We start from the raw sequence: 143,672 nt of genomic DNA, 5'->3' as shown, positions 1-143,672 counted from the left end.
ACTGACATCTTTGCATTCTAATTAAGACTAAAATTAGAGTCTCCCTTTCTATCTAAACACTTTCTGTCTGGTGCACATCTTGGGATCCCAGGAGATGCCTCTGTGTTTTACCATAAAAAGCTTTCCTATGGCTAATTTAGGAACAATCTGAAGAAGGGGAAAGTGTGGGTTTAACCACAAAGACTTTTTTTTTTGAATTTTAAATAAGAAAAGGTAGAATACAAAGGTTGACTTTGCTCTGGTTTTTCATTTGAAGATTTACACAGACCTTAAATGTGGTTATTAGTTGTGCTCACATGTTTTCTGTGTGGCATTGGCATGTTGTACCTTTGTGTCGTCCCACAAACAGCACAGTCTAATGGCTGCCAGCAACTTATACTTTTTAAAATCCAGAAACAGGCCCTGGGCAACATATATTATTGCACTACTTTGGACACTTACTATAAAGGGGGTGGATGCCAACAGTATTTTTTGACTCGATTAGGCCAGATTGAAATTGTTATTTTATTTTATTTTATGGTAAGGGCATGAGTGTCTTTTCTTTTTCTTTAAGATGTTTTTAAAATTAATTTTTAGAGAGGAAAGGAGAGAGAGAGAAACATTGATCAGCTGCCTCCTGCATGCCCCCTACTGGGTATTGAGCCCACAACCCAGGTATGTGCCCTGACAGGGAATCGAACCAGGAACCTTTCGGTGCACAGGACAAGGTCCAACCAACTGATCCATACAGGTCAGGGCAAGGCATGAGTGTTTTCAAAAAATATTTAAAAACTTTTTCATTTAAAAATGTTTCTATTAAGAATTTAAACAATTAAAAGATATACTGTATAATGAAAAAAATTGTCTTTTTCTTTAAACCCAATCAACTAATTTTAACAGTATAGTATATATTTATATTTCCTCCCTATGCTTATACAACACAGTATCAGATAATCAAAACTTTTTTTTAAACTATAAAAGTAGTGCTAAAACAAAATTATCAGGTTTGGGAAAAGAATCATTTGCAATTTTTGTCACCTAACATATTACTAGCTGTTTTTTTAATATTTCCACCCATTCTTCTCAGATGTGTTACAAGTAACTTAAATGTAGTTTTAATATGGATCATTTTTAAATAGCTGCATAACAATCCGTTGAATGGATGATTGTAATTATGTAATCAGTCCACTATTTAATTGCTTTACTTAGAACTGATGACCTTTCAGTGCATGGGACTGGTGCTCAACTAACTGAGCCACACCGGCCAGGGCATATTTTATATCTTACTGAAGAACTTATTTAGACTTTGCTAGACATAGATTTTTATCACTTTAGTATATAGAAAAGAGTAGTCAAATGCTTGTCTGGTATAATACCTAAAACTTCAGATCTGACTTTTCTGAGCCACTTTTTCACTCAGTTGTTATCTTTTTCTTCCACCTAGTGTTACTCTCTCAATTATTGTGTTGGGGATAGAGTGTTCCTTCTTTTTTTTTAAATATATCTTTATTGATTTCAGAGAGAGGAAGGGAGAGGGGGAGAGAGAGAGAGAAACAGTGATGAGAGTCACTGATCGGCTGCCTCTTGTGCGCCCCTCACTGGGGTTCGAGCCTGCAACCCGGGCATGTGCCCCGATCAGGAATCGAACCGTGATCCCCTGGATCCTAGGTTGATGCTCAACTGCTGAGCCTCGCTGGCCAGGCAGTGTGTTTCTTAAAAGAATTCATAAAGACTAAAAATCATTGGTGCTATAAACCAGCTTTACAATGGACCAAGTTCATCTCCTTCTGACACCTGCCTCAGGAACGTGGCTAAATATATCAGATTCGCCCCAAACCTACAACTCTGGTTTCTAGAGAATAAAAAGCTGACCCCCACCCTGCAGGTTTCGGTGCTGTGCTTTGGATGGTGCCTGTGTAGGTGATGCCAACATTATAACGATCGCTACCTGGTCAACAGCGATTATAAGATGCAGCCTGGTTTCAAAGATGTTAAAGGGTGGGGGATGTGTGGTCTTCGCCCAGGAAGCTACGAATGGTTGCGTTCGTACCCACTGGAGCCCAAGGGCAGCCCCTGCCCTGCTCAGGCTGCCATTTGGAGGCTGAAGAGATGAAGGGGTTAGCTCTGCAATAGTTGGCCACCGTTGGCCTCACTACCTGCCTTTTTCATGGCTGGATGGGCTAACAGATAAGGCGGGCACCAGAGAAGTTGCTAAGGATGGCAGCGAAATGTCAGGATGTGTAAACCTACGGGGGAGGAGAGAAGATCAGGTCTGAGCTGCCAAGAGCGCGCTTTGGTGAAAGAACAGGTTGTCCAATGTGGGGCAGGGAGGGTTAAGTCGCATTAGGGTCAGGGTCCCTAATATGAGTCATCCCCTTCATTCCATAAAATTTTAAGCAAAATTTTAATTTCCCATTAATGAAGTTGCAATATTTGGAGTGGAGGGGCTCCCACAGAGGGCTGGGAATGGCTCTAAGGACGTGGGTAGAATGGGAGGTGGCCAGTGGGAGGCTTCAAGCCCTGTGTCTTGATTATACCAGCACCTTCCGAATTAGGAAAGTAAGAGGCTGGAATAAGGAGAGAAAGAGCTTTCATTATTTCTGGAATAATTTGCTCACAATACAATTGTCACCTACCAATACTTTAATATATATCCGAGATTATGTATCAACATAAAACCAGAAATTTTCAAAAAAGAAAAACATGTACTGCTTAGTTTTTTTAATATTAGTTGGCACCCATAGAAGTTGAGGTTCCATTTTAGGCATCTATCTACCTACTTTTTCTTTTAGTTTTTAATTAATTAAAATCTTCAGATGTTAACTAGACTTATTATGACAATCACTTAGCAATATACAAATATTGAATCATTACGCTGTACACCCGAAACTAATATAATGAACGCTGTATGTCAATTATACCTCAATTTAAAAAATTTACACTCGTGGTAAAATTCAAGCAACATGAATGGGTGAGTACAGGGCAAGGTATGTCTCTCGGTTGCCATCTTTAGAGGCAATGATGACTGGGTGCGTATTTTGCATATTGTGTGCGGGTGTACAGTGCCTTTTCATTTAGCAACCTAGGAGACTTCTCAGGATGAGTTAATTTGGATCTACCTCATTTATTTTAAAAGTTGCATCACTTTTCATTGTATGGATGTACACAAATATATTTAACTGATTTCCTAATGATGGACATTTAGATTCTTCCCAGTCTTTCACTGTTACAAATAATGCTGCAACGAACAGCACTGCAAATGTGGTAAACTTTTATTGGCTGAAAGAACCAAAGTCACTTTCTGGGATTTTTGAAGGACAGAGTTTTTATATACAAATAATTGTAAGTTCTTAAAGGGGCCAATATTCCTTTTTTCTACCATAATAAAAACTTAGCAAATGGATATAAAGAGCTCACTTAAAACAGTGCTGTTATATTTACCCACATTTTTTTTGAAAAGAGATACATAGAATAAGATCTATGTACATGCACATCAGAGCATATTTCCTCCCTTCCCTGGTGAGACATTAGGGTTCCAATGGGAGATAAGTCAGTATTTTCATTCCTTCTTTTTTTTTTCTTTTTAAAATATATCCTTATTGATTTCAGAGAGGAAGAGAGGGAGAGAGAGAGAGAGAAACATCAATGATGAGAGAGTCATTGATCGAGCCCACAACCCGGGCATGTGCCCTGACCGGGAACCGAACCCTGATCGCCTGGATCCCAGGTCAACGCTCAACCGCTGAGCCACGCCCGGCTGGGCTCCTTCCTTTCTTTTAAATAAACTAGTGTTTAATACCTTCATTTGAAAAATACTTTCCATAAAGGTATTCAGCACATTCGTATTAAAGCAAAATTGTCTTGCTGAGGAATATATAATAGCTGAATGTTGGATTTCTATTCAGTGAAATAAGTAGAACGTATTATATTGCAACAGTTTGAAAATTCCTAGTTTTCTCCTCAAGACATAAAGTTGTTTGGGGGGAAAGTTGCCATATGCTTTGAAACTAATTTTGCAATGTTTACTACATTCTGGAAATGAACTGCTGTGTTGACATATTTATTCAGTCTTGAAACAGATGGGATCCTGTTTGAAGGGGAGAAATGAACAACTTCTAAGAATCTTTCTGTTTTAATAAAAGATTCACAATCTGTCTCTGTTAATATTGAATTTTGATTGTGTGGTACTTCATATAATTGTACGGAAACTGTTTTCAATGTAATTGTCACTAAAGACAATTTTAAAATAACTCTATCAGGTGCCAGTAGGATATAATATCTGCATATTTGTTTTCCTCTATCCTACTAACACAGTACTATTAAAGACTTTTTTTTTGCCAATCTACTGTGTGAAATACTTTGTTTTATATGCATTTATTAATGAGATTGGGTGCTTTCTCATCTATCTAGGAACTGTGTTTCTTCTCTGAGTTGTTACTCATGGCAGTTGCCAATTTTGCTATTCACGTCCTTCATTTTAATTTATAAGAGCTCAATGTATATTGGGATATTAGCTCTTTGTCCTGTACTGAAAATGTTTCCTCTGGTTGTCCATTAACTTTATTTATTTTTTAAAAATATTTTTATTGATTTTAGAGAGAGAGGAAGAGGAGAGTGAGAACATCAATGTGAACTCAGCTCCTAGTTTCATCTTCCTCTTATAAATGCGTTGTCCTGATAAACATACTAAGTCTGTGCCACACCCCTGATCAGAATTCTTCAGTTAACTTCTCGTTGCCTGCAGCATAAAATCTAATATCATTTGCTTATGAGACCCTCCATGTTTCAGCTCCTGTCTACTATCCAGCCTCATTGCTTCCCAGTCTCTCCCTTGCACTCAGCTTGAGTAATGTTGACCAATTTGTGGTTCCCAAACATTTCCTGTTTTTTTTCCCCTCAGAATCTTTATATTGACTTTTTTTCCCCCTTGAAGCATCTTTTCCTGCATTGCCATTCCTACTTCGTCCATGAGTTTCAGCTTAGTCTTCTAGGTCAATGCTTCATTGATTTTTCAAGAAATTAATGAATTTATTTATTAACTAATTTATTCATGACTGGAGGTACAAGCAGTTCATTACCGCCTTGAATCATTCCAACCTGCTTCTCTGGCTTCCACTATATCATGCTCAGGACCATGATGCCAATATGGGATTATCAAGTTCTTTATCAAACACTCAGGTAGATCACAGAATGGTAGAACAGTGTATTTGCAACCCTATCTATCTTAACTGTTCCCTTGGCAAAGGCCTCTGTTGGGTGCTGGGGATCCTATACTAAATAAGAAATAGTCCCTCTTCTAAGTGGCTAAGAGCCTAGTAGGGAGAAGTAGAAAAATGTAACAAGGCAAATGCAATACACTAATAGATGCTAAATTTTAAAAAGTTAGCATATGATTTGTGGGGAGGAGCTCATAGTCTTGTGAGGTGGTGTGTGTGTGGGGGGGGTGTTTTGGTCAGGAGTATTTCCCTAAGGAGGTGAAACCTAAGCACTTACCTCTGTTCTCCAGATTTTGTATATCCACCTGAATTTTTAACATCTCCAGTTGGACATACAGATGGCATCTCATACTTGACTTGTCCACAACAGATCTCTTGTTACTTAGAGGAAAATTTGTGAAAGAATTTGAAATGGACAAAAGATTATTAGCACACTCTTCTGGGTTATCTGTGCCTTTATTATTGAGTTATTTCACAATTCTGTAAGTTAACCAAAAGTAATGCAAATAATTCTTGTCCATAGAAATGCAAATGTATTTTATTTGGTGGAGGTACAATTGATCCCTTTTCAAGAAGCAAGTTTTACATCTATAAACTTATTTTGGCATTCTTCAAAGAGAGAGAGACAGAGAGAGAGAGATGTGCTTTGAATTCTTTGAGTCAACTGTAAAATCTCACTTATTCCCTCACTCATTAATGAGTTAAACACAACCTTTGTTTATTTTATATTTGTATAGAGTCATGATTTAACCTATTTCAAAGAAAATCTTTTAAGTGTTGGAGGGCATCCTCTGAGAAGGCCAGTGGGCCCATGTGACAGAACAAGGGAAACTGTGTTGCCAGGGAAGGGCGCTTTTCTTCTGACATAAGCCCAGATGCATCTCTTCTAAATTTCCAGAAGAAATCCAAGCAGCAATAAAACTTTAACTTTACTGAATTTCTGTTTCTCTAGTTTTGTTTTCCTCTCTCTAATGATTGTGTGTGGTGTTTTTGTGTGTGTGTTTTAATTAAATTTTTTTTTCATTGACCCTAGAGAGGGAGGAAGTGGGAGAAAGAGAGAGTGAGAGAGAGACGAACATCAAAGTGAGAGAGACACACCAAACAGTTGCCTCCCACAGGTGCCCCGACCAAGGATTGAACCCAAAACCTAGATATGTGCCCTGACTGGGAATCGAACCCGTGACCTTCCTGTGCAAGGGACGAAGCTCCAAACAACTGAGCCACACCAGCCAGGGCTCTGTGTTTTGTTTTATTTCTGGTTCCCACAGGGCAATTTCCCCAGGGTAGCAGCAATGAGGGACTTTGGTGTTATGGGTTGTTTAAATCTAGTCTCTGTTGAGGAAAAGACAACAGAGCATCTGGCTTGTTTATCTTTTTTGTTTTTCCATTTGTGTCTTTTTAGCTCAAATCCCATAAGAATTCTGTGACCACCGGAAAAAACAGCTCTTTAATATCCTGTATAAGGTTAACTCTTGACTCTTGTGTTTCTGCAATTTGTTCTGTGCCTATAGATGAAATTGTGAAAACAAAAACTGTAAACTCTCTCTGTGTCTGTTGCTGCATGAGTGTGAAATATTTGTCTATCTCTAGAGGGTATTAACACATTAGATTATAATGCTCCTTAACTTAATGGAGCTCTCTTCTCATTGGCTTTAGAGATAAATAAGTGCTTATATAAATTGAACATTCCTACCATCCCAGAAAATAAGGAAATTTAATATTTAATAGCAATTCAGAAGCATTTTACAATCTAAGTTTGAATAAATAAAATTAATCTTAGGCAAATGAGACTAGTTTAACCATTTCGACTTTAATAAACATCACTTCCCTTATTTATTGGTGTATAACATAAGCATACATTTTATTTTACTTACTTTATCTTTCCCAAAGGTAGACAGGTTTAGTAATCAAATTAGTTAACACTTAATGTTACATAACATTTAGTATTATTAAATACCTAAATTTGTGTTCAGTCATTATTTTGATGAACTTTTTCTTTCAATGGTAGTTATGTTTTTGCAGCTGGAAGATAGGTTTCAAGATTTTAAGGTAATCTAAGCCTGGGACTGATATTGCTGTGTTAGTAGATAATCCTTGGATACCTGGATGATGTCTAAACACTGTAAAATACCAAAACATTGATTATTAATATAATTTTAGGTTTATACACTATTGCTTCTTATTCGTATGCTACAGAGAGGCAATATCTTGGGGTCATATTAATGACTGCCTTCATTTTTGCCACTTTAAGGTGGAAAAGGAGGCTGTGGTTGCAGAATGCTGTGTTATGCATGGTTGCGAGTTTTGCTCTTCTGCTGTAGTGCCTGGGTAAAACAGACCACTCTCCCTTACCCACTACCCCAGTTTTCTCTGTGAAACAGAGAGAAACACTTGGGTTAAAGTCATAAAATAAATATTATGCTTGGAGCTATACAAGGAGAACAGATTACAGAGAAATACAACCATGCTTGGGCTTTTGTTTTTTCAAGGAAAAACCATTTTTCCCCTACAGCAGTGATTCTCAGGCTTTTGGGGAGCTCTGCAGGCCACAAAGCAGGAACCCCCATTTCCCCACAGGCATTTCCCCAGGTACTTATCTAATCCCCTCTTGGCACTGAATGGGCCAGACCCCCACGGGCCCTTCTTCCTAAGGACGGTTACTGTCCTGACACCCACCTCATCGCTGGACCAGGAGCTCTCTGTTGGCTGAGCGTGCTCAGTCCATCCCAGACACAGGCATGCACTACTGAACTAAGTGCCAGAAAAACAAGTGTGTAAATGAAAATTGAGTGGGATGGTATTTGTTCGAGAATTTCTGCAAGAAAGAAATGAAATAGTGTTATGAAAAAGCCCAGTGCCCAGAGCAGAACAGAGGCACGTGTTTATTGTTTTGAAGTCTGGATGCTCACCAGCCTCCCAGGATCCAAAAGTGGCATTTCACTTTTGTCTCTCAAGGAACCTGACATGGCCAGGATGAAAAGAACAAACTCAGAGCCCAGGGGGCCAGTGGCAGCAGAGACTGGAGGCATTTGTTTCTGCCTGACCTCTGTGACAGGTTGCCTCTGCTGGGCTCTTATCTGTGCAGCTCCCTGGAAACAAGTCGATCCAGTTACCAGTTCACAGAGAGCTTTTGTCCTTGGCCCTGAGCTGACACTCTATCTGCCTGCACTGCTTGCGAACAGCTGACTTGCACTTAATGCTGAAGGAGTCAAGATACCAGGATCCCTTAAGAGAAGTGGAGGAGCCCTCTCCCCACTCCCATAGCATCTAGCATGGCACACAGCCTGGGCTGCATGAGGTTGTGGCCCACAGCTTTCTGCAGCCAGAAGACTGGGTTGCAGCCTCAGCCCTGTTACTTGTGACCTACATAACCAACCAAGTCACGTAAGCAACCTGAGCTGCTTTTCATCATCATTACCACAGTTGCCACCTAATGAATGGTAGTTGAATGTAAGAGTAGAAATGTATCATGAGAATTATACAAATGTTAGCATTATGAAACTACTAATAAGACTTGCATCAAAAGTAAGGGGAAACCTGCAAAATCAGAGAAAGATTTGGTAATCAGAAATCAGTTGACACAAATAATCCAAAATCATGTAACAGCTCTCCAAATGAGTAGTTACTAGGCATGAACAACTCAGACATCACTGAAGTACCTGGACAGGTTTTGCCAGGCTGGCTTCTGCAACCATCAGCAATAACTGCAAGTCTCATGTCTCTACATTGGGTTCTTTTGAGGATGAAGCAAAGCTGAGTCCTCTGAAATCTAGATGGTGGCTCACAGAAACTGTTCCCAGGCATAAGGTTTACATAGAGAAAGAAGTCACAGGATAAAAGGAATTCCTCTTCCAGCATAATGTCCAGGACTTTATAAATGCCCAACTCAGAGGAAACACAATGGAGACACAATGGAGAGAGCATTTATCCATGTCTTGGTTTCTCTACTTTTGTTGACCAATATGAACACCCTTAACTATATGGCAATACAGGTACTTGCTTTAGCTACTTTCTTGGTCCATGGCTATATTAGTTATCTACTAATGTATAACAAACTTAGCTACTTAAAACAATGCACATTAATTGTCTCATAGTTTCTGTGGATCAGGAATCTAGATAGAGGTCCTAAGAGATTCTAAGCAGTCCTCTGCTTAGGGTCTCACAGACAGCAATCAAGGTGTCATCAGGGCTGGGGTCTCATCTGGAAGCTTGACTGGGGAACAATCTGCTTCTAAGCTCTGTCTCAGGTTGTTCGCAGAATTCATATCACCAAGGGCCCTAGCTTTCTGTGGGCTGTTGGCTGGCATTTGCCCTCAGCTCCTAGAAGCTACTCCCAGCTCCTTGAGGCTTCTAGAAGTTTCTTGCCACATAGGTTTTCCTAACATGGTCACTTATTCCATCCAGCCAGTGAGTCTCATGGCAAGACAGAGTCTTACACAACGTCACCTAATCAAGAAAGTGACATTCCATCACCTTTGCCATATTCTATTGGTTTGAAGTAAGGTCTTGCTTACACTCAAGGGGAGGGTGTTCCCCAGAGAAATTAAGATCAGGAGGCAGGGATAGTGGGACCACACTAGAGTCTGTCTGTCACAATGTCCAAGTCTGACAATTGTCCAGCACTCTAAAGACCTTGCACAGAACTCATCATGATGTGTTAAAATCATTTACTAAGACCCCAACAGAAAAGGGGGCACTTTCCGTGTTACTCCCAAAGCCTTTCACGAATTACATTCTGAATCCCCAGCTGGATTCTTCCTTAGCCAGCTGATCAGGTCAGGGATACCTGGAAATGCTCCACTACCACCTGACTCCACCATTCTGGAGTCTGGCATTCTACCTTTATTTCATCAGCCATCTCTGAGAGAGAGAGAGAGTGTTTCCCATCTTCCTTTTCATCTCAGGGTGTAACATTACTTAACACTTCTCCCTGTCCCATTTCCCTTCTTCTAGGGTCCCAGAAGATTTTTGGCCAGCTTCTCATTCAATCCTCCAAGTAGCTTTTCTATCCTCTGATCCTGTCTCTGCATCAAACAGGTCTGAGATGGATATAAAACCAAAGCCTAAGCTGTACACTAGATGCTACATTTTTTAGGGCAGAAGGTTCTGACTTTTATCAGATTCTCAAAGGGTCCCCCTCTACCCCAAAAAACAAACCATGGTGTTAGGAGACCCTCACCAAACATTTGGAGGAAAATGCAGACAGCTCATGTTTGGGGGCATGGGCTGGCTTCTTCACCCTCTGCCCAGGATACTAGGCCTGAGCAGGGCAGTACTCCACAGCCCCAGCCCGATCAGCCAGGAAAACAGGCAGGTGGTGTGCTGCGCCTGGAGCAGTTCCCAGGCTCCACTTAGCTTATCAGCTGCTCTGTCCTTGCCTTGAAGCTCAGACCTTGTGAGCTGATAGAATCCTCCCCTCTTGCCAGAGTCAACACCGCCAGGGGCTGTGAAGTTGGCGGCAGCTCCTAGAGAGAGGGTTGAGTGCCACAGGCGCTCAGCAGGTGTTTGGGGCCTTCATCTCCATAGGCCCCTTGACTCTTCTCCTCGCCATCCTCCTCCAAGGCCTTACAGTGGTAATTTGGGACAGTAGATCCAAGGGCAGCATCTCTTCCCTGTCTAGGGTTCTCTGGGATCTGTTGTCAAGTAAGATCCATCATTTTTCAAATCTTGTCCCCGCAGACATTTGGTCTTGTGGTAGGCAGTTAGACAGACATGAGCAGAGCAAGGACGATGGGCTAAGTACAGAAAAGGTCACAAGGGTGGAAAGCCCTGGGTGCCTAGCAAAGGACAATTGCCGGGTGGGACCTTGTCCCCAGGGTGACCTTTCCTCCCCTAGGGTATCCCTGGTCATGTGGTTTGGACCCCCTTACTTTTCCTCCCTAGAGATAATATCTAGGCCTCAGTTGTATTTCAGTTCCAGGCCCAGAAAAACAGCAAATCCAGTCAAGCGACCCCACAGCTGACCTCAGGACCAGCTGCATTGAATAATGACCCCCTGCCCAGATGCCAACCAATCAATCAGTGGAGACCCCTAACCTGAAAGGACACACCTGGAAGGCTGCTGAATATTATAATGAGATCTTCCCATGAGACCTCCCCTAAAATCTCCACCCTTAAAACCCTTAGGATAGAGGACCCAGTGCACTCTTCCTCTGGGAGCACGCCAGCTCCTTTCTCTTTTCTTCACCCTCCTCCTCCCTGCAGGCTTGGTAGCATTAGCTTCCTCACTCTCAAGCTCCAAGGCCCTTCCTTTACCTCTATAACTTGTTTCCTGAGCCCATTTTTTTCTACAAATTACTTCTCCCACCTCTGTAACTTACCAAATAAATATTCTCTTATAGTTGGAGTCTTGGCTCTGAATTCTTTCCTAGCCAGAACCCAAGTACCAAGGTTGCTGAACCCAGGTCCAGTGTGACCCCACCAGTCTCACACCTGGTGCTGTTCCCACCACCCACAACAGCCTCACCAGCAGGAACTCTTGCAGGGCCTTGTTTCCAGAAACCAGAGCCATGTGCAGGAGTGCAGCATCAGCAGCACCCTGGGGCGAGAAGCTAGGAACACTTGGTTGGCAAAGGTCCCCAGATTGTCACAGGGGCAAGCTGCAGGGGTGGGGACAAGATGGCAATCAGATGAGCTTCAACGGACTCAGGAATTATGTGTGATGTCAGAGCCACAGAGGCCTCTCGCGCTGGGCAAGCTCCACGTCACACTGTGGAGAGTTGTAAAGATTCCATGCCAGGATTCCATGCCAGGTTTCCTACCACGCATGGCTGGAGGAAAGAGGTAAGTCCTGCATATGGTTAAGGCTAGAAAGGCATCTGACCAAAGTGTAGACTACGCATTCTGGGAAGCCCATCAGGTGGATGGGCAAATTATCACAGGAGTGATTTATGGCAAAATCAAACCAAGGATCTTAGAGACCTGAAAGGCCCTGACTTCTCATTGTCTGTGAAGCTAATTTCATTAGAGGAGGAAGGGAGGCCACGCTAATTGTTCTTGGCTAATGAGACCAAATCATCAGGTTGAAATGATTGGCACCAGTTTGCACTGGATGGGGGCAGGTGCAATGATGTGATTCAATTCCCAGGGGTCAGATGGAACAGGCAGAGTCCCAGGGAGTGGAGATCAGTGGGTTCCCACCTCTGAACCTGAGCCAGTCTTCTGCTTTTGTTGACAACTCTGCCTGCAAATGTGCTTGTGAGCGGAGCAGGTGAGCAGGGACTCACCCTGGCACTCTCAGGCCCTGGCCCACGTGGGGCAGATTGAGAAGCACTGCTGGACCAGATGCTGTTAGTGATGTCTGGAAAAGTGTGGTCTCGGGAAGGAAACCATGGCCAAGGGGGTCACACAATCATAGTTTCAAATCCTGACTCCATTACTTCCCCCTATATGACCCACCTTCTCAATTTCCTCACCTGCAAAACAAGGACAATCACAGCACCAACTTCATAAGACTAGGGAAGGATTAAATAGGGTGATGTATGAGAGTGCCTGGTGCACAGCACGTGCTTGGTGGGTGAGAATTCTCTTTCTGGAGCTTTCTTTCTGGAAGATTCATCAGGGTGGGGCTGAGGGATGGGTCTTTTAAAGGCTCCCAGGTAATTCTAGGGCAAGGGCAGGTGACACAGCTTTGTGATTTACAGAACTAACACCTGGAATTGTGCCTGGAGAGTACCCTTGTGCCCTGGATGAGGTTGACACGTGTTGGAAGGTGAAACTCCCTGCAGTGGGAAAAAGGGGCGCCCTCCCATTGGCCATGGCAGTGAGCAATGGGCCAGCCCCACCGAAGCAAGGTGGGAGATCAGACTTTTGAAGGCACAGTCGGACACCCGTGACAGCTCATTGAAAAGACAGGGGAGAGAGAAGTGGAGGCGGCAGGTTTAGCATAGACATTTCAGGTGCTTGGCTGGGAAAGGGAAGCCAAGATTTGTGATAGCAGAGAATCGAAGGGACTTTTAGAAAGGAGAGACCTGAGACCGTCTTGGGGAGGGTAACTAAATTAGCATTTATTCAACACCTACATTTTCTTCTGTAGGTTTGCTTTTTTAAAAAACTTCTTTTGGAAACTGTATAATACAGCATACATACAGAAAAATGCACAGAAAAAAATGTACAGTTGAACAACTAATTATAACTCCAAGTCGTGTGTAGCCACCGAGTAGCTGAAGAAGTAGAACCATGCCAGCACAGCACAGCAGAGGTGTGCAGAGTGGACCCCCTGCAGGAGGTGGCACACACACACGCTGCTTTATTTGTGACCTTATTTTACCTATGAGGAAGCAGAGACTCAGGGAGCTTAACCACCTTCCCCCAAGTCCCCACAGCTTGTAAACTGCAGAGCCAGAATTCAAACCCACTTATGTCTGATTGCAGGATGGTGTAGGGCTGAGCTCCTTCAAGGGAGTGGGTAGGGCAGGACTGGAAGGCCAGGCGCTGGAGGAGGCAGGCAGGAAGGGAGTGGACTGGGCACCTGGGGTTAACTCTCCTGAGCTGGGGAGGGTGAGAGGAGAGGTAAAGAGCAGTTACTTTGAGCACACATCCAGAAGGTGTTCATCCTCACCATGGCTCTCACCTCTCCCAGGCAGTGCCAGGGTGGTCAGCCTTCAGAGAGGCCTGTGAGAGGCAGCCCCTGAATCTCACTATTAGACAAAGAGCTTGGCAAGCAGGTCTGGGATCTGGGCAGTGCAGGGTCACCAAATGAAAGACCCTCCATGGAGACATTAGAAAGCCAAGTGTAAAGATGGAACTGCCCCTCTCAGTGCCCCTGGCCCTGCTGCTCCCAGGGGGTAGGACTGTCTCCAAAGGAAAATACTTTGCTGGGTTGGCCTGAGGGCTCATGCTAGGTTTCAAGTGAGATAAGACCCAAAAAAAGTCACTGGTCAATGGCAGGCCAAGGTGAACCCCACCAGAAAGAGCTATTATCCTGAGGAGGTCACATGGCCATTAGGTAACCTTTGAATAGGGACATTTCTGCTTTTCCATCAGCAGCTGGGAGTTTCCAAGACCTGTTGATATAGAATTAGAACTTCTTATAAAGGGTACGTGACAGTTGTCACATCTGCCCTTGCCCTCCATCTGCTCAGTTCCCACACCTTCCTAAGTAAACTTGACTCTTAGTTTCTTATGCTTCTTTCCAGCGCTTTAAAAATACACATCCAAGCAAATCACTATTACTCATACTGGTTTGCACCTTGCTTTCCCTCCCATTAAAAAATTTGGTAAAATACACATAAAACTCACCATCCTAACCATTTAAAGCGTACTATTTAGGAGTGTTAGGTACATTTATTTTGTTGAGCAGCCGTCACCACCATCCATTTCCTAGTCTTTTTATCTTACAAGACTGAAACCTCAGCCATTAAATACTAACTCCCCATTTCTCCCTCCTCCCAGCCCCTGGCAACCACCATTCCGCTTTCTGTCTCTATGAATTTGACTGCTCCAGGTGCCTCAAATAAGGTTCCATTACGATGGCTTATTTCACTTGGCATAATGTCCTCAAGGCTCATGCATGTTATAGTGTGTGACAAGACTTCCTTCATTTTTCGGGCTGAATAATATTCTGCTGTGTGTATAGACCACCTTTTGTGTATCCACCCGCCCCCTCAGTGGACAGCTGGTGGCTTCCACATCATAGTGGCACATAATGCCGCCGTGCATGTGGTGCACAACCACCTGTCTGAGTCCCTGTGTTCAATTCCTTTGGTATATATGCACCTCACATTTTTACTTAACAGTGTCTTAGAGATATTTCTGGGCCAGTAGAAGACTCATTTTATATATGAAAAGCTGGGTCCCAGAGAGGAAAACTTTGTTGAAACTAGAACTGGGCCTCCAGACAGGCCTCCTATTCCCACGTCAGTATTTTTCTCTAGCATGCTACCTTTTCCCAGTATTTGCTTATTTGTATTAAAATTAATACTAGTTCAGGGCCTAAAAATATCATTCTGTAAGTAGAAGATGAGGAAATTGAAAATGCAGTTTCCACCTCCAAGCTGCACTCACCCCCCCCTTCACCCCCCGACAATGACCCTGGATGGATGTGGCTATACATTGGTTCTTATTATCACAACATTCCTTCTGGGGTGGGGGGGGGAGGAAGGCCCTCCCGTTTCAAGGAGGGAGCATCCTCACAGTACCTCACCCCAACACAGGGACACCATGTGACCAAACACAACTGTCCACTCTCCTTGGCAACACTGGTGTCCAGTAAGGTCTGTTATGGGTTGAATGTGTGTCCCCCTCAATTGCTCAGATGTTACAGCCCTAATCCCCATAACCTCAGAGTGTGCCCATGACCTCAGCGTTCCAACTTGGTAGCCAGCTATCCGCTGCCTCCACACCCTCACCCAAGCCAGGTCCTCACCTCCCGGCCACCTGACCCAGGAGAGGAAGGTCACCAACAGCCACTGGCCATGCTCAGATAGGGGAGAAGTGTCATTCTACCAATAAGGAAATCAGAACATTTGTTTCCATTTGCCTGAGGGACACTCCAGGCCTGGGACAAGGGTGAGGCAAATGAGACCATATCTTCTTAGGCACAGAATATAAAGAGGTACCAGGAAAAACTCAGCCATCAAGATACACAGTATTTTAATGCAGAATTTAAAAAAATTGTGGTAGAATATACGTAACATAAAATTTACCATCTTAACCAGCTGAGTGGCATTAAATAAATTTCACACTGCTGTGCAACCGTCACCACCATCCACCTGCAGACCCTTTTCATTTCCCCAAAAGAAAACTATGCCTTAAACAACTCCCCGCTTCCTCCTCCCCTGCACCCCAGGCAACCACCATTCTAATTCATGTCTTTATGAATTTGACCACTCTAGGAACCTCATAAGTGGAATCATACACTATTTGTCTTTTTGTGTCTGGCTTATTTCACTTAGTATAATGTCCTCAAGTTTCATCATTTTTAAGGCTGAATAATGCTCCTTTCTATGGATGGACCACATTTGGTTTATCCTGTATCTTTCAAGGGCCACTTGGGGTGCTTCTACCTTTTGGCTATTGGAAAAAGCACTCCAGTGAACACAGGCCTACAAATATCTGAGTCCCTGCTTTCAGTTCTCTTGGCTGAATACCCAAAAGTGGAATTGCTGGATCATATGGTAGTTCTGTTTTTAATTTTTTGAGGAACCACCACACTGTTTTCCACAGAAGGGGTATCATTTTCCCATCCTACCAGCAATGCATGAATTTCAGTTTCCCTACATCCTTTCCAAGGCTTGTTATTTTCTGTTCATCTGTGATAGACATCCTAATGGTGTGAGGTGGTGTCTCACTGTGGTCTGATTTGCATTTCCCTAATAATTAGTGCTGTGGAGCATGTTTTCATGGGCTTCTTGGCCACTTGTATGTCTCTCTGGGAAAAAAGCCTATTCAAATTCTTTGTTCATCTTTTAATTGAATTGTTTGTTTGGTTTTTTTGTTGTCGAGTTTTTTGTTGTTGAGGAGCTCTGGATATATTCTGGATATTAATTTCTTACATAGATTTAATTTGCAAACATTTTAACCCATTCTTCTTGTCTTTTTACTCTGTTGATAATGTCCATTGATGCACCTGTCTGTACTTAAGATTTTGATATTTTGTTCATCATAGGGCTTGGGAGGCATTCATTTTGATCTTTTAAAATATTGCATTAAAATATGAGTCATCACCCTGGCCAGGTGACTCTGTTGGAGCATTGTCTCATACACCAAAGGGTCTCGGGTTTGATTTCCAGTCAGGGCACATACCTAGGTTGCGGGTTTGATCCCGACCTAGGTGCGTATGAGAGACAACTGGTCAATGTTTCTCTCACACACTGATGTTTCTCTCTCTCTTTCTCTGTCACTCCCTTTCTTTCTTTCTTTCTTTCTTTCTTTCTTTCTTTCTTTCTTTCTTTCTTTCTTTCTTCCTTCCTTCCTTCCTTCCTTCCTTCCTTCCTTCCTTCCTTCCTTCCTTCCTTCCTTTCTTCCTTTCTTCCTCTCTCTCTAAAATCAATAAACATATCCCCGGGTGGGGATAAATAAAAAGAGTCATCTTGATTACTGAGTTTTCAGATGCCCCCTAAAATTTTACATCTAAAGGGAGTTCCTCTCTCACCTCCCCATGCCAACCCTGCTCCAGAGAGACAGCAGTTAGCCAAGGTGTTCTAGAGCTGCAAAATTGGGCCTGTTCTTTACACTAGGCCAGTTCCCCTTTAAGACTTGGTGGAGCAAGCTGGAAACCCACCTCTGCAGAGAAGCCCAAACTCAATTGTTGATGCTGAGAGAAATGTACTTGTTAAGACAAAAGGTCACCTACGAAATATCAATATAATAAAGAAGTTGTTGAAAGAGTTGGTGTGATTCCCTAAGTCAAATTATGGCTCAGGCAAGGGTATCATCTAGCAGATGATAGCCAGCCAAACAAACAAAAAAACCCAAACCAAACCAAAACAAAATCAATACATGATTTGGAAACTACTAGAATGATTTGGTGATTTATTTTCACAATAATTTGTATCACTTGACAGGCCATTGTAGTATCCATATAATTCAGTTTCATTAGATACAAAGCAGAGTATCTAATGAAACTGAATTATATGGATACTACAATATTTTTGCTGATTTGATTTGTATATGATTTACAGCTACACACTGCACATGAACATGAGCAAAGACATGTGAAAGAGCCTCATTCAACAGGCTCATTAGATGCCAGGTGTGGGCAGGGGGAGCTTACTCCTTGTTTTAGTCACTCAACAAATATTTATAGGATACCTACTGTGTGCTGTTTTAACTGCTAGGGATACTGCAGAGAGCTAAAAGGATAAAGATCCTGTCCTTTATGGACCTTACATCATGGGGGAAGATACAATCAGACACAGAGTAATTTTTTAAAAATTGAACGATTTTGGTGTTTAGAAGTTATACAAATCTCTGCCACCAGGGCTGGTAGTGGAGAAAGCATTTTGCGGGTTGGTGTTTGCTGCACTTGACTGTGAGACGGCAGGCAAAGGTTACTCTGCGTGCAAGGGTGCACCCTGGGGAGCCACATGTGTCTGAGGACGTGAAGAATCAGGTTTGTGTCACCCTTTTTGCTCGGTATGTGTTGCACATAAACAAGGTACAATGAAAGTATTAATTTTACATGTTATGACATAAAAAAAGTTTAGGTATAGTTCACTTTAATTTTTCAAATGAATGTGTGGAAAAATGGCACCTGAGTATGTCAACACTTGAGAAAGGATTGAGACACACAAACCTAAGAGGTGTCCATTCTGTCCTTCATGTTCCTTCCTCATGGTATCTGAGTCTCTGGTCTTGGAAAACAGGAATAACAGCCTCTGCTTTCCTTCCCCTGCCCTCCAAAGGCTGGGAACAAAGGAAGGGAATGGAGCTTATCACAAAAGTGCCCTTCCCTGCACCACCCCCTCTCCCAGAGAACTGTTTGTGATTTGAGGTACATGCGATAATATGTGAAAGAGGTCTGTTAAAATTTGTAAGGAAAGACAGGAGACCTTGGACTGTGCTTGCTTGACTTATCAGATTCAGGAGTTATGTTGACACAACTCCAAACTCAAAAATAACATTACCAGGTCTCAAGTAGCTTGGGGATGTCAAGGTCAAGACTTACGGCCCCGTACAGAGCAGCACTAAGTTCTGGACTCTGAAAGCCGGGTCTGATTTAAATTACCGTTTCCTATTGTGACCACCAGTGCCTTTGTACTTGTCAGAGCTGCCTCTGTTTGACTTTGGAAAACACCATGTGCTTCTTAGAAAACAGAAAATCCAGAGGAGTGAGTCACCAGGTGTGATCTGATGGGACTTCAGTAGGAAGTCACAGTGATAGGACCACACACAGGAGCTGAACAGGGTTTAATACTGGTTTTTGAGTTCCTGGAAGATAAGGACTGCACCTTATTCATTTCTGAAGGCCCAGCTCCTAACAGTGCCTCACCTGAAAAATATTTGTTGAGCTGAAATACTAATAAGTAAACATAGTTAACCACAGCAAGCAGAGTTACAGCCACTCCATCCTCTGAGAAACACATGTGGAGTGGCTATAGCAAGAAAATGACTGTTACGTTAACATTCTGCTTCTTAGATCTGTTATTTTTCTGTTAGTGATAGTTGCTGCTCACGGCAATTCTAATTCGTTCCATAATAACCGAGCTGCATCTCCTGGGGACAGGAAGATAGGGGAGGTGAAAGAATTTGGAAAACAGAGTTCCTTGGCACTTGGACTTGAATCCCAGGCCTGTCATTTGCTGTGTGATCTTGGAAACATCACTAATTTCTCCGAGCCCCATCTCCTTTTCCACAGTGATGGTGATAACAAAAAAATCTAAGTCAAGAGCGGATGTGAGGGTGAAACAAGAAACGCAAGTGAAGGGTCTGGTCACAGATCATACAATGCAACGTGGGCACAAAAGCCTCGTTGGTGGTGCTCGTAACTGTGTGTAGGCACAGCCGGCCATTGGTACAGACAAAAAGCCCACCGAACTTACAGGTGACAATAGACCAGGTACTAAGTTCTTAAGGCAGAAGATTAGAAAAAATCATTTTAGACTTTTATCTCTTTCTAATATAAATATTTAAAGCAAAATTTTCTCTGAGCATTGCATTAACTGGAATTTAAATTTTGGTATATCATGTATCTGTTTTAATTGGCTTAAAATATTTTCTGATTTCCTTTTTGATCTTTGATTCATGAGCTCTTTAGTAGTACTTAGTGGTATTCAGTAGTTATTTAGCAAACTGGTTAATTTCCACATATTTGGGGATTTTTCAAATAGAGAAGTCCAGAGAAGGGAGAGATTTGCATAGGCTCACGGGGTTCACCCCTCACACCTCTGGTTCCTCTCTAGGATTTGGTCTGTTCAGGACTTTTTTTCATCTGCTATCTCTAATGTTTTCTTTTCTATGCCTGATTTTATTTTATTTTTCTGAGACCCAGGTGTGACGCCTTCATGCCAAGGACACTTTGAGGTTGGCCATGCCAACCTGGGCCAAGTTTTGATTTGCAGCTGACTTCCCTTATTCATTGACAACTGGAAGGACCAGCAGCAGAGGAGGCCACCAGCAGGCTCAGGCTGTGGAAGTGACCGTCCAGCTCCTGAATGCCCAGTTCTGGCCCAGCTCCCTCATAGCTTTGGAAATGTGCCATCTTCCCCAAGGCTCCAGGGAGCCACTTTCTGTAGACGCCTGAGGTGGATAATACTCTTAGAATAGTTCTGAGGCTACTCATTCTCCCCACATTTATGGGGGGCCCCAACTGCTCTGGGTACTGACTTAGGTCCTAGGAGTTTAAGGAGGAAACTTACACTCCAATTGTGGAGTCATAATAAACACAAGAAAAGAGGACCGGAGGAAAGACAGAAACAGAGATGGACAGCGGGGAGCTTGAAGAGGCAAATTGAATTATGTGGGTCACTGTCTTAGAGAGTTGTCCTTCTTGAAGAGAAAGCAGATTTTAGCTACAAGCTGAGGAAGACTGTGAGAGCTTTGAAACTGAGCGAAGCCAAGGAGGAGAATTCCGGAGTCCCGGCACTTTCATATGAAAGAACAGAAGATAGAAAGATGTGTTCTTGCTTTTCAGTTGCAATGGGGGGAAATGGCCATGCTAATTAGGAACTGTAGCTTTTGAAAATGAGGAGGAAAGCACCAAAATTTAACAAGAGATTTAAAAGCTCATCCCACTATCTTCAGGTTAATGGCTATTTTATTTTCTTTATAAAGAATTGTATTCCAGAACTGAGATAAAGTATGATTTCAGTTTAGATAACACGAATAAAACTAAGGCATTGTACATATCCTCAGTTTCTAGCCGTCCTGCTTTCCTAGAGTGCGCACAGTGCTTGGCACACACTAAATAGTAAAAAGTATTTGCAGAATTAAAATATGACAGAGTGGTCTAACTTGAGATTTTGGTGTTCGAGTGGTTAAAATAGCACCAGAGTTTTGAATTTTCCAACAAATATGGAAAATAACAACAATTGGGAACACCAAAAAAATGCAAATATCAAGCCTATCAAGGTGTAAATTATTGGTGTTGCTAAACTATTTGACATAAATCTACATGGGAAGAGACTTCTCTGTTCCTCCAGCAGGGGGCACTTTAGGATTTCCTAAACACAGTGGGTTCTAACCAGTCTGATAACCATTTGTTTACAAGGGGAAGAACTTCACAGATTTGTTTTCTCAGGCCTCCTTCTCTGCGTGGTTCGTTCCAGAGAGGAGACCGTGGAGGTCGAAGGGCTGCAGGAAGAGAGGGTTGGGAAGAGCTGAGATGAGCAGTAAGGAGGCCATGGACTTTCCCAGCTCTGCACCAACCGGACAGTGACCTTGGCGGGCCACTTTAGCTCTTAGACCTGCTTCTTTGAAATAGGAAAAAATTCTATTCTGATTGCTAAAGCCCTCTGACTCTGACAGCATATGACATGCCCCACCTCAGCAGCTTGGGGTCAGTATAAGGCCACGGCTCCTTTAATATTTTATCTGCTGTAATCCTGAGCCCCATTTTATCTTGGCAAGCCTGTCTCTCTCTTCTTTTTCCCTGAGACTCATCACTCCCCCTGGCTGCACTTTGCACTGTGCTTTGCCCCTTGAAGTGGACACTGTCACCTCCTCTCAGCTGGGCCCCCAGTGTCACAGTCCTGCAGGTCTGGGATTGCATCCCCAGGAAGGAGTCAGGCGGTCTGGCATTAGAGGCGCTTCTGAGGTGCTTTGATCACTTTGACTCTGTAAAGGAGTTGAGATCTCTTTCTTCTTGAAGGCTTCTTGGCTGGGCCCCAATTTGTCCACCCTGCCTGGCAGTCGGGAGGGCAGTCCTTGTCAATGCCGGGAGTCCTGGCCTGTCTTCCTCCAGAGGGACAGTTGCTGACTTGCATTCTATCTACTTCCCTGAAAAAGATCACTCGCAGTTTTTCCCAGGGAGACTCACTGTCTCCTCTGCTAGAAATAGACGTGGCTGGAAACTTTTAACAACTTGCTCTTAGAAAATCCAGTTCTACCTCCCGGGGTGCCCTGCACCATTTTTATGATGGTTCATTCAGTCTTTTGCAGATGAGAGAGAGAGAGACAGAGACAGAGACAGAGAGACAGAGAGACAGAGAGAGAGTGGGGAGACAGAGAGTGGGGAGAGAGAGAGGAGAGGGAGAGAAGAGGCAACTTTAAGCTGGGTGGGGACACAGGAGATGACATTTTGCATCCCTAGAACGTCTCCCACAAGAAGCAAGCCAATAGGGACCTCCTCTCTCCCTGCATGCAGCCCCCAGATTCTCCAGGGGTTTCCATGTGCCCCTTCCTCTGTGGGCTGAGCTCTGGCCACAGAGGGAGGGCTCCCTGTGCAGGAGGCGGCCTGCCAAGGGGGCAGAAGGAATGAGCGGGCACTGAGGCCCATGGGCTCTGGTCCAGCTGGGGGTGGGCTCACAGGGCCTGTGGGGTGACTGGCAGTCCTGTGGCTGCTTCGCCTTGGATCCTCTCCTGCCCCCTGAGTCTCAAACTCAGAAACTGTAACTTCTGGGTCTTGTTCTAAGAAGCAACCAGAACATTATTAAAAAGGCGGGGGATACAGTGCAGGAAGGGAAAGCTATTTTACGTTCTCCGATTCGGCGCCAACTGGCACTTAAAAAAAACTCCTCCCTTTTTTGCTCTTTCTTGCACCTTCTTTCTTTCTTGGCTTTCTCCCTCTTCCCTCTTCCCCTTCCTCCCTCCTCTTCCTCTCCCATCTTCTGTCTTCTGCTCCGTGGCCGGGGAAGCAGAGCCAGGGCAGCTGGCAGGAATGCTGCGCCTTTTATCAAAAGACTAAAGTGCGGCAATGGGCCTCTGGTGGCCACAGAGGGGCAGCGGGACGTCTGGCTTAGGAAGCGCCTTATCTCAGAAGCAGCAGCCGTCTCCCGGTGGCCCGGCTTTGGGGCTAGCAGCAGGGCCAAATCCAGTCAGTGGCGCTGCAGGCAAAGGCCGGGTCTCCCACGTGTTTCCTGGTGCTCTTTGCCAGTAGAGAGGTTTGCGTGTGCCCCCCCAAATCTGCACGTAACGTATTACTGTACCAGTACATTATGCACATTTAAAGCATATTAAAAGTAGAAAGGAAAAAATTAAAATGATTAATAGAAGTTCTCTTTTCTTCTCATGTGCCACTGCATCATCTTGGACACTCCCAGGTGCCTATCAGAAGCTGCTGGCCAAGATGTCCCTAGGGTTACAGGCCGATGGGGTTTCCAGGCCGCTCTGGGTGAGGTCATTAGTACCTTGTTTATGAACATTCCGGTTGACTCTGCTCCAGGCCACATACTCAGCTTGTACTTCCTCACCCTTGGAGGTTCTGTTTGGCCATGAGACTTGTTTTGGCCAAAGCAGAAGTGACATGAGTCACATCCAGGTGGATGCTTTCAGAGCCAGGGGTGGAGGAAGAGGGGGATTAGTCTGCTTGGGCTGCCACACGGAGTCCCACACACTAGTGGCTTCAATACCAGACATATTTTCTCACAGCTCTGGAGGCTGGAAGTCCAAGATCACGGTGTCAGCAGGGTTGGCTTCTCCTGAGGCCTCCCTTCTTGGCTTGCAAATGGCTGTATTTTCCCTGTGTCTCCACTTGGCCTTCCCTCCGTGTGTGTCTATGTCCTAATCTCCTCTTCTCAGAAGGAGGTAGATCATATTGGATTAGCACCCACCCACATGACTTCACTTTACCGTAATTACCTCTTTAAAGGACCATTCGCTAAAGTCACATTCTGAAGTACAGGGGGTTAGGACTTCAAAATATAAATTTTGAGGGGACACAATTCAGTCCATGACAGTGTGTGAAGCAGCTATTTCCCAGTGGTGGTGGCAGGCAGAGGGGCAGGCAGAGGGCATCTAGAGAATCACGCACCAGCAGGTGCTGCAGGAAGCTCCAAAAGGCGCTTGCTGAGTTTGCTGAAATTCAAGTGGTTTCAGATGAGTTCTGTGAGTCATCTCTTCTAGCAGCCACTTCCCTGACTCTTCAATCGTTCTGTAAACCCCAAATTCCCTGTATCAGGTCCTTCCCCTCTTGGAATGCAAAGCCACTTCCACTTTCTGGACCAAACCCTGACTGATGCAGGTGGGGCAGAGTTGAGAGCTGGGAGCGTTTGTCCTGCACTGCCCCAAGCCTGGCACCCCTTCCAGGTGAGGCTCCCAGTGTAGCGGGTGGGGCCCTCCCTTTGATGCCTGCCCACCCAACCTGGGGAGGGGAGTCCCCTGGCTCATCCTTTCTAGCACACATTTAACCTTGGGACTCTGGATGCTCTTTGGAAAGCTATCCTTTCTTAGAGCTTCAGTTGGCCCTGCATGGAGAAGGGGGTAGGACGGAATACTCTCGAGGGGCTCTCTGTTTGACGAGATGGTGTAGTAAATCCACTACAGTCCTGCAAAGTGGAACTTCGCCTTGTGGGATTAGGCCCCAGGGAATGTCCACACCCTCCCTACTGGCCCGGAAAGTGTCCGCAGAGAACTTATCTCTTCGCAGTGAGCAGGGTATGACTGCTTTCCAGAGCCCTCAAGCATTTGAGGTTTCTCTTCCTGAATCAATTTCCTTTGGAGACCGCCTAGCTGTCTCCATTGCTGTTTGCTTTGAGACTGTGCACAGGGTATTTAAAAATAGCCAAGTCTGAAAGCTTCCGTGTGCAGAGTGCTTCCCATCAGATAGGGTCGGCGGTCGCGCCAGGCCTGTTAGTGCTGGCAGGGCCCCTTTGGCTACAGTGTGGTCGTTCTCCAGCCCACCCGCCACAGCTTCCTCCCCCAGACCACAGTCTGGGGGCGCTGACCCAGAGAATCAGGAAGGAGCCCATGCTTCTGGCCCTGCTGAGAAGCCCAAGGGAATGATGTCAACAGAGTTCAAAACCCTCTCATTAAATAAGATAGATAAGATCTACGGGAGGCTCTGGAAGCCACCGTTTGACGTCACCAGGCCATGAGGCACCCACTTAGCTGGGGCCACAGGCAGCTAATGTAGCATCAGGCTGTGTCTCTCAAATCAGGAGCCGCACCCTCCCGGATACTTCACCTCCATTCCCCACACACTCCCATCATCACCTTCATTCAGTGTCTTTTTTTCCACCAGTACCCTCACTCCAGCAATTCCCAGATGGCTCTGTGACTTCCCGCCAGGGATCCCACCACTCCAGCCCTCCTGTTACCCCCTAACCCCATGTACCCTCTTCCCTTCTAACTCCGTTTGGATTCCTTGGCCCAACGCTGTGATTGCTCCTTTGCAAAACACGTCAACTTTTGCCTCCCCCCGTCCTTCAGCATCCCTGCCTGGCACATCCCTCTCTGCTGTCGGCCTGGTCTGTGTCTGGGACAGCTGACCATGGCTGGAGAGAAAAAACACTCAGCCACACTCCTGGGATTGGCTTCACACAGATGACCACGAGCCTCAAATGGGCAGCCAACACTGGAGGAGGGGGTTCAATTACTTTTCCCTAAGAAATGAACATATTCATTTCCTGAGAGAATTATCTTAAACTTCTTTCTCCTCAAACCTCTGACATTCCACTTGCTCCCAGTCCCTCTCCTATTTCACAGAGAAAATAAGAAGAATCCAACGGGACTCTCCTCCTCTTCCCACCAGAGATTCCCCTAATCCAGGCGTCTTCACCCACCCCTGCCTTCCCCTGCGCTGCTCCTCTCCCAGCTCAACCTCCCGCTCATACTCCATCTCCCCTGCCTTCTCTCCTCCCCAAGAACATCACTGCTGGTTGCCAGAGGGGAGGGGGCTTGGGGGATTGAGAAGTACAAGTTGGGAGTTACAAAATAGTCACATCCCCGGGGATGTGACTATAGGGAATATAGTCAATACTATCTTAATAACTATGGATATGGTGCCAGATGGGTGTTGGTACTATCAAGGGGACCGCTTTGTAAAATATGTCACTGTCAAACCACTGTGCTATACACCTAAAATCAATACAAAATAATATTAAATGTAAACTGTAACTGAAAAATAAAATTAAAGAAAAAAGAACTTCATTGCTATAATTACCGTCTCTCTCAAGCACCTTCCATTTCTCCCTCTCCAATGGCTTATTCCCACGGACAGATCTCAGATGCCAACAATTTTATCATACATTTTTATTGTTATACATAGTAAACAAGGTCACTGTTTTAGACATTTATTTTATTATAGATTGTCGCAAGAGAACCAAAACTGGTTTCCTTGGCTTCATGTCTTTGTCCAGCTCCTAGTCTCTGCTCCTTTGAGCAAACTGCCTTGAAGGACTGCTCTCTCTTTGTGGCCCCCATTTCTTCCCCTCCCATGTTCTCACCCCACACAACTCACTTCATTGCTTACCCCTAAACTGGAATGCCTATTACCACCGTAATGAGTGACTAAAGAGCTCCATCTTGCTGGAAACACTGTTTATGTCTGTCCGCTCCTTCCTCAATTTCTCAGCAGCATTTCATATCGACGATTCTCTCCTTCCTGAGGCATCGTCTCCTTTACTGCTCACCCGGGTCTGCTCCGACATGGCTAGCTGTTCTTGCTCAGTCTCCTGACCGCTCCTCCTCTATCAGGCCTCTGGAAAGGCCCGAGGATGCTGTTCTTAGCCCCCTTTACTTATGTCTACATTCTCTTTTTAGAGTTTATCCTGGTCTGGTGCTTTTAATAGTATCCAAACACCCAAATCCAGATCCTCAAATTTATATCTCCAACATTGGCCTTTCCCTGAAGTCCAGGTCCTTGTATCCAGCCACCTACCCCCTTCCCACTTGGATGTCTAACAACATTTCAATATGATGTGGCTGAAACAGAACTATGGATGCCACCCATCTGCCCCTAGTTGTGGTCCCCTCACTTTCTTCATCTCAGTAAATGGTAGCCCCCTCTCATCCAGCTGCTGGCTAGAAGGCTATCCTTAATTCCTCTGTTTCCTTCACATTCCGCATCAAGCTATTTATCAGTGTGACCTGGTGGCTTCTCCTCCAAAGCATGTCCCAGAGAAAATCCCAAATGAGATCATTTGTCACCGGTCCACAGCTGCTGAGTCCCGGTCATTGTCATGTCCACTGTGACTGCCTCCTAGTTCTCCTTCTGGACTCTACTTCTGCCCCACTCCCCTTATTTTCCATGAAGATCTTGCTAACATTTAAATCAGACCATATAGCACATCCCCACTCAAAAACCTCAAAACACTTCTCGCACAACCCAAATAAAAACCAGGACTCCTCACTCAGAATATGAGGCTGACGGGATGGGCCTGACAGTCTCGACAGCTCACCGCCCAGCACAGCCTGCACTCCAGCCACACAGCAGACCGTGCCCTTCCTGCCTCAGCATCTCCTCCCTGTTTTCTACCCAGAACCCTCTCTCTCCTCATCTTTGCATGGCGGCCTTTGCAGCTGAAATAGCACCTTCTCAGAGAAGCCTTCCCTGACCATCTGGTAAAAGCAGCCACTCCCACACAATGACACCATCATCACATTTTATCTTCTCTGTGGCACTTAAAAATTACTTAATTTGGAGGCCAAATTAGAGGAATTTCCCTGTGGGGTGAAAAAGGTGTATGTGTGGTCCCATCTGGAAAGGCCCAATGGCGTCTTGGGTGCCCTTTGAACCACACGGCCAATGACGACGGTGGGTTTCCAAGTGCCCACCCTGCCCCTCACCTCATAACACATACTGTGCACTCTACTCTTTGTGGAAAACAGATCTAGTCACCCATGATCCTGTTGTAGGCAGGTGATACAATCTCAAGGGACTGCAGAGAGCTTCTTTTCGGCTGTTCTTTCCACAAAATGGGATTACTAACACCTGTTTGGACCCTCCAATGTAGTCTTCCCCTGAGACTACTGAGAGAGCAGTGATTCAAACAATGCCTTCCCTTGCCCACTCTGTCCTTTGGAAGGTTTCTCGAAGGTCTGTGGACCACCTGTGTCAGTCTCTTGGGATATTTGTTACAAACAGGTTCCTAGGCCCCATGCGAGAGCTGTACAGCTGCATCCCTGAGGTGAAGCCCAGGAACTTCCCTGGGAATATGCATGTGCAACAGGCGCTCCAGGTGATCCTCATGCACACTTAATTTTGAGGACTGCTGCTTTAAGAGGTTGAAAAAGTTTAAGGCACAAGTTCTCAGAGCAAGGTAATGCTAAGCACCACATTTCAATGATGGAACTGTGATTTGAAATGTGTGTCCTGTGGTTCCACTGCTAGGCATTGCTATGAGTCTGACCCAAATACTTTGAATTCAATCAGAGTCGCCTCCGGAAGGGACCACTGTAGGAGAGAATGGCGCCAGCCTTGGTGAAGTTCAGGCTCATGACTGCATCTCGTAATTCTACACTGAGGGCTCACTAAGCCCACACTGGGAAGCTCCTGACCCCAGCCACCACTAAGCAGCCCCTTGGGGAAGGCACCATGGAGGAAAAAGAGGGATTAGGGTGCACCTTTTTCTCCATTCAATGGTTGATTGTTCAAATCTTTCTTTCCTTTCTTTCTCTTACTCACCTCCCCCCCCCCACACACACCCGTCCTTCTTTCTTTCAATTAAGTGCTTGGCCCTGTGCTGTAACAAGAACAGTATAAAAGGAAGTAAATTTCTCCTCTTTATATAGATACCTTCTTTTGAAATATTTTTATTTCACTTTTTCTAACAGCAATATAGAAACAAATAATCATAAAAAATAAAATTATAAATTGTCCATCGATTATGTAATAGCACTTGGTATTGCTACAAGGAGGCAGCCTGGGGCTGGGTCAGGCCATCTGAAACCTGCCCAGGCTCTCCAGGTCTCTGTGATCGCTGCTGAGCCCATGAAGGCATCAGACATTACCACACACAAAGTGTCAATGGAAACTTTGGGGGGTGACAGGGAGGTGGGCAGATGAGTAAAACTGCAAACAGTACTGTATACATGTGGTAAGCCAGAGGGTGATCTGGGGGGCTGGCATCTCCTGCCCCACACGAGGCAGGGGATTCACAAAGCTGAACTGACTTGGTTAGTTATCTGTGTTCACTGTGGAAATAAGGAAAGTCACAGATACTGGACAATAGGTAAGAAAACACACCTGTCTTCTCCCTTCCACCTCTCTTCTCTGACCCCCTCCTCCTTCCTTATCCCAAAATAAAGTTCTCTGGGGGTGAACTAAGCAAAATAGCTGAGATATCTAACCTATCCAAAAAAGTGTGCCTTGAGCTCAGTTTACACACACACACACACACACACACACACACACACGAAGGAAGCATGAGGCTAACTGAGCAACTAAATCGCCCAGTTGACTCCAATTCAATTGGGTAAATGAAATTCACTAACTTTAGTTGCTTTTAACTTTTTCAGTTACTGTGAATGACTGATTTCTAGAAAGGAAAAAAATCAATTTGGCTTTTTTTTTTCTTTCCGGAATATGGAATGAGCTTTCCTGTGTGAGTATGTGTATGTGTGTGTCTCTATAGCCTGCGTGGTGAGTGTGCAGTGCATAGGCCCTCCTGACACCCCACAACCTCAGGACTCGAAGAAGCCTGGCAGGAAGGCCTCTGTAGAACTTGGCAGTGCTTGTACCTATTCCTGAGGAGAGATACCACTGAGTAGAGAAAATCTCCCTCTTTTCCTGCCAGGGGGGCTGACCTTCCTCCGAGGTCGCCATAAATGAGTCCTTTGGGCCTCGGACTTTTGTCACTGCTCAGAGTTGGGCCAAAACAAATCTGACCACGTGGTTAAAAGTTCTTTGAAGGAAGCATAAACCCTCCAGCTCTCTGAAATCACAAGGAAGAGGATAACTTCTTTTCTGCCTAACTAGGAACCATTCATTTGCATCTTCCCAACCCACAAAAGAAAAGCAACTGCCCTGGACAGTGTGGCTCAGCTGGTTGAGCATCGTCAGTGTACGGAAAGGTCACCGGTTTGATTTGTGGTCAGGGCATATGCGAGGGTTTCCGGTTTGATCCATGGTAAAGGTGTGTAAGAGAGGGAGAGGCATCATCTCCCTCACATCGATGTTTCTCTCTCTCCCTCTCCCTTTATATACTTAAATATATATATTTAGAAAAAGAGAAAAGCACCTTTGGGTCCTGGTGTGTGTGTGTGTGTGGGTGTATGGGTGTGTATTTCAATGAGATTATACAGGAAGACAAAACATGAAAGTCAGAGCAGCAGGACACCTTACTTTGACTACAGATTCATGTTTGGTAATATGTGTTCTGTGGGTCTGCTGTTCAGACATGGCTCTGAGTTTGACCCAAAGATTCTGAATTACAAAGTGGGAGGTGCACATGGGGGCTGAGTGAGGGGGGGAGGGAGTAGAGGGGTTGGCAGTTTGTAGGTTTGGCAAAGCATTTAGGACCATCTTTGGAGTTCAAGTTCATTGATACATGATCTGTCCAGGCATTATCAACAATGATTTAACATACCAATATTCTATAGCCACTAATGAGCTGTGTAACCTGTGGGAAGTCATTCTCTCCTTTCCTGGCTTCACCTTACTCCTTTGTGAATGAGAGGCCTCAGCTAGGTGACATCAAAGGTTAAAAATTCCCAGCTGCCGGGGAGCACCTGGCATGTGGTGCTCTCCCAGGTTAACTTTCCTAACCTGTTCAGGTATCAGTCATCACCTTCTTGATTCTCATGCCTGTAGTTAGGAAAAACCTTTTAAAATAAAATCCTGAACCTCTGTACTTGACCTACCCAACTGGCTTTGCTATTTGGACAAGAATCAAACAGTTATTAACAAGTTAGTGACAGATTAGTAACAGTCTGATTCAATTAAAATTAGTCATTTAAGTCAGGCACAGCATCTCATAGGAGCTCAGTGCGAGCGTCTGGGCTCCCTCAAGTTTTTCTGGGGAGGGCAAGTAGGTGACGTAAGTGACACTGTCAGAATCCACCAGGAGGCCTTTGCTGGCCCCTGGGAGAACTCAGTTATGGGAAATCCATGGACAGACCTGCCTGGTTCAGTCACCAGTGGTCTCCTAGGCACTCCCTCAGGGTGGTGGGGTGTTGGCAAAGGGACTCTTTGGAGATTGGCACTGGTACGTGTGGCCAGGCAGGCAACAGAAGGCATCTATGCTTGCTCCACCCAAGCTACACTGGTGTGTCCCAGCACACGCTGTACAATTTATGCTGTAAGCTTCTGGTTTTCCTTTTCTGGTGGGTCCCTGTCAGGGTTGTTGAGTCACCTATTTAGGATGAATTTGGGCCAGTACTTAGAGGACAGCCACAGCAAGATGGGCATGTCTGATATATACAATCACCTCTCCCTGGGGGTTCAGTGCCCGTGGGGAAGCCTTCTGCAAGAGTCACAGCTTTTGGTCCCCTCCCCCCTTTGGGATCCCAGTTCTCATAGCACCAGCGATTCCAGGAAATGGAAATATGGATCACTGAGGGGAGGAGTGAGAAATGTCATGCTGGAAACCCAGGTCTTATTGAACATCCAGATGGAGTGGCCCTTCTGCAGGACTCTTTGGGTATAAAGTGAGAGCCAGTCATGGGGATGTTGGGCTCCAAAGCTGGGACCCCGGGATCACCCGCCGACAGGCCCTGGGGGTCCACGGTTCACCAAGGTCAGGGAAGTTCTGCCTCTGAGGAGACTCACTCAGGGTAACTGAGCCCCAGCTCCCTTCTCCCATCCCTTCTCCGCCTCCCAAGCCCCGCGTTCTGGCTCCTCTGCCCTGTTCCAGGGCTTCTCAGCAGAGGGAGAACCTCCGGGAGTTGATGTTCATCTTGGTGACTCCGATGAGCTTGAGTGGCGTGGAAAGACTGAAAGAGGAGGCCAGCGGGGAGTCGCAGAAGAGGTCTGACAGCTCATCCCGCTCCTCCAGCTCGTAGGTGGCGTCGTTGAGCATCCGCCTGTGGAGGTCGCAGGTCTGCTCGATCTTCAGCTTGTTGATGTCGCTGCGCAGGCGCATGAGCTGCCGGGCCAGCTGCTGATCCTGCAGGCGCATCTCGGTCTGAAAGAGAGCAGGGGGTCAGCGCCGAGCTGGGGGGTCGGGGGGGCGCTGCAGCTCCACCGACCCGCTCGCAGGAGACCGAACTAATGGTTTGCGTCATCAGTTGGTCCACTAGGAGATATTAGCATGTCCCCAGCTCCGGGAAGTGAAAAGGAACACCTAGCGAGGCGACAATACTTTGTGCTAAGCTAGAAGCCACGTCTAAATCCTTCTGGAGGAGGTGCATGTCAGTCCCGGCTTAATGGTATTCCCAGCCCAGTCTCCTTGTTTACAGATATGTGCAGATAGAGTAAGAGTATGAAGAAAATAACGGGAATGATAAATACTAAATTCAAGTCACCCCTGGGCAGGAAGGAGGGAATGTGATTGGAGAAGTTACATAGGAACTTCAACTTGTATTGGTAATGTTTCATATCTTATGTTGGGTGGTGGGTATGCTGCTATACTCTTCTTCTTTTTGAATTAAAAAAATTATCCTCACCTGAGGATATGTTTACTGATTTTTTAAAAAAAAAAATTTTTTTTTTTTGAGAGAAAGAGAGAAAAACATTGATGTGAGAGAAAAACATTGATTGGTTGCCTCCTGTATGCACCCAACCAGGGATTGAACCCACAGCCTAGGTATGTGCCCTGACTGGGAATCAAACCCTCAACCTTTTGGTGTATGGGATAACACTCCAACCAACCAAGCCACCTGGCCAGGGCTATAGTATTCTTTAAACATTTTAGAAATCCTGCAATATTTCTTAATAAAGTTTTAAAAGAGCCAAGCATAAATATACGCTAATATTTATTGAATGTTTTCTTATAAACCAGACACTGTTCTAAGCATTTTGGGTATGTATTAGCTCAGGTTGCCATACAAAATACCATAGACTGGGAGGCTAAAACAACAGACATTTATTTCTCACAGTTCCAGATGTCAGGAAATCCAAGATCTAGTTGCAAGCTGATTCAGTTCCTAGTGAGGACCCTCTTCCCGCCCAGCCACTTTCTCACTGTGTCTCACATGATGGAGAGAAAGTTCTCTCTTTCTCTTTTTATAAGGACACTAATCCTATCATGGGGGTCCACCCTCATGACCTCAAAACCTAATCACCTCCCAAAGGCCCCACCTCCAAATACCATCACATTGGGTTAGGGCTTCAAGGTGTAAATTTGGGGGGGACACAGACATTCAGTCCATAACAGGGTTTATTAGTATGTAACAGTCAATCTTCTACAATTCTGTCAAGTAAGTTTACCATCATCTCCACAATTTATATATGAAGAGGCAGAGGCTCAGCAAAGTAAGTCACTATGTCAAGTCACAAAGTTCATATGTGGCAGAGCTGGGATTAGGAACTCAGACTCAGGAACCCAAGCTAGTGGCAACTAAGTTCTTCTGCCTCTTCAGGTAGAGTTGGAGTGGGGGGTACGGAGTGAGTTCTGTGATCAGGGACCTAGTAGGAGGTTCATAATATTTCTAGTGCCTCAGTGTTTCCAATTAGGAAGGGATGTGATGATAACTCCTCACCTGGTCTAACATGTACAATTTCTATAACTCATCTACATGTTAACCTGGTTGGAACCACACAGCCAGTCCTGAGGTATTTGGGTATTTCACAAATCCAGGGAGTTTCGGTGAGTTGTTCAGTTTCACAGTTGTGCCGTAGCAAAGATGGAATGGGAGCTAGAGGGATCTCCTGAGGGTCTTAGTGCAGAGCGTTTTCCATTAACAATACTGTCACTGAGGTCACCTGCTGCTCCCGTTTGACACAAGGTCTGATTCCTTCTTACCCTTTATTCTGCCCATGCTCACAAGTAGTTATTGTTTTAGCGTGTTTGTGTCTTCTTTTTTGTGTGTCTCAGCTGTGTTGTTCACCTGGTGCTTGGAGCCAAACTGATTTAGAAAAATCAACCATGAGATCCCAGAGGGACCCTCCCTGTGTTTATGTAAAAAGATCCAAATGGTCTCTTTTCCCCGTTCAGATTTCGAATCAAGTGCATTGCAGGGTAGAAAAATAAGCAACTTCACAGGTAAGCATTTCATTTCTTTTTCTCTTTCATTTTTTATGTACTTCTACAGATCTCTTCCAATTTTATAGATGAAAGAAATCAAGATAGAAAGTCTTGCTTGGGAATAGCAAAGTATTTAGTGGCAGAATCAGGGTTAAATTTTTTAGCCTCCACTTAGTTTACTTCTCAAACCTTAGGCATAACATCCTAAATTTATTGCCAATCAGAATCTATTGCTCTAGACGAACACCCAACTAATGATGGCAGGCATGCCCTGGGGCAGCTGGTCATTTATTCACTCATTTGGAGGCCCTAGCCATGCCCAGAACTGGGCTAAGTGCTGCCTTAACCCCTTTGAAGGAAACAGTGGTCAAATTTATCTGAAAGACAAAGCTGGCTCACACTCATGGTTTTATTTGATAAGGCCTTCTGGGAGTATTACTCAAACCTCTTCTCCTTTGGGGTATTTTGTAATTTGAAAATAGATCTCTGAAAAGGTAGGAACCCTATGATTTAGATTTGAACTTTGGCCTCAGGAAGTGGATCTTTAGTTTGAAAAGGCCTTTTAAAGTTGGAGACTTTCTGGTTGAGAAGGTGACTGGGAGTAGCTGTGAGACTGGGAGTAGGTACCTGGTGGGGGCAAGGGGCCATTTTTCTATGGCCATAGATCTAGTCAAAGGTCAGAGGAACAATTTAGGGTTTAAAACTCAGAATCAGCTGGACAGAGGGGTGATGGTAAGATACATGCCCAGTGTCCTTTGATTGGACAAAGACCACCTTGGTGGAGCCACCTCATGAACCCATTCAGGATGCACTCAACTCTGCAGAAGAGAAAGAAAAGAAAGAAAATCACACTTCCAGTAGGGCTGGCGACTCTGCCCATAGTGCTTGTTTGTACCCCAACACGAGGAGTGGGGGAACCTGCAGGCCTTAGTTCTGAGAGCCCCTCATAGTGTGAGCATCCCACCCTGGGAGTCTCTCAGAATATATATCTTGTTATGACCCCTGAACATAAATCAGCTATTTCATTTGATACTTAAAGAAACAGTGTTTGCTCCAATGCTACAAGACAAACCGGCAGTGGTAGTCCTGTTCTCCCCTACTCTGTGGGCCACACAGGGGTTTTCCAGGGTGACTTTACACCTTAAACACTAACTTGAGTCCCTGTTAAAAGGTAACCCAACTGTAACCATATAGAAAAAAGTTTCCATCACCTCTGAAGAAACCTAAGCAAAATGTGCAGGGCTCAGAGGTGCTTTTTTTCTAGAAATTTTTTCAATTGTGGTTAAATACACATAACATAAAACTTATCATCTTAACCATTTTAAAGTGTACAGTTCAGTGGCATTAAGTACATTTATATTGTTGTGCAACGATCACCATCATCTATCTCCTGAACTCTTTACATCTTGCAAAACTGAAACTCTGTCCCCATTAAACAACCACCTCCCATTCCCCTCCTTCCAATCCCTGGCAACCACCATTCTACTCTCTGTCTCTGTGAATGTGACCACATATGAGTAAAATTTATTCACCTCATATGAGTAAAATCTACAGAATTTGTCTTTTTGTGGCTAGTTTATTTCACTTAACACAATGTCCTCACGGTTCCTACAGCTAAGGGGATTTTTATAAATTAAATATTTTCAGAAAATTTTAATGAGCGTCTGTCTTTGCAGATCCTGTGTAGAGTAACAATGGCAGTTCCTGAGGATGGTTCTGGAGAGCAGGGTCTGGGGATGGGGCAACTTCTTCCTTTTTCTTTCTTTTCTGCCAAAGAGACATCTGGGGCAGCGATGACAACCCCCCTCCCGCCTTCTGCCACATAATGTCAGGTGCAGTTTCCTATATTATTTTGACGCATTTTCCCTAGAGATGGATATTTTGATCTGTTTCATGGTTGAGGAAACCAACGCAGAGAAGTTAAGGAAATGGGCATGGTGGCGCTTGGATCACACGGGGGCCCATCAGAGCCCAGAGCTGGTGACCTCCCCATGACTTCTATTGACCTGAAGGGAGGCTGGGTCCCAGAGGCAGCAGAAATGGGAAATCCACTGCTCTGGGGTTAGACTCTGGGCTCATGGTAAACCTTACTCCTCACTAGCTGTGTGACTTTGGGCATTACTAATGCTCCTTGAATTTCTGTCTCTTCTCCTACAGAAAAGGCATCGTGCCTATTCCAAGGGCGGTGAGAAGCAAATTAGGTGGTAAGTAACATGCCAAGTAAGCTGAACAATGCCAGTCAGGTAAAGACAAGTGGTTCACAGCTTAAGCCTTTTCTCTCCAGACCAAGGTGCAGGATATGGAAACAAGCCAGGGCCTCCCAGTTTTAAGCCTTTATTAAGGAAACTGAGATGCTGGCCCCAGTCACTCAACTATAATGTGGATTTAATGCACCCCTGGCAAAGGCTCAACTGTGGGATGTGACGATTTCTAATTCCCCATCCCAGGGAGAAAGGCACTTGCTGGATTCTCAGGGGTGCGGCCCATAATCCCAGCAATCCTGTAATTAGGGTATAGTACTTGGTGAAAGGGCAAGAAATGTCACTGTGTCGCTGTCAGCGCACTGTGATGACAAGGCGTGTTCCCATCAGGAGAAAGTGCACGAAGGGGGTGCGGATGACCAGTGGTCTCTTGCAATAACTGTGTTTGTGGTCTGTGCTTGGGCTGTAGCCAACACAAGTTTGTTTCCTTGAGCCAGCACCTGGTGGCTCTGCCTAAGTTATTCTCCTTGTCATGGAATGGGCATGGCTGCCCCGTCCCTCCTATGGGGCCATTATGAGGCTTTGCTAATAGCTCTCTGTAACCCTTGGCATGCGTCCTATTCTGAAACTGCAGGGTTTTAACTGCAGGTTTTTTGACAAATCATGGCCCCCCTGACTCGAACACTTGATGTGAGTACCTATACCTTGTACAGAGGGAAAACATCTGGAGCCAGAGCCAGGGCATGCAGGTCTATGTCTTGATTTAGCCACATCCTTGCATATAACCTTGGGCAAGTCAACCTCTGTGACTCCTCAGGGAACCTCAACCTTCTCATCTATAAAATGGGAATAGCAAATACCTCCAAGCCACTCACAGAAAACTGTATGAGTACCTTTGAGACCATAAAATGCTCCCTAGATGGAGGGTATTACCATGGCCACCATCTTCACATTTCTCACCTCCATCCCCATCAAAAGGTGCTCAGTGAGTTTGAACTGTCATTGGCCATCTCATTCAGCAGAAATGGAGAAGACTGGCCTCAGAGGGCTGGCTTGGACACCCCAGTCACCTGCTTGCCAAGCACAAGCAGGAGAGGGTTAAGCGGGAGAGGAGGAACTCAAGCTGCCACCACAGAGGGGCCAGTTGAGTCAGGGCTGCAGCCTCCTGCCACAGCAGGCCCTGGAATGATGAAAATTTGCCAGGTTTCCTCTCCCTTTCTCTAACAACCATAAACACCTATGAGGGGCCCTGTCTGCAGGGATCTAACACTTGTAAGAAGCTAAAAGAAAAGTATCTGCTGACGCCCAAGGATTCTCGCTACAAAGACAACCCTTCAGGAAGCTGGAATGTTTTGTTTTCAGTTTTGGCATCACACGGGCCGAGCAGATTTCTCTCTTTTCTTTGCCTTTCAGGTTGGCAAAGGGAACATTGCAGCAGGATTAAAGAGAAGATGGAAGGAACTTTCCTTTCTCCCTTGGGCTGCTAGCTCTGGGATCAAATGCAGTCAGACATGTTTGTGATATGTTCTGAATTCAGCCAGAGGGCTCAGTCCCACAGCTGCAGGGTCCTGATTTCTAGCTCATCCCTTCCTGACACAGGCCAGTTACCCCAGCCCAGCCCAGGCCACTTCACCTGGCCAGGCTGCCCTGAAGGTGGGAATGGAGGCCGCAACTTTCTGGCGAGGTGAGCAGTCTGGAAATACCAGAGTTGCACAACAGCCATGTAACCAGGTTCCAAGTCAGTCTCTCACCAAGAGCAAAGCCGGATGTCACCCTGGAGGAGCCAGGTGGCCCAAAGCCACCCCAGGCAGAGGCAGTGGCCCTGTCTGAACGCTGGGAGCGGAAGGTCGGGCCTTCCTAGCTGGAGGGTCAATGCCAACAGCTACACCTTGCTGAGCAACACCTTCTTGTATCTCCCAACTAAGGAAACTGAAAAAACCCCACTTTACTTGCAAGTCCCTGGGGCAGTCAAGAGTGACAGTCATTTCCTGCTGTGGAAGGTGAGAGTGAGAGTGGACCCCTGCGGGAGCTGTTTGGATCCTTTAATGTCTTGGAAATAAGTCAAGATCCAGGCGGTCTCTGTGTGTCTTTGAGCTGAATTTGTAGGAGGCAGGGAGTGGACAAGCCAACCTTTCCAGACCCAACATCACTTGCTTCTAAAAGGCTTGACATTGATAGCAAACACCCTGTTGATTGCAGTAACTGCTCGTGGGACCTCCTTACAATGGTCAGAGAACCACTGGGCACAAGCCCAAAGCTGAGCCCAAACTCCAGTCATATTGAGTGTTTGATTTTGTGTAGGGAAAACAGCCACACAAGTGACTGAATTACAGATTTCTCATGTTCTCTCGGCCACGTCACAAGAAAAGACAAATATGCGCCTGAGCTTGACAAATTGTTGGAGAGAGCCCGCCCAGGTGGAGAGAAAACTTGATTCTGGGCTTAAAATACAACAAAAGTTATTTGAAACCACTTTCATGGGGTTAAAAAAAAATTGGTTAATTTTAAATGACACCTTGAATAAGTTAACAGATGATGAATTAGAAAAATAATGACATGAAGTTTAATGTTTTGACTGAGACTTAAAAACAGTAGAATGGGTTTATTATTCAAATGTTGAACTTTTGTTTTTAATTCAATCAAAGGATTTTACAAGTTGCCTTATTACTGTTTAATCTCCTAAAAGGGCAGAATTGCACACATTTGAGTTGACTGCCTGCCAGTCTGTGTTTGGGCTGCTTTTGACCTCAGACATACCCTCTTCTGAATGAATTCGATTCTTGGACCTTCAGTGTGGATGCTGTGAGCAGTTCCAGGAAGCCCATTCACTGGCTGAGCCTCAAGCCAAAAGGGCGGTTATGGCAGGGACAAGCTCAGGGTGCAGGCTTGGGGATCCTTGGGGCTTCCCTCTGAGGTCCCCAGTTAGTCCTCTGCCTGCCTATCACTCCTGATTTTCAAAGTGTGGTCCCTGGACCAGCAGTGTAGCATCACTTGGTGGGAATTCAGAATCATGGACCCTAGCCCAGATCTTTAGGGTCAGAATCTTTACCTTAACAAGAGACCCTGGTGACCTGTGTGCACATCAGAGTTTGAGTTGCAGCCCCCTCTGCAGGAAGGCCACCTCTCCTGCTTCTCTCCCTATAGCTCTCTACTCCAAGTGGGGAAGGCTGAGTTCAAACTCTGGCTCTGCCGCTTACTAGTCATACAATTCTAGGCAGGTCGTCTGATTTCTATGAGCCTTGGTTTACTCATCTGTAAAATGGAGACAATACCACAATCACATAGGCCTATTGTAAGAATCAGAGATAATGAAGTGAGGGCTGGAACTCCCTCATCTTGTTTCTCCCTTTGTCTTCACACCCATGCATTCTGTTGACTGCTGACATCTTTGTGAATTTACATTTTTAGGAATCACACAGCAAGGTCCAATGCCCTTGAAATATCCTATGTAGTATGGTGGCTAAGAAAAGCATAGGCGATCCAACCAGATGGGCACTCTTCGAATTTCTACTCTCTCACTTATTGCTACATTCCTCTCTGGGCCTCAGTTTCCTCTTCAGTAAAATGGGGTAACGGGAAGGTGATGTGACAATCAGAAGCGGTAAGTAATACATGTGAGGTACCTAGCTCTCGGTGAACACTCCATTAGTGACACATCTCCATCTTATTATTATTACTCACCCTGGCAGCACAGAGAAGTAGGGGGAGGGTGGAAAATATCATGCAAACATAAAGCATTAGTAATAATGCTGATATTGCCTGCACTTATTGAATACAGCTTTTGGCAGCCAAGTTGGTCCTGACAATGCTCCTCCCTCCACCTATAGAGTATTACTCGATCTGTTGCCCATGGTTGTCCTTGACCTGGCTCACCGTCCTCCTCTGCACCAGCATGCTTTGTCCTGCTTGGCTTGCAATGGCTTGTCAAGAAAAACGATCATGGCCTGTAGGTCTGCGGTAATGGTTCACCACCTAGGCTGTACTTCTGAAGTACCTGGGAGCTTTAAAAACCACTGATGCCTGAGTACTCACCCCCAGGTATTCATTTGATTGGTCTGGGGTGTGGTCTAGGATCTGGGAGGTTTCGAGGTTTCCACGGTGATTCTAATACGCCCTGGGTTGAGATGCAGATGACAGCTGTAGGGAATGAGGAGCAGCTCTAGAGAACTCCCTCCTGGTTCGCACAGGGAATTCCTTCTCTGATCTCCACCCCAAAGGAAGGCTGACGGGGAATGCTCACTTAGAAAGTAAAAGCCTCTGCTCTCCAAAGCAATAAAACCTCAAATGAACTCTAAACCAACAAATTGAATCCTTGATTAATGGAAATATTTTTTGTTCCTCTTTATGAAAACAAATGAAAGCAATTCAGCCTCAGGAATTTAAAGGGCAGCTCCCAGGGGCTGTCCTGGCCACCTCAAGTCCATCTCTCCTCCCCTCTCACACCCCCTTGAGCACCCAGTGGTGATGGAGCATCTGGTGACATATCAAGAATCCACAGGTACCCTGTCTTTCATGCAAACCAACTTACAGCCCAATTACTAAAGACAGACATAGTGAAATGGTGCATTTTAAGAAGCAGTCTCAGCATTAAAGATTAAAAACCAAAAAAAGGTTTCCAATTAATCGGATGCCTGGGTCCCTGAACACCCCCTGCCCCAGCCCAATTATTTATTTCAACTCATGGGGAATTCCAGGTCCCAATGGGGATGTATTTTTTTAGGATTATACAGAACAAACCAAACAAGCCTCTGCCTACATGGTTGACTCAGAAGTTACTAGTGGCTCTGGAAGGCAGTTGGCCCTTAATTACTGGCTCACCTGTGGTTAGAGTGGCCTGACTAGACGGGTGTGACCTGGGCCACAGGTGATGGGGTGGAGGACAGGAGTTGAGGGCATGGGAAGTGTAAGTATCAAGCCTGGCTCTGCTGAGAAGCCATCAGACCTGTGATCAGAGAATCTCCCCTGGGCTAGGGGCACACAGCGCTGGAAGCCCACCCCCATTCTCACGTGTTGAGCGATGCCACTGATGGGAGCCAGCTGTGCCCGTGGGCAGAAAAAAGATCAAACTTCTGGCCCCAGCTCTGAAACCTATGCCTGCTACTTACACTCATTTCACCTGGATGGTCTCCCAACCCTGACTTATGGGCAGATTCCTACTTGGCCTCTGAGGCCCAGCCGAAAGCCTTCATCACAGGCCTGATCAGTCAACCCGCCCTCTGTGCAGCTCTGTACATGGTTCAGTAGGAGTACTGCTGGTCTGAGCCTGAGCTGCTTACAGCAGTTCCCCACAGCTCTGTGCCCCGACAACTCTGCCCTGAGCTCACCCCACTGTCCAGCACAGCACTGTGGGGAGAATGGCCACTCCACTTGCTAAATGAATGGTCACAGGAGCCAGGCAGCAGCTTGGGTGGGTGGCAAGATGAGAGGGCTTCAGAGAGGAGGAGCAGTCATACTCTAGGAGCCCCCCGAGCAGTCCAGGGACCAGAATATGAAACTCTGATGTTGGGAGTGGCACTGGAGAAGGTTGGGGACACCTTCATGGGCTCAGGTTCTCATGGGCAACATTTGCTTCATAAGTACCTGCGATTAGGGGCTTATTGATGCATGGATGTCATATAACCACATAGCAATAAAGTCTACCTTTGATTTAGTAGGAAGATGACAGATGTGCAATTGGGAGAGGTAGAGATGGGGGCAGAAACAGAGACATAGAGAGACACAGAGATGCAGAGTGCACACACACAGAGAATGGCATCTTTTCTGAGGATCCTTGGAGGGGCAGCCACTTACCAGTTCCTTCCTGAGCCAGGCTATCGCTTCATCAATATTTTCAAAGCCTTCCAGCTTGCCAGTGGGCCGGGTCACAGCATCCTGGCTGGCACTTTCAGTAGGTGGCGGATGCTGGCTGGGCTCTCTCCGCAGGGAGGGCTCTTCCTCCCCACACTCTCCCTGCTCAGCAGCCGGCCTCGGGAAGGGCCATGCCTGCTCCTCCAGCCTCGCCTGCCATTCCAGGTAGGACGGCCTGCGGGTCTCCAGCCTCAGTTTCTCAGTCAGGGCCTTCAGGCTCCGGAGGTGGTCATCAGGAGGTGGGGCTGCTCCTGCCAGCCCCTCTTCCCCCACCACTACTTCTTCCACTTGGATCTGGGGCACAGACATTCTAGAATCTGCTGGTGCAGTCAGACCTGGGAGGTGGTGGAGGTGATGAGGGAGTCCTGGTGGGTGGTAATGTTGGGCCCGCTCTGAAATGGTCTCACCCCGCTGGGGCTGAGGCTCCCGAGGGCATCGCTGAGGCGTGAGCAGTTCCCAGAGCCGAGAGGGACCAGGGAGGAGCCGCACAGGGTGCCCTCCAGAGCAGCTGCAGAACTTTGGGTTTAAGGTTCTTTCCGGAGTCCTGTGGGCGCCATGCTTCACATGAGGCAGGAACAGACAAGCGTTAGCAGGAATCTTTGGGGCAGCTTTGCCAAGAAGATCTATCAGTCCTGGAGATGCAGGCACATCAGAGATGGGCGGGGAAGCGGCTCCCTCTGCGTGGGGAGGGGCAGGTGGCAAGAAGCTGCTGGCCGGTACAGGCCCTGCAGGAAGGATGCGAACACTGTCAGTACGGGGTGTGAGCAAGACCTGCGTGCTCCTGAGCTCCCCAGGAGGGGGCACTGAGGCTCAGAGAGGTTCAGTGACAAGGCTGCTAATTGCTACTTCAGGACTAGAAGTGAGGCGATTTTAATGTCTTAATTTGACGCAGAGAAGTTAATAATAAATCAATACTTTGTACAGTTTTCATGATTTATGAAATGATTGCACCTCTATTATCTCATAATCCTCGCTGCAAGTCTATAATTACTTGCTTTTGTGCCCATGTTACATGTGACACCTGAGTCTCTGAGAGGTTAAATGACTCACCCGAGAGCTCCCAGCAATTAGCAAGGACGGGGCCAGGCGGTTTGGTTCTGAGGGCCCACGTCTCTCTGAACGGCAGCTGCTTGCGGGTCCCCAAGCAGACGCAGGCGTTGGGGGGGGGACCCCGAGAACCACTGACCCCGCCCCACCCGCCACAGCGCCTGTCCTCAGGCACCAGTTCTTCAAGGCCAGTCTTGCAGCACACTCTCAGCTTCCTCCTCCAAGGACAACACCTTACCTCACCTCTCAGAGGAGGAAGCCCGTAAACCTGCAGCCCATGAAGGAGGAGCCGATGTACTCAGGCTGATTGTCAGGGACTCATTCTAGAAAGATGGTTATCACCTTCATGCCCCTACGGCAGTGCCTCCTGGGCAAGGGCTTCAGCTCTCTCATCTGATTTGGCCTCCCCACCTCCAGGGAGAAGGTTGAGCCAAGGTGCTTGCTCCGTATGTCAGGGCACAGGGTAGAGAAGTAATTCAGAGTTAGAACTTGCCCTGGGCCCCAGACTCCATATCCCTGCACCCACAGGGCACATCAGAGCAGGAACATTTGACTATGGAGAGAAGTCTTTGGCTTTCAGGATGTTTTAAAAATCTGTGCTGAGGGCAAGCTGTGGTAAAGAGTAAAGTGATAGGGAACAGTGTCCAAGATAAAGTTTACGTGCAAAAATGAGACGTTCGCAGCCTGGAGAAGATGCCGTCCTTGGTGTGGAAAAGGAGGGGAAGGAAGAGAGACTTTTATTGACTTGTATGTGCTTAAAAAGACCTCTGCAAGGAGGGAAACTGGAACGGAGTTGTGATTGCTTGTCTGCGGTGAGGGGACTGGGCATTGGGTGACGGTGGGCAGGCAGAGGACTAGGCACAATTGGGGGGTGGGGAGCACAATCAAAACACAGGCCACCCAGGGAGGCCGTGTGGTTTCTCTGCAACTCTGGCATAGAGATGCTCAAAGAACAGCAGAGCTTGCTGTCTGTTCCAGGCGTTTCTACAGTTCCCACCTGCAATTCCTTTGACCAGAGGAAGGCCGGCTGCCCTCTCCCATGCTCTGATGCCCCTGCTTTGGGCACCTCTGAGGAATGAGGAGGAGTATTGCATCCCAATTGATGGCAGAGAAACCTTGATCTCACCTCCAGCCACACAGGTGGGAATCCCCTGAGGAATTTCCACAAACATGATTGCCCGTCCACACTCCTGGGGGTTGTAACTCAGTTAATCTGGGGTGGAACTCAGAGGTTGGAGTGGTTTTAGAGCTCCCCAGAGGGTCTGAGTGAGCCAGCGGGGCTGAGAACCACTGGTCTTGAGATAGAAACACTAGATGTGGAATCAGACTCCCTTAGCTGTAGGTGCTGTCAAGATAGCTGAGCCTTGGTTTCCTTGCTTGCGAAATGGGGCCATAATATCAGCCTCCTAGGTGTGGGGCATTGGCAGAACTAAGGTTGGCCCGTGCACTCTGTAGGCTAAGCATGCTCTGGGAAGGTGGGGTGTTCTCATGGGTGTTTTCCTGTGCAGTCTCCTGGTCACACAGGCGTCTTTAGAATCTCTCCTAATCTAAAGACCTATTAGTAGCTTTCTGGGGCCCCTCCCAGGCGCCGTCTGCCTCTTTGCTGAGGTGCCAGAATCTGTTTTGAGTGTGCCTTGGGACAGCTTTACCCTACAGGGCTTCTTCTCACTGACACAGGAGCTCTGATTGTATCCAGCAAAGCTTTTGGGAGAGGATCTAATTGCAGACAACCACCAGCAGATGAAACTGATGGGAAGTTTCATGTCCCCCCCACCCCCATCTTCCCCAGCTGCACACCCACCGAAGAGGGCAGGGCCATCTACAGCTGGTGGGGGGCGTGCTGTTAGGGAAGTGTCTTCCTTTGGGGTGGGCGACAGTTACGACTGGATGACTTTATGGCTGCCTCTTCAGGAAGGGGGAGGCTATTTTAACTAGAGGTTTCTAAATCAATTCATTGAAGGCCTGCAAAGACAGTGTCAGGGCGATTTGGGGGCATTAACAGAAGCACCAGTGCTCTGTGAGTCAGCTAATGAATATCTTTTAATCCGCTGAGCTTTAGGGCCTGTGTAAAAGCACCTCTGCACATCACTGCTCCTCCCAGTAGCCCAGGCAACAGGAGGGATCACCCCCTTTCGCAGATGAGAAAATCAAGGCTGGGAGGGCTGAAGGGCCCCGCCCATGGCCACCGGCAGGTGGCAGGAGCTGGACTTAGGCACAGGGTCTTGAGATTCTGGTCAGCCTCCTTCTGCTCCAGAGGGTGCGGGCCTTTGGGTCAGACCCTGGGACATGTCCCATTATGACGACTTTGCTTCTGCATTCTCTTCTCGGAAGTAGGGGTCCCCAGGACTGGCTGTGTAATTTGTTGGGTTTGGTGCAAAATAAGAAAGCAAGGCACCTGGTTAAAGAGAACAAAGAGCCCTGGCAGGTTAGAGCATCAGGCTGGGCACCCAAGGGCCACCTGTTTGATTTCGGTCACGGTCAAGAGCACATACCTGGGTTGCAGGTTGGAGCCCCAGCCACATGCGGGGGGGGGGGGGACCAATCAGTGTGTCTTTCTCACACTGATGTTTCTCTCTCTTTCTCTCCCCCCCCCCAACAACTCTCTCTAAAAACCAGTGGAGAAAATATCCTCTGGTGAAGATTAACAACAACAACAAAAAAGAACTACAAATTTTAAGGTGGCAACAGCAGAATGTTAACCCAGTGCAGGCCCCCGGGGACTGCCTGAGTCCCTCGCTCATGAAGCAGGCCCTGCAGGTGATACCATGAACTTCATAGTCATTGTGAGGACTAAAGTAGCAAATAGCGAGCTCTTAACATGGTGCATGGTGTACTTTAAAAAAGTATACCTTTAAAGTCACACTTTAAAAAATATTCTTCACCTGTATAGTTTCATTAACCAATGTCACCCCAATAAATTTTAAAATATTATTCTTAAGATGAAAAGACCTATTGGTGCCACATCAGTCATATCGCCAGATGGCCCCTTCTGGCTGCACTGAGCACTCATCCCATTGGTCCTTGACCTGCTGAGTGGCTTGAGCCCATCTCTGCACCCTTCCATCCTTCCTTGAAAGCCAACTGAAATAAAGTCGGTGACCCCGCCTCCCCCAGGTTTTCAGGTCTCAATTGCATTCTCATCATGCCAGACTAGACTAGAAGGTCTGCCATAGGAAGGAGGAAAAAAAAGCCCAGCTGACAAAATCACCACAATATACCCCACTCCCTTCCCTCCCTGCTCACATTTTAAACACTCCTGCTCACGGCTCGGGGCCCCAGGTGACCCAGAGTTGACTGTGTTATCCACATGTCGAGAGCAAGGGCGGGGGCCGAATGTCTTGGTTCTGGCTCCAGATCTGCTACCAACAGGCAGGGTACCTGGAACCAGCCCTCTCCTCTTGACCTCAGTTGCACTGGTGCCACCCTCCCCCATCTGCCTCATAAGGATGCTGTGAGAATCAGCTGGACTCTTACATGTGAAAGCTCTCTGCAAACTGTAAAGAGTTCTACCCACCTGAGGATTATTATTATCATCAAGGCATGTGTGGTGGAGTCAGGGACTCACCACTTTAGGAGGTGTGGGCACCTGCAGCCTGCAGGGACTGAGTCCTGGACTGCCTCCTATTGCTCCCAGCACTTCCAGGTGACCAGATTTGCAGAGACAGAATCTGTTTTCCTGGTCACTGAACAGTGTCCCAGGAAACGCTGCCTCTCTGGATGTCCCAGTGCCCAGGAACCCAGTGGGGTTTCTCCCCTCCCTCCAGGTAGAATGTCACCCATGCAGGCCAGGCCAGGTATAACTGAGTCGGACTCAGTCTGAGCTGGTGCAGAGGTGCCAGCCAGATGCAGGGGGCAGAGGTCAGTGCTGGATAGCTTCCTGGGCTAGAAGGGCAGTGGGGACTTTCCCTTTGTTTGGACAAACAAGGAACTTCCAGAGTACAGGCCCTGGGAGGAAGAACCCTCCAACATCTGGGCAGACAGGCTTTCTTTACACCTAGCTTTACTCCTTCCTACTCCAGGAGCACATTTTCTCTCACTCTAGGCAAGGTGGAGAGCCTGAGGAGGAGAGCCAGGCCTGGGATCTGGGGCATCTGGAAAAACAAGGTCAGACCATACTCCTATCAGGCTCAGGTGAGCCTGCCAGGCAGTTCTCCACCCACCTCCTGCAAGGGACAAGCCTGGGGACGTGTTGGCCTTTTTGCAGCAGGGTCATGCCTTTCTGCACACAGGCACTGCTTCAAGCAGCTGCCTGGCTCGCTCTGGACCGTGGGCCATGGTGGCTGCCTGCTGCAGGAGTGAAGGGGCTATGCCAGCCATGAGCTAATCCCTCTGGCTGCTGGAGCCATGTGGGTGCAGCTCAGTCGTTCGGCCAACACCTCGCCTCAGGATGACCTAATCTGTTCACTTGGACAACTTTCAAACCCACTTCCTAGATGGGCTCCGAGGGCAGGGAGTGGTCCAGAGGGCTGCTGACCCATTTTCTTTCTCTGTCTCTCTGTCTCTCTTTCACTGGTAAAGGTAATGTAAACCAATTCCCTGGGAGCACTAACTTACTCACTCAGTCCCTACTGCCCTACGTTCTCTTGAGAAACTCAAAAGCCACCCTCTCTGTGCTTAGATCTACAGGCTTGTACCCACTCCTTCCAGTCTTAGCTTCTTCACTGGAACCGTTTCATTTCTTCTCCATACTACACAACCTGTCCAACACTCCTGTCCCACTGAGTTCCATGCTCTCTCACGCCTCTTGACTTTGCACAAGTTGTTTCCTCAGCCTGCAACGCCCTTCCCTCCCATCTGCACCTCAGTTCTCAGGAATTTTCTCCTTGAGGAAGTTTTCCTTAACTTGCCCGAGCTGTGTGTGCCATGAGAGCACACTGGAGAAACAATGATGTCATCACAACAATATTAGCTAATGCTTACTCAGAGCACACCACGCCAGCCATTGTTCTGAGAGCTTTACACACACTAACACATTTAATCCCCACAACAGCCCTCTGAGGCAAGTGTTATCATTATCTCCATTGCACAGATGAGGAGACTGAAACACAGAGAGAATGGGTAGCTAGGCCAAGGTCACAGAACTAAGTGGTGAAGCTAGGATTTGAACCCCTGCAGCCTGGCTTATTAACCAGTTGGTTTACTGGCCCTTCCAAGCCATAGCACTTCTACCAGGGACCTTCTGGATGGTGTCCTCCACCCAGACGGAGCTTCATGAGGGTGAGAACCAGGCTTTGCATCCTGAGACCTCTAGTGCTTAGCACCGTGCTGCTCTCTTGAAATGTTCATGGGCTAAATGAGCAAACAGAAAAGACCCCACCACTATCCCACCCCCTACACATACTCACTACTCACTCACTGTGGCCTGTAGTTGCTCAAGCCTGAGCCAGTCTGAACAGGCTCAGAGAAGCAGAGCGCACCTGGACTTCCTGCTCTGGCTCCTCCACCACCTGTCTGTCCTCGTAAGACCTGCCTTGACCTCAGAGTCCTGGACACAGACTGCCAGGCCCTAGGAAGACAGGAGCGGCCTCACCCTGAATCAGGTGCCAGACCTAGGAGCTGGCAGACGGAGCGATTCAGCACCCCAGGTGCAGTTTGAGGCCCTCCTCCCTGTCCAGCATTGTGAGGCAGTTTCCACTCACCGTCCCTTCCCTCCTTCTGGAAAGAGCTTTTTTTTTTCCTGTGAGGATCCCCTCCATGTGGCTCCCTCTCTAGCCTCAGGGTAGTCATATGATTTGAGCTGAATCAATCAGAGCCCTCCTGGGTTTCTGCACCAGAACCATCCAGGAGCCACCTATTCCCTGCTGGCTGGGGCTGCTGGCTGATCATCTTGCTCACCACAGGCAGAGGGGCTGCCTGACAGACAAAGCTGAGCAGGTGGGAGTCAGAGGCCCTCAGGTAGGCCCCGTTGGAAGCACCCCACCTGACCTTGATTACATAGCTTATATATTCTCTGTTGCTTAAGCTTTTTTGAACTGGGTTTCTGACATTTGCAACCAACATAAGCATGGGTTGGACAAAAAATATAGAAAAACATGGTGGATAATTTGTTATTTGTTTTTTGTTTGCCATTTACTATTTTTAGGGAGCTCTCCATTTTGTGCAGGAGAGCAGACAGGCTGGGCACCTGTCCTCTGAAACCAGAGGATCATGTCCTCCCTCCTCTCTGGCCACCAGGTGCCCTGGCAACCAGGTCCAAACATGTGGCCACTCAGAGGCCCAGGCCTCTGAATATGGTATGCCAGAATGGAGGGACAGGTGGGGCTCATTTGTGGCCACGTCCAGCCTCAGAGGCAGATGTGACATGTTGTGGTGGGATTAGCTAAGCCATCCCTGGGAAAGAAGTGTTGGAGGGTCTGGTATTGTGATATAATAAGAAATATATATTTGGTCTCCATTCTCAGTTCCTGAAACAGAGCTCCTAAAACCCTTTTAATCTTCTAGGTGACAAAAGCGCTAGGAATACCTCTTGTTATAATGTCTGCTTTTTGTCCCCAGCTCCATGCTGATAAAAATGAAAGGAACATCTTTTGTTACTCGTAGCAAGGCCCTTTCTATCCCACCTACGTTGGTTCACGTTAATGAGCTGATGTTTGGAAAGCCCCTCAGGATGGGGCCAGTGGTCAGAGGAAATAACCAGTTGATTAGAGAGTTGGAACTTTCCAACCCACGCCTGACATCTGGCGAGGAGCTAGATGTCAAGTTAATTGCGAATGGCCAATGATTTAATCAATAGTGCCTATATAATAAGGCCTCAAAAAAAAACCCTAACTGAGGGGTTCAGAGAGCTTCCAGGTCGGTGAAGACATGGGGGTGCTGGGAGAGCAGCCCGCCTGGAGAGGTCATGGAAGCTCTGTACCCCTTCCCCACACCTTGTCCTATGAAGGTACCACCTCTTCATCAGGCTGGTGAATACAGGGAAAAGTTTCCCTGAGTTTCATGAGCCGTTCTCACAAACTACTGAATCGGGGGGGGGGGGGGGCGACTGTGGGCAATTCCTGATTTATAGCCAGTCATTCAGAAATACAGGTGACAACCTGGGACTTGCGATTGGTGTGTGAAGTGGGGGACCATCTGGTGAGACTGAGCCCTTAACTGGCAGAATCTGATGCTAGCTGTAGGTAGACAGTGTCAAATTGAGTTAAATTGCAGGCCACCCAGTTGGTGGCTGCAGAGAATTGGAGAATTGTTTGGTGTGGAAACTCACACGTCTAGTATCAGAAGTGTTCTGGGGTGTTGTGTGGATAACAACCTAGCACCCCTCCTAGATGGTCTCAGACCGATCACTTCATTTACAGAGCCTCTCGTTCCTGTTTTCCAAGTGGCCCTGGTTCTGCCTGTTTGCTCCCTTGGGTCTTTACTCCTGCCTGTTCTGTGAACGCCTTACAATAATGTTGTTTTTTGTTGCTTACAGCCAAGAGCTCTAGCTGAAATGAGGAAGGACATACAATTCATTTGGGGAGGCAAAATGTATAACTGAGGACTAAGCAGTGGCATAAAACAGTGTGACCCCCCCTTTCCATGTGTCCCTGAGAGGGGCTGGTGCCACCTCCAGTGAGAACCACAGGGTGGTGAGCACTGTCCTCTTAAAGAAGCTTTTACTGGAAGTCCATCTGCATTCATAGTTGATGTTTCCTAATTTACAGTCCACTACAGGCAACGTTTGATAAGGCCGTAGCAACAATTTCCATATGTGTAAATTTACACTTACATTCTTCCTTCTGATAGACGTACCACCCGTGAGTCCTTGTGCATAAACTGACACGCTGATTTTAGGCTTGGTGATACACTCAGCACTCTCAATAGGGGAGCCACACGAGTGGGAGGCCCTGCCTGCAGTCCAGGCTGGCCCTGGCTTCCAGCAACAGAGCAGTGGATAATAGGCAATGGTGTGAGACGTGGGGACATGAAGGCAAGAAGGGCCCCTTAAGACATCCCATCCCCCCAGACCAGCCTTGCTGAGTAAATTCAGATCCTGCGCCATCCTTAACCATAGTGTAGCCAATTCTTCATTGCAGAAATGTCCCTGCAGGAGTCAGCCCACAGCAGAGGGGCCTGTTCCTGGGGGACAGTGCCTCTGGCTCTGTATCTGCTGTTGAGCCTTCTGCCACCTCTCCTTAATCACCTTCTCTTTCTCTGGGCTGTCAGTCTCCTGAAAGAAGGTCAGAGGGGTCACTCCTGAAAGCCAGCACCTCTGTTGAGTGTGCTGCATGTGTCACCAAGCCTAAAACCCTCATTAGAGTCATTCCCTGAGCTCAGGAGTGGCCTAAGGACACGCAGCAGATTCTCCCTCCTTAGCCAACGCTTGGAGGTGGGGGGCCCTGGGGGCTGCAGAAAAGGCAGCTGAAGCGCCCGCTCTCACTTTGGGTCTTAGCCAGGCCACGCCCACCTCCCACTTCTCCAACCTGACACCAACGGGCCCACAGGCGGCGGGGCTGTGACTGAGAGCGGATCAGAGGCTGCTGGGGCTGCGATCAAAGGGGGACCCCAGCTCCTCAGGCTGCGGGTCTGCATTCTGAGACCAGGGCCACCTCCAGTGGAAGCTGTGAGACTTGGGGAGTCACCTTGCCTTGCCTGCCTGGGTCTCTGCCCCTCATTTGAAAACAGCTGATGCAGAGTCCACCCTGCAGAGCCAGGCGAGGAAAAAACATGAGAGTGAGGGGAAGGGCTTGGTGGACTAGAACGGGTATTACAAACTGAAAGAAATTCAGGGTGGCTCAGGCCACACTCACACCTGAATCTTTTTCTTTCCTTCTCTAAAGCAGATAATCACCCCCCCTCCAGGTGAATGTGACAAGGCAGGCTTTTCCGTCTGGGTTTACTCATAGACCCTGATGCTCATTTAAAAGAGGGGGCTCAGGGCCAGGACGCAGGACTGACCTCGGGCGGCGAGTGAAGGAGGCTGTGAAATCCCCGTCTGTGTACTGCAGACTTGCAGGAGCTCTGATGACTGGGGTTGAGAGGCTGGGGGATATAGGCCCGCGCCCCACAGAGCTGCCCATAGGAGCCAGGGAGCTTCCAGGAGCTGCCAGAAATTGTGTTTTCTCTCCTCATCAGAGGTTGCCATGGTGACCGAGGCAGGAGGAGACACCCGCTGGTCTGGCTCTACACAGATCATCTATCCTGGCTCATCTTTATTCCAGGCCTAGGTCAGAGCTGGTACTGGGAGCGCCTGAGATGGGGGAAGGACATCATCCAGAGACCAGACCCTTGGTTCCAATTACATGTGCATGGTGGGAGAGAATTGTGTTGGGACACTGTGTATGTATGGGGGGTGGGGGGTTACATTGTTGCCTGTGTGTTCTGATGTGCTGTGGGGATGCTAGAGGGGAAAGTAGGGTGGTATCAAGGGTGCGCATGACAATGGGATCTTTCTCAAATGCACCCTTGATCTACACCTCAGGGGAGAGCACGCCCACAGGGGCTGCATGCTGCCCACACAGGAGAACCCTCCACTTTCCACTTCCTGGAAGCCATCCATTTGCTGCCCGAATTATTCCTCCTGCCCTCCTGGCATCAAACGGTTGTGAGAATCCAGCCATTTCTTCTAAGAGTCTGAGGCTAACGTTCCCTGCCCTCAAGCCTTAGCTCTATCACCTGACTTTTCTTTGAGGGCAGTGACTTTCTCCTGTTTATTGCTATGACCCTAGCACTCAGAACAGTGCCTGGCACATAGTAGGTGCTCAGTAAATTTGTTGAATAAATCAATGAGTGATTGAATGGGTGAATGAATGAAGGAGAACTTTCACCTCTTTGTCATTGGCCCATCTGGGAGCTCCCTGCTCCTCACGGATTCTAAAGCTCTACTTTAGGGCTCAACTGAGGGTTTGCCTCTTCTCCTAAGCCCTCAAGGACACCCCACCTTCCAGGCCATTCTTTCTCTGAATTCTGGTGCTGGCTTCAGTCATGCTGATGACACACTGGCTTGTATGAACTTGAACTGTGAAAGTGTCCTGTCTCCTTGACCAGATGTCTAGCTCCTCAATGGGAAGGGCATTGCTTTCTCTTTTGTGTCCTGAATACAGGGCTCTGCGTACAGCAGGTGTCCAATAAATGCCCAAGACTGCAATGCTGTGAATCAATGAACAAATTCTAGCCTGAGCAGCTCACACCTCCAGATGGTTTCCCGCCCAGTCATGGGTAAGACTTTCAAGGTCAAGGTGTTTCTAGCGAGTCTGAATTAGGGGGCGGGGGGCATTTGGGAGGCTCATCTCAACTCCGTGCTTTATCCTTTCCCCAAAACCTCATGTTTGAATTTGACTAAGTCTTCGAACCTAGGTCACCACCTCATTCTACAGTCTTTGCTCTTTCTTAATGGAACCGATCATTTCCTCCCCTAACAAGTGTTTTTGGCACTTTTCTAAACCAGTCTAGGTACTGACCATTCGTCTTCTTGATTGTATGACTTAGTTACACTTCTGATGTGCATGTTAGGTGGTCAGATATGTCTTTGTTCAGCATCCCTCCTCTGGGCACCACCCCTGTATCATTTCAGGTGGTCTGAAGAGACTGTGAGTTATAGCTCCCTGTCCATCACCCCTACCCCCAGGAACACTCTTGTGACATTCTTTTTAGGTCTCACTTTGGCAAGAGTGACTGGTCCATTAGATGTGCACCTTGCCAAGCAAGGCCATCTGGATATTTTTATGGGATTTAAATATAGACACTTATAGAAACAGGGTGTCTTTCCAACTGGGGTAGCTCAGCTGGGAGGATCTAAACCTGAAGTTTCCAGGGTTGATCTTTCTCAGCCTTATGGAGAAAGCCCATTTGCAGTAAGAAGGAATAAGCCTTCGGAGGAGGAGGGGGAGAGAACACTGATATATTTCAATCCATAAGACCCAGCAGTGTCAAAAGACCTAAATTTCTCAATTCTATGCACTAAAACATCCTCTCCTTTGCTTGAGCTAATTTAAACTAGGTTTCTGTCCCTTGCCATCGAAAACGGCCTGAGTGACCTACCTGCACTAGACTGTGAGATCCTAGAGGGCACAATCTATCTCCAATTCTTCCCCATACTACTCATAGCTACAGGCTTGAAATAACCAGTTCAATTTTAATGTATATTTTCTGTATGAATAAAAGAAATAAATACATAAATGGTCACTGTGTCTCCTATCTGACAGGGACAAATGAAAATCTTAGACTCAAGAGAAAGAGAGGGAGAAAATCATTACCCATGTGCCAGGCACTGTGCAAATGTCTAGTCGAACCTTTGAAATGACCCCTATATAGGACTTGTATTATCTCTACTTTATAGGTCACACACAGGTAAGTGAAGGAGCCACCATTTCAGCCCAGCTCTACTGTTATGACCATGTCCCCAAATGGCTTCATAAAGTAACAGGAACGCACACTTTATAGTGTTTCAATGTTTTTAAAGCCCAGCATCTTTAGAAATCCCAGGAGCAAATACTAACATTTAAATATTCTGATGGCACTGTTCTGGTTCCCTGTGAAATTGATCAGGGCAGGCAAGGAGGGTGAGGAGGAGGGTTAGACTCGAGCACCTGGACCGAAGTCCCTCTCTGCTGACTCTGGTGAGCGAAGCTGCTGGAGCCTGAGGGTCTCTCTCCTAGGCTGGAGCCCTCCTGCCATGGCAGGGCCTAGTGCTGAGGAGACCTGAACCTAAGGAAAGTTCTACCATTCCTGACTGTGAAACCCTCTGAACAAGGTCTGTGACTTCTGGGAACTTTATGAAGTGCCTGGAATGGGACAGAACTCATTGCATTTGTTTACTATGTCTCTGTTGGGGGGCATGGTGTCCCCTGGGCCAGTCCTAGGGCAGCTGTGATGCCTAGTTCAGAGGCTGCCAATGTGAGAGGACAAGCAGATAGGTGTGAGGCCCAGTCCAGGACCCAGAGGGGACAGGGAGCCCTGGGGACCTGCACTCCTCACTCCCCTTGACTCTCTTGATTTAGGCAGCCCCAGACCACCTCCCACCCAGGGTCCTAGCACTGCTGCTGGGAGATGGCAATGAGGCAACCATTTTGGACACCCAGCCTGGGGCAAGAGAGCAAAGAACCCCTGGCCTGGGAGTCAGCCCCAGGGACCTTGTCCTACCCTGAGTGACTACAGTAACTCACTTCCCCTCTCAGGCTCCTACTTCTCTCCCTTGGAAATGTCTTGGTGCAATGGCCTTTATGCTTCCTTATAACCCAAGCACAGAGTCTAAACCACAGCAGCCGGTGGGGTTGTCACCAGGTCACGGAGCCACACCCACAGGGAGCAGAGGATGCACTGACTTACTTACCTTGTACTCCCAGGTGTGTCTCAGTGCAGGTCAGTTTGCAACGTCCTGTGCTAATGGCTGCACCTCAGCTTGTTATTCAAAGCTTCTGTTTCCACTCCTGGAAGGAGTAACAAGGGCAATCACAAACACTGAAATCCCACTGAAGTTCACAAATTTTTTCCCTGCATGAGATTGCCTGGGCTGGAAAGACCTTCCTGAGAGTTATACCACAGAACCACCACAAACCAGGGAAGTCACCAGACTTGCCTGGGTCACACAGCCCTGTTAGTGGAGCTGGCTGGCTTGGGTGGCTCTTGATTCCAGGTTGAGCTTCTGTTGTCCAGAATACAGAGAAAGCTTGCTTTGTCTCTCTGAGATATCGTGAGGCTAGAATCTATAAAAATACTGTGAAGACTTATGCACACTGAGAGTGCTCAGTCTGTGCTGAATAATTGATGGGCTCTGCTCCTGGCTGCCTAGAGCAGACTCACAGGCCTCTGCCATAGGCTGGGAATGTGGAGACCTTTCCCATCATTTTGCCCAGTGAACGGATTTGCCGAGAAAATCACCAAGAAAGAGTTGTGCTTCCCTGTTGGTGGGGGGAGACCCTGACTCCTGGGAGCCATAGATCTAATCTAATTTATTGCTTCACTGAAAAGAGAGGAGAAAGTGCAGGGCTGCTGCACAGAGGGGGCTGCTGGGCCACCCAGAGTCGCCAGCTTTTCCAAGGCTGCGAGGCCCTGGGAAAGGGCTGCTCCGCTCTGACAGGAAGGGAGAAAGGTGCCTGGGAATCTGAGAGTTCAGTGGGGAGGCGTGGACCAGCCATGAGAAAGGCAGGGTCAAAGCAGAGATTTTCCTCCATGAAAACGCCTGATAAGGCAGGGGACGCCCAGGAAGGGCTGAGGCAGCCTGTGGCCACCCCAGCCAATGGCCGCATGAGACCACAGAAACTTTCTGGCCAAAGGCCATGGTAGTAGGGGTCAGGGGTCAGAAAGTAGGCACAGAGTGGCTTTAAAGCAATTTGCAGAGATCAAAGTAGAATGCAGTCTGAGCCAGTATTCTGGCTATAAGGACAAGGAACAGGTCACAGCTGACAACTCGGAACCATTCACAGCGAACGACACCCAGGATGTACATCCTCCCGCTGTGGGTGTGGCCCACCCAAGTATCTCCTGTCTTGGCCCCTCAGGGAAGGCTGATTTAGGACTATCCCAACTCACAGGATACTTTGTCCCAACTTCAAGTGAGCAGAATCAGCAACCTCCAGCTCAAGTGGTATTTGTTCTGACGACTGGCTTTCTATCTTACTCTGCATGGCAAGTTCAAACCCAGTGGTTTCACAAGGGCTTCCGAAGAAGTTTCATGGTGTGCTCCATGCTGATGCAAGTCACTTCGCCTTTGTAATTTATCTGGATGTGCTGGCCTCCCAGTGGTTGAAGGGCCCTCGGTTTCTGTGTGTAGGCAGGGCCCCATCCTAATGACTCCAGATAGGGAGTTGAGGGTGGTTCCAGGTGGCCTTGGCCTGGCTGGTAACATTTGGTGCTGCCTGTAACTCACTCAAGGTGCAGTACTGCCCCCACCCTGGGGCTTGGAGGGGATATTTGGCTCAGGCACTGTACAGGCAGAACGGAAAACAAGGTGTGTAACCTCCCTTCTGAGCTACCTGAGTTCACACCTAACAGAGCATGTTAGAAATTGGGGCAGGGCTGGGTGGGGTGATAGCCCAGCTCTAGCACTTACTAATTCTGTGACCTTGGGTCATCAGTTTAACCCCATAGTCCTCAGGTTCCTCATCCATGAAATGGGGATCATAATGGAGCCTACCTCAAATCCTTGGAAGGATCCAATAAGATAGAGTGTATGCAAATTCTTAGTTAGGCCTCTTATAACACTGTCACCTCTTATCCATAAAAGCACTTGGCTGGACCTCTCCTGGGCCTATCAAAAGAGGGAACGGCTGCTTATCATTAAAGTTAGCTCAGGCGTATCTGTGTGTTCTAGAATGTGCGGAACATCAATTTACTGTCAGCCCAGTATGCTGGGCTGCACAACTTGTCTTTTTCTCATCTGCCACCCTGTTGTCTTACGTTTCCTTAGTAGAATGTCTATTATTGATCTTTTTTTTTTTTTTTTCATTTTCATCTGAGGATATTTTTTCCATTGCTTTTCAGAGAAAGAATAAAGGGAGAGAGAGAGAGAGGGAGAATGAGAGACATCGATGTGAGAGAGACCCATCGATTGGTTGCCTCCTGCACATGCCCTGACCAAAGCCGGGATCGAGCCTGCAACTGAGGTACATGCCCTTGGCTGGAATCAAACCCAGGACCCTTCAGTCCACGGGCTTATGTTCTAACCACTGAGTCAAACCGGCTAGGGCTCTACTATTGATCTTAAAACCCTTCACAGACAATGGTGAGACATCTCTGAGGTATCATCGGGCTAGTTGCAACCAGCTACATTCCAGAAGGGTACATTCAGATCAGGACTCGCCACACCTGGCTGGCAGGCTCATGCAGTCCCCACTCTAGGGAGGACTATGGCAAGCACTTTAGCCGTCTTTCTGTCTGCTCAACACGAGGCACTTGATAATTAGCAGAGTAAACGTTAGAAATGCATGCTACTTGGTGAAAGCAAAGGTATTCAAGATATGTGGGTTGGACAAGTGAATTCTGAGACACACTTGACTCTTGTAAGAGCAGGTGGAAGAATGCAGTGAGACCTCGAGGGAGGTACGACTGGTCAGGGCATCTAGAGACACAGATGGCTGCGACTAGCCCAACAAGCTATGTGAACGCAGCTGGACCCATTTGCAAATAAACAGTTGCTCAAAAAATATCTGCATGTGTGGCAGAATTTGGTCGGAGGCTTGCTTTTATTTGACCTGATAATGAGGTCTGCCTTCACTTCCTCAAAGTTTCCAGTGGCTGCTGTCAAACAAACAAACCAAACACCAAACACAACAAAACCTGAGAGTTATGACCAACTGGACTCAGGTCAGTTCACAGTATGGTGCTGTCTCCAGAGCGTAGCACATGTAAATGCTCACAGAAGAGGGAGGTAGTGTCACTTTTAACTTGATGGTGGTCAGGGGTACCAGGGCCTCAGTGGCCTCCAGTCCAGGATCCTGATCCGGAACCTTCCTGGGTACTCATGAGAGTTCCCCAGCTGGCCTTCTGGGTCACACTGGGTCACACTCACAGGCTCTGTTGGTTTTCTGGAATGAGGAAATGCTGCTCAGTCTTCAAGAAACCCTGAAACTCTGACCATGGCAGAGGTCACTGTCTGGGCCCATTATGTACGTGGAAAATCAGCTCTGCCCTTCGAGTTCCCATAGGACAAGCCCTATGAGGAAGTCTTTGGGGACCCATTAGCAGCTCCTACACTTGGATCAGAATATCCGAGGAGAACTTCTGGCCACACTGGAGAAATTGCCTTGAAGAAATGGGGGCTCAGTCTGTACCCTGGGAGAAGCTGAACTTCCATGCCTTCCTGGGGCTCTGCAAAGGCTGCTGGGCAGGGACCCAAGTATGAAGAGGCTCCTGATGCTGGAGAGCTCACTAGCCCTCTACCACCAGAGATGAGAGAGCCCTTCCTTGACGGGCAGTGCCCACTGGGAGATGGGCTACTGCTCTTTGCACTCCCTTCTCTAAGGAGTTTTTCATGGGTGAACATTGTTGCAGGATTGGGAGTGGGGAGGTCAGGCAGCATTCAGGAGGAAAGAAGATGGGCATGGGGCAGCGCATGCCTCTAAGTTCTCTTGCTCACCTTTCTCCCTTTTTTCCCCTCCTCTCCAGAGAGAATTGTGGTGGTAGTGGGGGGGGGGGAGTCAGAGAGGGGGACCACTGGGTTTTCATGCACAGGGGTAACTCTCTTAACCACGGAGAAGCTGATATTTGTAGCCTTCCCAACTCATGTTGGCAGCTTAACCCTCTGTGGCAGCTCAGATTCTGCAGGCTGATTGAAAAGTTAGCCAGGCCTACATGTCACCCCCCTTCTAAACCCCTTTTCCACCTCCAGTCTCCCCTGTTCCCATGTGCCCACTGCCCTCATTCAGCGCATCCTCTCCTCTTCGAGGTCTGCTTCAGAATGTGCCTTTCCTTCCTTACTCCTCTCCTCTATCCAAATCCTAGGGTACATTTGCATTTTAAGAGCTATCTTGGTTAATCCTAAAGGATTTCCAATTCATGGGTGAGAACGTGCCCATCCCTAGTCCATAAACTAGGGATCAGACTGCTCAGATTATCATTCATCTTCCACCTTTGCAAGTAGCTCAACATCCCAGTCAAGCAAAGAGCCATTGTGGGGAGAGCACAGCCCCGGAGGGTTCTGGGAATTCCAGATGCTGTTGTAGGGCCAAGAGAGTTTTCTCCTAGCAAAATTTACCTACAGAAAACCACCTGCATGTGTGAGCAGCCTAACAAGCAGTTTCTTCCTCATTGGCCTGGGGCTTGTGGATCTATCTCAGGAAATACTTAGGCCCTGCCTTAATTTACTTCCCAGCCAGAGTCCCTCTTGGAGGGAGGCCCAGCTGGTGAATATGGAAACGGGACTGATAATTTAGTGGAAATCCATGGATGTAATTGGGTGAACAAGACAAGATGAGAACAAGTGCATAAGAAGTTGGGGGTCTTCTAACGGGCAAGGAGAAAAAAGGGGGAGAGAGGGCCCTTCTCTCTGCTTCAGGCCAGCGGGGCTGAAGTGAGCCAGGCCTGATTACAGGGCCTTTCAGACTCCTGATACAAGAAATGTCTTTCCTGGCTCCACAGGGTCTCTGAAGATGGCAATGACCTTCCCTGGTCACAGGACAAGCCAGTCACACAGCTCTGGGTGAGACTGGTTTCTTCCCTCTCTTTAGGTCTCTCTCCTTGGGTCTTCTAAAGCAGCCGTCCTTTGAGAGCACTGTCTTAGGAGTCAGGCACGTGAGGCTGAATGAATCTCTCTGCTCTTCACCAGCCATGTGAGCTGCACCAAGTTACTAAATCTCTCAAGCCTGGTGGGCCACATGGGGACATTATGTCCCTTGGAAAGGTAATTATGAAGATAAAATGACCCACAGATGTGAAGGCTTCTCAAGCAGTGTCTGGTTGGTAAATGCACTCAAGAAAGAAGAGCTGTCATCTTTATCCACTCTAAATACAGCTCGTGGCTGCTCTGCCAACCCCTTAAAAGCATGCTGGCAGCAGCTCCCACCCTGTGGATGTGGTCAGGCTAGAGGCGCCCGGCCACCTCTGCTCTCCCAGGACTTTGCCTAGCTCTCTCCATCTGTGCCTGGTGGGCAGCAGGACTGTCTCCAACAGAAGGAAAGCTGCCGTAGAGCCTCGTCTCCCTTGGGCACTTTGCAGGTGGCCCTGTTGATGGGGACCTGGGCTCATCCCTCCTGGGACTCACCAGGAATGGCTGGGAGTTTGTGGAAACCAATCTGCCTTCCAGACTTTCTCGGGAGGAACCACGCACCAAGGGGAATGGAACCCAGATACAGGCTATAGCTGTGGTTTTTTGGTGTGTGTGGGGTTTTTTTTTAAAGCAGAACATCCAACCTGGCTTGGTGGAAGGAAACACCTGCCCATTGCTGGGGACCACAGAACTTCCTGCCCTCTCCTAGTCACCCAGCCTGGCAGCTGCCTTGCTCATTCCTGAGGGCCCTTTGGGCTGTGCATATCCCCCTGGTCACCCGGGCCTCAGCCCTACAGAGCACCATTGAGCCCAAGCATCCTTGGTGACTTCTCCTGAGTTACAAATGCCATCTTGGGGCAGGAACTTTGTCACCGAGTCTGAGGAAGACAGAGGGACAGAGTGGGCTTGGAGATGACCAGCCCCCTGGGAGTAGACCTGGAGAGGCTGAGTGGGGCTCCTCCCTCTCAGACCTGCTACCCCGAATCTCCACCCGATCCTAACCCTGGAAGGGGCCCGATGAGAAACGGAAGATGGAGTCCAGCCACTTGTCCCTCGCCCCAGGAGCCGGTGAGGCGGGCGTGCACCCAGAGAGCTCTGAGAGCCGGCGCTCCCGCGGACCCAGCGGGCTGCTCCCCGCCGCTCCCCGCCCCGAGCCCACCCCCTGCCACCGCCGCCGGCCACGGCCACAGCACCCCGCCCGATTCCCAGCCCAGGGCCGCAAACCCACCTTCCGGGGTGCTCGGAGGCCCCTTTCAGGGTGTCCCCGAGGTCCCCGCCTCCTCCTCCCGATGCGGGCTCCCCGATCCGCCGCCTCTGGCCCCGGCCTCGCGGGCTGAGCAGGCTCCTGCTTCCCTTTCTCTCGTGCTCTCGTGAATTCTCAGCACTATTCTTTTTTAAAGGACTTTTTTTTTTTTTTTTTTTTGCCTTGCGTCAGGACGGTTGCCTGGCGACGGCAGAGCTATTCCGCCGCCAGCCCTTTCAGCCGCGATCCCCTCCAGCCTCCCATTCAAGCCTCCGCTCCGGCCGCTCGGGGACCTGGACGCGCGGGGTCCCGGGGACGCGCACCGGGTCCTAACGCCCGGCGAGTTGCACGTTCCCGGACCAGAGCGGCCGCCCTGCCGCATGAATTTGCCAAACCCTAGACGGAAACCAAACCCAAATATCTTTTCTTTCGTTTTTTTTTAAACCCGAAACCAAAGCAGTTTTCCCGCAAGCATGGCAACGTGGCTTTGCCACTGTCAGCGATTTGCCCGCGGGCGGGGCAGGAGAACCTCCTTCTGGCGTCGCCAAGCCCGGAGCTAACACTCCACCCACAAGCGGCTTGAGTTCAAACTATGGGCAGCAGCTCCCATTACCCAGTGCCTAACATGGGCCACACTGTCAGAGCGAATCATCCGACAGAGGTGGGCATTTCCAGCTCACAGATGAGGAAACTGAGGCTCAGAGAGGCTAAGTAGCAACCAGAAGTGAAGCAGAAAACAAGCATTCTTCCAGATCTGTCTCCCAGACCAGCTGGGAGTAGTTGAGGGACCTGCCCTAAAGCAGTGTTTCCCCCACTAATCACAGGGTGCCTCACCGCATATAATACTATGTGCTGTGTCAACCGCTAGAGATGGTTATATTCTAAATCTAGCTGCTGCTCCACCAGTGCCTAGAGCTCCAGGTACCTAAGACACACATATAGGACAGCAGCCAGGGCTGTCCCATCCTGGCCTTTAGGATCCATCCTGACTGCAGACAGGGGGCTCCAGTCCAGATCCCTGGGCTCTGCCTCCTCCTGGGACCCCTGGCCCCTGGGCGGTTACTGGACATTGGCCTCATTCTCAGGGCAGCCTGAGACATGGCCAAGTTCCTTTCCAAGATGCTTGGAGTTGGCAGGTCCTTCAAAGTTATCTAATCTGCCATGCGCACAGTAGCACTGGGGGTGCAGGGCAGGTGTCCTTATCTCCATGGACAGATGTACACACAGGCATGGAGCTGCAAAGTGACTTGCCCCAGGTTCCATGGGAAGTGGCTGGCCTTGTTTTCTGTAGGGGCTGGAGGTAGGGTGGGGGTGGGGGGTGGGGTACAGATGCTGGAGATTCTTGTGCTGCCCCATGGCCCCTGTGTCTTTCACTGAGTCTCCCCATCAGGGCCCTAGACCCACTTTCCCACTTTTGCCCCTTCACCAGCACCTCTGCTATTGGACTTCAGCTAAGGAGACGTCTGCTAATGTGAGCATCTCTTCACGCTAATGGGTGAACTCTTCCAAGCTAGCAAATGTACTTGAACAGGGGTCTCTTGGAGAGCCACAGCATCCACCCAACCTCTTGATTCCAGCTCCTAAATATTGATCCAGTACAGTTCTTCCATCCCCTCTGCCTCTGCCCTGGCCCAAGTCATCATCAGCTTGCCCCACCTCCAGCAACAGCCTTTTATTGATGTCCTGCACCAACTCTTGGCTCCCCCCCCTGCCTCCTCCTGAGCCAGTTATTCCTCCACAGCCAGAGCAAACTCTTCAAAATGAAAATTCAACCCTGGCTTCTCCCTGCCTAAAGCCCTCCAATAGCTCCCATTCCTCCCAGGGTTAAAACCCAGCATGGCCCACCAGGCCAGCGTGGTCCAGCTCCACCCACCTCTTGGGCCTTACCTCTGCTCTCTAGACAGGTCTGCTCTTGCAGGTCCCTTTAGACGCCTGCTCCTCCCACCCAGAGCTGGCTGAACTTCTGCCTCCTGAGAGAACCCCAGATTACCTGTCCTTACAGCCTTGCCTACCTCTTCTTCATGGACCAGCTGCCATTGTATCTTTATTTGTGAGGTTATTTGATCAGTATCTGTCTCCCTCCAAGTCTGTAGGATCCAGATGGCAGGAACCATATTTGCAAGGTGAAGGCTCGGTTCAGGCTTGGGGAGTTGGCATCCTCCTGGGCTGGCTGTCCCTGGTCACACTGCCCCATGCTGAATACTGCTTGCCAGTGAGTTCTGGCCCCAGCATGTGGTAAGTGCTCCAGTGTCTTCTTGGTGGAGCCATTCCACCCCATCTGGAAATGCTTTCTCCCATCTTCAGCCTCCTAGCCCCTCATTTGGCATGGGGCTCCTGGTGCTGCTTTCTCATGGCTGCATCGTCTCCCTTCTTCACATAGGCAGGTAACCTGTCCAGGGCAGGGATGGGTCTTACCCTCATGCTTCCCACTCTGCCTGGCATATGCCTGGGCAGGAGGGTGGTCAGTGATGAGGAACAGGGGAGTCAGGGAGGGAGGGAAGAGGAAGAGGAGGAAGAGCCAGGTCACTGCTGGAATAGTTTCAACTCTCACATCTAACCAGATGCAGGGGCTGAACGAGTTCTTGGTCAGGCTCTAGCATAGAATAGTATGTTGCCAGACAAATAATATTTTTTAAAAAATATTTGATGACATAGGAAAATGCTAATGCTTTCATGCTAAGTAAATAAAACCAGAATACCAAATGTGTAAGTAAATAAAATGTTATAAAAATGTTAATTCTAATATCTAATTCCTTTAAATGTATAGTAAAAAGATTGAGAGGGTATATGTGGATATTAGCTGTAGTTATCTCTGGGTGGCAGGATAGCAGAGGATTTTAAATGTCTTCTATAGACGTATTAATTTTTTATATTTTCTACAATGAATAGTTCTTGTCATTAGCAACTTCAAGAAACACTATTACAAAGAAAGATGGCCCTGTGTTTGGGTACCTGACATCTCCTTCTTTGTATGGAGCTGCCTTTTATATGTGAGGCTGGGCAGGAGCCCAGTGATGGACTAGGGCATCCCTGTGACCCAGAGCAGCACGGCCACCTGCGGACTCTTCCCCTCCAGTTGGCCCTTTGGACCAGGGAACACTGAGCCAAGCCCGTGAGTCTGGACTTGGTGACAACACACTGGTTCTAGAGCTGCCTTTTGGATCAGCCCTATTGATCCAATTTGACTTTCAAGACATAAGATGTAATGTGTGAGACGGCCGACCCAGGTGTCTGGACCACCTTAGTGAGTGCATGTGTCGGCCAATAGCCCCCTCACTGGCATTATCACAGCACTTTACAAGTTACAGAGCAGTTTCCTGTCCAGCAGTCCCAAGATGAGTGAGACATGGTCTCTTATGGACCTACAGAAATCCTGTGAAATGAGGGAGTCAAGAAACATTTTCCTTATCTCACCTACGAGGACACCAAGCTTGGAGAGGCTCAGGGGCTCACTCAAAGGCACACAGTGAGTAGTGGCAGGGCTCCCAGGACTGCCCAACTGTGAGTCTAGGGCACTTCGTTCTGCACCACACTGACCATGCAGTCCCTCCAAGCACGAGTAGGACAGCCTAGTGACCACAGTGTGCCTGATCCACGCACGGTGGGCAGGGATTACCCGATTAATACGGTGATGTTTGAGCAAAGATTTGAAGAAGATGTGGGAGATGGTCATGAGTTATCTGGGGGAAGGGTGTTCCAGGCAGAGGGAACAGCCAGTGCAAAGCATGTCTGCTGTAATCAAGAAAGAGCAAGGGAGACTCACACTAGAGTGCAGTGAGCAGGGGAGTGATGAGAACTATGGGAGATGATGCCAGGGAGGTGACAAGGCAGGGCAGGGGTGCTGGGGCAGATCCCATGGACCTAGCTGACTATTGTAAGAGGCATCTTTCCCCAAAGGAACACAGGATGCACAGCTGGGTTTGTTCTCGGCCTTCTTGGCACTCCCACAGAACAAAGCAGTCTCTACATTAGTCTTACCAGTTCCCACCGGAGTCTTTAAGCTACTCAAGGGCAAACTCCATTGTCTAAGCCTCCTGGGTATCCTTCATGGTGATTAAAATTTGGTCCCTATTGATTGAATGAGAGAAGGAAGGAAATAAATTTCTGTTTGGCTCTGTTGTACGAAGGACATGGAAGGTGGTGACACCCTCCCCTGCTCCAAGGAGCAATTAGAACTCACAGTCCTGGGCCACAGTCCACTAGCTTCTACCATCTGCCTTTGACAGGGACTTTTCCATCCGTGGGCCCAGCGTTTCAAGAGGATCCAGGAAAAGTTTATCATTTGGCATTGCTGCTGGTGTCAGGAGTGGCTTTTCTCTGCCCGTATCTCTCAGGAGGGGTTGAATCAGGCTGAATCACAGAAGGTTCTCATCTTGTAGGGAACCCATTAGTTCAACAAGCAGTATGGGTGGCTCGCTCTGTGCCGCCTGGTGCTAGGCATGGGGATGCAGTGTCTGCAGCTTATTAGTGCAGGGAGATCATTTAAAAAGCAGCCACCTTAGAACTGGAGTCGAGGAGGTTACAGCTGCCGTCGAACCACGATGAGGAGGATGGGTGGGAGCTGGCTAGGAGAGGTGGTGGGGAGGTCTGAGGGAGAGCGTGGCAGGAGAGGAAATAGCATTTGCAAGAGCATGTTGAAGACAGAGAGGGATTCAGTGTGGCTGAGAAGAAGTGTGCGAGATGGTGTGATGGGCCAAGGCAAGGTCTGTGGATGTGATCCTGAAGGTGAGGGGTTAAGACAGGAGCATGTCAAGGCTTTTACATCTCAGAGAAGCTGGTTGGATAAGGGGACAGACAGGAGGCAAGGAGACCAATAAAGAGAATGTATCCATTCTACCAGCTGTGAGAGGGATGGATGTCCAGATCCACAGCAAGGCATGGCTTACTGCGTTCCCCAGGTGATGGTGGACAAGGAGAAAAGTAACACCGGACAAGAGAACAGCAGGGGATCTGGAGGCAGGAAGAGCCAGGTTCGAGCCCTGACTCTTCTGGTTACTAGTGTGTGCCTTTAAGAAGTCACTTAAGTTTTCTGAGCTGCAGCTACTTCATCTATAAAATGGAAATAATTTTAATAATCCTGTTCCTGTACGTGGGTACAGGAACTTATGCTTTAGACCTACGCTTTAGAGAGCCCAGCTCTGGGCTTCCTTAAAGTAAGGTGGTGATGGGGCCAGGGGACACGCCCACTCACCATTCACTCCTTTTCTCCTACTCCATGTTCCACGTATCAGGACCTGGAACTGTTCTGGCCAAATGGCCCGAATCCAGGCCTGTGCGGACCTCTGTCCTGGTCTGTGGAGTGTGGGTGATGGTTGGACTCTCAGTCTGGGGTGCCCCTGCTGAAGCACAAGAGTCCTCAGGTGGGAAAAGAAAGAGGGAGGGCCATGTGAAGGGCTGAGGCCTCACTCCTCCTGACCCTGCACGTTCCAGGGTCCAAGGGTGCAGAATTATAACCTGCCTTTGAGGTTGTTATAAAGGTATATTTGTCAAGACGAGGAAAGAACAAACATTGCCTAACAGTTTGTTAGCTTGGTTTATAACTCTCAAATATTTAGACACACGGCATGTGAGCCTCCATTTGTGCATTTGCTTTGGACCTCTCCAGTGTCAGGGGTGGGCCTGATTATGGGCCTGGCTCTCTGGTTTGTTTAAGAAGCAAAAGACACTGCACACAGCACACACACGAGCTGTTGCCATTCAAATCACTCGCCTCTCCCTCACGGCGTCTTGGCTCCCCACGGCAGAATTTGCCCTTTTATCTGTGGACACAGAGGCATCAGCATCTGGAAGAGGCTGCAGAGGGTATTTCCAGGCCCAGGCCCAGTACATCCTGGTGACAACTGGAAGGAGGCCTGCCTGGAAATGTGCAGCATTTGAAGGAAATCAGAAATGATGCCACTAACAACTGCAGTGAAGTAGCCCTGATGGGTGAGGGAGAGCCTTCTAGATTCTTCTAAGCATCATCTCACTCAAGGAGCCAGCTCCTTTGAATAATGGAAAGAGCCCTGGGTAGGAAACAGGAGTTCAGGTTCCAGACCAGGCTCTGTTACTAATTACACCTTTGTCAAATCACTTTGCTCGTTGGATGGTTTCCTCATCACTGGCACGAGGAAGTCAAGCTCTGGCATCTTCTGACTCACGATTCCATGATACCCCCCATCCACTGAATAGAACCTGTCATGCTAGGCGGTAACAAGAAGCAGGACCAGAAACTGCAAAGTGGGAGGGTCTGGCAGATACTGAAAGTCTAGGGTAGTAAGAGGTCAAGGCCAGCTGGACAGAGAGAAAGAGTCTGGTGGGCTTGTCTTGAGGCTGAGGTGAGAGTTCGCAGGTAAGGCACTCATAAACAAGGCTGCACCCCCATATTCTGGGGGAGAGCCTGCTTGTTCTCTGCTCTGCTTTAAATTTGGGGTGGGGAGATGAGGTGGTCCTAGGCCTGAAGGCAAAATGAGGAAGTCTAAGGTCTCCAGTAGAACTCTGCCCCTTTTGGAAGCAAACAGATGCCCAATTGCTTCAGGACCTCAACAGCGCTCTTAGTGGTTGAGTCAACAGCTTCTGCTAATGAGTTTATTTTCATTTCTACCAGCCAGCCAATCTCTGACGATACTTGAGGCTAGGGATGGGTGTCAGAAGGAGAAATTGTCACAAACAGGGATGCAGTCGAACTTAATCATTCTATCACTAAGAAAACCTAGACCACAATCATGAGCTGTAGAGGCAGGATCAAGACAAGGTCACAGAAGATAAAGAGTGCTGTCATCCATCACACAGAGCACTGAGGAGGGATTCTAGGGGAAGCTGGTCTGCGGATCTTCATAATCAGTCCCTTTCCAGGAATTCTACTCCAACTAGGCAACTCCTTAACTGGAAGCAGAATCTCCCTTATACTTAGCTGCTCTCCTAAAATCAACTCAAAACAACTTCCCCCATAGATGTTAAAACAAATGAAATACACACTTTTTTCCCACCCCATCTTGATCAGTGATTTAGATGGGAAGTACAGTTGACTTGAACAATGCAGGGGTTAGGGGTGTCAACCCCCCTCTAGTAAAAAATCTGAGTATAACTTTTGATTCCCCCCAGACTTAACTATTTTTTTTTTAATCCTCACCTGAGGATATTTTTTCCATTGTTTTTTCAGAGAGAGTAGAAGGGGGGGAGAGAGAGAGAGAGAGAGAAACATTGATGTGAGAGAGACACAATTGGTTGCCTCCCGCACACGCCCTAACTGGGGCTGAGCCTGCAACTGAGGTATGTCCCTTGACTGTAATAGAACCCAGGACCCTTCATTCCCGGGGCTAATGCTCTAATCGCTGAGCCAAACCAGCCAGGGCAAAGACTTAACTATTAATAGCCTGCTGTTGACCAGAAGCCTTACTGATAACACACAGTTGATTACTGCATATTTTATGTTTATGTATTATACACTGTATTCTTACAATGAAGTAAGCTAGAGAAAAGAAAGCATTAAGAAAATCATAAGAAAAAAAAGAAAATCATAAGAAGAATAAAATACATTTACAGTATTTATTGAAAGAAATCCATCTGTAAGTGACCCATGCAGTTCAAAACCATGCTGTCCAAGGGTCAACTGCATCATTATACTATACTGTTCAGACCTCGGGGAGCTTGGCTCTATTCCTGCCTCTGTCACTTGTTATTGGGCTCTTTCGGTCAAATATCTAACCCTTTTGAGCCTCAGTTTCCTCACCCACACATTGGGGGTAGCAATGCCTACCACTACGGGTTGTTGTGAGGATTAGAATTAATGCCTATGAAATGCCTGACATAATGTTTGGCACGAAGTAGGCAGCCAATAAATGATGTTCCTTACCATGTCTTGTGTGCCAGCTGCGTCTTCGATTGTGCACCACCTGAAACGGGGCGTGCCTGTGTCTCACTCTAGTCTAATGCACAGCGTGAGCAAATATTAAACAATCAAGCTGGCAGGGTTTCCAAATACCTTAGCGGCCTTATTTATCTTCCTTGAGCACGAGGTAGCTCTGTTTGGAATCTGACACCAGGAAAACAGGACGAAGCATGGAGCAGACAAACATACCCCGCAGTTCGGCCACAGGTTTCAGGCCCAGACTCAGAGCACTTCCCGGCGGGGATGCGGCCAGCCTCTTCAGCATGGTTGGCTGCCATTCGCCTGACTAACGTCTTATGACTATGACTGTTCCTGGTTCCCAGAGAGAACTGGCAGCAGGCAGGGGGAGAAAAATAAATGCAGGCACACAGAGGTGGGCTTCTTTAATGCACTCCGGGATGAGAGAAACAAGGTACAGATAACAGACTGATGAACGCACAGCGAAATCACGTCTGCAGGACCCCCTGATGAATCACCTTCAGGTTAATGTCTCCTGATCGGATCAAAACGTTTAGCAAGGAGAATCCGCCTGTATTGAAAATGTTGGGGATGATGCTATAGGCTTATGAGAAGGAAAGAGAGAGTGAGGGAGAGAGAGTGGGGAGGCAGGAAGAAAAGAGAAGGGAAGAAAATGTTCTGAATGGGCGCTATGGCTTGAATGTGTCCCCCCAAAATTCATATGTTGAAATCCTAACCCCTAAAGGTGATGCTATTAGGAGAATGGGGCCTTTGGAAAGTGATTAGGTCTTGAGGGTGAAGCCCTCTTGGATGGAATTCGTGCCCTTATAAAGAGACCCCAGAGAGCTCCCTCTCCCCTCCACCATGTGGGACACAAGGAGAAGGCACCAGCTATGAACCAGGAAGCAGGCTCTAACCAGACACAAAATCTGCTGCCTTGGTCTTGGACTTCCAGCCTTCAGCACTGTGAGAAATAAAATTCTGTTGTTTATAAGCCCCCGGTCTGTGGTATTTTGTCAGAGTGGCCCAATGGGCTAAGACAGTGGGACTAAGACATTCTTCTCCAGTGACTGGTGTCCTGGAGCCCACGGCCTATGAAGTGAACAGGACACTGCCAGAATGAACTAACAGCTTGATTCTTTCTCCTGCCCCCTCACAAAGGCCTTGGGCCGTGCAGACCTGGGCAGTCTAGCTGTTGCAGGAAGGGCCAGGTCAGCCTGGGGCTAAGAGTTCTGCAGCCAAGCCCCATCTGTGGCAAACTCCACCTCAGGACAGCCTTGTCACCCCTTCTCGCTGTAGGTCCACTCCCTTCTCCTTGGACCTGATTTCAGTTTTCTGTATCGTTGCAAGTCAGACCTAGGGCTCATGGTGCTGAAGGGGTTGGGTTATCTTTGAAATTTCCCATTTGGCAAAAATGACCTGATGGCAGTTGGGAGAGAATAGCACCTTAGAGTGTATAAAATCCTCTCAACCCCCACCCCATCCCCAATTGACCCTTCTTACCCTGAAGTCCAGCCATGCATACAACTCAAGCCTATGGGACCTCACAGTCTAAAAGCAATCAGATCAGATAGAGGCAAAAAGAAATCAAGCAGAGGCTAAGTTTAAAATACAGTTAAGGTCCAAACTGTCCTTCTAAACTATGTCTTTACAAAAGATTTCTTGCCATCAGAAGAACCATTAGATTTTTGAAACCCATTCACATTCAAACATGCCCACACAAGTACATTCAGTACCTGCAAAATGCTAGGTTCTGGGCTAATCATTGTTCTTGTGTAATCTAAGTATTAGAGAAGAGTAGAGAAGTGTTTAGCAAATCTGGTCAGATGTACCTATTTGCAGGCCTAGAATACATAGATCCTCTAATCTTTCCCTGAGTGTATTGATTCTGTTTCCCTCTCCCGTCACCCCAATATCTATTCCTCTAACAGGAATCGGTGCCCCTCATCTATGCTTTCCTGTCACCCGGGGCAAGAGCTACTCTAACACTCCACCCTGAGGTCTCTGATCTCTTGTCCAGCTCTCCTGAGAGATTCCAAGCCCTGTAAGGTCAGGGATGGCATCTCACTCATTCCATTCCTGGAAATGTTCCCAGTGCCCTACGCAGGGCTGGGACACCGTGGGTACCCAAATCAATGACATGTGTATGAGTGAACAAGTGAAGGAATGAATGAGCACACATTCTTATAAACCCTTGTGCTTAGTTTCCTCTGCCGAAGAATGAATGGGAGGGAAGCAACCTGAACAGGGGATCCCAGGAATATTCTGGATTGGCAACTGGTGATGGGGTGGGTGCTTTGAGTGCTGGGTCACTTGTCCTCTCCCATCCTAGGAAGGAGCTTGATAGGGTTCTCTTAGTTCACCTCAGATGTAATCTGGCTACCACTGGTCCCCCCACATTGACTTACAGAAAGACAGGAAGGGATCTCTTTCCAATATTAATGGGCTCATGTGATCACTCCTCTTTCCTAAGGCGCTAAAAGGTTAGTAGATTGCTCACTCCATCTTCTTTTTCAGCAAGGGGAAAAACCTTTCAATGTCCTTCCTGCAGATGGAGAGGGTGAGGTGAGAGGGAGGTCACTTCCCCAAGTGCCTCCACAGCTGGCTGCCAGTCGGGACTTCTCCCTCCCTCCAGCTCTGAGCTTGGGACAAAGGGACATTAAAATGTTTTCCACTCATTAGATACCACTTGGGGAAATTCCAAGACTTGCCCCACCTTTCCCCAAGGCCCAGACATCAGAGGTGTTTGCACCTAGATATCTGGAATGTGTGTGCACCAAGCGGACGCAGAGCAAGGGAAGATGGGACTCAGTGCGTTTCTGGGCCTTGAATTAATTTTCTGTGGCAGGTGGGTCCCTCCTGACAGCTTGAGCAAGGCTGTGAGATTTTAGCCTCTTCTGGCTTTAGGCCCTTTATAGACCAGAAACTCTCCTGTGTGTCCTGTGGGAGACAGGGTTACAGTGTGGGGGCCAGGGCTGAAGCAAGGCCAGTCTGTGGGGAATACACGGGCTAAGAGGGAGGGTGCTGTGAGAGCAAAGCAGTACCAACTGGCCTCTTGGGAGGCCTGAGAAGGGAAGGGCTGAGGTCCAAAAGGCCATGGCAGCCTGCTGACTCCGGGCCTGGCCCTGCCAGACCCCAGCCTGCTTGCTCACCACAGAGGTTCCTGGGGTGGTCAGCCACAAAGGTTTTGTTGCCTTTGGTCTTAGTTTTGGTACCATTTCTTTGCAGATATGAGTACCTTTGAAAAATAAGAAATCAAAAAGTTCAAAAAGAATAATCATTCATATTCCCACCAACCATAATTAACTATTATTAATATTTCAGCATATTTGCTTCTAAGTTTTTCCATACTATATATTATCTTAAAAAGTATATTAGTTGTAAATAAATTGATTCTTCTTTTAAAAAGATTAGAATAGTATAGGTAAGGGTAAGTCCCTTTTGACCAGCCCCTGTCACTCACCTCTTCCCAGAAATAATCCCTGCTACGAGTTTGGAGTGTATTTTCCATATTTGTGGTTTCACTTTTATACACATGAGCATATGAAATGCATGCACACACACGCACACAGAGTTTCATTTGGTTTGTTTGTACTTTTTCCTAATGGTATAATCCCGCATGTATTACTTTGCAATTTGCCTTTTCCTTCCCAGGAGGTGCTTGATGTTGATACACAAGGGCCTGGGCCTCTTCAATGGCCCACCCCCTTCTTGATGGTCTTGTTCATTGTTACAGTCACAGTGGTACAGTGTCATCCTCCTCTACCTGTGCGTCTCCAGTGTGGGTTCCTGGAGGTGACACTGTGGGTGACTAGGCCTTTTCCTTTTTGCTAGATACTGACAGGCTTCCCCCACTATAGTGATGGAACCATTTACATTCCAACCAGTAGGACCCATTGACCCACTAACCAAGCCAAGTGGAGAGGGCTTCATGGCAGGCTTGGGCCTACTATCCTCATTCCTGGCTCCGTCTTTTCTACTCTTATGCTCCCCCCTTGACTCATTTCTCCCTGTCTATTTAAAAATGTTTTATTTTAATGTATTGTAGATGTAAATGTTTTTAGTTTAATGACAGTCCTTAATGCCATTAAAGGCAATCTGTAAATAAAAGTATTTCAGGTGGTGGTGGGAGCTATTTCAGGCCTAATCCCAGTGAGTTAGGAGGTCCCAAGGTCTTCTAGGGCCTCCTACACCTCCCTGGGGAGAATTTTCCAGATCCTAGCCCTTGTAGCCACTGTTCCTCCCCTGTCCCAGCCCCAGCTCTAGCCCTGGCCTGACTCTTCATGCACTTGGGTCTTGGTCTATGTTCCACTGAGCAATCAGTTTGGTTGAAGCTTCTGCTACTGCCCTTTGTGAGTCCAGGACCCTCCTGGGCACTTAGCTCCAAAAGAGCTTACACAATTCAGCCATGACTTACCAGCGATGGGCTTCAGTAGGCAAGTGTGGCCCCTCGGAGGGTCTGGAGAGGGCCTAGAATTGTCAAGCTGCAGACATTGCTGACCTCTCTTTAAATGACTGAGAAAGTCTGATTTGTGGCAGCTCAGTCTAGGGTTTGAAGTTCCCAGAACATCTGCTCTCCACTGAAACCAGTCATTAGTGGGATTGTGGAATGGAAGTCTAGGAAGAGTTGCCTAAGAGCCAAGTGTTGGAGAAGAAGGGGGAGTGGACTGGGGATCAGGAGACCTGGCAGCTAGTCCTGGTGTTACTGCTGGCCAGCTCGCAGCCCTGAGCAGAACTTTCTCTTAACCCTGTGAAATGGGGATGATATGACCCAGATGGAAATGTTTTCAATCATTCAATTAACTATGACTGGGCACTTTCAATGTGCTAAAGACCATTTGAGGGACTGGGGATAGAGTGACAGACAACAATAAGGCTTCTTTTGGCGGCTATGTACATTTAATGAGCAAAGACAGGCAATTACAATCAAATGCACCAACCAAAGAGGTAACTTAAGCTACTGATAAGTACCATCAAGAAAATAAAACTGAGTGACTAAAGGGAGATTCTCGGGGAGAAGGCCATTTTCTAGGCCCATGATGCCTTGTACTGGGGTAATAGCACTAGGTGTGAACTTTAAGTGGGAAGATTCTAGATCACACTGGATCACACTCTACAGCACATAGGATTTGCTGATGGGGGGAAGGGATCAAGAGGATGGTTATGAGGCATTTTGGATTGAGCACTGGAGTCAATGACGGTGTTGACTCATTGAATCGGGGAAGAAATGGATCTGGAAGGGAAAATCTAGGGTCTAGTCTTAGACATGTTAAATCTGAGACCCTCAGGAGAAAACCAAGTGGGGACGAGATGAAGGCTGCAGGGCACCCAGTTTCGGAGCATGGTGCAGGGCTGCACAGCCATACAAAGGGCTCACCACGGTGAAGTGCTGCTGGAGGTGCAGGCACAGGCTTCTAGGGCTCTTCACACATCTCCCACCCACCCCGCCTACTTTCAAATGCCCTCAAACTGCCCCTACCCCCCCCCCCCCACAAGTGCCCTAAATACTTCAGTGCTGGCGCCAAACATCCTCTGCAGGTAGCTCTGGGGCTGTTTCCACTTCTCAGCACAAATCCACACCCATTATGTCCTGGGCCTACGGGCCTGGCTCCCGGTTAGGAAAGCAGCTGCAGATACCTTTCACTGAGGTATCAGTGACACTACGTGTTTTATTCTTTGGGAGGTGGGTATTGCCCCCGTTTTGGGGAGTATTTACAGGCAAGGGAGTAATGCCTTAATCCAAAAGCACTGTTGATGGAGATGTTGGGATGTTTTAGATTTGGGCCTGGCTTTGAGCAGTTAAGAACCCTCTGAGTCCCTGGAGATTGGTGTGAGGAGCTTCCTGGGGCAGGGGAAGACCCCCTTACTGAGGGAGCTTTAGAAGACAAAGAGGATGCTGGCTTCTGAGAAGGGGGTACCCCAGAGACACACCCCCCCTTGGCCCCTTCCATCCCCTTATCAGCAAACACTGTGGGAGTCTTCAGTGGAGAAACTTTCTAGGCATATACAGCAGAGACAAGGGTTGCTGGGATCCTCCTGATCTCCTTTTCCTCATGTGGGAAGGTCATACACAAAGAGGCCCTCTTGGCACGGAGCTGTGCTGGACTGGGGGGTGGGATATTCCAGCTAGGACACTTCCTTTGCTTTCTCTGCAGCCATCCTTTGGTTTTATGCTTCACTGGGCTGCTGCAGGTTCTTCACTGCATTCCAGAGCTCTCCAGTGCTATTTTCATCTGTCTGTTGTTCTTTGTTACTTTTGTTGTTCTTGTTTTGTGTGGAAGGAACAAGCATTGGGACCTCCTAGTACTCTAGCTTGCAGAGATCACTTCTCCTTTTTACTTTTTAACCACATCTTTAATTTATCACAATTTACTTTAAACTGATACTGACTTTGGTGAAAACAAAGAAACTTGCTCCATTTCTCATGCTCCCTCCTCTGTGTTATTACTGTCAAATGTATTTATATGTGTTATTTTATAATTACAGTGTGATTGTATAATTTCTGCTTTGAGCAATCATATGTGTTTTTAAAAAGTTAAGAGAAGACAAGATAATATATATTTATATTATTATATATAGTTTTATTTACCTACAGGCTTGCCATTCCCAGTGCCTTTTGTCCCTTTCTGTGAACTGGTTACCATCTGGTATCATTTTCTTACAGCCAGAAGAACTTCCTTTAGTTTTTCCTGTGCTATAAGTCAGACAGAAACAAATTTCTCCAGTTTTGTTTATCTGGATCAAGGTGCCAGCAGATTTGGTGTCTGGTGAGGACCTACTTCATCGATGGCTATCTTTTTGCTGTAACTTCACATGGTGGAAGGGAGGAGGGGCTCTCTCTAAGGCCTGTTTTATAAGAACACTAATACTTATTCTTTTCTGAATAAATAAAACTGAGAGATTTTATTTCTATCTAGCTTACATGAGGCTCCACTCTCGTGACCTAATCATTTCCTAAAAGCTCTACTTCCTAATATCATCACATTGGGCATTAGGTTTCAACATATGAATTTTGGTAGCACACAAACATTCAGACCATAGCATTGACTTTTTAAGTCAGTGTTATTCACTAACAAACACTGGAGAATTCTCAACTAGTTTTTCTTCAAATAATTTTTCTGCACCTTTTTCTCTTTCTTCCCTTTGGGATTCCTATTACATTTATATTTGAACGCTTCACATTGTTTAGCATGTCTTTAAGGCTCTGTTCATTTTTCTTATCTCTTTTTGCTTTCTTTCTTTCAGTTAGATAACTTTTATTGCTGTATCTTCAAATTCACAGCTTCTTTCTGCTGCCTTCTCAGATCTGCTGTTGAACCTATCTAGTGAATTTTTAATGTTGGTGTTTGTAGTTTTCAGCTCTAGAAAATCTATTTGATTCTTTTTATAATTTCCATTTCTCTGTTGAGATTCCCTTTCTGTTGACTCACTGTTAATATAAGTTCTTTTAATTCTTTAAGCATATTTTCTTTTTATTCCTTGAACAGAGCTATAATAGCTTGGAGTCAGAATCTATTGACTTTTTTTCTGGTCACAATTTCCTGTTTCTTTGTGTGTCTAGTAATTTCTAGTTGAAAATTGGACATTGTAAAGAGTTGGAATTCTAATTTATTTTCCCAAAAGTGCTTGGTTGGTTGTTTTACTAACTTACCTGCATTTGAATTGCAAAGTTGGTCCCCTTCATAGTGTGCAGCCACTGATATCATTGTGCAGTGTGTGTTTTTAGTATTTTACTTTGTTTTCCAGTCTGGCTCTCTAAGGGTGTCCCCTGTTTCTGCATTGTTTAATGGTCAGGCAATTATTTAGAAAGAAGTTATGCTCAGACTCCTTTACCATATAAACCTTCCAATTTCTTTTGCCCAAGATGTTTGTAGTTGGAGGAATAAATTCAAATCTATAGTAAGTCCTCAGGCCTCCCTCAACTCCACTTTTTGCCACACTCTCAGGCGTCCCTGACTCATGCATATTTTAGCAGTCAGTAAGGGGTATATAGGAGTGTGTTATCTCTGCCCTTTCATGGCTGTTTAAGTTCCAGGGTTTTCCCCATTACATTCCTGGGTGAGTTCCTACCCACTCTGAACAGAAGTTTTAACCATTAAGAGGTTAAGCTGATAAAGCTGCAGTTTTTCACTTCCTATCTTGAACTGATTCCTTGACCTCTGACTTATAAAACTGCAGGTTTTCATTTCACCATCTCAGACCGAATCTGTCACCTCCAGCTAGCTGATAAAGCTGCTGGTTTTCACTAATAGCCCTCAAAACAAGCTCACCATTCCCACAGGGAAAGCTAAGGGATTGGGCAAAGGGGAGGAGGCATAGCCCTAAGCAAGAAGACCACAGACTCATGGCTATTTGGATGCAGGAGCAGTTTTTCAAGATTAAACACTTCTCAATTTGTTGTATGCTTTTGGTCATTTTCCAGTGTCTTGAAATGGTTGGTTTTGACAACTCTGTCTAGTCTCATATTTGTTTTCTTCGGAAGGGAATTGCCCAACTTCTCACACCACTGTTCCTGAAGTGAATCTTGGACTGGGTTATTTTGATGTTTCTTCCACTCAAATATTCTATTGCCCACAGCTTTTGATTTGGATCAGAAATATGCTGGTGTTGGGAGGCTGGTGAAGACACATGGAAGGAGAGCTCCGAATTTTGCATAAGTCACCTCAAATGTGCAAAAATAAATGAGGAAGCCAGTGAAGCTGAACCCTGAACTGAGGGGGTTTCAGAGCCAGGGTCTAGTCTCACTGTAGCCCAAGAGCTCTCTCTGAGGTTCTCTAACAAAGGAGTCTAAAAGGGCCTCCCCTACGATATCTCAGTGCTTCCCATTTTCTCCCTGGGTCCTTCCCCCACCTCCTCTCTGCCATTCTCATGGATTCTGTGGCTCTCTCAGAGTGAAAATGGCTAAAATTAACTTTCACTTCTGCTCAGACATCTGAAACCCAAGAGCAAGATCATTTCCTTGTTCTTTTCTGAGTAGCTACAGGAATCGTTTCTGGGGTGTTTTTTTCCGACCCCTGTCTGTTGAAGGTGCACAAAAAGATGAACTTTTTTTCCAGACCACACAAGGCCAGCTTACCCTGAGCCTCCTCTCCCTGTAAACTCTCACATCCCTTCTTATTCCAACCTCAATGAAATAAATGAGGCAAAAGTCAGAGGAAAATGAATTTTCTCCTTAGGATAGAGTTCCTGTTTCCCACTTATATTCTCTGTATCCTCAGGCCCAAATATATAAAAGTTGTCCAAAAGTTGTCCAAAAGTCACTTATTTAGTCCCCACTGGTAAAAACACTAGACATAACTAGTCAACATCACTGGACCCCTGTTCAGTAAAAGATTTGACTTAGGTATCTGCCTCTAAGCATTTGTAGGATTCTAAGACACAAATCATGTTCAAAGCCATCTCCTTGGTAACTTCTTCCTAATAATCCCTGCTGGAGTTATCGCCCCTGCCTCTATTCTAATACTGTGCCTTGTGGAGGCATCCATGACTGCACTTACTATACCCCATTATAACTGTCTGGTGGAGCCCTTCCAGGGTTCCTTAGGCTGAATCCCTCAGGGGAGAGTTGTGCCTATTTATATCCTTACCCCCGGCTCTAGTATGTGCTTACCACAGAGCAGACATTCACAAAATTTGTTGTGCCAATTGAATTAAAACAACAGAACTGAATAATCTCATCTCAAATCAAGTTTTTGAATTATAAGTTTAAGCATGTCGATATTCTCTCAACTTGTGTTTAATGCTTAGGTCCAACTCTCAGGTGTTGAATATAATAATAAATTAATAATAGCTACACTTCACTAAGCACAGCTGGTTCTGGACACTATTCTGGGCCCTTTGCCACCCAGGGTAGAAGAAGACAAAGCAGTTTGAAAGATCAGATTTGGGACTTTGATTAAACATATTTACATCAGCTACCAGTTCTTTGGAGTTTACTAAATTCTAAATATCATCATAGACACTTTTATGCATTAATCTACTTATTCTCACAAAAACCTTTCAGGGAAATTAAGCAGATTGTTTCCAAGGAGCCCTAGGACCCAAGAGCTCTATGTTGCTCTGAACATCTGTCAAAAAGCTCTGCTCTACCAGGAACTCACAGCAAAGCATTGTCTTAGTCCTGAAATCCAAGCAAAGAAACTCCATGAGGAAATTGAGACCATGGACTGTGGTCCCAGGCCAGGGGTAGAAGCAGGTCTATCTGAATTCCATCTCCCCAGGGTCCCAGGCATAAAGGCAGGAGAAGAGCCACCCATTGGCTTCCTTTGGACCATGGATCAGAAGGCGGGTAACCAAAAAAAACCCAATTAAATTAAATTAAAAATTTTTAAAAAGAAAGCAGTGACCAGTGGCTCACCTGTCTGGCTGGACCAGCAAGTCTCATGAGATCATCTCAGCAACCTTCTTGGTGCTGTCCCTCGGCTGGTGGAGTCCAGGACAGCACCTCACCACTCTAGACGTTTAAGGTCCTTTCCTCATATCCGCCATCATTCTCTACTCCTTTGAGTTTTCATAGCCAAGTGAAGTAGCACATTGAAGAGGCTCTGAGAGCAGAATCAATGACCGACTAGAGTGCTAAGAAAAACAAAACACGGGAAAGTAGCATTGATTGAGAGCCAATTCTGTGCCCCTCCGCACACCCATTCCATCATTTGTGCTCAAGTATGTCATGGGCCAGGTATTACCAGCACTATTGGGAAAACCAAACCAAACCAACAAGGCTGAGAGGATGGTGGCCCTGGCTCACACAGATAGCACCAGGCAGCGGATTCCACGCTCTTTATTTTCTTGCAGATAAATATTGCAAGGCAGAGCAAAATACCTGAGAGAGTTAGCTGGAAGGTTTACTAACTCTGCCAGGCTCTCACAGGAAAAACACCACCCATGCTGGTAAACCAAAACTCCAAGAGAAAACTTTCTAGGGGCACAGGAGCACAGTGACAAATGTGGTCCAGAGCCAGAGAAAGACCAGCTGCTCTTGGTCCTTCCTCATGGGCTGTTCTGGGGCAGCGGTGCCCATTGGACCCCGTGAGCACATGGAAGCTTTTGAAGTGCTCGGGAGGGGCGGGGCTCCTTGGGGGCGGCTAGTGCAGCTCTGACCACAGAGCGGAGAGCCTGCCACCTCTGCCTGGTGCTTGCTGTGGGTAGGAAGCCACGAGCTATGTGAACTGACTGAGACCATTGAGATGGGCTTCTCCTTTAGGATTACATCAGGAGTTGCTGGTTAGAGTTAGAAGACCGCTGCACCACAAGGATGCTGGAATTTGAAGAGCTGTGGTGAAAAGCCACCGAGCGTTGCCAAGGTAAGACTCTGCATCTTCTGCCTTCTAGACCATATAATTTCCTTAAACTGTGCAAACAGTGCTCTGAGGACCGTGGTTGAGAAAGCAGGCAGGAACATCACTATGGATATCATAGATGGAGAGAGAAAACACTAATATGATCTGAGCCACAACAATGAATAGACTGTTCTATCGTTGGTTCGTTTTCATTTTAGAGAGTTTTTTTTGATTTATAAAAGTTCATCCAGGGTAGATTCTGCTTCTTGGGCTTTTGAAACTGGAAAAGGCAGTGAATGCCACAGAAGAAAGACGGACAAGGCTGTGGGTTGGGGATATGGGTGGGCACACACATGCCAGCTGCGGGGGCTCCAAGCAAGTTACTCTGAGTCTCTATAGCAGAGGGTAATGATATCTACAGGGCAGAGCTGATAGAGGCTAGTGTGATGTATGGGGAGCGTCTGGCTCAAGGTCAATGATTGGTTGTTACTTTTGTTTTATTTTGTTAGGTTTTGAAAAAGGTTTTCCATTTTATAGCCACTGGGGGTGAGGTGAGGGAAAAGGTTTACTGATGACTTTTTTAGCTAAGAGACCTATTTGGCCAACCTTGGAAAGAAAAGAACAGTTGATAACATACTTTGAAAGGATTTTTTAACGTCTAGGGTTTTGACAACCTTTCTAGTCATTTTCTAATTGGCCACTGCTTTCACTCTCAACTATCCACATTACCAAGGAACTAAAGAATTGCTATCATTGTGCTTCCATAGTTATGGAGGAGAATTCTGCATAATCTATACGTAGATACTCCTCTTTCTTGGATAGGAGCTGGATTCCCCTCCCCTTGAACGAGGCCTGGACGTGAAGATGGAAAGAGAAAAACAGAAACTCTGTAGTAGTGAATCCTGGCAGACACCACCTGTAGGCAGGTGATCAAAGTTAAGGTCCTGAGGGATAAGTCATGTATTGTGTAACTTCTGCTATGATACTGGGAGAAAATACTTCACCTCTGTTGCTGTTCTTTCCCCAAATGCACAGCCCCAGTCTAGTCATGAAAAAACATCAGACAAACCCAAATTGAGGGACAGCCTATAGACCATTTGACCTTCAAATTTGTCATCAGAGGAGAGTAAGGAGACAGGACAAATTCACATCCTGGATTGGATTGAATCCTAGAACAACAACAAAAGTCACTAGTGAAAAATAGGTGAAATCTAAATAAAGTCTAATATTTTCATTGATATCATTGTACCAATGTGAATTTCTTAGTTCTGGCAAATGTACCATGGTGGGTAAGATGTTAACATTAGGGGAAGCTGAGTGAAGAGTGTATGGGTAGTCTCCATACTCTCTTTGTAATTTTTCTGTAAACCTAAAATTATTCTAAATTAAAGGGCCAAAAAAAAAAAAAATTTATACTTGCCCTGCCTTAGAGCAGAAGAGGTCAGAATCTGAGCATGCTTAGGAAAACTGGCCTCCATGGCCCCATGGTCCCCACTACCTCTTTGAACATTCTGGAACATAGCAGACCTTTTGCATTTTCTACCATTCTCTCTTCCAACTTCCACCTTATTCCAGGAAAGCTCTATATATTTCCCTCTCTTGATGACATCTCTCATCAATCATTTATTTTCTCATTCAGTGCACATGTTTTGAGCCCTCAGTCTGTGTCAAGGGTGTTAGAGCCAAGTACCCCCCCCCTCCCCTTTATCAGCCCAGCAGAACTCACTGGTTTGGATCAGGCTCTCAGGCCTCAAAGTGCATGCCCAGCTGCCCAAACCTGACCCTCCTCGGTTAGGAAGCAGAAGGCCAAGAGTGGAGGCAAGTGAGGGCCCAGACTCTGCATAGAATACCTGGATGGAATCTGTTGTCCTCTGAGCTCAGTCATCCCCACGGAATCTGTGCCCAGCTAAGCAACTCTGAGCTGTGCTGGGAAATACTCCCTTTGAGGGAAGCCGTGGCTTTAGGGACCTAGAGTGGGACTCTAGGGGCCAGTTCTTGCTTGAGTGACAACCTGACCTTGGGAGCCCACTCTAGTGCCCTAGAATCTGCAGCAGCCAGATGAGGCTGCCAGGGGCCAGGATCTTTGCCTGTGAGTTTCAGGTGTGTGGGAAGGTGACAGGAATGCAGAGAAGCTTGACACCCTGTCCCCACTCCCTGACCCCTACCCCACAGACACAGCAGAGCAGGTGTGCCCTTCAAAGCTGATGTCTCAACCAGATTACAGAGATGCTTCAGAAACAGGGGAGAAAGAAGAAAGAATTATGAAGCCACAGGAAGACAGCACTTAGATGAAAATCACGACACTTAGATGAAGATAAAAACTAGAGCTATGATTACAACTGGGTCTAAACTATCTTTCCTGGCCCATCTCCTGCTCCCTACACTGCCAACCTGTATGCCTTGACTACACCAGCCATGCACTGCTTCCGGAATGCACCAGCTGTGCTCCTGCTTCTGCCTGGGATCCTCTCCCCACTTTCTCATCTAGGCAAGTCCCACTGTTCTCATTCTAGGGACCAGCACCAATGTCTTCTCTTCTACCACCAGTGCCCAAATCCATGAATGCAATGGGAAGAGTTGCATCCAGCCCCAAGGCCAGATGTGAGAACTAAATTGAACAGGACCATCATAGCATCTCCTCTGGACCTGAGCTCCTCCAGGACAGGGACCTGGTCTTCCCTCTGTTCTCTGAGTCCCAGCGCCCAGAACTGCCTGGCACAGGGTAGGCACCCTGTGAAATGGTTCTTGAGTGAAAGAAACAAGGACAAACTCTTGAATGCAAGTGAAGATTAAGACATGAGGAAGAAAGCTTGGAGGAGGAAAAGCATGTAAATGTACTGATCACTCTTAGCAACAATGAGCTCCAGTGCCATTGCCACATGGGAATTTTAACAGAGGCCTTTGCAGAAGGAGATGGCCATATGGACCAGAGGAAGGTGCTGGGCCTTGGTGCCAGCCAGTTCTACACCAGGACCTGGCTCTGTCACTTGCCACCTGGAGGAGTGTGAGCAAATGACCTAGCTCTCTAAAAAATGGGAACAGTTGCATCCAGCCCCAAGCACAAATGTGAGAATTAAATTGAACAAGACCATCATAGCACAGAGCCTGAGACATAGAAGAGACTCTGCCATGGGCACTACTGCCCCCACATGACCTCCCCATGGGCCACTGTGTGGTTCATGCTTCCTCACAAAGGGCTGGTCCTTCCAAGACCGCGGTGGCTCTCTCGGGTGCTGTGTCTTCTCTGGCTTCTGTGCACCTTGATGCCTGGGCTGCTGGGCCAGGATCATGTTGAGGCAAGCAAGTCACCCAAGGTACAAAATTTAAGAAGGTTCTGACCCTCAGTATCACTCAAGTGCAGGGAATTTGCATGTATGTTCATGTAGTGCCTACAAGGGTATGAGATGATCTGCGCTTAATGAATTAAGTCGAGTTCTGACTTCTGTGACCGTGGACCCCTGATGAGTTTCATGGGTCCCATGATGTCCCTGAACTTGTATGCAAGCTTTTGTGGACATGCACACCGTTTGCAAAGAGTGTTTATGGCTTCCATAAGATTCCCAAAAGGATTTGCCAACCCCAGAATATTTGGAACCACCAAGTCCGATATTTACTAAGGATAATTTAATATTATCTCTCAGTGTGTTATGGATACAAGAAAGTGGAAAGAATTTGGGTGTAAGGAGTAACTAAGATAAGGCAGCCATGCCTGAGAGGTCTTGTAGCATAGAGGTTGGACACTCGGCCTTGTGACCAGAAGGCCTGAGTTCAAGGTTCAGTCCTACCACTTCCTGGCTGTGTGACCTTGGGCAAATCACCAGATATCTTCATGAAATAACTCTCTGCTGGCAGCCTTACCTACCAGTCGACTAGATGATTGCCAGGTCCCAGGAACTCACCTCTCCCACTGCTGTCCATCCATATGTGGCTGGCAAGGTCTTCCTAAAGCTCCAGTGGGGCCCTGTGACCTCCTCAGGGTAAAAAAAATACCCTTAATGCCTGAGAACAAAGCCCAGGACCCTGAGACCAGACAGTCTGGGTCTCCTTTCCCAGTTTCTCTCCTGGCATCCTCCAAGCAGCTGGGTGCAGCAGTCTTGTCCCTAGGGACTCTGGTGCCCATCACATCTCAGAGCCTGCTCCGAAAATGCCCATCTCCTTGAGGAGAGCTCCTGTGTATGCCTGAAGTCCCAGTGCTAAAGTCTCACCCTCCCAAGCTTTTCTGTAGCTGTTCCTCTTGCCCTGGCCCAGACACCACCAGGCTTGGCATGTGGCTCTTTCTGCTGGGCCTGGAGGGAGCTGGAGTAGAAAGAACTTTGAACTTCCTACCAGGTGGACATGGCTCTCTACCCTAGCTCTGCATTTACACCCGATTGCCTCGCCAGTTCCCAGTCACATAACCAGAGAGCAGAGTGCCTTCCTGAGCTCATACAGATAGCCTGTGACCAACATGGCCCTCAGGTCAGAACTCCTCACCCCTCACCTCTCTGTCTGGCCACCTGCGGGGCATCTCTAAGGCAGCCGTGTATCCGCCTTGAAGTTCTCCCGTGTCCCTTTTGCAAACCTAAGGGGAAGACAACGCAGTGCTGAATCTGTCTCCTTCCTTTATTCTTTTTTACCTTCCCAAGGTCACACATATTCTTGGGGACACTCAGAGAAATGTAGTTGGTTCATTTGTCATTTCCAAAAAAAGCGCCGTTTTCAAGAACAATGACACTAAGGAGAACTTTTGAAACTGTTGACAATGACACCAGCTTCCTAGAAGGTAAGAGAATGGGTTGGGCAAGTTTATTATGAAGGTGCTTCTACCTCTGGAAGAACATCTGGTGGGCTCAGGGAAGTCATGACAGAGAGCAGGCCCGTGGGGGGTGGGTATGAATCTCAGTCCACAGATAGAACACCTAGTCTGATCATCTCAGTTTCTGCTGGGTAGTGGGAAATAAACCCAGTGAACTCAGAATGCTCCCTTTTCTCCAGGGTCAGATGCATGGGAGGCTCAGAAGGCTCAGGACTTTGGAGGTGACCCACTTGGTCTTTATTGTCGATCCGAACAAGCCTCTGCTAGGATGTCTCAGTGCCGCCTCTGCCCGTGTCAGGCCTTCTCTCAGGACTCCGGGCCACAGCCTGGGTGCAGGAACCATCATGCCACTCCCATGCCACTCTGGGTCATGGGACTCCCAATGAGGCCCCCTGAGCCCTGGTTGGCCCAGACTGACTTGCAGCATTTCTCTCAGTTTGTCTACATTGTCTGGTCTAATCCAAGAAAGTTCTCTTATCTCTACTTTCTGCTTCCCTGTGGCAATGGCTTGAATGTGGGTGAGGGGCAAAATAATATAAACTGGTAAAAGTAAGAACATCCATTCATATCTCAAAAGACACTCTACCTGAGGCAGAAGCAGCGTGTCAGCAACACTGGGATTGTCAAGCTTTGATAATTTTTCCAACAGAGACTACGAATGGGAACTTTGTTTATAAACTGTCTCAACAAAGTTGGGGAGCTGTGTGAGCACCTGCAGAATGAGAGGAGTAAAGGGGGAAGGGAGCAGGGGCAGGATTAGGGAGGAAGGGCTGTTTGCCAACTAGTTCAAGCTGGGGGAGGAATAGACATGGGGATTTTGAGAGAAGGAAGCAGAGTGTCCTACCTTCCTGCTTGTGGCAGACTCTGCCCTTGGGAATGATCCTATATCTAGTAGGTCTGGCCTGAACCACCAGCAGGATGTTGAGATTTGGGTAGATGCCCGTCGATCCCCTGAGGAGGGCAGGTGTGGCCGCCCTGGTTGGAAGTGAGACACCACCCACGCCCCAGCTGCTAAGAGCTATTAGAATAAGGGAAATCAATGCTTGAAAGGAACTTTAAAGGCACAGGAGCCTGGCGACCCCAGTGGAGTGAAAACGTCCAGCTCAGGACACCGCAGGTGTTTAGAATTTAGGAGTGGCTGATCAAAAAATTCCAGTGGTTGGGCTTGAGGGTTTGTGAGGATAAGTGTCCATGTGGAAATAAAGGCCTGAGGGTGCAGATAGCAATAGGAAGACAGGACAGTCCTCAAATTAGGACAGGAGCAGGAATCTGGAACCAGGAGGGGGAGGAAAGCAGGAGCCCTGGGAATGGCTTGCCCAGGGGTGGCAGGCTGTGCCAAGATAGTTTTGTCCTCAAGACTGCATTTCTGCAACTGGGCCCTGGCCTTGCTGTCTTGGCCAGGTGACTCCCTCTCTCTGGGCTTCAGGTTCCAACCCTGCCAAGCAAGGAGGTAGGCTAAACAGCCTCTGAGCAATCCTTCCAGTCAATCCTTTGATGGGGCTACTCTCCACGTAAGGCACACTGGTTGAATCTGAAGTAGCTGCCAGTACTCAAGTGCCAAGAAATGTGCCACAGGCTTTGTGCACATGAGTTCACGTTGTCCCCACAACAGCCCCATGATGATGTCAGGAACCAGCCAGGGCTCCAGACTGGAAGGCCCAAACCCAGATGCAGGCTTAGTTCTGTGTGACTCCAAAATCAGTGTTCTGACCTCTCCATTAGTCGGTCTATTAATCGCTCATTGTGTGTGGAGCACTGATCCAGGCACTACAGGAAGGCAAGGGGAGCGCGTTACCCATGTCGAGGTGAGCACTGCATGCATGCTGTGAAATCGTCCCCAGCTTGCTGTCGTAAGCATGGCAACTGCGTGTAATGAAAAGCCAGGGACAGAGGAGCTCAAGACCTGTTCACACATCATCTGGGAAACCTCTACCCGAGGAAGTTTCTATTCCTTCAGGAGGCACCTGGCACACTCTTGCCTGAAGAAACAGCCCCCTAGAGAAGGCCTGTCCCATCCTTGGCAGGGTCAGTACATGCCAACTTCCCTTACCCTTTCTTGGTGGGCATCATTCCTGTATGCCCAGTAGTTCAGCCTCCTTGCCATCGCCTTTCATTTCTCTATTGCTCCCCCATCTGTCCACCCATTGGCATCAGTCCTCTCATGAACTCCCCATGCCTCGTGGTCTCCGGGCCCTGGAATTGTCAGGGGTCGGTCATTACTTACCGTGACATGCTCGGTAAGCTAAACCCCCGATGGGCCCTGCAGGTGCAGGAACGAGAGTTGCTGTGAAGTCAGACACATACACCCATCCTTCTCACCCCAACTGGACTGTGACGGGGCTGTCACCCAGATCCTGCCACGCTCTCAGAACCATCAGATGAGGAGCCGTAGAAGGAGCCAGGGCAGCCCTGCGTCCGCTGAGAGCTTTGGGAAGGAAATGTCACATGTACAGGACGCTGGCCAGCCCCTGTTCTTACTGTTCGTGTCCCCCCAGCGGCAGGCGCCGGAGCCCAGATGTGAGGGAGGGTTAGGGGCTTGGCCTGAGGGGACTGAGCTAGGCCTTGACGGCAGAGCTGCCCTGCAGCCTGCGCTACAGCCTGAGACGCTTTTACTTAGGAGGCTCCAGACTAATGATCAGCGTGCTGACCGTGACCCTTAGGAAGGTCAAGTGGCCTCATGGAGGAAGCTGCTGCCACTCCTGTGTGTTACACTGCAGGAAGCTTTCCAGTGATTTTCTCTGGGTGACTGTTGTGAGAGTAGCTAACCTCCCAGCACCCAAGGGATCCCCTTGGGGTTCCCATGACTGTTTCCAGCACGAGCAAATGGCAGCCAGGCCCCAGCTTGACATGGAAGCGACTCTAACGTCTCCCACCAGGACCCAGTCTGTGGCCCTGGACAAGTCATTTCCTCTGTGCACCAGCTTACTGGTGGGTGATGTGAATCTGAAACTCAGAGGCTCGCGTAGATTTAGACCTAAAATTCCTAATGCTGTTTGCAAGGGCCAGCCTCCCCATCAGACTCGGATGCTGAGGACCTAACCCGTGAAGGGTCTGCTGGGAACCCAGGCGGACGCTGGGAACGATGAAGGCGCGCTGCCTGCAGGATCGGGGTTTGTGCTTGCGGGGCCTGCAGAGCTCTGACCGGGACTTCGAGGCCCGGGCTGCCTCCTCAGCCTGCTCATGAGACAAGCAAAGATCTGGGCTGCTCTCGAGATTGGCTGCAGCCATTTGGAAGAACAGGCTGATTTTATACGGCTTTATCATTTATTTCTTTACTTTAAAACAGTAAAAATTACATAATACCAAAAAATTTTTTGAAAACAGATACAAGCCATTAATAATTCCACCAGCTTCACATTTTTACCCAAGAACTGCTTGTCTTGGTTCACATGATACATTTTTTCATCGCTGGAATCGTGAAACATTTATGACTTCGGATTCTGCTTTTTTTTCTTCCTTGGTTTTTTTCATCACAGCATAGACATCTTTCCCATGGCTGCCTGTCTTCACACTGATCCCTTTTGAGGCTGCAATAATATTTCATTGTATTAACTCTATTTCACCGTTTCAACTTGACATTTAGTCACTTCCTTTTTTTCAAACACTAGAGAGAAATGTGATTAAAAACAAAATAAAGTGTAGCTTGCAGAGGAGTTCTGAACAGCACGGTGCTGCTGACAACCATTCTTTCCTAATCCCGTCAAGGAACGACAATGACACGGAGAGATGAAATGCTCCTTTGGGGAGTGGAGTGGGGTGGACTTTGAATTGCGTGGTGACAGTGGCTCAAGTTTTTCATCTTCTCTCATTTAGTTCCCTTGTTGTCAACAACTATATTTGCTGGCCAGGATTACTGATGTGGTCTTTGGCCAGAGAACAGACTTTCCTCTCAGTGAAATGAAATGACTCATAAGGAAACAAAACCCAAGGGTTTGGCCTCATTCGTCCCATAGTTTAAACCAAAGCTCTTAATCAGAGGTCCATGAATCGTTGTGGGTGGGAAGGGGTCCTGAAACTGCACAAAATTTGACATGTATGTGCATAAGTGTCTTTTCTGGGGAGAGCATCTGTAGTCTCAGCAGATTCTCAAAGTAGACTCTGACCCCAAAAATGTTTTCAAAAACAACTGATCTCTCTCCTCTTTCTCTTTCTCCTCTCTGCCCCCTGACTCCCCACCCCACCCCGTCTTTGGGAGCCTGGATGTAAAATGAAGAATCCTAAAAATACGTGTCTACATACAGAGCTCTAGTCATGGGTTGGAGAACATATTATGCCCGATTTAAGGATGAGAAAACTGAGGCTCAGAAGTGCATCTAAGGGTGCACAGCTGGCATGTGGGGAGTTTGGATTTGAACACAAGTCTGCCTCGCTGCCAAGCCTCTGTGTGCACGCTCATTAGGCCAAAGTACCTTTTGGTTAAGAGAGTCGCTTCTATTTTTACTTCTTTAACCAAAGGTAATTGCAAAAGTGTTAAAGAGACTCTGCCATGATTAAGGCCACCCGTGGTTCTTAACTAAAGGAAATGTTTTGGCATTTTTTTAAAGCCTTGCATTTCTCTCCAAGGAGTCGGGCTGACACAGAAATATTTGTGGCTGGTTAACTGTTCTTTCCTGCTATAAGTATTAACCATAGGAGGTGAACTGTGTTTATCAAACTGAAATGTTATCGCTCAAGATTTAAGGAGACAAAGTAACGGTGAAATTCAAGAGACCAAACCCAACAATTCAACCCAACGGGTGGGAGACCTCAGCCCACAATTTCCTAAACACCACTGGGCCTTTTCAAACATATGTTTTTATTAACAACAAACTGTTTGGCACCAGTAAGTGACTTTAGCTATCTAAATGTGTTTGATTTCCTTCTCTCTTAGTAATCCTTTCCTAAATCTTCTTAAACTCAAGCGTGTATACCTGGAGGCAAAGAAAATGGGGCCTAATTCAATTTCATGTCTCCCTGTTTCCTCAGGGAATCTGCTAAATTAACCACTTATTATCACTGAAAATCGGCAGCCTTTAAAGGAGAAAGGCTTTCTGAACTATGGGAAAGAAACCTGCAGCAAAGAGTAAATTTTTATTCCATCTTGAGCATCTTAGATGTAATACATTAAACATTAGATCATTGTTGCCTTGTTGACCCCAAAGTTTTGACTGACGATCAATAATCAGGGTATAGAATAACGCTGGCTTTGATATAAATGACCTTTTTCTACCAATGTCTTGGTAAATTAATCTGTTTACTCTTCAGGACAGTGGGTTATTGAGGGAAGGTGGATAAATAGATATTTATTTATGTTTAGGTTTTCCCCAATTGATTGAATGATTGATTCACTTATTCATTCATTCAAAAGGAGAGAAAGATTTGTTGTATATCTAATGTTTCAAATGCTGAGGTGGGCCCCGAGGATACCAAGATGATAAAACCAAGTAGCCCCTTCCCTTGAGACACTCACAAGGAGTCTCATCTAGAAGGCAGATTGTGGCTGATGTATATGAAGTGCTGTGAGCCAGCACTTGTTTCTTGATGGTTTGGAGTTGCTACTATAATATGTTAATTACTGTGCCTTGCTATAATAATAATGACTGACATTTACTGAGCGCTTACTATGTGTTAAGCTACCCTCTTAAGTACTTTATATGTATCATCTTATTCAATATAAAATCATCCTGAAACTTCCTTTCATAAAGATTTTTGGTCTTTGTGCCTTTGCCTCACCTCACTGATAAATCCAGATTATTCACTTTCAAGGTTTTCTGGGCAACATAACATGATTGTCTTTCTAAAAAATTAATTACTTATTCAAGAAAGGTTGAAGCAAGTTTCTCTCAAAAAACTTTTATTTTGCTCTAGATAAAATATTTGTTTTCATGCTTTATCACAATTTACCTGATTCCTCACCTCCATGCCCACCGCCTGGATTAGCCTCTGGTGTTGAACCCTAGCAGAGTGCATGCTTGGGTCCCAGAGAGTGTCCACACGCTGGGCCTGGCTGAGGCTGCTGACCATCCTGTGTGGTTGGCTCAGGAACCAGGACCCTCAACTTTTAAAGTGCATGCCACTGAGTTGGGAGGTAGACGTGGCAAAGGCAGGGGAAGGAGGTTGGGGGTGGCAGAGGTGAAGATTGGTGATTCATGGATCATGAAGAAGGCAGAGAGGGAGTTGAGAGAAGATAAACCAGAGCATCTCTCCTAAAAGGATCTCCGTGTACCTGCCTCAAGCTCCTTTGGGAAACAAGAATGCAGGGGCAGGACCATCTCCACGGCCCATCTTCATTCTCTACAGCTCTGAGCAGAACCCATGTTACCACTTAGACCCTGCTGTTCCTCTGGGTTCCCCATAAATCTACAGCGGAATGATGGGACAGCTGGGGGCCACATGGAGATAATCCATCTAAAGCCCACCTCTTACAGATAAGGGGACCGAAGCAATGAGGTGAAGTGACTCACCCAGGATTGCATCTTGGATAATCCAATGATGCCTTCAGACATTACCAGATGCTCAAGTGCCCACTGAACAGCCACAAAAAGATAGATGTGCTCAGAATGGTTGTGAGCATTTATTAAATTTCATGTTATTTAAGCCTAGTGAGCTGGCAGACCAGGGATCCCATATTGTATACCAAGGCTCTGTACGAAGGCCACTGCGGGTAACCAGAGCAGCCCACTACCCAGCCCAGCCGGACTGCAGAGTCTACCGTAACTTGGAAGAGTCTGTGCCTTGGAGAGTATTTAGCTCATTGGCCTGTCTTTTGTAAGGGAAATATTTGGGATTTTTTTATAGGTCACAGTGGCTGTGGTATTTTATGATATTGAACCTGATAAAACCTGTAATAAATATCCAAAAGAAATTGAAAGCAGGGTCTCAGAGAGATGTTTGTACACCCATTTTCACAGTGGCATTATTCAACTAGCCATGGTTGAAGGAGTAAATAATGGATGAGCAAATTATCACATATACCTAAAATGGGGCATTATTCAGCCTGATAAAAGGAAGGAACTTTGAACACATGCCACACATGGATGAACCTTGAGGACATTGTGCTAAATTAAATAAGCCAGACACCAAAGGACAAACTCTGAATGTTTCCACTTATATGAACTGTCTATAATAGTCAAATTCATAGAGACAGAAAGTAGAATGGTGGTTGCCGGGGGGTAGCAGAGTGGAAAATGAGTTTTTCTTTAATGGGTATGGAGTTTCAATTTTGCAAGCCAGAAAAGTTTTGGAGATTGGTTGCACAACAGTGTGAAGATACATAACATTACTTAAAAATTAAGATGGTAAATTTTATGTAAGTGTATTTTACCAAAAGGAAAATTTTTGAAAAGAGATAGAGTAGAAGACATGTAAGTGCATTTGTTGCTTGAGGTAGGGTAAGAAATGCTTTCTGAACCTTTGTTTCGTGGTGTGGGTGCCGTGTGCATATGTGCAGCTAGGTATGTTCTATCTTATGACGTTCAGTGTATTTCTTACTGATGGTCATAATGAAAAGAAAGAAGAAAAAGAATTTTGGCAAACACTGTGGTGGATGACCTCAGACCACATGGCACAGTGAAGCCCCCTCCACCCTACCCCCAGGCTTGTGGTTCAGCAGAAAGCCGCTCAGGAGAATAGCTGCTGTTGCTCTATTGCTGTCAGCTCCCAAGGGACCTTCTTCCTGATCCATTTAAGAAACACTTGTTAATGTCTATTGAGAGAAAGAAAATCTAGAAGGTCTTGTACATTCTCTGTCTCCTCCTATTTTCCCAAGAAAACTCCATGGATGTGAGAGAGAAAGGAAATAACAAGTATTCAGCATACTCAACTGTGGAAGGAGGGAAGGAAGAAAGGCAAGGGGGAAAAGGGGAGGGGGAAAGAAAGAGGAAGGAAGCATGTGGGAATAAAGATGGAGCGGGTCTAGATTTCTAAGCCTTGCAGATTTTATATAAACCCTCTGTAATTTTAGGAAGTTAAAAGCCTCCTTGGAAGCGTTCCCAGGGCTTGGGCAGGGAGCTTGAAATTTCGAGCTTGTTCTGTAGAAGCAGCAAGGGAAAGCACCCCATGCCGCTGGGCCTCAGGAGTGCAAGCTTGGTGTCCTGCTGGAGGAGACGTGGCTGGGAACTGCCCTGCAGCTGTGCCCTGGCAGACATTGTGGAGGGAACCTAATGAAAGTGAAAGAGAGGGGTTTAATGAAGCAGCTACCATTAGCACCTGGTCTGTAACTTTTAGAAAGTGCTGCTCATAAGATGCCTGAGCTTCTCACTGTGGCTTCCAGATGAGGAGCGTGAGCTCGACGAAGGGGAGGCAGAGCACTGACTTAAGTGCACTCCTTGCGATGTAAACCCCTACTCTTCCTGTGGTCCGGGGAAAAGTGACAACAATAGTTCTGGGCCTCGAGGGGAAAGGGTGATAGACTAAAATGGGGGCGGGTTTTCATCCTGACACATCATTTACTAACCCTGAAGCTTAGCACCCTCCACTCCCAAACCTCACAGGGCTGTTGCAAGGACCAAATTTGATGATACATTCTGTTGCCACTATAGATATTCATTAGGATGGATGCCATATTAGAAGAGGAGCCATCCATTCATTCAAAAATATCTGTGTACTCTTATTACAGGTACTGGAGTTACATCCATGGACAAAACAAGGCCTGTCCTCCCCGGGCTCACCTAGTGGTGGGAGGAGACAGATACTAAACAAATCAGTAAATCTATAGTGTCAGGTGGGGATCAGGACTACGGAGTAAAATAAATCAGAATGGAGTGCCTGGGGTGGGTGGGTTTGTGTTATTTTGAAAGGTCAGGAAAGGTCTCTCTGCTAATCAGGTGACATTTAAGTGGAGGCCTGAAGGAGGTGAAGGAGTCGGCAATATCTGACGAAGAATGTTCTAGGCAGAGAGAGAGCAAGTACAAATACCCTGAAGTGAGGGTGTGTAAGGAAGCTGGTGTTCTGGGAGCAGAGTGGACAAGAGGGACAGTTGTAGGAGATGAGAGAGGAGAGGAGGGTGAAGATTAATTCTAAGGACTTTGGATTGTGTGTGTGTGTGTGTGCTTGTGAAAATATCCATGACATAAAATTCACCATTTTAAGTGCATAGTTCAGTGGCATTAAGTACATTCACACTGTTGTGCAATTATCACCACAATCTATTTCCAAAACTTTTTCATCTTTCCCCGCTGAAACTCTGCACCCATTTATTATGGGCTGAACTGTGCTCTTCCCCCATCCCCAATTCATATGTTGAAGTCCTAACCCTTAATACTTCAGAATGTGACAGGATTTGGAAATAGTCTTTCAAGAAATAATTACATTCAAATGAGGTCATTATTTTATAATTCAATCTGACTGCCCTCCTATGAGAAGAAGAAATTAAGGCAAGGACAGACACAGAGAGATGACCACGTGAAGCCACTGGAGGAAGACAGCCACCTATATACCAAAGACAATGGCCTCAGAAGAAACTGACCCTTCCAACACCTTAATCTAGCCTCCAGAACTGTGAGAAAATAAATTTTTGTTGTTTAAACCACTCAGTCTGTGGTCCTTTATTACGGCAGCCCGAGTTAGTAAACACACCACTGAACACCAACTCCCCATTCTCCCTTCTCCAGCCCCTGGCAACCGCCGTTCTCCTTTCTGTTTCTATGAATTAGACTGTTCTAGGTCCCTCATATGAATGGAGTATAGAGTATTTGTCCTTTTATGCCCAAATGCTTTCACTTGGCATAATGCCTTCAAGGGTCACCCATGCTGTAGCGTGTCAGAATGCCCTTCCTTTGTGAGGCTGAATGCTACTGGAGTGCATGGATATACCACATTTGGTTTACCCATTGCTCCATCGGCGGACACTTGGGTTGTTTCCACCTTTGGGGTATTGTGAATCACTGTTATGGATGCTGGTGTACAAATATCTGTTCAAGTCTCTGCCTTCAATTCTTTGGGGTATGTGCCCAGAAGTGGAATTGCTGGGTCGTGTTTAATTTTTTGAGGAACTGCCATACAGGACTTTGGGTTTTATACTGAGTAAGATAAGACCTTCGGAATGTTCTGGATGGAGAAGTTTCCTGGTCTGACCAACATTTCCCCAGCAATTTGACCTCAATTGACAGCCTTGCTGGAAGTAGGCTGCTGGGAGGGCAGATAAAGGAGCAGAAAGACCAGTAAGGAAGCTACTGCAAGAATCTCCATTTCAACTGGGATGGCAGCTGTGGAGGCAGGGGGAAGGGGCCCAGCTCTGGCTGCATGTTGAAGGTAGAGCTGGCAGGTTTAGTGATGGTTTGTTTGTGAAATGTAGGAGGAAAAGAGTGAACGACTAGAAGATGGAGCTGCCATTTGCAGAGATGAGGAAAGCCTTGAGGTGGGCAAGTTTGGGAGCCGTCTGGGGACTTGTTCTGACCATTGGAAGTCTAAGCTGTTTACTAAGAATCCAAGTGGCAATATCAGTGTGATATCAGCTGATTTTCTGAGCTCTACCAGCCCCTTTCTCTGGCTCTCTTCCCATGTGACTATCATGGACCTCCAGCCTCCGTGCACACCCAGGCCTCTCAGATGCTTCCACGCTTCCGAGAGCCTCCCGCTGCTGAGCTTATGCCTCATCCGCTGTGCTGCTCCTGCTTTCTGAGTCCTATTTGAGAGAGAGATTTTCCTGGGTGTGTGGGAGTAAAAATAAGCAGCTACCTATTAAGAAAGCATTTAAGCTCAATATTATAACTATCTTAATTCCAACAATATAAACTACCTCCTAATTTAAACCTGGACTACTATTCTCTTAGTAAGTAGAAGTAATATCGTTAATATGAGCAACAAGAATGACTTCTCCCTGCCTGGACTTAGAACAAATAAATCCTTGATAGTTAACAACAAAATAAACTCAACCCAACAATAAAATACTTATTAAACAAGTTGTTAACTCAACACAGGCGTGCACTCAAGGAAAGATTTAAAAATGTCAAGGGAACCTGTGGGGTCGGGAGAGCATGGTCCAGCTCCTGCAGACCTCACTCCCCCGGCTGAGCCCGCTGCTGTGAGAGCCAGCACCTGCCTGTGCCGCCGTCAGAGCTCTCGGCCCCGTTACAGGGTCGTGTCCTACTCCCCAAGGCCCCAGCAACAGGACTCTGAGTCCAGGGCCCCGAGCTGACAGTGACTTCTGGAGCCAGAGAAGCACGTTTCCCCACAGCAGCAGCACCCCGGGCAGCCCAGCCCTGTGCCTGCGGCTGTGAGGGGAGCTCCAGGAGGAGTCATTAAAAAGATGTGGGAGCAGGGTGTCCCCGGGTGGCTGGTTGACAGTGAGTGCCATGGATGCCAGCCTGTCAGATCTCACTTTACAGAAGGGGAAGCTGAGGCTGGGCGAGGATGAGGGAATGTGCAGGGTCCACAGCCTGGTTGAACGAGGTCTAGAATCCAGTTCTCCTAGTTCGGGGGAGCTGGTAGCCTCCCGACCCTCACGGAGCAGCCTTTTGGCCTCACACAGGCATTGGGAGCCCTTTACCCTAAACAAGGCACAGGCTTTCAAACTGGGGCTTCAGCTAGGGTTCTAGACGGCGGGTGCTCCTTGCAGAGCTTGGCTTCCCAGAACAATCCCCCACTTTCATGTGTGTTTACCCAGCACATTCAATTTTTAAAACCTGACCTAGCCAATCCCTGTGGGACAGTGGGTTCTAATTCTGAACACAGACATCCCACAGCAAGGAGCGGGATGCAGCAGAAGGTTAAATTCTTCAGGAGGATTGAGGGGCACCTCTTTCCCCTGCACAGACAGGGCCCCCATACACAGCTAAAGGTCATCGTCACCTTGTCTTTGGCAACTCACCATTTCCATCCACTGTCCCCATTGCCACTGACAACACCCTCATCCCACTTAGCTCTCACCCCGCCTCCTGCACTGGTCTCCTGCCTAGTGACCCTGCTTCCGAGCTCACACCCCTCACTCTTCGCCACACAGCAGCCTCAGTGATCTTTTAAAAGGTAAGTCAGCCCTGCTTAAAACCATCTGATGGTTTAACATGGCATTTTGAGAGAAAGCCCAGCTTCTCCTGTCTGCTTTCTTTGTCCTTGCCCCCTCTGCTCCCAGCACACTGACTGCCCCTCTGCTCCTAGAATGTGCCGAGTGCTCTCCCTCCTTAGGGCCTTCCCTCCTGCTGTTCCCCCTGCCCTTCCAGGCCTTTGCCTGCTGGTCATTCAGACCCCAGCTTAAAAACCTCAGCGCCTGGGAGACGTCTTTCCTCCTCACCTGAGTAACCGGGGCCTCTTTGTCGACTCTCTCGCACCATCCTCTACTTTCTTCACAGTTCTGACCTCTTTAGGAAATAAGCAGCCTGGCCCAGGTGTGTGCGCAAAGGCGCCTGCGGGGGAGACGAGGTCCTCAGGGAGGAATGAGGCTGCCTGGCCGGCCCGCGGGCCTGCGGGCCACGCTGCTCTCAGGCGGGGCTCACACAGCCGCTGGCAGCCCACCTCGTCACAGCCTTTCAGGGAAGTAGCTTAACATTTGGAATCAAGAGTCCTGAAACACTTCCATGGTATTGGTCCAAAGCAATTTTCCTTCTGAGAGCCTAACAAAGGGAGGAAATCTGAAATGTAGGCAGCAATTTATACAGAAATATTAGATAAAGCTGTGTGTGTGTACATACACACATGTAGTAGGGTACATTTTTTCAATGTGTTTATTATAAGTTTGAATGGCATAAAAAGGCCCATGAGGTAGTAGTAAATGATAAGAACACAAGAGTGTGCGCGGAACTAATAGCTAACGCGCATTTAGAGGCTGTTGGTGCAGGGACGTGCCAAGGACTTGCCTGTTCCTTCCTGATTCTCTCAGCAGCCACCTGGGGCAGCTATTCGTATTTTATGACTTGGGAGTGAGGCTTCAAGAGATCGAAGAAGCTGACACATGTGACAGAGTTTATAAATTATAGAGTCAGGATTTAAATCCATTTTAAAGGCTCCATTTTAAACCATGCTCAATACTGACTATGCATTTATCAAAAGCTCTGGAACTCCATCACCCGAGTGTTCACAGTGGCTCTCCACAGGTGATGAAGTTGCGAGTGATTTTTCTTTTTCCCTTCGCAGTGATCTGGATTTTTCTAATTTTCAACATGCATGTATTACTTGCTTAACAAAGATTAGGTTAAAAATTAAAAGATAACTTTTAAAATATATTAACTTTATAAGTATAAAAAACGATGACTCCTCTTAGGGAAAATGCAGGGAAATACACATGCATGGATGCTGCGTGGAATTCCTAGAGGGCAGGAGACTTGAACGAGGTGTGCTCTTGGGTCTCGCGATTGCACTTCTAGGGTTTTCAACCTCATTCAAGATTAACGGGGGACGTGAACAAGGGTAAAGCACATGAGCAGAGAACAGCTTTGCTGCATTATTTTTGATACTAAAAAAGAAAAACGTGGAAACAACTTGGGTGTGTAACAAAAGCAAGGGGTTAAATAAGTTTGGTACAACCTTCGGATAACGTGCCCCGCGGCCTTGCAGTCAATGCTCCGGCAAAACAAGTGACAGGCAAAGATGGCCGTGATATACTCTTCTAAAGCAGGTCACCAAACAGGATGCAGATAAGGATCCCAGTTTTGCTTTTTAAAAATGGCGACGGAAAGTTACATACCAGAGTGTTGACCGTGGTTATCTCCGGATGATGGTGCTGTAGGTGATTTTTATTTTCCTCTCTGCCTTCTGAACTTCTTGCAACAAGAGCAAATCACATGTGTGCAGAGGACAGTATATTTACTGTGATTCATAAGAGGAGGCTGAGTCCTCCAAGCGTGGCCTGGACAGGTAAAGAGAGCATTCTGTCGCTTTGTTCATCCTTTCCGATGGTGTTCAGGGGCACACGTCCCATAATTGCAGGGGAAGGGGGGAGGAGTATTGCCTATTTTCTCTTATTTAACTTTACATTTGAAATTGGCATTTAAGCGTTAACCGTAGGGCACTTTTTAAAAAAAATAATTATATTATATACTCAACAATCCAGCCAATGGAAAAACTCTGCTTTCTGAACAAGTTTCCTGTTTCCATGCCTTTGGGAAAGCATTATTTCTCTATACCCAAATATTACTTGACCCTGATGGAATTATGAACAACATTTTTTCTGGTGTTCCCTCTTTCTCATCCTTTATTCTATCAACTCCCAACTAACAAGTGTGGAAGGAATGTGGAATTAAGAGCATCTGAATTTAGTAACCCCTAATGGAACCATTAGCTGAAATGTTGATGAGAAGACTTCAATGGAGGGATCAGACCAGCATCACCTGAACTCAGATCTCTCTTAGCATTACTGAAGTGGTGCAGCCGGACAGTGTGGTCAGTGTCTGATAGTATGTGAAACATCCTGATAGTATATGACGCAGAGCACGTCACCCCCATAAGATATCCCTACAAGAAAAAGATCAACCTGAAGCTAATGGAGCCTACAAAGTTGACTGTATGTGCGCGGAGTAGGGAGAGAGAGGAACAAGCTATGAGCTATCACAATATCCAGAACGCAGAACATTCTATAAGACCACCAGAGTGGTTGTTACACACCAATGCCATGAAACAAACCAAAGTGGGTGGTGGAGGCAACTCCAGAAAAAGAGACATAAGGACATAACAGTCATATGTCATGTGTGAAGCTTGTTGGAATCTTAACTAGAACAAACCAACAGCAAGAAGCCATTTTTGAGACAATTGGGGAAATTTGATTATGGATTGGATTTTAGACAACCCCAAAAGGAAAGGTAGAAAATCCCCATGAATCCCAGGGCCACCTTGGAGCATCAGGATGTTCTGGAGAGGGAAAGTGTCACCCAAGTTCCCGTGGTCATCCCCTAGTTGGTATCTACTCAGTGCTCTCTGTGCTCTTGCTCTTTCCCACCCTTATCTTGTTTGGCTCCCATGACAACCATGAGAATGATGTATTACAAGCTGTTGGTCTTTAACCTCTATGAAACCTACATATTTGCTCATCATGTGTCAATATCCCAAAATATTTTTCATATGTTGAATTTGGACTTGAACACATCAGTTGGTGATGGAATGAGGGACTGCCACTGACTGCCAACAGCTCAGCCTTGGCAGGACAACCATTTTCTTCTGGGTAGCAGTGTTTGCACAATTGTTTTAATATTTTGGTGCATTTCCTTAATTTTACACAAATAGTCAGATAGTCATTGGAATTACTCCCATAATCATGGGAAAGTGCATAATTAAAAGACATCTATGAAAGGCTGAAAATAGATTGTGAAACTTTGCCAGACAAGGAAGGTATCATTGAGAATTCCATAACATGGTTTAATTCTGCAGAAGCAGAACTGCCCTCTCCCTTCAAAACAGGAAAGCCCATTGTTTGCTGTTTTCTGCATTACCCTTTGAAGGTGCTTTCTTCAGGAAAGTTTTATGTATGAAATAAGGAATGGTTTCAGACTGACCCATCTTCTAGGTAAGGAAGCTGAGACTCAGAGAGATTCAGTGATTTGCCCAAGTTCACACAGCCAATATGCAGCTTATTTTGAGTCCAGGTTCCTTGGATCATCCCTCACCCCCACTGGACCTGGGAGGAGGGAGAAGGCTGTCTGAGTTTCTGCCCAAAATTCCAGGGTGGCACTCACCCTCAGATCTCCTTGCCCCAGCAGCTCCACCAGAAGTTTCTCCTCTGGTGGGGAGGACTTTGGAGGCAAGTGGCTGCCCCATAGAAAACAGAAAAGAAGATCTGAACATGAACCTGAACTGTGAGCCACGGGGGATGGAGCCCCAGGCCAGGCCATCCATGTACCTGCTTTGGGCAGCAAGCTTGGGGCAGTATTGGGGCAGAGAGCACCCTCCAGTTCCTGGCTCTGCCACCTTCAGTGGGGCCTCGGCAAGCCACCTTGCCACTCTGTCTTTATCTATAACATGAGGATAATTAACCTATCAATACTATCACGACTATGAAATAAATCATATATGTGAAGTGCTTTTCAACCTGTGAAGTGCTAGGAAACTGTCAATAAAGAGTTTCTAGTTTCTCTATTTTTAGTTGCTGCCTCCACCACATCCCCTGTCAGGCTGAGGCTGTTTCAGGCCTTAAGCATCTCCCCTGGGGCCAACATGGACCTCGCTGCTCTGGCCGAAGTCTGCACAGGGGGTCTAATCCAATCACAAGAAACAAACAGAAGTCCATGCACATACTTGCTCTGCTGTGCACCCACACAGGGGTGCACATGTCTATGCACTCTGTCACACACACACACACACACACACACACACACACACGACCGCATACCTTCTTCCATCCATCCTTCACCCAATGTCTTCAGTCCAGCAAAGCGACCTGAAGCCTCCTAGGACTTGCATGTGTTGCCCTTGGCTTTTGCATGGACTTCTGCACTTCCTGGCTCCACCCAGCCTGAAATGGCTAAAATATCACAGTGGGGTGGCAACTCACACACCAGAGCCAGCTCTACTTGTCACCTGGCCCCTGAGTAACTCTTGTCTCCAGTCAGAACCACTGGGGCGGAGGGACCTATAGAAAACCTACGTGTTTATAAAACCCATGGGAAAGTCATGTGTATCTACACCGCTGAGGAGTCAAAAGATAAAGAATTATCTTTTAATTTGGTTTAATTAATTTTAATTGGGTGGTTTAATTTGGGGCATTTTACTGCCTTTCAAGTTACTTAAATGTTCAATTATGTTGTTTAAGTGGACATAAGTGTTTGCATGGGAAGTTTAAAATTGGTGGCAATGTGGCTGACCGAAGGGGGCTGGTCTTTTAAGCAGGTGTAGAAACAGGAGTCCAAGTCAGGAAAATTCTAGAAGCTGCTGCCTGCTCGCCCTTCATTGAGTGTGGAGGCTGGGAGACGTCAGGAAAGGCCTGAGGCTCGGGCTGCCCTGGCTGGCCGCTCCGTGGCCGTTCTCAAGAGCTGTGGCTGGCCCTGACTCCAGCCTTATGCCCCCCTGTTGCCAAGTCCTTCTCATTCTGTGTTTATGTTTCTGCTCGTACCAATAGTACAAGCTTACTATTAAAGAATTCAAGGAATATATAAAATTATAATAAAGAAGATAAAGTCACTTGAAGTCCTATCATGAAGAGTCACATGAAGTCCTGAGATAAACAATATTTACATCTTAGAAAATATCTTTTGGGGGCACCGGTTTGCATTAACGCCCACCCACCCACATCACACACAATTTTTTTAACTTCCTGTTTTTTTGCTGGGAGGGAACCTCCCTTCTCTATCTCTATTCCCTCCCCCCCCAATAACCAAAGTAAACAACTTGGTGCGCGTCCTCCCAAACCTCCCCTTATGTAACGTAAAAAGAGGCGCACACGCCTGTCCAGGGCTCCCCGCTCATCCTTCAGTGTTGCCAAATACGGCACCACCTCATGTATGTCTTGGCATCCTGATTTTCTCACGTAAGGACATGTCGAAAATCCTCTTAGCCTCACCAGTAGTTGCATAATATTTTACAGACTTTTAGACTGTGGATTTGCTCACCAATTCCCCAGTTAGTGAGCAACTACAGAGCTTTTTTAGTTTTGGAAGCATTTTTTTACTGCTTCAACTTTCACTGCAATTAACATTTTGATATCTCATATATTCCTATATAATGATGCTTTACTAGTCTGTAAGATTTCCATAAAGTGGGATTATAAATCAAAAGGTATGTATAATTTTTAATTTTACTAGAACTTGAAAAACTGCTTTCTAAAAGGTGGGTAATAGTTCATATTTTATTCGTTCAGCAAATATTTATTAAGTTCTTACTCCATGCCAAGCACTGTTTTAGCAATTAGGGTTCAACAATAAAACAAAGGCCCCAGACTCATGGAGGTTTTATCCTAGAAATAGGGTGGGAAGAATAGATGAAATGATAATTTTAATACATACTTTTATACCAGAAATGTAAGAAAACACAGTTTTCCTTTGCTTTACTATCAAAAATTGGTATTATCATTCTTTTCATTTTTCCCAAATTTATTGATGTAATGTGATATTTTATTATCTTAATTTGCATTTTCCAACCGATAAGTAATTTTAACATTTTTTACCTGTTTATTTAGCCATTTGGATTTGTGTTGGGTGAACTGCATATTTATAATTACTCATTTTTCTGTTGAGTAAGTTGTATACTTCTAGTCAATGTTCATGAGCTCTGTGTATGTTATATGATAACACATACTATACACACATATAATACACATTTATATGTATATAATACACATTATATATGTGTATAAGTACACATTTATCTGCCGAGTGCTTTGCAAATCTTTCCCCCAGTCTATTGCTTTTCTCCTGACTTCATGATGGCTCGTTTTACCGTGTAATACCTTTAGCATCAGTGAACTTGTCTTTTAGTTATGACTTCTTTTTGTTCTCTCAGCTTCTGCTTATCCTATCTCTGCTAATCCTTACCTCCAAACTCTGGCTTATATGAATGTTTCCTAAATTTTCTTCCAATTAATTTTTAAAATATTTTTAATTTTTCTTTAACACACCTAAAATCTATCTTTTAATGTGGTATCATAATTGTAATTTTTTCTAGGTAGATAGCCACTTTCCTGACACTATTTGTTAAAGGAAACCCTCAATTCTCCACCGAATTAAAATGCCACCTTTTACAGTTCTTATATGTACTGAAATCTGTTTGCATCTTACTGTTCCGCTCTGCTGGGTATCTGTCCATTCCCATTCCAGTTTCATGCTGTTTTGATTACAGTCTTCTTTCCCCATAATTTTATCTAATTAAAAACTGTAATTTTTATTAATTTATATTAAGAACAAGAAAGATGTCATAATCAAGAAACAAAAGAGATTGAAATAATTATAAGACAATACTATGTAGAAGTTTATGGAAACAAATTAGAAAATGCGCAGATATCAAATATCTCCTATAAATCACATAAGTCATGTGAACAGACAAAACTGGAATGTGTCTGAACAGATAAATTTCTGAAGAAGAAATTAGAAATGTATTTAATGAACTGCTATTTAAAAGGGCCCCAGGAACAGATCGGCTAAGTTCTATCTAACCTTTGAAGAACAGATTGTCCTAATGTTAAGCTTTTCAAAACCAAAGGGAAAGAGACTGAAGGCTCCCTGGTATATAAAGTCAGCATCATTTTAATGCTAAGGCCTCATAGACAAATCCCACTTGGGAATATAGATTCTCACTTGAAATAAAATATTTGCAAAAATGACTCATCTATGTATCAAAACCACTAATGTACAATAACCAAACAGCTTTTATTCCAAAATGCAAGAATGTTTTGATATAAGAAAATTTATCAACATAATTCATTACATCAACAATTTTTTTAAAGACTATTATATTAATAGACACTAAATAGGCACCTGATAAAATTTAGCAGCCATTCGTAATATAAACCCATGATCCCTTATCCAAAATTCTGACACCCACAAATCTCTGAAAACTAAAATGTTGACCTGTAACTTTGCACTATATTTCATCTAATGTTAAAGTTGATCTGAACTGATGCAAAGAAGCTACCTAACTACGGAAAGTATTATTTTTTCTAAATGTACAATATTACATGTTCTGTATGCAAAGACACTCAAAAATACTTATGGATTTTCTGTGGCTCTCTGTCCTATATTTAAAATTATTATAGTCTTTTCTTTTTTCAAGATGAGTTTGAGGAGAAATAATATGAGGCATGTGCCTTCAACTCTCTGGGGGAAAAAATTACTATGTTTCATTGAATCTATTTGGAAAGCTAACATTTATTTTACATATCACTAAAAGAGAGAGAGAAAAAAGATGCTGCTAATTACAATACGAGCCATCATCAATTATAAAACATATTCCAGTCTCAGAGATACTGAGATGTGAAAAAAGCGCATCTCAGGATCGATGAAACACAGTGCAGACATCCAAAGGCAATCAGGAGTCCACGACCGACCACATGGCAGGTCAAGATCCAAGGTCCTTTCCTCCATAAATGTCTGCATCTTGGGGAGGGGCTTGGTGTGAGGGGGAGTGTGGCCGTCTGGGGTCAGCCAGGTTCCAGGGTTGGCTCTGTATTGGTTAGTTGTTTGATCGTGAACCAGCTACTTAACGCCTCAAACCACAATCCTGAGATAGTACTAATACCTGCTTACACTTATATCTTTCTTTAAACATGTTTTTATTGATTTTTTTAGAGAAAAAAAAGGAGAGGGGGAGAGAGAGAGAAATATCAATCTGTTGCCTCCCACACATGCCCCAACCAAGGATCGAACATGCTCTGACCAGGAATTGAACTGGCAACCTTTTGGTGCACAGAAGGACGCTCAACCATCTGAGCCACACAGGCGAGGGCTACTTACATTTATTTTAGAGAGTTGAAAGGTGGATATGAGATAGGGCTTGTGACATTCATGGTCAAGAGTAAGCCCTCCCTAAATATCAACCCCTGGAATAAGGGTGGTGGTGATAGTGGCCATGAACCTAGGGTCTTTCCCACATCTGTCATCCTGTGATTCTTTACTGAAGAAAAATCTTGACCACATTTCTCTCACCTCTAAAGATTCCCTTGTTCCTGGAGAAGCTGCAATTGGCCTTAGATGTCTGTGCTATATGTGTGCCCTAAATTTATAACATCTGACCTGAATATCTGAGTTAGAAAGAACCTCAGACATGTCCTCACATGGGCCAAGAGAGGAAATGTGAAGTTTCCAAGTGATATAATTAGTGGTAAATGACAACTAAGACCCAGAACACCGGACACATTGGTCAGACTCTTTCTAGATGCCAAGGCTCCTGTCCCCAGGGGGTTGGCGTCTACTCCAACGGTTTCTGGAGGTCTCCTCAGGCCAGGTGGTCTCTGTGTCTTAAATCCAGTCATTTCTCCTCTCTGGGCCACTTCTTCCTCCTCTGGGAAAGAAGATGGATGCAATCTTAACCCACCAACCCCCTTCTGACTTCATGTCTGACTTTGGCCTTCACTGTCCTCCACTTCCACCCCACCTTTCTTTTCTTTTTTTTTAAAAAGACATATTTTTTATTGATTTCAGAGAAAAGGAGAGAGAGAGAGAGAGAGAGAGAGAGAGAGAGAGAAACATCAATGATGAGAGAGTTGTCATTGATCGACTGCTTCCTGCACACACCCAACTAGGGATTGAGCCCACAACCTGAGCATGTGCTCCGATCAGGAATCGAACCATGATCTCCTGGATCCTAGGTCAACCCTCAACCACTGAGCTACACTTGGCCGGGCCCACCCCACCTTTCTAATTGGCCACCAGGAATGAGTTTGGGGGAGCTGTTCCGTACAGAGGCTCTGAAGACCTACTCACATCACCAATCTGCTGTGTGCTCTCTGACAGGATGGGAGTGGTGAGCAGCAAGAAGCAGGTCAAGGAGAAGAGTAGGGGCCAATGGAGCCCTGTGAAGGTCAGCACCCAGAGCAGAGAGCCCCCACCACTGCCACCCCTGGTGAGTGATCGCTGTTCCCAGCTGGAGAGGGGGGAAGAGAGAGCACAGCACGTGTGTGGCTCCCTGGGGGCTGCTCCTTGTCTCCAGCCAGCCCCAGCGCCATCTCTTGATAACTCAGGGTGCCCACGAATAGGCCCCCTCCAGTGCCACTCCAGCTCACATTCGTGAGGCAGCATCGTAGAAAGTTTAACAGCTAGATTTCTGGAGTTTAAATCTATTAGTTGTATCTTTGAAGCAGGTTTCTTAACTCCCCTTAGCCTTGGTTTCCCCATCTGTAAAATGGGTAGAATAAAAGTGCCTTTCTGGTATGCAATGCTATAACATATTGCCTTTAGCACAGAACTGGACATGGTTAGCCCCCAATAATTTTTAGCCAATTTTCATTGGGCACAAGCAGCCTTAAAGAGAAAGAGAAATCAAAGAGTTCAGCTTGAGGAAAGGGTGTGGTGGGGAAGAATCTAAGGCATTTAACAATATCTGCTGCTCCCAACCCTATCCAGAAGCACCTAGGTCATTGTCCCCTTCCTCAATGGCTGGCTCTTTGTGCCAGCATTCCAAAGAGCTTATTCCCCTGGGATGAGGCATCCAAAGACAGGAGGGTGCTTATGCTCACCTCCCCTGCAGGCTCTCAAGTGTTCATGGAACCTATCTCGCAGTTCTGGTTTATTTAAAAGCAGTTAGCTCCCTTTGACTCTACTGGTTCCTAAAGGTGCATTTTTAGATATGACTATATAGCCCCTGCCTAGTCACCTACCCCCTTTGGTTTAGGGCAATTGGAAATCATGCCTGGACTCCTCTTTCCTGCTCTCTCCTCCCCACAGGCACATCCAACTATCATCACTTCATTCCAACTGTGACCTAGGGGGGGTGGTGACTGCTACTCCCATTTCTTACATAAACCAGGCATCTTATCTGGGTCCCAACTTAGTGCACAGCTTGGCATGTATCAATGAAATGTTTGTTGAATAAATAAATGATCCAAAAACCATAGATTATTGAGTTTACTCAATCGGGCTTAGATTGAGTAATTTCTTCAAAGTTATATGCTAATAAATAGTAGAGCCTGGAATGTTTTTGATTTTTTAAAAGTCACATAATATATATTAATTATGGAAAAAAATTATAAATACTCATTGTCCCACTACCCAATGATACCCAGAGTTGGCCTTTGCAGAGCTCCTGCCTCCAGACCTTTTTCCTATGTGCTATTTATGTATTTAGATTTTCCATGGAACCATACTATACACACCATTTTTGTGAAATGCTATTTCAAAATTGTGTTCAATAAATACAGAATACAAAAAAATTATTGATAACACATACGTCAGGTTGGAGGGACAATAAAATGAGCCCCTAGTGCAGCCCCTCCCACCTTCAGAAGTAGAAAGCGACCCATCCCGCTGAAGGTCTCTGCTGCCCCCCTGTCTGTCCCCTTACCCCAGGCCACTATCCTGGATGTGCGCATCATTCCTTAGCTTTGCCTTTTCTGTATCATCCCTTATGCATATATTCCTCAACACTGTTTAGTTTAATTTTGCATGTTGTGAACTTTAGATCAAATGAACCCAGCAGCATGTTCTTCTGAGACTTGGGTTTCAGATCTGCGTTATTCATTGTGAGCTTCATCCACGCGGTCATATGTAGCTGGAGCTCATTAACTGCCACAGCTGCAAAGGATTTCATTGTATGCCTGTGCCCCAATTTATCTATTCTTTGGTCATTGGTCATAAGGGTGATTCCCAAGCTTTAATAATTTTATTATGTATTATTATTATATATGTCTGCTGGGAGCTGTCTTGTACAAGTTTTCTGGTACACGTATGCAAAAGTTTCTCTGAAGGGTCTATACCTAGGAATATATTTGTTCAGTTTTAAGGAAACATGTTTTTAAACAACTTTCCTTGAGAACAAATACACTTTTACAAGTTCATCATTTAATGGCAGAGCCAGGATTTTAAGCCAGGTGATCCAGCATTCCCCTCCCCACCTCCATTCCACAGCTGCCTCTTGCAAAGTTGGGGCATCTCTACAGACCCCTCCTCTAAACGTGTATATGGTCAGGGCAAAGATGGCAGGTGTTCCGGGGGTTGTTTGAGATGGTACTGGTACCTGGGGAATAGAATTTACCACCAGTGAAAACTCCTCCGCCAACAGAGCAGCTCCCCACTGCTCTGTTGGCGGAGACTCAGCAGTCTCACCCACTGCCCTGCAGGCCTTGCCCAGGCCGAGGGGCCTTGAACTAACGCAAAGGGCATGTATTTCTGCTCCAGGTCGTGTTTAACCACCTGGCTCCTGCACCTCCAGACACACGCCCAGATCAAGGTAAGAAGGGGCTGCTTCGGAGGCCAAGGCGCCACAGGCCATCTCCCCAGGCCCAGGCTCTGTGCGGGTAGAACACTGGCTCAGCTGGGAGCAGCTTCCTGGCGAGCAGGGCGCACGAGCCCTCTGGGTTGGAGAGGAGAAGGCTGGAGGAGGCTGAGGGAGGAGCAGCTAGGCCTGTGGCCCAGCTCTGGCCCAGCTTCACCTTCTCTGGGGGGCCTCCCCAGCAGCCAGGCACTGGTTACTTTAGTGTATCTGAGCCTGGGTGGGGATTTTTTTAAAGGACTTCACAAACTATAAATGAGCACAAAAAGATAAGAATTACAGTAAATACAAACAGCATCGTTCAACCCAGGCTTTCAAAGATCTAACTCCCAACCTCAAAAAGTGGGGACCCATGGTTCTGCGTCTTCCCTCTCAGCCCTCAGTCTATTGCAGGCAGAATAATTATCTCATTCCCCACTGTCCCCGCCCACTTTCAGAAGCCCCTTGCTGACCGTCTAACCACCCACAAGACCCTCCCCGCCCAGTATCCACTTGCACTTTGATGGGCAGGACAGTGGAATTGAATAGCAAATGACCTTGGCCCCCTGGGTCAGGGGCTCCGGCCCCAGGAGTGGCTCACAGGATGGTGACCTGGTTCGGAACTGGCGTGCAGGAGAGCAGAACACCCAGCACCCTCGTAACTCACTTCCACACAGCACCAAGAAGGCTGGCTTCCAAGAGTCAGGTTCTCAGCCATTCATTCACTCCTGCAGAAGGCGTTGCGCAAATTTTCCCCCTCCTCTGTCCAAGAACTTGGAAGCTATATTAGACGTGTCTCCTCCCCTGGAGATCAGAATCTGTCTAACTCATGAGCAAGGTGTTAGAACTGGGTTAGTGACCTCACTTGGTGTCTCTTATCCTGCTGGAGATCACAATTAATTAGCATCAGGAGCCACCCTTTACTTCCTGCCAGAAGTATCATATCTCCAGGAAGGAAGCCCAGGGGAAGGAAATAAACTAACTGCTTTTGGCACAGGAATTTGAATCTCAGAACCAGAGGGGCCTCTGCCATCTATTCCAACCCCCTCTTCCCACCAAGGAAAGGTGACTAGCCCAAGGCCATGCCAAGCATTAGTGCCAAAGCTGAGTCTTCCACTCCCGGGAAAGCTAGGTGGTCTCCAGGTGACCTTTTCCAGGTGGGTCTTAACTCCCCAGAGCTGTGCAGAAAAGCCCTCATTGCTAGCAGTGGTCATTTGAAAGATGTCACTCCAAGCTCCGGAGCCTTCTCTCCACTTCTGTTCTAAGAACCACCAGCGAGCAGGGGTACTGCCAGCCAGAAGCACCATGATGGGGCCCTGGGCATGGCTGCAGGTCTAAATGACAGTTACCCTGTCCCAAGACCACTGCTCCCTTTGGAACAGAGTCTGGAAGGGACAGGTGAGGAAGGAGAAGCTCGCATGCCTCCAGGAGATAAGGGATCAACCGGACCTGGTTTCCCACCTTGGGTCTGCAGCCGTGAGGTCCATGTACCTGATCTCCCCAGACCTCTGGGCTTTCGAGTCCCTTACACAATAGCCCCGTCTAGCCTTAGGGTTTCTGTGGGGTCCAGAAGGGAAGGCATGATGGGCTCAGAGGGGCAGGCCCTTGTTCCCAGCAGCAAGGTCAGGAGGTCAGTGCACCAGACAGAAATTTCTTCTGCATCCGTGAGGAGAAGGCTCACCGTAGTTTCCCCTCTATCCTTGCCTGTTCCTGACCCTCATAGTAGCCAGAAGATGGCTCACATTACAAGCTTACCCCAGCCCCTACCGTCAGTCCAGTGGGCCTGAGCAGTGGCCATCTCTTCCTTGTCCCCCCTAGAAGAGCATTTCGTGGTGGCGCTCTATGACTACATGGCAGCAAATGACCGTGACCTGCAGATGATGAAAGGGGAGAAGCTGCAGATCCTAAAAGAGTAAGTTTCCAGAATCTGTCTTGTGGTCAGAGGTCTCTGTGGCTCCCTATCACAGCAGAACTCCCACCCATCCACCATCTACCTCACTCCACCCACCACGCACTCATGGCTGCCTCTAGAGTATTTTCTCCATTGCCCAGCCCCAAGCCCAGGTACCCAGCATTTTCTGTAACTTGACCCAACCATCTTTCTTCCACCTGCGTTTCCAAATTCTTCCCAGTATGGTGGTTTCCTGCTCTACTGTCAAAATCCTACTCTTCCTTCAAAGCCCACCCCTAATGTCACCTCCTCCATGCAGCCCTCCCGATACCCACAGCGCTTGCCTAGCTGCTCCATCACAGCTTTGTGTTGGTGTCAGTTGTGTCTATATTTGTCCTCCTTGTCAGACGAGATCTCAAACAGGATTCTATTTATAAATCAGCTATAGTTCATTTCCACTGTTCCTTCTCAGAAACTCTTCCAGAATCTAGTCTCAAATATCTGGATTGACCCTGAGGCCCTGCTTTGTTCTTGAAGTTCTGCAATGACCATGAACATGAAAACCCTGACCTTTTGACCATCCGTGGGCTGCCCATTCCTCCTTTCCTCAGTAGCCCTCCTGTATTGTCTTTCCTGTCCAGTCTCAACTCGATCACTACATTCCAAAGATGTCCATTAGTCAAGAGAAAGGCTACTCACCATAAGACAGGGACCCTAGTGGGTTGGTCAAGCTGTCTGGATAAACTGTCCCCTGGAGGCTGTGCCATCCCCCTTTCTCCCCTGGACCAGGAGCTCCCTGGGCCTGAGTTAGAAATAGCCTGGGCGGCCCCCACGTCACAGAGCAGCTTGCATGAGTTCCCTCTCACCTGCCAGGCTGTCTGCCCCTGTGACTCCTCTGCCTCGCAGGGATGAGGCCACGTCCTGGAGGCCATGAGCTGCCCCAGAGAGAGGCCCATCGGAACCACTCTTTCATTTTTGTTTTTCCTTTCTTCCCTTAGGTCTGGAGACTGGTGGTTGGCCAAGTCTCTCATCACGGGAAGAGAAGGCTACGTGCCCAGCAACTTTGTGGCCCGAGTAGACACCCTGGAAGTAGAAAAGTAGGTGGACAGATGGAAGGCACCTCAAAGCAGAGACTTGCTCGCTGCTTCTGCTGTACGGGGCTGCCGTGCAGGGTGTGGCCAGGCAGTGGCAAAAAAGTGAGCCCTGTGCACCCAGCACAGAGGGAGCAGGAAAGGAGCAGGGAGATGGAACTCCTGGGAAAGGCTTGTCTACTGTCTCAGACAATGTTTCAATTGCTGTGTGACACTGAGGGAGTCCCCTTTGTGAGCACCTCACTCTTCCCATCTGTAAAATGAAAACTGTCCTTTCCTGGCTCACCTGGACAGAAACATCCCCATGTCTCATGGCCTTGCAAGCAAACAAGGAGGCGCTGGATCAGCTACTGCTCCCCCAGTGCCTCCAGTGGGCAGGACTCAGGGTCTTGGACATGGGGGACTCCCAGGATGGTGGCCTCATTCGGAATTGGATTCTAGAGGAGCAGCATCCTCATAACCCGCTTCCAAACAGCACCAGGAATGTCTGGCGCGGCCTCTGCCATTCACTCGCTCACACGGAAGGCACTGAGCAAACAGGACCCAGAGCCCGCTCTGTCCAAGGACTGGGGAAGCTGTAGAATGTGTGAGACGTGGCTCCTCCCCTGAAGGAGCTTGGAGTCTGTCAAATTCATGAGCAAAGCACTGGGGCACTAGGTCAATGACCTCCCCTGGTGTCCCTCATGCAGTGATGGCAGCCCCTGGGACGGTTCTCTGTCGGGCACTCCCGGCCCTGTGCCCTTCCCTGGAACAGCGTGCAGGGCCTTGGGACACTGCCACACTGACCAGTCCCTGCTCAGGGGACCATGGCAGGAATTACGCTCTGAGAGTCTGCTTCAGACCAAGGAGGGTGTGTGCTGAGCAGAGGTGGCTGGGCGAAATTTTCCCAGAGCAAAATTAACAAAGTGCACCCAAATGTTTTTTGTTTCATTTCAAGAAAACAGTAAGTCCAGAAGTGGGAAGAAAAGGGAACGCAGACACTGATGGCACTCATGGGTCAGGCTGGGAAAGGCATTGGCTCAGGGTGAACCTGGGAACAGTGACACGTATTTTATCTCTTGGGGGCAGAGCCACAGCTTAGGCGGGAGGTCTGGAGAAGAGCAGCCACTCTCTGACTTGCCGGCCTCTGTCCTTTTCTAGGTGGTTCTTTAGGTCAATTAGCCGGAAAGACACCGAGAGGCAGCTTCTGGCTCCAATCAATAAGGTGGGCTCCTTTCTTATCAGAGAGAGCGAAACCAACAAAGGTAAGCGTGCGCCTGCCCTCCCCGCCCTGTGCGCGCAGGCAGCCCCGCCCAGGGGAATGCCAGCCGGGGCAACCTGGCAGCCTCCAGGCCCCAGGCTCCTTCCCAGTTCAGGTGCTACCTGGCGGTCCAGCTAGGGCCCAGCAGTGGAGCTTGCTGCTGTACCCACAAATAGTTCTCTCATCGCCCTGCTAGAAGTGTGCCTCGGGCTCTCAAAGAGCAGGCACTAGGGGAGCTGCTCCCACCCCGGGCTGGCCTGTGTCATCTCCAGGGCAGGTAACCCAGAGACACATTCTGGAGCCAAAGGATTTGGGAGTGGAAATGATCCTTAGAGATCATCCCAGGCAGAGGCTGTGACCTCAGGCGCTTACAGGAGCCTGGAAGGTAACCTAAGTTTGGGGAACAACCTGTGGCTGGAAGAAGGGGGCCGTGATTGTGGAGAACCAGAGGGACTTAGGGATTCAAACCCACTGGCTGAGCAAAACCTTTCTGCCCCTACCCTCAGGCCATGGGGTTTTCTCTTTTTTTTTTTGGTTATAAAATATAAAACACACATGAAAATTGCATACATTATAAATAAGTGCATAATTATAAAAAGGGTCATAATAAATAAATACTTGTGCCACCGTAAGAGAACATTCCAGAAGTGCTGAACCCTTTTCACTCCTCCACTTGTGTCCCTTTCTGATTCAACCTCCCCACACCCCAGAGAGGTCACCGCTATCCTGACTTTTAGGAACATCCTTCCTTCCTTTTCTTTATGGTTTTAGCACCGATGTTTCTCAGCTTTATACGAGTGGAATCCTACTACTTTTACTTCTGTGTGCCTTGTTTCTTTCACTGAATATTGTGAGATTCTACGGTAGCTTGCTGGGTCTGCTGTAACAAGGTACCAGAAACTGAGCTGTGAATCAACTGAAGTGTATTTTCTCACAGTTTTAGAAGCTGAAATTCTGAGATCAAGGTGACAGCAGGGTTGGTTTTTTCTAGGGCCTCTCTCCTTGGCTTGTAGATGACCATCTTCTCCCTGTGTCTTCACATGGTCATCCCTCTGTACATGTCTATGTCCTAATCTCCTCTTCTTCGTATAAGGACACCAGTCGTGCTGGGTTAGGTCTACCCTAATGACCTCACTTTAATGTAATCACCACTTTAAAGGCCCTATGTCCAAATATAGTCACATTCTGAAATACTGGAGGTGAGGACTTCAACACAGGAATTTACGGGGGACACAATTCAGCCCATAACAGATTCACTAATGTTGCTGAGAATGGCAATAGTCTGCTCACTGTCATTGCTATACAGATTATAGGAACATTCCATAAGCTATTTCACTATTCTAATGTTGGTGGACTTGGGGTTGTTTTCAGTTTGGGGTTATTATGAACCTGCTGCTATGAACCTTATTATTATATGCTTCCTGGGACGTGTTTTTTGTGAGTTTTTTTGTCCTCACTTGAGGATATTTTTTTATTTTTTATTTTTAGAGAAAGAGGGAAAGAGAGAGAGAAACATCAATGTGAGAGAAAAACATTGACCCCCTTGCCTCCTGAACACGTCCCAACTGAGAATCAAACCCCAAACCTAGGTATGTGTCCTGACGGGGAAGCAAACCCTCAAATTTTTGGTGCACAGAACAACCCTCCAACCAACTAAACCACCTGGCCAGGGCCTGGTACATGTTTGACACTGGTCCATCTTTGAGATACTGAGTCAATATCCCCATTTTAAAGATGAGGAAACTGAGTCTTTGAGGGAGGAAATGACTCACTCGAGACTAACAGTGAACAAGTGTCAGAGCCCAACCATCTAAAGGGCTCCACATAGCTTCACACGATCTAAAATGTGTCAAGCTGACCTAACCTGGGTAATGGAGGGGAATTTCCCCAGCAGTGTGGAGAAAGCCTTTATTTATCAGGACACTGTCCACAGGGACCTGTTACAGCCACACTTTAACTGGAGAAGAGGTGATGACAGCGACCTCAGTGGAAGGGGAGGAGGGTGGCTGGACTCTGATTTGGTTCCCTGTGGTTGGCACAATAAGAATGGACAGAGGTTTGGCCCAGGAGGAACACCCACTGGGCTTGTCCCTCAGCTCCATTCATGGCTTGAGATGTGCAGTGCGTGGAAACACCAGAGCAGCAAAAGCTGGTCAGAGAGAACTGCTTATAACACACCGTGAGGCTCAGGAGAGAGCCTAGGCCTCATTCCCCTCAGGGGGTCGGAGCTGGGCTGTGGAGGGGGAGGAGTGCATTGATAAGTTGGGGTGCTCTGTGCAGAATCTCCTGAAATGCACCAATGGATGCATTTAATTACACACACACACATACAGGGTGGGGCAAACGTAGGTTTACAGTTGTTCTTATGGAAAATAATACAATAATTAGTAAATGATAATACAAGAATACACTGTTTCACAACTGTAAGCCTACGTTTGCCCCACCCTGTGTATATACTGCCATTATTCTATTTTAATGGCAGAGCACCTATGTCCAAAAATAAAACATTTATGTTTTATTCTTATAGAATATTTTAAACATATACAGAAGTAGAGAGACTAGTATAATGGAACTCCTTGTACCCAACACCCAGCTTCAACAATGGTCAACTCAGCCAATCTTGTTTCATGTATATCCCCACCTACACTTATTATTTTGAAGCAAATCCCAGATGTCATGTCATTTCAGCCTGACAGTGATATTTTTATCATTGTTTATGGCTAAGGTGCCCTCTGGAGGGAAAGGGACTCCAGCCTCAGTGTAGAGGAGGAAGGGGTTCTCTGAGGGTGGGGCACCTCCTCCTGTCCTTGCCCACCGTGGGAAACTAGTCCAAGATGGGCACTGGCCAGATGGAGCTGAGGCTGCAGGACTCTCCAAGCATCATCACCCTCCACGTATATACCTGTACACATATATGCACACATGCACACACATATACACACATGTGCACATGCTCCTCAGAACTCCAAGACCCCTGTCTGCATCTGGGAGCCATACCCAGTGTCTGCAACACAGAGAAGGACTGAGAAGCAGGGGAGTGAGCTCTAGCTCCCTGTGGCCTCTGGGGAGTCCCTTAGCTTCTCAAGTCTCAGTTTCTTGATATCTGTGTGAGGACCCACTAGTCCAAAAGCAAGTGGTCTTTCCCGGGTTAAGAAATCTCAGTCTCTGGGACCCCAGCTTGCCTGCCCAGCCTAGCCCAGCCCAGCCCAGCCCAGCCCAGAGGCAGGGCAGGAGGTCCAGATTTTGAGGCAGGGGAGGGAGGAGGCAGATTTTTTGAATCTGAAGCTGATAGAATTCAGAGGTCTCCTTTAAGAAGAATATCAAATTGTAAAAATATATCAGAGACAGGACCTTGGATGAACCTTGGCAAATGAGGGGCCCTAAATCATGATCTTGGGCAGTGGCTCTGCATGGAAGACACAGGGTCTCCTTGGCTCATTGTGAGTGTCCCCATGCAGGGTACAGCAGAGAAAACGGGGAGAAAAAACTCTTATCCTCACTCTGGCAGTGGGAGGATGAATGAGCTCACTAGATCCACTCCCAAGTTTCTTAAACTCTGGGGCGTAGTTACACCTGCCCTGCGCGAGGTGGGGGGGACAGTTTGCAGCATGCCAGTGGGGCTGGGGTTGCCGGCATGGAGTGGGGCGCACAGCCTCTCAGTATCCTTTTGCAAGTAGGTGATGAGAGGCACAATGGTTACGGGAGATGGGAGGGGAGGGGGTTTGAGATAGAGTGATGGTCTGAGAAGAAAGGAAAGATGCCTGAAGACAGACAGCACAGCCCAAAATCAAGCGTCCACACCCAGAAAAAGAGGTGTCCAAGCCTGACACCTGGTGGGGGAGGGTGGTACTGCTAGTGGTAGGGACACCCTCAAGGAGGACCCTGGGGCCCCCAAGCCTGTGGCTTAACTAGCAGAGTGACCTGGGGCAAGTGACACCCCCCTTTTGAGCCTCAGTTTTCTCATCTCCCAGATAAGAGTGGGGGCATGGCACCCAGAGAACTGGACAGAGGTATTTTATGAAAATATCAAGTTTATGGGAGGAAGTGTCTCAACTGGAAACTCTTGCCTCCTTAACTTGCTCTTAACCCGTGGCATCTGCTAGCCCTCGTCTGCAGTCAAACATTAACATAGATAACAAAGCACACAGAAGTGTGAATGAACGTGAAGGGGGCCCTGGGAAATAGCTAGTTATGCTCTCCTCCCTGGCCAGGGGTGCTTCAGGTTGAGATTTGGTGTTGCATGTGGGAGTAGAGTCAGCCTTTTCAGCCAGAATGAATGAATCAATCAGCCAATCAACCTTTTAGTCCCTCCAATAACTCCACGTCCTCAATATTCCACGGCAAAGGGTCCCCAAGTGGCCAGGTGCTCAGTGGAGGGACATCATGATTCATGAAAGAACATCCTGCGTGCTCCAGAGTTCTTGGTTCCTTGGCTGAGTTTTGGGAGACTCTGGGAGGAATGTCAGATGGAGCTGACAGGACAGGCTTCCAGGAGGCTTGAGGCTGAGAGGAAGGAAAAGGCAGCTTAGGATGGAAGTGGTCAAATGGAGAGCAGGATTCAGGGAGCTTTTCCCAAGGCATTGAAGTGAAGTCCAAATCCCAATCCACTTTCTTCCTCCTCGTGCTTTGCTTCTCATGCCTGTGTCTTTATTAACCCTCTAGGTACCTTTTCCCTGTCTGTGAAGGATGTGACCACCCAGGGGGAGGTGATCAAACACTATAAGATCCGATCCCTGGATGAAGGGGGCTATTACATCTCCCCCCGAATCACCTTCCCCACACTCCAGGCTTTGGTGCAGCACTACTCTAGTAAGAGGGGGCATCTGATGGGGGTGGGGGCTTGTGCCAGAGCAGCCCTGTATCTCTCTGTCACCAAGATCTCGAGATTGAGAACCATTGGTGCTATCTTGGAGTTGACAACTGTCAACATAGTGACTCAAAGTCTGAGTGCCTAATCCCTTCTACTGGGTCAGCATTCAACAAGCTGGAGAGTAACAAGTATTTTCAGTCTTAGAGAGAACAGGTTCATGCTAGCATGCTTTGCTTTACGTGAAACAATTGCAAAGAGCTGACTGTGTGTGTGTGTGTGTGTGTGTGTGTGTGTGTGTGTGTGTGTGTGTGTGTGGCATGTGTGCACATGGGAGTGCAGATGGAACTAGCCAGAAATGGTGGGGGACACAGATGGGAAAGTTATGGCTCTCCAGGAAGAGATGTGAGTCTGGCTACTCTGGGAACCTCCAGCCCCATCCCTTCTTCCCTAATGCAGAGAAAGGGGATGGCTTATGCCAGAAGCTGACCCAGCCCTGTGTGAGCCTGGCTCCTCAGAACCCCTGGGCCCAGGATGAATGGGAAATCCCCCGGCAGTCTCTCAGGCTGGTCAGGAAACTCGGCTCTGGGCAGTTTGGCGAAGTCTGGATGGGTAAGTATGTAGCAGGCCTAGAGCCTCTCTCACCTTGCCCTGAGCCCTGAAGCACAGAAGGCTCAGGATTTGCACAGTGCATCCTGCTTCCCCAGAAAGGCCTGTGAGGCAGAAGGGACAGAGGCTATGATACCCATTTCACAGACGAGGTAGTGGAGGCATAGAACATTGTCCCTCAAATGCCTGAGGGAGGCTGAGACAGGCTGGCATCTGGCAAGATAAGCTGGCACAAACATCACCCTCAGGAGCTGTACATTCCAGCCCAGGGCCACTTCTTAGGGGGGTGACTCTAGCCTCAATCCCCCACCCCCACCCACCAGAATTGATGGCTCCCAAAAGCTTATGTAGATTTTGGTTAAGGGAACACCTCCCACAACCTCTGGGTCTTCTGAATGGCTTCTTCATTCTCTTCCCCACCCCACGCCCTTTCCTCGCTCAGGTTATTACAAAAACAAGGTGAAGGTGGCTGTCAAGACCCTGAAGGAAGGAACCATGTCTCCAGAGGCCTTCCTGGGCGAGGCCAACCTGATGAAAACTCTCCGGCATGAAAGGCTAGTTCGTCTCTATGCTGTAGTCACCAAGGAGCCCATCTACATCGTGACCGAGTACATGGCCAGAGGTGGTGCCCTGTGGGGCCTGTGTCCTTCAGACAGAGGTGGGGAGGGGGGAGGGTACAGGCTTAGAGACTGAGAAGGCAGAGGCCCATCTGCTGCTGTGGGTTTGCCTGGCCAGGGGACCTGTGCAATTGACCCTGAACCATGGGCTGGGTCAATTAGCCAACATCCTGAGCATCTAGGGTGTCCCAAGTGCACAGAGGTGGGAGGGGAGGAAGGTGAGAAACAAGACAGGTAAGTGGCTCTGTAGTGCTGTGTCCTCAGTTCAGGAGCATTGGAGATGTCTTCTGTGCCTGGCACTGTTTGATGCCTGCTGGGGTGGACAGAGTGTGGCCAAGTGGAAAGAGCAGTAGGCTGGGTGTCCAGAGATGGTTCTAGTTCCAGGTCTACCACTTACCAGCCATGGGGCCTTTTACAACCATATGAACATTTTACCATATGGTATAAAGAAAGGTTAGGTGGGATGGTCTCTGAGCTCCAAAGTGTAGCCAAACTCTCCTGGAGCAGTGGGCCTATGGTTGGGCCTTGGCCTTGGATCTCCTTCTCACGCCTCCCATGGCACTGACCACACACTGCTTCCTGTAGGATTCTAAGGTGCCATGCTAATCTATTTCCTTAAATGTCACAATGAAGGGACTCACACTAAGCTGGGGACCCAATAGCTCCCCTGCTCACCTCTTAGCCACACCCCAGGTGAGTGTCCCTTCCAGTTTTTAGATGCACCACATCCCAGGGGACCGGTCTCTCCATTCTGGTGCTCAGAGGCACAACCTCTACCAACAAAGGGTGAAGGGGGCAAGAATGTCATGCCAGGAGTGAGCACTAAACTTAGAGTCAAAGGAGCAGGTTCTGCTCCTGGCTCCCTGGCTTTTGACCCTGAACCTGGCTGAAACCTGACCTCCTATGAGTAGCTGGGAGCATATTAGCTGCCTCCTGGGTGCTGTGAGAACCGAGGCTGGAATTCTGTAAAGCAGAGGCACTCTGACACTGTGGGTGGATGTCTTCTCTGTGGATAAGAGATCTCACAGAGTGCCACCCACTTCCGGCCCCCGGTTAGGGTGCAGCCCACACCTGGAGGAAGCTGGCATAGCCAGGGAGGGGGCATTTGCAGAAGTGCAGTTGCAACTTCTCTTTCCTCAGGATGCTTGCTGGATTTCTTGAAGACAGATGAAGGTAGCAGATTGTCCCTCCCAAGACTGATCGACATGTCGGCCCAGGTTTGTGAGCTACCTGGACCTGAGTGCCAACGCCCTCATGGGGGCCAAGGCCTCCAGGTCTCTCCTCCCTGCCCTCTGGCTTAACAAACTCAACTATTTAGAGGTTATATGTATCTGGTTTAGGCTGGGCTGTGAGGAGCAGAAAACCAAAAGTACTAATGGCTTAAATGTGTAAACCCAAAGGTGGAAAAGTCTGGGTGGTAGGCGGGACTGTCCCTCAAAGTCACAGGGACCCAGGTTTCTTCCACCTGCCAGGTGTCTTAGCATGTCATTTGGTTGCCCAAGGTGGCTGCTCACTTTACCACCTTGTCCTCAGTCATAGGGAAGGAGTAAAGGGGGGTGAAAGCCCACTTTCCTCCCTAGAGACATGTCCCTGAGGTCACCTCTTACATGCTCCTGCCCAGGGACTCACCTGGCCACACCTAGCTGCGAAGGAGCTTGGGAAATGTGGTCTTTATCTGGGCAGCCATGATGGGATGAGGCGGGTTCCATCATTAGGGAAGAGAGGGAGAGCGGATGGTGGTGGAAAACCCAGAGAGTTTGCATGAATTCCTAAGACGGCGGGCAAGTGTTTTGTGGTGACCTCCTTTCTGCCCTAGAAGGTGCCCACAAGCGCCTTCTGCAGCAGGTGGGAACATGGGAAGGAGGGATTGCAGCTGAGGGCTCTGACTGGCGGGAAAGCCCATCTGGGGGCCCCGAGTGTGTGTCTGTTAAAACTGCAACTCTCAGCAGAAAATCTGTGGCCAACCCGTGAGACGTGTAAACACACACACGTCCGGCTCCAGAAAGGAAACCTCGCTCACCCCACAGCACCCTCCCCGCCTGGCTGACCTTATCTGCCGTTAGTATCTAGTACCGAGGCAGGAACTGATGTCACCACACCCTTTTTCCACAGACTGGTTGGAAGAGGCTGGTGAGATGATCTCGGAAAATTAGCCCTGGTAACCGGTTTCAGACCGCATAAGAGCGATAAACCTGTGAACGCCTTTCTTTCTTTTCCTTTGCTCACTCTCCCCTGGCTTGTGCTCAATCCCTTGGTAAATCTTGGGTCACTCAGGGGCAAAGGATGTGAAAAGCCACCTCAGTTTATATCTAAGTGTGGCCAAGATGCCAAGGGTTAAGAAACCAAAAATCAGAACCTCCCAGGGGATCAGCTTCTAAACCAGGTTCTGGCCATGCTAGGGCCACCACATGCACGTGCGCGCACACACACACACACACACACTCAACGCCCTTCTGGGCACTTCTTTTCCTGCTCTACAGGATGAAATGCACAGCTCCCCTCCAACCGCAAACCCAGGCGTCCTGCTCTGCAGCCACATGGCAGCTCCTTAATGTCCCACGAGCCTTTGCCCGGGCTGTCCTCCCTTCCCAGAATGCCTCTGACTCTCTTGTCACAGGGAAGAATCCTAATCAATGCTCATGGCCCAAGTCAAGTGTCATTTCTAGTGAACTTGCCCTGGAGAGAAAAGTGCTAGAGAGCACTCAGCTCCTATGTCCTCGTTAGCATCATGCACGGTAGATTGTGCCGATGGAATGATTTAGCAAAGGAATGAATTAATGAATTCATGGATAAATCAATACAAATGGATCAGTCCCAGTGCTGGCCTCTTGCCACCGCAGGTCTGAGAAGATGAACTGGCTTTCTACTCTCTGCCTCAGTTTCTTCATCTGTCAATGGGAGTGCAGAGAATAAAGCCTGAGTGAGTTTCCTTGGCTAAAGGGTACACGAGCAGCACAAATAGCTACTCCAGGCCCAGCGCTGGTGATGGGGGACAGACACGGAGTCTCCTCCTTTTTCCTGCCTCTATTCTGTCAGGGTTCTGCCCTGCTCCCTGAGGGCCCCCCATGGAGCAGTGCTGGCTTAGGTTCTCAGCCACGTGTCTCATCTAATGCTCATCTCAACTCCGTGCCCTTTCCCCGTGTTCCAATCAGTTCAGTGACATTTCAGGGAACTTAAGCAACATGCTTCCAAACCAGGGCACCCTGCTCCAAAAACAGTGCTTCCAACTGGCCAAGGAGATGAAACCCTTTCCTTCCCCCACCTTCCCCTCTCCCTCCTGCCCCTTCCTTTCCTTCTCCCCCCCTGTCGAGAGACCGCCCTTTCTCCTGCCTTCATTCTGCTCTCTTGCTCCCCTGCAGACACTTGGAAGAAGAGAAGAAGTGGGTGAGGGGCACAGGTAGCCCCTAGCTCTGGTGACAGTGTCTCTGCCTTTCTCAGCTTTTAGGGGACAGGGGTGTACAGCTTATTCAGCTGAGGGGCAGTTGAAGCCATCTTTCTACCCCACCCAAGAATCCGCTCATTTTCCAGCAGCACCACCATCCTCTTATGCACCTACCAAACAACAACAACAAAAAACAAACACAACCCCACAAAAATACAAACATGCAGTCATTCCTTCCTGTTCCAGGCCGTGTGAGGATGAAGGCAGCTTCTGCAGGCAGGCTGGTGGTGAGGGTGGGCAGGGTCCTTCCTCTCCCCCATAGGGGCTGTGTAGGGGAGATGGGCTCAGTCCTTACCTGGAGGTCCCCACTCTGCCCTTCCCTGTGTGGTATATTCCCTCAGATTGCAGAAGGAATGGCGTATATCGAGAAAATGAATTCAATCCACCGCGATCTCAGGGCGGCCAACATCCTGGTGTCTGAGACCTTGGGCTGCAAAATAGGTGACTTTGGCTTAGCTCGGATCATCGACAACGAATACACGGCCCAAGAGGGTGAGCAGAGAGACTCCCAACCACAGGGAGACCTTGGGCCCTACCTTCCCCAGCTCCCAAACCCCCTTGGACTTCTCATCACTACATGGCAGAGCCCTGCGTGAAGAGATCAGAGAGCCGTGGGGTTCCCACAATTCTGGCCTTACCCCAGCTAGATCAGCATTTCCCTAACTGTGTTCTACAGAGCACTAGTGCCTCCTGAGGGATGGTTGTGCAATGAAGTCGGTCTGGAGACACTGCAAAGTCCATCCAGTGCCCCCTTGCTGATTTCCAATGCACACCAGCATATTCAAGGCACTGAGAAGTCCTGCAGCAAAGCGACAGTGTACATTTGCTCTACTTGGTGTCCCCAGACTAATTTGAGCCAAAAAATACTTTTCCACTTATTGTCTATTAACTTCCCACAGAACTATGGTTTCAAAGGACACACTTTAGGAAACACTGCTCTGAAGTGTGAGTAGCAAAACCTTCTACCTGAATTAGGTTTCCACAGAGCTCTCTGGTTTACTTGTTAGTATAACTGAAGTAGAAATCCTCTTCACAAGGGGAATTGAAGTGATCACATACATTTATCAAGCAAGCTAGCAAGCCGTATTAGCTGAGCATATTAACCAGTGTATGCAGGAGAAGGTCCACATGGCTGTTCCTTGAGGGAACTGCAGGCTGGCTGGGGAGGCTGAGAAAACCAGGCAAGGCGGGAGCAGATCAGGTGCTGCACTATGCTATCTGCTCTGAATGCTGACCCAACTGGGGCCATCTGCAGGGCTTCATGGGCAGCAGAATTTGGATTCCCTCCTCACTGTGACCCTCAGAGGTACATAAGTCATGTGTCATCATTTCCATTTTGCAGGAAAGGATTAACTGAGGCAGGGCTATCCATAAGTTCCTTTTAATAACAAGGCGCCTCTGTCCAGATAGAAACTCGTGGTGGTTGCCCAGTGAAGCCCACTGGGCAAGGGCCCAAAGAGGGTGATGTGGGTGATATCGGTGTCCCTATTGTCTTTTCATGCTGTGGCCCCCAGTGTCTGCACATGCCTGGCTGTGTGTCCTAGTGGGTCTCAGTGACTCCCTTGGTGAACCTGTCCTGTAGGGCTGGCCAAGCTTGGCAAAGGGTTGTGGGGTAGGGGAGCATGAAGAGCAGACGGTGGGGGCGGGCACGTAGGGTCAGTCAGTCATGGACTCACAGAGCTGCTCATGGCTTTTCCCTCAGGGGCCAAGTTCCCCATCAAGTGGACTGCCCCAGAGGCCATCCATTTTGGGGTGTTCACCATCAAGGCGGACGTGTGGTCCTTCGGCATCCTCCTGATGGAAATCATCACCTACGGGCGGGTACCCTATCCAGGTAGGCAGTTCCTTCCTGCAGGGACCCGAGGCAGGGGTTCCCCGCTGTCCTGGGGTGGCTGTGACGGCTGTGATGCCTGGGGCTGCCCAGATAGGAGTCAGAATGGAGTCTCGATGGTGGGGACAGAAACCTGGGCATACCAGTCTGAGGGCCGGGTTCTGCCCCTTCCTCAACATTACTCTTAGCAGGGGCATGTCCCCTCCTTCAGCCCCCAAACCTGGGGTTAAGTAAAGGTCGGGGCCTAAACTTGTCTACTCCCAGTTGGTTTGTTCTCACCCTGAGGGCAGGCTGTGCCTCCCTCGGCTTCGGGTGTACTCCTGGAAGCCCCACCCCGACTGGAGGACCCCAGCCCCGGGTCAGAAGGCCCCTCCTGACGGGCTGCGGTGCGTTTTTGTGGAGGGGTGGGCCTGGGCCGCTGCCGGGCGATCCGCAGCCGAGCCAGGTAGGGCCCCGTCCACGGAGGGGCTGCCGGCGCTACGGCCCAAACCCGCAGCCTCGCCTCCGGAGGTCCTCCGGGCCGCGAAAGCCAAGGAAGGGGCGTCTCGCGGTGGCCCCAGGACGGGCAGCCAGGTGACCCGCGAGGGCGGGAGGAGCCCCTGCCGCCTTCAGCCGCGCTCCGCGCCCCTGTGCCCCCAGGCATGAGCAACCCCGAGGTCATCCACAGCCTGGAGCGCGGCTACCGCATGCCGCGCCCCGACTCGTGCCCGCCCGAGCTGTACCGCGGCGTCATCGCCCAGTGCTGGCGCGGCCGGCCGGAGGAGCGGCCCACCTTCGAGTTCCTGCAGTCGGTGCTGGAGGACTTCACCACGGCCACCGAGCGGCAGTACGAGCCGCAGCCCTAGCCCGGCCGCGGAGCCCTAGTCCTGCCCCCCGTCGGGAGCCCCGCAGCTCCGGTCCCGGCTGGAGAGGCAGGGAGGGCCCGGGGCGCCCCCTTCTGGGGCGAGGAAACTGGAGGCGGCCTGGCGGGGGCTCCACCGCGTGGACTCCGAGCCGGATCCAACCGGAGTCCCACCCTTCTCTGGCTGTGTGCCCTTGGGCAAGTTACTTAGCCTCTCTGTGCCTCCGCTTCCTCCTTTGTACAACAGGAAGAACCGTTGTAGGACCTACCTCGTATATTCCTCAGGAGGATTAGGTTAGTTAACCCTGTGAGATGCCCAGAACAGCGCCTGACAACACGCCTGGCACACTCTTTAATTTGTCTTCATATGAGGCTCCCCTGCGCTGGTGCAGGTGGCCCGGCGTGGCCTCCTCCCGCCTGCGCGGACCGCCTCCCGCCGGAGGCTCCCTTTCCCCAGCCCCAGAAGTGGAACTGGGTCCCCCCAGAGGTCGGCTCTGAAAAAGGTCCACCAGCGTTGGCTCTGGGAAGGGGAAAGCACTTCGGGACTTTTCAGCAATAAAGTCACAAGATCTGACCTTTTCTGTGTGGTTACTGGTGTCAGGCCTGATTATCGCATCCATGACATAAATGGACCCATGAGTGGCACCGCTAGGACCAGCGGATTACGGTGGGTTTTCCGTGGAAAACAAGTCCCCAGCCCCAGGACAACCGCGCAGACCCAACTGCCGCGGCCTTTAAGCAGGGCCAGCAGGTGGCGCCCTCACCTCAGAAATCTTTGGCCTCCAGGTCTGAGTTGGGGGATTTTTTGCTCAACAAAGCTCCAGAGCTGACAGTGGGAGCGGGTTCTTGGGGGAGTCCACAGATGAGAGGAACAAGCACCCTGGGCTCCAAGTCCCAGACATCAGGCACATAGACAGGGCAGATGATTATGGGATGTTAACACCAAGAAACATTGGCTCCGCACTGCTCTCGGAGGCCCCCATTTGTCTTGTATTTTGTTTTACTTATACTAGATTTTATTGTTTTTAGCAGTTACAGAAAAAGAAGCAGAAAGTACAGAGAAATCCATTTACCCCTCACCCCTGCCTTCCCCATTTCCCCTATTGCTAACACCTTGCAAAAGTCTGGTACATTGGTTTCAAATGATGGGCCAATTTTGAGACATTGTTAACTAAATTCACCATTTCCATTAGGACTCACTCTTTGTGTTGTACGTTTTCTCCTGTGGGTTTGAACAAATGTGTAACAAGTCTTCACCATTACACTATCACACGGAATAATTTCAGTGCCCTCAAAAGCTCCTGTGTCCCACCTATTCACCCTTTAGAGGCCTCTCCCCCTCTGAACCTCTGGCCACCAACTTGCCATGTAGTGACTCCTCTGAGCCTGTGACAACCCAAGAAGGTATGATTATTGCCATCCATACACAGAGGAAGAAACTGAGACACAAAGGGCTCACCTGGTGTCCCCCAGGTCACACCCCTCATTAGTACCGGGATGGGGGGCAGCAGAGTAGGTGGGGGTGCTGGGCTGGGAGACCCTCACTAGAGGGGCTGCGTCTGCAAGGGAACAGAAGCGACTGAGCAAAGATGGACAGGTGTCTGTAGAGCACTTGCTGGTCGGGACTCCTTTCCATAGTCTAGATTCTCAAACACCCCTGGAGGGGAGGGAGGGAGGCTCCACCATTATTATGATGCCTCCTCTCTTTTCCATAAGTGAGGAAACTGGCAGGGACTCCACACCACCAGTCTTGCCCAGAGGCTATTAGCTGGCCAGTGCTGGACCTGGATTTGCACCTGTTCTTTGCCCTCAGCCCCTGACATAAGTGCTGTGTAGAGAGCACAGCATTCTCAGAGCAGGGGAATCTGCAAAGGTAGGTTGGGCAGTTCCCAAGTGGATCCTGACGGTGGGGGTGGGGGATGTGTGATCAGACTGAGGCTTGAACAGATCTCCACCAGGAGGTCCAGGATGCTGGGGGTAGAGGGCCCTGGGGGACTCTGGGGAACTGCCTCAGACCTTCCGCTGGAACTGAGTACTCTTTGGGGGAGGTGGCTGTTAAATCTCTCAGCACAGCTCAGCCCCCCATCCCCAGGGGCTTAGCGCCCACACCCCCTCTCCCTAGAATCTCTAGGCATTGGAGTTGCCTGGCCCAGAATCTGGGCGAGGGGGTGTGTGGCTGGTGGGAGCTAAGCTGGAATGCGGGACACCAGAAAGCCCACTGCACCAGACAGACACAAATGTGAGTGGGGGTGCTCATGGGTGAGAAAGGCCCTGAGAGAACCTATGGGTGCCTTAGAAGTAGGGCTGGGAAGGGACCAAATAACTGTAAGATGTGGAATGAGTCCCTCCTTCCAGCTTTGTAGCCCAGACCTCGGGCCTGAGCACCATCCCTGCCTCCCATGGCCTCTCTGAAGCGGGCCCTGGCTGTCCAGGAGCTGGAAGGCCTGAGGCTGGCTCGCCACCTCTCTGGATCCCACCACCTTCCTGTGAAGGTGAAGGGAATCACCCAGTGTTTGGCCAACATCACTATTCATGAAAGTCAGCTCAGTTGTTTTAAAACACTGAGATGCTGACCCAGCAGGTCTAAGGCAGCATCTGGAAACTTCACCTTTCCTAAGCACCCTACGTGATCCCGACTTAGACCTGTGGTTCTGGATGCATGTGTGGATCACTGTGTCAGGAGGGCACATTAAAAACACCGGTGCCAGAACTCCAGGTGGGGCCTGGCCATCAGCACATATTAAATGCTCCCAGCTGTTCATCCAGGACTGGGAATCACTGGGCTAGCGGTGTGGGGGTTGGAAGTACCCTTCCCAGCAGGCTGGCTGCAAGTGACCAGAGGCCAGTCTGACTCTCCGGTCCTGGCACATTCTCAAGGACATGTTGTCAGGCAAGGCAGGCTCATCTTCTCCCCCTCCCCCTCCCCACCGTGGTTTCCTGAGGAAGGTGTTTGCTGGAACTTGAAGGACCAGTGAGGCATTTCCCCACGAGGAGGCGCCCTTGTCCTAGAGGTAGGCAGAACTGAGGCTGTCCTGGTGGGTTTTGTTAGGTGTATAAGTGACTTTATAAAGGACAAGAAGCCTTCTGATTCCCAGTCAGAGAATAAAGTGTGAGAGGGTGTGAAGAGATAGAGAGAGGCAGTAAGACAAAGAGAGACAAGGACAGAAAGACAGAGAGAGACAGTGACACAGAGAGAGAGATAAAAACCGAGAAAGAGACAGAGACACGAAGAGAAAACAGAAAGAAAGAGACACACAAAGAGAACATGAGTGAACAGGGGGAAAAGCAACAGTTGTTGCTCTGAGAACTTGTCTTACAAGTGGGACGGGAGGCTATCCAAAGCTGTGGAAGTCATATTCTCCCAACCATAATCTGCAAGTGTGAGTATGCGGGAAAGGCGCCCAGGCCCTGAGACGTCTGGAGCATATGATTGCTGCCCACGCCCCCAGGGCTCTGCTGAGGAATGGGTCCCAGCCTTGCCTGAGGTAAGGTGGTGCTTTCTCCCAGAGCCAGCACACACTGCACACTTGCACTTAGTGTAAAATAAATAACAGCAAGATCTTCGGCGTTGGATAGACCTGGGTTCCAATTCAAGCACTTTCTCTCCCAGGATGTGTGACTGTAGCTACTTTGCTTGACCTCTCTGAGCCTCAGTTTCTTCATCTGTAAAATGAGCATACTAATAACACATAGGCTCATTTTGAGGTTTGGAGGAAATAATATATGTGAGGCATTTATCACAGCGCCTGTCTTATAGTAAATGCTCAGAAATGTTAGTTCTTATTATTTTCTTATAGCCCCCTAAAGAAAGACCTTCCAACACCTTATCCACAACCTTCACCACCCTTCACTGGGTTTCCCTTGTCCTCTGTGATACGTTGCTATGATTTTTCTTTGTTTGCTTCCACACTCCTCACTCCTTGGGTAGAACTGGGAAATAAGTGCACAGGGTTTAAGGTGAAGGACCTAGGTTTGCCCAGCACTTTTCAGCTGTGTGACCTTGGATAAATAGCTAAGTCTCCTGAGTCTCAGTTTTCTCAACTATAAACAGGGAAAACAATGACTCCCTTGCAAGGTTGTTTTACGGATGTAAAGAGCACCCGTATATCAGGAATGTAGATCAGGCTGCCGTGACAAATACCGCAGGCTGGGACTTCAACACAGACATGTATTTTCTCACAGTTCTGGAGGCTAGAAGTTCAAGATCAAGATGTCAGCAGGGTTTTCTTCTGAGGCCTCTCTCCTTGGCTTTCAGGTGCTGCCTTCTCCCCGTGTTCTCACATGTTCTTCCCTCTCTGTGTCTCTGTCCTAATCGCCTCTTCTCATAAACACACCAGTCACAAGGCCCATCCAATGACCTCATTTAATTTGATCACTGTGTAGACCTGTAAACTTTTGGTGTAGGGGACAACACTCCAACCAACTGAGCCACCCGGCCAGGGCTGTTTTAGTTTTTTTATAGTAACCATCCTAATGGATGTAAGGTGGACATCGTTTTAATAGCAATAAGCCAAATTTCTTTGACTTAGGTCCCCACAAGATTTGGCCCTCTTTGGAATGTCCTCAGGTAACTGAATTGCCAGGGTACCCCCACCCCATATGTGCTCATGACCAGCCTTTTCAGGCCAATGCCTCTGCAGTTCTGCTGTTTCTCGCTGGGCACTGGGGGCAGAGGGACTTCCTGGGCCTGGCCGAGAGGTCCCAGCTGGCTGGTGGGGTGGGGCCAGGGCTCTATTCTGGGTGAGTCTGCCCAGGGCACCTCAGGGTCTCCTGGGACTTGCCCGAGGCTCTCACCAGACATGCCCTGGTGGGTCTGTGTCCAGGTGAACCTATGCTTGGACCTCTGCCTCAAAATGGTAACCAGGATTTGCCTGACACATGGCATTTCAGTCGTCACAGGAAAGAACTGTGTTTAATTCTGGGCACTCAGTCACAGAGGTGACCAGGAGAGAGTAGAGGTTGGTAGCCACTATGACACACAGGCAGATCAGGGAAAGTATCAGGCACTGGGCCTCTGACATAGGCTTGTCAGCTCTCCCCACAGCCAATGCAAGCTCATAAAGTCTTCTGGATTAAAGAAAGTGCCAACCTTGACACTGTTTAGAATCTCAGAAAGCTGAATAGAACCTTCATAATCAGTCAACATTTATTGAGTGTAAAGTGCCAATGACAACCCAGAGAGGTAGGTCCCATGATCCTTATTTTACAGATGAAGAAACTGGGGCACAGAGAGATTAAGTAACCAGCCCAAGGCCCCACAGCTGGTAAAGGATGGTGTGAGGACTCACCACACTGAATCATTCTTCCAGGAAAAACCTAGTCTAGATGTTTCCAGTTGTGCTCCTCGGTCGTCTGTGGTGGGGTCTCAGGAGTAGGAAGCTCATGGTGGGATGGGGGTAGGAGGGGAGAAGACTCTACCCACCCCTCAAACACAGCAGCCTTTTCTGCCTCTGTCTCACGTGCTCAGTTGCCTTACGAGGGTTATTTGAACAGAGTGGGGCTTTAAAATTGTTTTGAAAATCAGTCATCTAGTCTAACATTCTCTCGCCCCCTCTCCATCTCACAGATGGGGAAGTGAGACCTGGGTAAGGACCCACAGCCACACGAGTCCGCATACCAGGGCCCCGCCCTCCAGGCACTCAGCCAGGCTCTCCATCCACCCAACTCACCTTGGTTTCCTGGTCGGCAGGGGTTAATTTACTCCATGTTTTTCTAAAAATAGAAATCCTTATATTTGAGAACTCTCCAAACCAGATTAATTGGTTCCCTGGAAACCCCCATTCCTTGAACGGGCTAGAATTGCTATTTATTAAATGGATCAGAGTACAAAACCTTTAAAACAGTTACTCATATGAATGGGGCCACACAAGGGCACGGCACTCGACAGTTTACAAAGGAGTTTCTCTGCTTTGCATCATCTCAATGACAGCCTTCATTTCTCTTCCTTCTGGCCTGGGTGTCACTCACTGTCACACCCCTAGAGAGTAGCAAGGCCAGAACGCAAATCCTGGGCCCCTGGCTCTGTGCACAGCACTTGAGGGACCCAGAAAAAGGCCCCAAGGTTTGAAGTGCTCTGGAGAAGTGAGGGACGGGGTGGACACAACCGATACTTGGCCTGTTGAGTGGTCCTGGTGGGACAATCCTGTTAATAAGATTAAGCAAGCCATGCAGGGATGACAGGGAGGCTTTGTGATGGCTGGTGGCAAAGAAGTGAGGAAGAAAAATATCTGGTTCTGATGGGACCGCCAGACTTAGTGGATTCTCCTTCCGACAGGAACTGTCGTCCCTGGAGTGGTGAGTGGCCGGAGCTCCGAGAGTGAAGTCAGGAACTTTGCTGATGATTCAGAGTAAGAGCTCTGCTTGACATCAGTCGAAGACCTAAAAACAGTCATCAGAGGATGCCAGGAGATGGTGCGGAAGGGTAAAATGTGTGGACAGGATGGCGGGCACACGCGGAAAATGTCTAACTGGCACCTGTAGGGACTTTGTGACCTTTCAGGTCCTCGCTTGACCCTGAAGGGATACAGCGATGAGCAAGATAAGGGCCTGTTCCCACAGAGCTCTTCGCTCTGCCCTCATTCACGGGAGCGTGAACGCCACGTCTCCCATGCTCACAAGCGACCTCACATAGCCCATGCGACAGCTCAGAAGTGGATTTTGTTGCTAGTCCCCTTTTGTAGATGAGAAAACTGAGGCTCTCTGAGATGAGGTCATCTGCCATGCTCATGCAGCTGGGATGCAAGCCCAGGCCGGCCTCTGTGCAGAGCCTCCTCCAGCATGAGTTCCTGGCAGAGAGGGAGCTAAGGCTTTGAGGAAGCTGGAGGGAGAGCTGGATCTGGCCCCAGAGCCCACTGAGGGGCTCTGCCCAGGCCCTTTTGGCCTCCCTCCCTTGCCAGGCGTGGGTCATGCTGTAGAAGAACCAGCTTTGGAGGAACAGGCTTTGGAGGAACAGGCCTTGGAGGAACAGGGAGTGTTCACTTCACCTCCTGGCTCTGCATCTTACAGGCTGTGGAATGAATCCCTGGCAAATCATTGAATGTCTCTGAGCCTCAGTTTCATCATCTTCAAAATGGACACAGGCACACTTTTCTCAAAGGGAAGCTGGGGATGAACTGGGATAATGTTTATAAAGCTTGGGGTACAGGGTCATGTGTGTAGTAGGATGTCAATACACACAAACTCCCTCCCATTCTCCAGGCCCAGGCCAGACAGCATCTGCCCTGGGCTCACCTCCGAGTCAGTGTGGGAACCCAGCCTGCCCATCCCATCAGCCTCCATCTCCAATCAGCAGCTTGGCCTCTGGGCCACCAGGGCCCTGTGGCAACAAAGACTGACAGGGGCTGATGGGAGCCAGTCCCAAGGGGTCTGAAGGCAGATTACTGAGGACTGATTAGGTGAAGAGGGACCGCTGCCCGGGAGCTGACCGCATCGCCTGGGAGGAAAAGAAGGCAGGAGGGCAACCGAGTTCCCTAATCTCACCATGATGTCTCTGGAAGGGCAAGGGTGCTATCTGGGGACATCTCTTTTAGAGCCTTTCCTTCTGTGCCAAGGTCATTCTGCAGCTCTTGGTTAAAATTAGCCTCCTGCTCATTGCTCTGGACTGAATGGCCTTTTCCCATGAACCCCCAGGACCTGGCTTTGCACAGGGAGGGGCTGGGCTGTGTGCCCTCTGCTCTCAGAGAGCAAATAGAACATGTGTCTTCTGTCCTGGAGGCTGGACAAGAAGGGTGGGGCACATGAACATGCATGTGTACATGGGCATGCATGGGCAGACATGCCTGCACACATAGCTAACCAAACTAAGACACTAAGGAGGAGACTTAACCACAGAATTGTGCAAGCTTTTCATCTATGGCATTATTCCTTGATTGTGTTGTTTCTTTCTTCCTTCTAAGGCTCCTCTGTGATGTCTGGTGACATCATCTTACTCATTTTAGCCCCTAGCCTGAAACAGTAGGCCTGCCCCACCCCCATGTGCCACACCTGAGATTAAGAAAACTGTGCAGTGCCCCCTGAACCTCAGGCGAGCCACAGGTGTTTATTAAGTGAGTGAGCAAGTGATAAAGCAAAATGAAGAATGGTTCTGCCAGACTGTCACCGCTTTGGAACTGGGCCGTGTCTGTTTCCAACCGAGTCCTCAGCCCCTGGCACAGGGCCTAGAACATAGAACGTGCTCAGCAGGAATTTGTCAAATGTGTGAATGAATGAGGACAAGTTGCTATTTTGCTCTTTGCCCGCATCCCACACATAGTAATACATTAAGCTAAAAAAAGTGCTCCATCAGGGCTCAGGCAAGGATGGTTTGAGCCACATCGGAAATGGAGGCTGAGACTGGGAAGAAAAGGTCACAGTGGCTGAGGCTCTGGGGGCTCCAGTCCTACTCAGCTGAGTGGCCTTCTGCAGGTCAGCCAACTTCCTGAGCCCGACTCCTCACTCTGCAGTGAATCAGAGACCTGGCCTGGATTGGGCCAGGGGGTGTCTCTCCAGACCCCCGAAGAAGGCCTGGCACAGGACAGGTCTCCAATAAAAGGGTAATTGTTCATGTGTTTACAGGACTTGTTCATGTTATTATAGGGGAAAATGTGGGTTAAACACCCAGAAGCACAGGATGGGCTAGCTGCTAATCCTGCAGGGGAGGCTTGTGAATAAGCTAAAAGTAAGTTTCCGAATAGGAGAGAACATTTGCAGTACCTGTGTAACATGGCAAACTTAAGGAGTCCTTCCTGTTTCTGAACAACCCAAATTCAGATGGACAAATGATAAGATGTGGGCATTGCACAGAAAGAGAACTACAATCAGCTGGTAGACATGGGAACAGGCGCCCAGCCGTAGCAGTCAATGGAAAAATGCAAATTAAATAGTAATGCAATATTTTTGCCATCAGAATGGCTAAATGGCAAGACTGCTACCATCCAATAATATTGGGGATGATGCGGGAAAATGGTTACACTCATCAGGTGCTGATGGGAGTGTCATTTGATCAAGACTTTGGGGGGAGCATTTCTGGCAGCACCATTGAAAACGGGTGCATACGCTCAGCAACGAAGCAATTGCACCTCTTGAAAATTATCTCCACTGAAACATGCCCTTCTCTCAAAGACAAATGATCCATACTCTTCACGGCAACATCTGGTCATAGCAAATAGCAAACACTGGAAACAACCAGAAGGTACAACAGTGAGGAAGATGTAGGTCAGTTACGGCACATGTATTGGATGGACTGCTGTTCTGTCACGGAAATGAACGGGCTTCTACAGCTACAGACATGGAAACATGCCCAGGACATGTCAATTGGGGGGCGTTGGTGCAGGAAAACACAGATGGTACGGTGTTGGATACACGCACACCATTTTATATTTATCACATACACACACATATTTATCTGTATGTAAATGTAAAGCAAAGGGACCTGAATAATACCCACCCAAGAGAGCTCTGAGTGACCTCTTGGGGGTGGGGGGTGCTAATGGGACAAAGGCGGATAAGGGAGGCACTCACATTTTATTCTGTCCTTCTTTGTTGCTCGAGTCTTTTAGGATGAGAATGCGTTAATGCATTTGGAGAAAAAAAACAGACAGTGGTCAGTGATGGATTGCTCGGTGCAATTGGCCCTGGTGGCAGAGAATGGATGACATGACCCCCAGGGTTGGGTCCCATTCTGGGGCTCTAAGCAGACTCCCAACTCTGGACCTTATTTGCAGCCCCCCCAGTTCCAGCCCATTTCCTCTCCTGATAGCACCCCCCACCAGGTTATCAGCGGTCTCGGAGCACAGGGAGGCAGGGCCCTGCACCACGCCTTTAATGTGCCATCACGGGCTTATCGTCTCTGCCTCTGTGCTGAGGGAGGCTGGTGGGAGGTCCAGGACCTCAGATCACAAGCAGAGGGACTGGTGCTAGTTGAAAGTGACCAAGCCCCGCCCTTCAGCCCAGGCCAGCATCCTAATGGGGTGGGGGTGGGGGGATAACTTCTGACCACCAGCATCTCCTCCCTCCACCACTGTGACATCCCTGTGACATTCTTCAGATGGCCCTCTTTCCTGTAATAACAGGAATAGCAGCTGGCGGGGATTGCATGCCTACTATGTGCCAGCCACTGTGCTCAGCAGTGAATGTGCTGTTTTCTTCTGAATCTTTACACCATCCTAATAGGTAGGTACTGGGATGCCCACTTCACAGATGAGGAAACACTCAGCGATTTATTTGGGGGTGGATTGCATCTACAGGCACATCATCGATGGCCCTGCCTTCTTGATTCTCAAGAGCTGCTGAGTGGGGAAGGGGCTGCAGGACCGTTGAGAACTGGTGCTGGGGGCTCCTGTATCGTGGAGTCAGTCTTGGCTGCCATTGCACTGAACCCCTTAGTCAACTTGAGAACAGCTCAGGTGTCCAGAGAAGTTTTGAGAATGACGTCATATTTGCTGGCACATTCATAGTGGAGCTCCTACTAAAAGAAAGTAATGGAATTTTTATATGACCCCAATCTGTTACATCTTAGCAAATAACTTATCTATTCAGTCACCAAATAAGGACCACTCATAATGATAACAGTGATACTATGAACAATTATAGTATATACTACTCATTCATTATTTGCTACGTGTAAAACAATATGCTAAGTAATTTTATATCCACTGTTACATTTAATTCTTCAAATTTCCCTATTCCAAAGGCATCATTTTCACTAATTTTATAAATCAAAAGACTAAAACCAAGACTAACAGTGAGTTGATGTCGCTGAACGCTGTCTCTGCCCCTGGTCAGTGGCTGGAATCCGAGCTGTTCATTAAAATCATTCTGGAAACTTGAAAAAACACAATGCTCCACCTCAAGAAATTTTGGTGTAATTAGTTAGCTCACTCATTGCACACACAGCATTTAAAATGTTCATTGTGTTATGCAACCAGCTGGCGAACCGATGTGTTAAGATGCTGGGTAAACAAAGACAAAGAGGGGCTGGCTTCAGAATGCATTCAGCATCACAGAGGCAGGTGGCCGACAAGCCCTGCAGTGGGATATTACAAGCCCAGGAACAGTGACGTGCAAATGCTTCACTGGGAGAGAGAGTGGAAATGTCGTTTGAACAACTTATTTAATCTTGGTTTCTTTTTTCATCTGTAAATGAGGATCCAAATAGTTGCCCCCTGAGGTTATTGAGACCTTGTGTGAAGGATCCTTAGCACTGCACTTGGAACATAGTGAGTGACTGAATTCTCCTTTCTGTATTCTCCTTTCCACAAAGTCCTGTGGAGACTCCAGTTCTCCGTCTATGACACGGTGATCCTCATACCTTCTTCACAGGTTCCTCTAAGGATCAAACGAGACAGACCTGAGCTGACAGACATATCAGATCCTTCATGAATCAGGTTCTCCTGCCATCCCGGCCCCCTCCTGAGTGGCTTGCTTTGAGGTTTCATGGAATTTTTAAAATATTCTCTTAGAATTCTCTAGAACCATGTTTGAGCATTTGGCTTCTTGTCCTGAAATATCCATCCGTAGTCAAAATAAGGAACAGCAAGGCCGGACTTGATGCCATCCCTTAGAGGACTCAGAGATAGTAAGTGACCAAGGTCACCAGCAAAGTACGTGGCAGAACCAGGATTTGGACTCAGGTCACTGCAAGAACTTCCACCAGGAAAGCACAGGGTCCCAGTGGGCCTTGTCAGCTCCAGCCCTGGGTCTCCCCCAGGCGCCCCTCACTCCAGTGGAAACTCATTCTGCCCCCTTATCCTTGGCAGGGGGTGAGAGATTGTCTCCATTGAGTGTGGCTCACACAAATATCATTAAACTTGAGCCCTGCTAATTGAGACTGGGACTCAAGAGACACTATAACCACCACCACCATTGCACCCAGAGGAAGTGACAGGCCGTCTTGGACTAACTCCTTCCCTCCAGGCCAGGAGTTAATGCTAATAAATGTCAATAGTAGCATTCCCTGGGAGTGGAGCTGGGTGGGGCTGAAGGTGGGCAATCTGCCCACCCACACTGAAACCCTCAGCCCTCTCCTCCCCTGTCTCTCCCAGTGCCTATGTCCCACCAGGACTCTTGGCACCAGACCCTAGGCAGGATTTACATGGGATTCAGGCTAGGGCTCTGGAGGACTCCAGAGGCTGACACACCTGGATTACACTCCTGGTGCTGTCTCATCCCAGGTGGGCAATGACCCCAGGAGAGGTATTTACCCTCCCTCTGCTGTGGCCTTCTGTGTCTTCTGCTGCAGAATCTGGATAATAAGGGCATGCCTCTAGGGTTACTGCTAAAATCAGTGGGGCCGTGTTTGTAAAGTGTGCAGTAGGTGTTAGCCAGTGTTTGGATTACTGTCACTCAAGCAGCAAGCATCTGTTAAAAGCACCCGTGTAGAGCCAAGACTGGTCCAGGGGCCTGAGGGATCCTCCCCTGGTTTTCCCTTCGCTCCACCCCTGCCCTTGTCTTTGCTGCATTGTTGGTGGTCCTGGGCCCACCACAGCACTGTCTCCCTGTGATGACTCTGGGGTCACGGGGTCAGTCTGGGGCCAGCAGCTGGCCAGGCATCCATGATGTCTCCTAGCTCCTGCTGATGGAGGGCCGTGTTGGAGGCTCACGGTTCTCATCTCAAAGACAATTGTGTAAACACCAAGATGGACACAGCACCATCCGCAGGATGAGCCAAGGAGCATCTCTCCCTCTGCCAGGAGCCACCAGCCTGAGGAGCAGAAGGTGCTGGCTGAGAACAGCAGCACCCCAGCATAGGAGGGCCTGACCCGAGGACCCCAGGCCCACAGGTGGGCGCAGGGCACCTGGTACATGTGGTGGTTTAAGGGATAATCTCCGAGGCCTCCTTTTCCTAAATACTGCCCTCTGGCTTTCTTACTCCTGGCATCCTTCCACACAATTCTTTGGATTCCACGGGACCACTATGAACTTTGTTCTCCTCTTCTGTCAATGGAGGTTAATACCTCCTCTCTAGTTACCCTGGAACGGTGGTGAGCATTGGAGTGTGCGGTGCCCCGCACAGAGCCTGGGCACAGAGAAGCACTCAGGACCAGTCAGCACCTTCCCACTGTGAATTCTGCCCTTCACATTTCCTTCCTAGGGTCACCCTTTCCCCTGAACTCGCACGGTCCACTGCAGACGCGTTCAGGATCTGCCTTAGGGTCTCTTACCTTCTATTTCCTGTCTTTCAGATCTGCTGGAATAGGGCTGCAGCCACAGAAAAACACTTATGTACAAATGATGTCCCATTGACAAGTGACATCCTGACTTGGCTGGTGCAATTGAGGGATGCCACCCCCTCCCCCTTGTACTCCTGGAAATAATGTTGTTTATACTGTCAACGTAAAATTAAAGTTGGTTGTACACCCGTGTTCATAGCAGCATTTTCGCAATAGCCAAAAGGTGGAAACAACCCAAATGTCCATCAAACAGATGAAAGGATAAACCAAATGTGGTATCTACATACAATGGAAAATTATTCAACCTTAAAAAGTAAGAAAATGCTGAAAATGCTGATATATAGGGTACAACATAGATGAACCTTCAGGACACAATGCAAAGTGAAATAAGCCAGACACAGAAGGACAAAGACTGTAGGATTCCACTTATAGTGGTCAAATCAATAGAGACGAGAAGTAGAATGGTTGTTACGGGGGCTGGGGGAGGGGAATGGTTGAGATGTTGTTAATGGGAACAGAGGTTCAGTTTGGGGAGATAAAAAGTTCTGCCGATGAATGATGATGGTTGCACAACCATGTGAATGCCTTTAATGCACTGAACTGTACACTTAACAATGATTAAGGCAAACTTTATGTTATGGATATTTTGCCACAGTAGAAAAACTAAAAGTTGGCACCTGAACATTGTTGTTAAACAGGTTATCTTTGTTCCAGAATTTGGGACAACCCTATAGGTGTTTGGAAATAGCTGACCGTATTGCTCACTGCTGTGTCCCCCGGGCCTAGCGCAGGGCAGACAAATATCTGATGAATGAATGAATCGAGAAGGCCGCAGTGGAAAACTTGCTGGCCTCTATTTCCACCTCCCCCTCCACCCACCGGCTTCCCTTCCCCTCCTCACCAGTGAGCAGTGGTCACCCGGGTCAGTTCTGATTCGCACGTGAAAGGGACTTTGGGGAGTCCTCTTGTTCACACCCCTCCCCCTGGAATAAATGTGCCAGTTAATCGATGTCTATGTTCTCAAAGGCCGCCAAAGAAGGGGTCTCTCTGATCCCCCTGGGTTACGTTTTTAACACTCTGTGATTGAGGAGACATTTTTCCACGTCTCCTCTGCTCTGATTTAAGCCTCCCACACCCACCCACCCAATTCTTTTCTCCTGAGACATGCGAGAGGGAGCTCTGAGAGACAGGTGGGGCTGCCAGGCAGGGCTGCGGGAGGGGCAGTGGGGAAGGATAGGACTCAGCCACCTCTTACATACTATCAGCCCAGACAAGATGTTAGGAGGATTAATGAGGCCTCTTCTGGAGCAGAGATGAGTTATATGACCTCAGAACGTCCCCTTCCTAAGTCTTGGAATTCTCAGAGTCTGTGAGGCCAATGAGGGCTGCAAGGAGCCCAGGCTGCACGAGCAGCCATTTTAGAGTCTCCTTCTTTCTTCTTTTAAAAAATCTTTTAAATTGATTTTTAGAGAGAAAAGGAAGGGAGAAAGAGAGAGAGAGAAACATCAATGTGAGAGTGAAACATCGATCGGCTGCCTCCTGCTCGCCCCCAACCAGGGATCAAGCCTGCAACCTGGGCATGTGTCCTGACCGGGAATTGAACCAGCGATCTTCCCGTGCACAGGACGACATTCAACCAACTGAGCCACACCCACCAGGGCTGGAGCCTCTTTCTGACAAGTGTGTTTCTAAGAGGCAAAGGGTGGCCAGTTAGTGACTGCTGAATCTCACTGAGAAACCCAGAGAAATAATTGTGCAGCAAAAGGACACATGTGAGAGGGAGCTCTGAGAGCAGAGGGGGCTGCCATGCATGGCTCAGGGAGGGAGGTGTGGGTAAGGATAGGACTCAGCCACCTCTTAAATACCATCCCCCCATGGAGAAAAAGGTGCAAATGATGTCAAAACTCACAAACTAGGCCAATGAAAGAAGAGGGTTCCTGTTTGGTTGAAAATATAAAGAAATGATGAGGTGCCCTTGCTTCCCAGCACTCTATTGCTTCATCTGAAGTTCCATCAGTTTTCCACAGATCTTAAAGATTATAACTAACTAGTATTATTGGTATAAGAAGGCAGTAAGTATAGTGGATACATGGTTAATTAAACATATACCAAGAATATATGTCACTATGACCATGCTGACTTATTCCCACAAGAGTGAGCACACTAGTGTGTTTTGTATGAGATTTAGCAAAGGAATTAATGAGTTTCCAAAGGATGTGCCCTAGAGCCCTATGTAATCACAGACTCCTTGGAGACAGCATACTAAGAGATGTGAAAAAGACTTTAATAAAGAAATCTGTATTACTTTGCTTAACTAGCATTCTTCCAAATTAATCTTCCACAAAATCTTTGGCTAACAATATCTCTTATTCTGTGGAAATAGATAATAAACATACAGAGGGAAATGCTTAAGTATCTCACTCAAATACCCTTGTCTCACACCATGATTCATTCATAACAACTGGCTGTATTCTCCAAGCCCTAGAAATGCAGAAATGTATGAGATACAGTGTCATCCACCAGAAAGTCATACTGTGTAGGGGACAGTATGGGCGATTGGCTTAGTAGGGACCGTGTTATTCCACAAAACAATTGAATAAGACTTGGAACTGAGGAGCATAGGATGCTAGAAACACACAGGAGAGGCCACCTAGCCCAGGCTAGGTAATCCCGGGGGCTTCCCATTAGACATGCTGCTTGAGCTGAGCTTTGAAATCAGGAACTAGCCAGGCTGATATTGGGAAAAGAATGTTCTAGGAAGAAGAAAAATTTTATGAGGGATTCAGAAACACAAGTAAAAAGAGCCTATTCAAGGGATGACAAGAGGAAAGGGTGTGCGCAAAGGAATGTGGAGAGGGGAGACTGGAGGAGAAGGTGGGAACAGATCGTGGAATCTACTGTCTTAAGGAGTGAGGACTTGATCTTAAAGGCAATGTGGCACCAGGGGAGGTCCTAACATGTAATTGTCATGTCTCCTGATACAGCCGGCACCAGAGGCTTAACTGCAATAGCTGGGGACAGGCGAGGAAGAGTAGGTGCTGAAGAGAAAACTCAAGCAAGCAGGTGGAGAGACTTCAGACAGGACCTACCAACCTAGGCAAACCTTCTTCATCAGAGAAATCGACAGTGGGAAATCCCACAGTGGATGTCTTATGCTGCACGGTGAAGCAGTGATGATCAGGAAATTCTGTCACCAGGGTGTGAGGCCTCTGGCACGACCGGGGACAGGACTCTAGTCCTGGGGGTAGGGAGGAGAGAGGAGATTGAGATACAAGAGTAATCTAGGGAAGTGGCTTTTAAAGGGTAAGTAGTGGTTAAGAGGTAAAAGGAGGTAGCTGAAATTGGGGTACAAGTGAGAACTTGGTGGCAAAGACAAAAATCAAAAGCTTTTGTGATACGATCATAAGATCAGAGGCTAAGCATGAAAACCAGAACTCCTTAGAACTGATGACCAAGATCAAGATTGATTTCAGAGCTGGGAGTGAGGTTGGCAATTAGGGGGCCTTAGCTGAGAGGTGGAGGAGCATCACAAAAGCTGGAAACCAGGCAGGGCCTAGCAAAAGCTGCACCTTGGCTCTGTAGGTCTCGCCCACCTGGGTGGAGACACGCTACGGAAAGCAACAAAACTGTTCTGGTCTGGTGCTGCCATCTGGTGGTTGGCATTAAAAACCGGGAGACCCAGATCTCCAGGCCTTGCATCTCCCATTTCTGCTTTTCAGAAGGAATTACGTCCTCTGTCCTCACCTCTTTACAACATTCTGCGGTTCTCCGTCCAAAACTTAGTTCCCTCCAGATCAGGCATTTGCCCCCATGTGGATTCATCCTCTCTTAACGCTGCGTCTCTCCCTCTGCGCCCACACAGTTATCTCAGGAAAGCTCTCCCCTTCCCAATCTTGCTTTCTCTTGTTCTTTTCTGTATTTTGTTTTGGAAGAGGGGCAGGTTTTCTTAAATGACCTCAATCACAGTTGGTAAGAGATAGAGAAGGACCTGCATTATTGAAAGGAGGACGTATTCCGTTTGAAGCTAAGCGCAATTTCAGAAAACAGAACCATGTCATCAGTCTCGATCGTGCAGCATCCATGGGCGCCTGGGAGCCCTGTGGGGGTGAAGGCCAGAGTCTCTGTCTGCCTCTCCAGCTTCTTCTGATTAAACCTCTCTCTCCTCAAGAACTAGCATTTGGGGAAAGAAATGATTTCTCTACCAAGTTTGTTATTTTGTTCATTTAAATTGTGTTTGCAACATCATTTACTTTTCCTTGCAAATATATGGCATTTTAGGCAATGGGTTTAAATAGAATTGGGGGGTTGGGGATTGGAAGTATAACACTGTTTCCACAGGGAAGTGTGTGACTTTTCCTGAGCGAACACACCCTTAAATCGGAGCTGCCTGAGCTTTAAGGCTGAGACAAGGTCTAGGGGAGAAATAAAGGTTAATGGGTACAGCAGACCCCAGCTGTTTCACTTTAAGCAGACAGAAAACTCACTCAATGAACTTCTTTTTCTAGAAATATTACCATGAGCCCTGTACTGGACAAAGGGGCCCAGGGGCTCAGGAGCAAAGCCAGAGCGGGGGTGAGAACCAGTGACACTCGCAGCAACTGTGCTGTCTTCACACCCTGAGCAAAACGCCTTTCAGAACTAAAGTCAGGGCCTCCCTGAAGTCCCACAGGTGGGCCTCCCACGCGCTTGCACTGTAGGTGAGACTCCACGAAGCAAATCCGATGAGCCCCCAGAGACCACGCAGTTCCCGCGAGGCTCCCCTGAATGCACAAAAGCCCCGAAGCCAGAATGTCTGCACCACCGCTCCAGCTCAGCAGCTCCAATGGCAGGTTCCTAAACCTCGGAAGGATACATCTGTGCTACTGGGCTTGGGAGAACAGAGGCGGGCTTGGCTCCCGGGTGCCAATCTCTCTGTCTCTCTGTCTCTGTCTCTGTCTCTGTCTCTCTCTCACACACACACACACACACACACACGCACACAC

At 47.9% G+C, this 143,672-nt stretch overlaps 2 protein-coding genes across 2 annotated transcripts; one reads left to right on the top strand and one right to left on the bottom strand.

The window, feature by feature from the left end:
• Positions 1-28,739: 28,739 nt before the first annotated feature.
• Positions 28,740-61,839, bottom strand: FAM167A (family with sequence similarity 167 member A). The gene is made up of 4 exons (XM_081135411.1): positions 61,524-61,839; positions 55,424-55,520; positions 42,070-42,851; positions 28,740-32,077 (listed from the first exon to the last, which is right to left on the bottom strand). The coding sequence occupies exons 3-4, from the start codon at positions 42,433-42,435 to the stop codon at positions 31,814-31,816; spliced, it is 630 nt and encodes a 209-aa protein (XP_080991537.1). The 5' UTR covers positions 42,436-42,851; positions 55,424-55,520; positions 61,524-61,839; the 3' UTR covers positions 28,740-31,813.
• An 18,613-nt stretch (positions 61,840-80,452) lies between these two features.
• BLK (BLK proto-oncogene, Src family tyrosine kinase) lies at positions 80,453-126,115 on the top strand. Its single transcript, XM_081136066.1, has 13 exons — positions 80,453-80,669; positions 106,722-106,830; positions 109,101-109,152; positions 110,992-111,085; positions 112,063-112,161; positions 113,296-113,399; positions 118,058-118,204; positions 118,662-118,814; positions 119,254-119,433; positions 120,569-120,645; positions 123,212-123,362; positions 124,573-124,704; positions 125,341-126,115. The coding sequence occupies exons 2-13, from the start codon at positions 106,723-106,725 to the stop codon at positions 125,544-125,546; spliced, it is 1,503 nt and encodes a 500-aa protein (XP_080992192.1). The 5' UTR covers positions 80,453-80,669; position 106,722; the 3' UTR covers positions 125,547-126,115.
• The last annotated feature ends 17,557 nt before the right edge of the window (positions 126,116-143,672 follow it).

This window comes from Miniopterus schreibersii (assembly GCF_964146895.1).
Source record: "Miniopterus schreibersii genome assembly, chromosome: 4".
Taxonomy (NCBI): domain Eukaryota; kingdom Metazoa; phylum Chordata; class Mammalia; order Chiroptera; family Miniopteridae; genus Miniopterus; species Miniopterus schreibersii.
This window is presented reverse-complemented; position numbering and strand designations above follow the sequence as displayed.

Bases quoted from the DNA above. Each gene is read 5' to 3' on its own strand.
- BLK (XM_081136066.1), top strand. From the start codon at position 106,723: ATGGGAGTGGTGAGCAGCAAGAAGCAGGTCAAGGAGAAGAGTAGGGGC. The intron at 119,434-120,568 runs GTGGTGCCCTGT...CTCTTTCCTCAG, and splicing joins GACCGAGTACATGGCCAGAG to GATGCTTGCTGGATTTCTTG. The intron at 123,363-124,572 runs GTGAGCAGAGAG...CTTTTCCCTCAG, and splicing joins CGAATACACGGCCCAAGAGG to GGGCCAAGTTCCCCATCAAG.
- FAM167A (XM_081135411.1), bottom strand. From the start codon at position 42,435: ATGTCTGTGCCCCAGATCCAAGTGGAAGAAGTAGTGGTGGGGGAAGAG. The intron at 32,078-42,069 runs GTAAGTGGCTGC...GCTCTCTTTCAG, and splicing joins CCTGGCTCAGGAAGGAACTG to ACCGAGATGCGCCTGCAGGA.